This window comes from Oncorhynchus gorbuscha, linkage group LG14, assembly GCF_021184085.1.
Source record: "Oncorhynchus gorbuscha isolate QuinsamMale2020 ecotype Even-year linkage group LG14, OgorEven_v1.0, whole genome shotgun sequence".
Classification (NCBI taxonomy): domain Eukaryota; kingdom Metazoa; phylum Chordata; class Actinopteri; order Salmoniformes; family Salmonidae; genus Oncorhynchus; species Oncorhynchus gorbuscha.
In genome coordinates, this window is record NC_060186.1 from 47,100,284 (window position 1) to 47,234,927 (window position 134,644).

The 134,644-nt window shown below is 44.1% G+C and overlaps 1 protein-coding gene across 3 annotated transcripts; it reads right to left on the bottom strand.

Moving 5' to 3' along the window:
- Window positions 1-1,832: 1,832 nt before the first annotated feature.
- LOC123994972 (transcription regulator protein BACH2-like) lies at window positions 1,833-117,940 on the bottom strand. 3 transcript variants are annotated; one of them, XM_046298145.1, is made up of 5 exons: window positions 117,686-117,940; window positions 28,910-29,164; window positions 17,017-18,585; window positions 8,771-8,977; window positions 1,833-7,340 (listed from the first exon to the last, which is right to left on the bottom strand). In XM_046298145.1, the coding sequence occupies exons 2-5, from the start codon at window positions 29,150-29,152 to the stop codon at window positions 6,858-6,860; spliced, it is 2,502 nt and encodes an 833-aa protein (XP_046154101.1). In that variant the 5' UTR covers window positions 29,153-29,164; window positions 117,686-117,940; the 3' UTR covers window positions 1,833-6,857. The 3 variants fall into 3 exon arrangements, with proteins under 3 accessions (XP_046154101.1, XP_046154100.1, XP_046154102.1); XM_046298144.1 differs by lacking the exon at window positions 117,686-117,940 and adding an exon at window positions 103,825-103,935; XM_046298146.1 differs by lacking the exon at window positions 117,686-117,940 and adding an exon at window positions 46,121-46,420.
- Window positions 117,941-134,644: the final 16,704 nt, after the last annotated feature.

Sequence of the window (134,644 nt, forward strand, 5' to 3'; positions counted from 1 at the left end):
GCTCACTAAGAGGAATGTAAACAAATTTGTGCACATCATTTGAGAGAATTACATTTTTTTGTGCATGATGGAACATTTCTGAGGTCTTTTATTTCAGCTCATGAAACATGCGACCGACACTTTACATGTTGCATTTATATTTTTGTTCAGTGTATGTTTGCTTGGGTAGTTCTAATTTCAAATTTTTGATATGTCACATGCTATCTTTGCAAGAAATATCTGTGGCATCAAATGTAATTGCATTCGTGGAATTTTATATTTTTTTGTCAAAGTGATATGACTGCAAGCTACTTGTAAGTGACATTTTGCTAAAAGACAGTCTTCTCATAAGATGAGAATCCAACATTTTGATTGATAATACATGTAAAACATTGTGGGATATGATGATAAACTCCACCATGTACATATTTGATCTCAAAATGTAAATCTGATTATTTTTTAAAGCACTTTGATATTGTTTATCCTACAGAACGATGGTAAAGTTGGAGATGGAAGTGCTCTTCAAATTGAACAAAATGTGAATTTATTGATGAATATCTTGAAATGTTTTGTGAACCCTGCATTGGATGCTTTACAAAAAAATTAACATAATATCTTCAACTTTCTTGATATCATTGAGAAATCTATAACCTGTTTGCTTGTAGATAATGCTTTTCTAGGATCTGATGTACAACTATTCAAATGCAAATATGTCACATCCAAAATGATTGGCACCCTTGTTAAACAATGACTGTATAAAATTATATAATTACAAATACTGAGCTATATTGTATGCTGAAGAGAATTTTAATATGATTTTATTTTATACTAATACAACTGCTCAGAGAACAATATTTTGTTTAACAAGTAATATGAAAAAATCTAAAAAATGTATGTGTCAAAATTATTGGCACCCGTTTTCAATACGTTGTGCACCCTCCCCTTGCAAGGATAACATCACTGAGCCTTTTTCTATAATGTTTTATGAGATTGAAAAACACATTGGGAGGGTTATTAGACCATTCCTCCATACATAACCTGTCCAGACCCTTGATATCCTTCATCTGTACTTATGGACAGCCCTCTTCAATTCAAACCACAGGTTTTCAATTAAGTTCAAGTCCGGAGACTGAGATGTTGATTTTGTGGTGTTTTGGGTGATTGTCTTGCTGGAAGATCCACTTGCGACCAGTGTCCTGGCAGAGGCAACCAGGTTTTTGTCTAAAATATCCTGGTACTTGGCAGAGCTCATGATGCCGTAGACCTTAACAAGGGCTCCAGTACCAGTGGAAGCAAAACAGCCCCATAACATCAAATATTCACCACCATATTTTACAGTAGGTATGGGGTATTTCCTGCATATACATCCTTCTTTCGAGGCCAAACCAATCACTGGTGGGTGTGGCCGAAGAGCTTTATTTGAATCTCATCTGACCGTAGTACCCGGTTACAACCCAAGTACCAATGTCATTTAGCAAACTTCGGGTGTTTACAATTGTTGGTTGCTCACAATACAGGCGTTTTAAAAAAAAAATGGAAACCCTTCCAAATAGCCTTTTGGCTTGGAGGTGGCGTTCTGTAACTCTCCAATTGTGGCTCTTGGACTTTTCTTTGCCTCCCAAACCATCTTTCTCACTGTGCAAAGGGACAAGAAACACTTGGTCCTCTTCTTATGTGACTACTTTACACCTTATTTCAAATCTGATATGATTTTTAATCAGATAGTCCATATATCTTTGATTCATTTCGAATTACACCTTAAAAGTACAGATTATGATTTAGTGAAAGAATACGACGAAGTAAACAATATTTATTTGCATTTGCAGATAGAAAAAAGGGGACAAAAATAACGTACATGATATGATTCTTTATTTCATAAACAGAAATGGTGTCGAGACAAAAATGTCATTTATATAACACTAGCAATTGAAATGAATGAAAAGGGAGTTTCTGCAACACTGTATTTACAATGGTTGTTAAGTCATTTGAATTCATTAGGGTTGTGTAGCATTTAAAAATGAACAAGGTAAGTAGAGAATAAGCAAATAACAGTTATTTCAAATTGACAATATTAACACAAAACAGTCTTCTAGAAAAACGTGAGAGAAAAACAACTTTGTGACTACAAGCTTAAGAGTTATTACATTTAAAGAAAATGATGCACCAAAATCTACTAATACAATAATCCATATAATCTGTGTAAAAAGCATGTAAAAAAACCCACCTGATGCAGTTTGCTGATACAGTCATTGACCAATTATGAGAGGTATGAAGGATTTCACAGGTAGATAAGTGTGAGAACGTCTGCACTGGGTGTGACTCAGGGATGGGGGGCGTAGGCCCCTGCATACACTCACTTCACTTGAATGTGAACTATGGCCTCTGCAAGTTCTAAGGCAAAAATCGGAGGTGCACTTGCATCCGTGTAACTCTGAAACATCCCCAGTTGAATGAAAAGACAAGTTGAGGAAACACAGTTTTCTGTTTACAAAATGTAAAAACACTAACCATCAGTCCAATTTGAACCTACCAATTTCTATATACATGGCAAATTGAATAAACACAACTTTTTTGTAAACATATTTAACTTTTCTTTTACTCCTAAAATGGTCTCAGCCTGTGCATGTAATCAGGATACCAGTATACTGTATTATAAAGTTGAGCAATTTGTGAAAAAGGCAAGTTTTGTTCGTCTTTTCAAAACAACAACCTTTGGAGTTGGAGAGACAGTGTTTTTTTCTTCCAGAGAAGCAGCACAGAAAAACTCAAACAAATAAAAGTTCAACTAAACAAGAAAATATCCACCAACTAATAACCAAAGCCAGTTAACAAATCAAATGACATGGATTTGTGTTGTTGTTGTTGTGTGTTTGGCTTGTAAAAAACTGCAGAGGTAAAGAACTCGAGAGAAATCCAACTAATAATGAAATGTATTACCAAAACATAATTCCTATTTGTACTCCAATGTATTGTGTACTCTCTGCAGCCTCTTGATGGGGTTGATCTGTATCGGGCCAAGCTCATTACACAGTATTTGCATTGGTAGAAATAAGCTTCGGGAATATAAAACCAGAGTTTTAAAGCTATACTTTCACACACCCAAAGCAAAGCCAAAAACATCAAAGCAAACATAAAAATCAGCTAAAAGTTACAAACGTCTGCTCCAAATTCAGAAATTGAGAAATAAAACACTTGGCACCCTGAGACGATATACAAGAGCAATGACTGATCCTGGTTAAAGTTAAACCAGACGACTGAGATGATGACACAACAAGCTTATTTCACCTGGAATGCTTGGGGGGGGGTTGATGGTTGAGGTGGCCATGCTCTACTTTCAACCACTGGCCACCATAGTAACACCACACATGGCATATCAGGCATGGAGCAGCTCTCTCAAGGCTAGAGGGCTAAGAGGTATGGACTGGACTGTCAAATGACTGGAGGGATGGTGCTGCTTTAAAAACTCTTCATGTATCTGCATCCACCCAACCAGCCTTTACATGAATCCAGGGGGCTCTTTTGGTAGAGCAAAAAACAATGATGAGGAATTAGAAATGTTACGCACAGTAGCCTACACACCAGAAATATGCTATGCACTCATTGCTATCCAAAGAACATCAACAGTAATCATAATAGCATTATAAGGACATCTACAAACAGATAGAAGGATATCTATTGGTCTAGCTTTGATGGAGGACAATAGAAACCTGATGCATTTCAATACATTTTCCCACAATATGACATTTGTCAAAGTGTAGCCTAATGAGTGTGCTTTTCTGGTGGAACGTCATGCTTTTCACTTTTTACTTTAAAAAAACGAGTACGAAAAAGTGGGAATTGCATATGGTTTGCACAAATGTCCACTTGAATCCACCCATCTTTAGTTTTCTGTTTTGTATCTAGTAATGGGGATGAATACCGTTCCACTTCAGTGACGGCTTATGAATCAGAGCAAAGTGGAAAAAGAACCTCGCAAACAACCATTTCAACAGGCAATCAGTCACAACTGCACTAGACTGAAGCCTTCGAGCAAGGATGCCATTACGACATGCATGGTGTGTGTGTGTGTGTATGTATTCATATTTGTGCGTATGCTTGTGGTTCTCTGTGTGAGACTGTATATGAGTCTAGCTACAACCTTAGGGAAACCTATGTGTATGGTCAAATAATCAGACTAGCAACCACACCGCAAAACACAGAGCACTCTTCATACCACACGGTTTGTTCTCAGTCAGGACTGGTTGGAGAACTACATAACTGTGCCCAACAGGGGGAAGCAGAGTAACGCCAAGGGGAATTTGCAGACTCCTCAATATTTACAGTTGTATTTATCGCTCTTTCCTGACAAACTGTATAGCTTTTCGTCCTGAATGAAGTTCAAGTTATGAGCAAAGCTTTATATTCCAATTGAATTCACTCCTCTTCCTAGGTTATGGCTCTATTTTCTTATATTCTGTATGTTCAAGCACATCTCTGACTGTTGAACAGATAAGAAAAGTATTTCTGTATATTTACATTATAAATGTAAATATGGTTCATCAACAAAAGACAAGAGTAAATCATTTAGCTGAGGACTATTGTTAGAAGCAAACGTAAGCTAGACAAACTAACTAAGTAAAATATACAGGGGCATGCATTCACATCACAGAATATGATGTTTTCAACAAATGTACAACCAGGGCAAAAATGTAACTATATCATATGATTGTTACTCAATCAGTTTGATGATGACACACACAGTGCTTTCACGTGAACTGAAGTCTCAATTAGCTTATTCAATTCTTAAAGAATTACAAATATAAGATGTGAACACTCTCAATATTATGTTAGCTTCCTTTTTTTGTTAATAACCCTGTTTACTGTAGTTAAAAAAAGTTATGTCTTCATAGAGATATTTATATCAATATTAACATTCAATAAGATGTTTTCATTTAAGTGCCAATTCAAGTGTTTCGGTATCAGACTTTTCAGGATTCTGAATCAGACATAAGCCCTCTACGAAGTGCTATTAGAACTAGTTATAACTGAGCATCCGGTGCTGGAAGGAAAGAGCCTGAATTGAGCCCAGATTCATTAGGAGAAAGTATCCTTGGTAAATAGAAATACTTTGTGTCTGTTTTTGTTGTTGTTGCAGACAGAGTAGCTATCCCTCAGCTTGAGAAGACGTCTACTCACACATTCCTTGGCAACATTGAAACACAACACCGAAGAAATCCAAAGGGTGCCTGTGAGAGTTTTCCCCATCGTACATATAGCATCTTCAAACACTGATAAGGAGAAATAAAGTTTCCTCAAAAACACAACAAGCTGAAACTCGTTTTCACATTTAAAGTGGTGTCAAATTTTGAATGGATGTGGCTTGAGCCACTGGTTAATAACATACTTACACGGTCCGTGCCAGCAACATCCAATTTTCATGCAAGGGGCTCTGAAATTAATGTACATGTGTGTGTGTGTGTGTTTTGTGTGCGTGTCAAGCTGATTTCCTGAGTTTAAGAACACCCACCCTTATGGGGAATTTTCCCTTAGGCAGGAAACAGCAAAGCAAATATTTCCCCTTAGCAAAAACCCCAGTGAAAAGAAACGTCTAAGCCTCTACTTGTATAATATTACTGTGACAGTCACCATGCTCCATACTATATACATTATACGCTCTGCCCAAGCAAGCACTTGAAAGTTACCATTACAACATCCAAATACAATGGTATTGCTGATGTGTGGGAACCAGGATTGGGGTCAATTCCTTTTCCATTCCAGTTCATTCAGAAAGCAAACCAAATTGCAATTCCAATTTCACATTTTCCTCATTGAAAAGCCTTCAAGAGAGTTGGAATTCAGTGTACGTCCTGACTGGAATTGAAATGGAATTGACCCCAACCCTGGTGAGAACATAGCTATTTAACCACCTGTCAAATCGTTATTTTGTCTCTTTCGTTTCAGTGCTGCGGAAGGCAAAGGAGGAATGTTTAGGTACTGTCTGTACACATTGTTTTGCTGTACAGAAAATGCTAAATGAGTGAAGCAGAAGACATTTTTTTGCATATGAACATTTACAGTCTAACTCCTTCATAAATCTCTCATGTACAGAAGCTGTATTCTTATTTTCATGAATCATATCGAACATTCAGAAGATTTCTTCCTGAGTTTGAATTGCTGTGACAAGGGCCACCGAGAGAGAGTGAGAGAATAAGCGAGAGAGAGAGGATATACAGAGAGCGAAAGTGTTTCAAGAGGTAGAAATAGATTGATAGGAAATAGACAGAGTAGAAGAGCGATTGGGAGAGAGAGAGACAGAGAGACAGAGAGAGAGAGAGAGAGAGAGAGAGAGAGAGAGAGAGAGAGAGAGACAGAGAGACAGAGAGACAGAGAGAGAGAGAGAGAGAGAGAGAGAGAGAGAGAGAGAGAGAGAGAGAGAGAGAGAGAGAAAGGGAGAGCGAGAGAAATAGAGAGAGGAGAGACAGGGAGATAGAAACTGTAAGTTGATCGAGAGACAGAGGGAGCTGCTGTTAGGTCCATTGAGGTTTGAATTGAAGATGTGAACCTTGCCCATCCCTGTGAGTAGACTGTAATACATGGATAAAGAACACTGTGGAGATCGCTGCCTGCCCGGACACGGTGTAGCACCATTGTAAGAGGAGTTTTGTTTGAGAAGTTCCCACTCTGTCATGGTTACAGAGAGGAGAATACCTGGAGAACAGTATTGCTGCTCTTAAGACAACTGTAGTGTCAACCTTTAAAAAGACATACAAACAACAAATATTTTCAAAGAACACTGGCCAAGACTGACCATCTCAACAACCCCGAGAAAGGGGTTTGTCAGAAGAAAATCAAAACTAAAAATTAAATAATAAAAACACAGATATTAAAACCACCGTTTACTAAGTACAGTCCTTTCTTGGCTGTTCATCAGTTGTACATTTATCAGTCATTTCCTGGCAGAAGTCTACCGTCACTGTCTGATTGGACTGTTCATTGAACGAGAGCCCCGCCTCCATGTATAACCTCGGCTCCTGGCCTTCCGACTCGTTGCTGCCCGCCCCCCCGTCAGCCCCATTCCCCATGACCGAGTCAGGCTCGCTCTCTGAGGGCCCGGGGGACTTGAGGAAGCTGGGCTCCGGGGTGGCTGAGCCGGAGTGGGTGGTGAGGTCAATGCTGTTGGAGGCAGCATTGCCGGCAATGTCGATGGTGTTGGTGCCGGGCTTCAGGACCGGGCAGTAGTGGTTCAGGGACTGGACCTGCTCAGGGCTCAGTTGCACGTCCCTGCACACTTCTTGGGACAGACAGGAGAAGTTCTCCCACAGCTCACCCATACACTCCTTCAGCTGGTTCCTCTCTGTCAGCAGCTTGTCCTTCTCGTTCACCTGGTGGACACACAAGGAAATATTAGTGATGAGGACTAGTGTCATGAGCTGTGGTCTGACCAGTAGCAAAGATACATGCAGTACATACTGTGATACCCTTTGACACTGCAGCTGCACAGTCGACGTTCTACAAATGCTTAGATGCATAGATACGTACTACATGCCAATTCACCTCTTCGTATCAACATAAAAGAGTTCACGTGAACTAACTTTACTGCTTGTTCACCGAGCTTATATTAAATAATGCATGCTTTGGATGAGGTTTGTGATGGGCGAGCATTCCCAGGATGCTGTGCGCACCGAGGTAACATGGGACCAGGTGTTGGAAAGCGGTTTGAGATGATGAACTTGTTCTCATGTCCTAGGATGCTGCTCGGTGACATCAAGGAAAAGGCTGTCAGTCCATTGTGGAGTGTAAAGCACTTGTGTGTGTGTGTGTGTGTGTGTGTGTGTGTGTGTGTGTGTGTGTGTGTGTGTGTGTGTGTGTGTGTGTGTGTGTGTGTGTGTGTGTGTGTGTGTGTGTGTGTGTGTGGCTGACACACACAACACATCAAAAGGCCCGCAGCTCCACCCCCCATCATGGAACAAAAGCATACTGGCTGCCTGTGAGAGACCACCCGCCGCGATGCCATGGAAACGTGGGGGCGAGGAGGTAGGAAGAGAGACATACAGCCAGCACTCTACTGCGGATGCTCGACTCTTACTATTCTTCCCCCTACACACATTGCTGTACTTTGACAGCTTGGCAGCTAGAGGGCAGTCGGCCAGCGTGAAAGTGCTGACACGGTGTTGAGGTAATTAATACCACTCTATCCCAAGGTAATGCATGTTGCGCTGTCAACATGTGATTTAAAAAATAGTTATATTTAACTCGGCAAGCCAGTTGAGAACAAGTTCTTATTTTACAATGACGGCCTACCCCCGGCCAAATCCTACCCTAACCCGGACGACGCTGGGCCAATTTTGCGCCGCCTTATGGGACACCCGATCACGGCCAGTTGTGAGACAGCCCGGGATTTAACCAGGGTCTGTAGTGATGCCTCTAGCACTGAGATGCAGTGCCTTAGACCGCTGCGCCACTCGGGAGCCAACAGTTATCATTAGTCCAGTGAGAGATCGGTACGATATAGACACTACATGGTTCTACTACTTTACATATGCCAGTAGGTCCACACACTATGTGCTGTAGTACTGTATGCGCCAGAGGAGGCTGGTGGAAGGAGCTGTAGGAGGACGGGCTCGTTGTAATAGCTGGAATGGAATGAACGGAACGGTGTCCAACACATCAAACGTATAGAAGCCCCATGTTAGACTCCGTTCATTTCATTCCGGCCATCCCAATGAGCCCGTCCTCCTATAGCTCCTCCCACCAGCCTCCTCTGGTGTGCACAGTGTATCTGTGAGAGAGACATGGCTGGAGACACACTCACCAACTTTCTGATCTCACACTCCAGGTTCATGATACAGTCAAGCTTCCTCTTGCGACAGCGCTGCGCCGCGATGCGGTTCTTACTCCGCCGCCGGACGTCATGGATGAACTCCAGCTGCTCTGAGGTCAGTTTGTGCATTTTGACCATCATTTGGAAGTCGTTCCGCGGAAGATTTGTGATCTGATCGACAGGGAAAGGAAGCTTTACCTGCAAATCAAGAAATAAAGAAGGGCTTTTCACATCTGACGTGGTACAGCGTTCACTTTTGAATGGAATATGGAAGGAACGTGAATGTGAACGAACATGTAACAGTTTGATGAACCCTTGCTGATTCGACTTTATGTGCGTGTCAAAAACGGTCAGCCACATTTTCTTTACCACAAGATGGTGCCAGAGTGCCGTCAGGACCAGGAATAGAGGATGTGACTTACATACACACATGTAAAGCATGCAGCTTCTCTCTCTCTCTCTCTCTCTCTCTCTCTCTCGCTCTCAACCTGAAATATTGAACATCGTGTAACCTATTCTCGGGCAGAGGGGGACAACGTGATCCAAGAAAGGAGTGTCTCTCCATCTGTCCCTGCGAGCTTGGAGAGGTGCCAGCGTGACAGATCGAGGAGGGACAGGCAGGGACTTGTCACCCCCATCCATAATGGTGTCAGGTGATATCTGTAGGGCATGATATGTAACATCTACACTAGGGGTAGGCAACTAGATTCAGCCGTGGGACGTTTTTTTTTTGTCGGAGCTGATGGAACATAATTATAATAATTTCCACACTGCAAATTGACCCCAACTAAGCCCCCAAAATAGATTGTATTTGAAAATCACAATAATTTCATACGTTGAATAACATTGAGAGATGATCACATAGGTCTCTTTTTCTATTCATGGGAACACTTGGAAATAAAAATCCTGAATTTGTCATGTTCTGACCTTTATTTCCTGTGTTTTGTATTTATTTAGTATGGTCAGGGCGTGAGTTGGGTGGGCAGTCTATGTTTGTTTTTCTAGGTTTTGGGTATTTCTATGTTTCGGCCTAGTATGGTTCTCAATCAGAGGCAGGTGTCATTAGTTGTCTCTGATTGAGAATCATACTTAGGTAGCCTGGGTTTCACTGTGTGTTTGTGGGTGATTCTTCCTGTCTCTGTGTTTGCACCAGATAGGACTGTTTTAGGTTTTCTCGCGTTTGTTGTTTTTGTTAGTTATCTCATGTGTAGTTTCTTTATAAATTAAAGAACATGAATAACCACCATGCTGCTTTTTGGTCCGCTTCTCTTTCACCAGAAAACCCTTACAGAATTTAACACATTTGTTGCTGAATTCCTGGTGATTTTACCGTCTTTTTTTTGGACACTACAAACGTTAGGGGGGGGAGAGGCAAACAAATATTATCTTGCAGGCCAGATCTATACTATCAACCTACAATAGTCCACGGGGACTGCGGAACAAAAGAACCACGCAGAGCCATACTTTCTCTGACACCTTCAGTCACATAGTGCAACACTAATCCGGAGAAAAATCATTGGCAATAAAATACAGATAATTGCAAATTATCACAATACATTATTTCCATGGATTTGCTGCCAATTTCCACGAGGGTGTGATTTTTCCTCCCCGCAAATCATCAATAGATCGCCTGATTCTTTCCGTTCCCTTTAGGTGCTGACAAACCTTCTGATACCGACATACCTCAACGGTACCTCACAGCACCAGGGAGCCATAGCAGAGTAGCTTTGGGGGGGGGGGGGGAGAAACAGGATGGCAGAGAGAGAGAGAGAGAGGCGAGGAGGAATAACAAAGAGCCAGAGGAAGACAGCCAGAGAGCTTTTGCCAAGATGAGATGAGCTGCTGCTCTCTTCCGCTCTGCTCTCTCTCTCCCCCTGCGGCTGCCTCTCTGGAGCACGTCAAGAACAAAGTCAAACGGCGAGGAGGGAGGAGGGAGGGAGGGAGGGAGGGAGGGGGTGGAGAAACGTCTCCCCGTTCTCTCTGTACCTGGCCGCTGAACCAGGGCCAGATGGAGAATCCAAAAGCCCCTCGCAAACTGAGCCCCACTAAAACAGAAGACTAGAGGACAATGGACTGGGCTGGAGCCTGCTTACACTCCCTCAAGCTACTACACACACACACACACACACACGCACGCACACACCACAGTGAGCCGAGATATACGGCATCACCTGGGGTAAGTGCTGCACTTCAAGGGACAAAGCAAGGTGCCTATTCACGAGCACATCGAAATCACTCTCCATTGAAAAGCAAATCTAGATGTCAATTTATCCCAGAGAGACCGGCTTGAATTTCCTCATTAGAAGCCCTCCATCCTCCGAGCCGTTGAGCCTATTTCTCATCTGGCCGCTGCATGCAGACACATGAATAAATAATGGGAGGAGATTTCAAGGCCACACTAGGCCCTGCAGGCTCCCTCCCACTACCAGCCAGGGTATGACAGTAGCTACAGAGAGAATGAAGGCAGAAAGAGAGGGAGGGCAATGGAACACATCCACATCCTGCCTGCTCTATGTGATCTGAAAACAAACAGAAGATGACTCTGCCGGTGATGATGGCCCCATTGAGCACCATCTAATAACCACTAGTTATAGTCTATGGAGTGACCAGACAGATGCACTGATGGGGGGGCTCTCTCCCTGAGACAGGTTAGGGGAGGGAGGAGATGTTCAGCTACCTCTCCACAGCGAGCGACCTTGTAATGTTCTTCTCTTTTTTCTTCCCGGCAGTGGCGTTCGGCGTTCAGAAGGGGTTCTGAAGGGGTACCTAGGATATATTTAGTGGCTCCACCAGGAGAATCAGTCCAGCAGCAGCTCTGACGGCAGTCATAAATTCAAACCCAATGTGTTCTGGATTCTCACTAACTTTCTTTTTCCCCCTTCCGTCTTTCCTTCCTCTCCTCTTTCCCCTCTATTCCCCCCAGACTCACTCTTTCTCTGGGTCACTATGCTGCAAATAGGTCCAGAGTAAAAAGCAGGGCTTATCTGCTACCCGGGGCGGCACTGTGTGTGCAGTGCCTCTATACCCTACTTCCCTCTCCCCTCAGAAACACAGAGAGAGGCTGGGCATCTGGCTGCCTGCAGGTCCAGACTTGGGCCAAGCCTTAGGAGTCAGATGGTGGGGCGGCCCGACGATGACGGCTAACGCCCGGGGTCAGTGGGTTCTGTACTGCAAGTCCTCATCTGTAGGGTTGGTGACCCACGTTGAACCCTGGGAGGGAGTTTAACACTGCAGCGCACTGTGCAAGAGAGAGGCATGCAAAGCCACCTACTACTGTGTTCCTTCCTAGCTATTGACACAGGCCCTGAGGCAATATAAATACAGATGTGGGATCTTAATTTCATCACTCTTTTGTTGCTGAGAATTTTCCTGCACAGCAGGTAATGCTAATTTGTAGTGTATTCAAGAATTAAAAAGGCTTCTAAAGTTTGTAATTTCCAGGTTAAAATGTCAGACTTGATTTCCCCTAACAATTTTTTTATCAACCCCTACAAAAAATGTCCTTTCATTTTAATGTACATAATAATCCACATTTCCTGTTGCCGCAGGAATATTTTCCTGCTGTAGAAAACCTACTCAAATTAAGATCCTACGTCTGTACTTCCAATTTTCAGAGCAATTTTGTCTGGAAAGTGAAGCCATTGACTTAAATGGCCACGCACTGTAACTTGTTTTTCAGGTCTAACCGTCTCCCACTAGTTCTATAGTGCTGCTATCGTGACTGTGGCTCTGCATCTGCATCAAAAACAGACCTTTATCTGGTGAGTACGATAAAACATGAACGTGAACACTAGCGTCTTTCTATGCTGATTATATACTACGTGCTCCTAGTTACACAGTGATATATCTATCACTTGTTGGTTTATAATGTGATTACAGAGCATTATGCATCCCAAGAAGATCTGGGAGAAGATCATGTTGTTAGCGAACTCCGTTTAGTCTCGTATTGCTTTTTCTACCGTAAACAAACGCTGTTGCCGGAAAACCCCTATGGGAGATGAGTTAGAGAGGCTCTGTGGTGAAGAGATGGGCTGTGTGTCTGTGGGTACTGTTACTGCAGGATGCCAGGTCCCAGGGGATGGAAGGCGAAGTGGCAGCACCCCAGCTGGCTTTAAAGCTGACACAGAGCCTGTTCTCAGCTGCCAGCCCCAGCATCCGACCGTTCCCCAATGGGCACAACAACAGCCTGACTCTGTCTGCACACAAGACAAATAACGAAACCTACAACAACAAAAGAAATCAAAAAGGCTGCACCAAATCAGTATAATGTGGTTTAAACTGAATGCCCCAAATGATTGAGACCACAGATGCATCATAACAAGGGTGGAGCAAGATTTTTTAGATTTTTTACTGTAGACTATAATAGAAATAACAGAAGTGATATTTAGGTTTGTGCACTTCCTGTGTCACATGTTCATTCAGGGGTTAACGTTTGGCGGTGGGCGAGATCGGAAACATTGTGCTGCTAATATATCAACTCTACTTCCCTATCACTCCCACCTCACTCTCAGATCAATATGTGCAGCATACTGTGACCAGACAGTTAGACTGAGCTTAACGCCTACACAGGGAGAGAGAGAGAGAGAGAGAGAGAGAGAGAGAGAGAGAGAGAGAGAGAGAGAGGGAGAGGGGGGGAAGAGAGAGAGAGAGAGAGAGAGAGAGGGGGGGGGGAGAAAGAGAGAGAGAGAGAGAAAGAAAGAAGGAGAGAAAGAGAGAAAAAGGTCTCAGCTCTTTAAATCTCCTTTATCACTGTGAATTCCATCTCCTTTATCACTGTGAATTCCATCTCCTTTATCACTGTGAATTCAATCTCTTTTATCACTGTGAATTTCATCTCCTTTATCACTGTGAATTCAATCTCTTTTATCACTGTGAATTCCATCTCCTTTATCACTGTGAATTCCATCTCCTTTATCACTGTGAATTCCATCTATTTTATTACTGTGAATTCCATCTCCTTTATCACTGTGAATTCCATCTCCTTTATCACTGTGAATTCCATCTCTGCTTCCTCCTCTGTGGGTGGATAGTGCAAAAACATTGGCTGGTGGTGTACTGGGTTCCGTATTCACAAAGCGTGCTGATCTCGGATCAGCTCCTCCCTGTCCACATAATCATATTCATTATGAACTGAAAAGGCAAAACTGATCAAAGATCAGCACTCACTCCTCTGAGACTCTTTATGAATCCGGGCCATGGTCCATGTTTCAGAGGGGCCTCTCCTGACCCTATTGGCTGATTCACTATGTATGATGTCGTCCAGCTGGGAAGCAGTAGAAATACAGTTAAGGTATAAAAAGGTGTCAATTAAAAAGTTACCCCAGTGTGGTGTAGTGTCTGCTATGTGGGAGGGTGTTGCTAATGTGGCTACCAGATGTGGGCTCGTATGCAACACCCACTAACCTCAGTACTGGGAGCAGCCAGGAGACCTCAGACTACCTTGAATGACTATTGCCTCCCTCTGCCAGACTAGCCTCCAGTTTAACAACTTCCTTCCCTGTCAGAATTCATTGTTCCCAGCGCCGGGGCTGCAGCTATTTCCAACAGCAGCAGCGTTGGGCGCTTGCCTGACTAGCTCTCCCTGAGTGGGGCCCGGTCTGCCTGTCATTTGCTCTGCAAATACACAGAGGGAGAGGCATGGCAGAGGCCTCCCTGGACGCTAGCTGTGTTTGTTTGTACAGCCGACTCACTGGGGGGAATAAGGAAAAGAGGGCCCCAGGAAGCATGAGGTAGCAGTTTTGTTGCCAGATAAAGCTGGAGGAGAAAGCACGGCGGGATTTGGCCCCACACTGAGGCTCCTTATGTAAATGCTCTCCTACGCCTCCATCCATAACAACATGTAATAAACCAAACAGCACTACTGCGAGAGGTTCTCTCACACACAGCAGCATCTGAGACCAGGCAGAGTCTGCCAACCTCATTCATAATCCATCTTATCAGCAGCAGGCAGATATAACTCCATGCGGGTCAATAGAGGTCTGACCAGGGGAGAGCGACTGCCCCCTCTCATTGAAGCCACGGAAGTTCAAGGCCGACCGGGCACTGCAGGCATTGTTAGCAGAAAACAGGATCCCCCCATTTTAGTGAATGGAAGAATGGAAATCTTCATGGTCAATCATTGTGTAAAAAAAATACAAATACAAATGAAGACAATCACGGTACCAATAATTGCTTCTATAATACACCAGATGTTTGTCCTTGAACCAATCATTTTTTAATTGCACAAAGAAGAAATTACAAGGATAATTCAGTTGCTAATGGCAGCCTGCAGTACCCCGGGCGGCCTTTAACTTGAGTTACTCAAAGAGAGGGGGCAGCACTGAGCTAGCCTGCAACGTCACTTCCTGGAGTAGCTCAAACAGCGCATGTTATGTCTCCACGAGCCGCCATCTTAACTGACTTAATTTGGCTTCTATTGAGTCTTCACATAGGAATGAATGGTGTCACGTGATCAGTGACTTTGTCCATTCATATATACAGTCATTGGATCTGACAGTGGATATTGTGCTCTGCTAATCGACTGCCTACAATAGAGTGTAGTGTGTGTTCCATACACTCTTTGACTCATACAAGATAACAAAGGGAACTGGAAATGTCTGAAGAGTCATTTTGGGGGCTGCTTTTCTTTTCCTCGACAGCTCTAACGCTGTAAATTAAAATTGTCTATAGTAGAGCACTCAACAGTCCTTCAAACGGCCAATAAATCACTGGGTGTGGGTGCCACTGAGGTAATAATTACACATTACTGCTAGGGCTGTTAATCTCTCTGTTTGTGCACAGAAGAAGTGACTGACTGGATTCTTTCCACAGTCCCTGTCATGTGGCTCCAACACCGGCGAAACAGGGACGAGGCTCCCCGAATCCGATCGCCATGGCAACGCACCAGTTTCTCCCTCTCTCGGCTCCCTGCGCACTTCAAGGTCTCAGGCTGAGAAGCGGCGAGCCTTTATCTCCCAGGCAAAGAGAAAACACGTCTGCCTACAACAAAAGCAAATGCTACGGATGCAATAGTTTCAAGGTGAAATTAAAGAGGCATCAGAGGCATTCTGTATGAAGGAAAAAAAAGGATCATTTTACATTTCCTTTTGATGGAACAAACCCGCTTTCATCCTGATTATAATTGTCCACTTGACTAGGCGGTATTCTATTTATCCTTAGTGATCTCACAGTAAACAACAACAACACCAGAGCTGTTCTGCAGTCAGCCTGGAGGACATCGGTTGTCTGGCCAGATGGATTAGGGGATGATTAAGGGATTGGCCATCCATCCTTGTCAGCAGCATGCCAGGCGCTGCAGGATGCAGTCTCATCATGACACAATGCGGAGCAGCTCCCCCCCCCACCCTCCACCAAACCACGTGCACAATACAGCTACATCCTGTTTCATTACGCTGTTGTTGTCCGATCGCTATCGCAAACATACCGTATATGCTTTAAAGCTGTGCGTAACACAACATAGCCTACCTTTGCTTCTGTCACATACATTATAAGCTATACTTGTTTATAATACAACAAAGGCTACCTTCGCCTTCAAGTAGTGCAGGTGTATTGGTGACACAGCATACATGTATACAGTGTGCATGCCCAAGCGAGGTGGCTCGACAATTAGCAGATGCAGATTGTGTGGAATTGGATTAGAGATGTCAGGTTTGTGGAGGGATAATATCAGCTATTTAGCCCGTGACAGGTAAAGGGGGACAGAGATAAAGTCACAGGAGAACCCCTCCAGACCCCGGGCCTTAGAGAGAACCCGGACTCCTCCCCAGCTCCGGCCGTCTACATCTCAGTCTATTAGCCCTTCTACACACACCAGCGCTTCCCTGTCCATAGGATCAACCAATCACAGCCCTCGACACGACCACCGCATCTTCGGGTGTGCGTGTGCGTGTGTGTGTGTGTGTGTGTGTGTGGGCTCAGACTGTTCGAGCGAGCGCGTTCGGTTTGGACCCTCGCTCCTATTCAGACTCATTACACAGATCTCAAACAGTGCGTAAAGCCGATTAACATTATCAAGGCGCATCTGTGCCCCTGTTCTATTCACGGTGGCGTTGCTGTAAATCTGTTATTGAAAGAATAATACTCCCGGTTCAATTACATGATGATCTAATGACTGTGAATGCAGACCCAGAGAGCAAGGTCACTGTGAGATGATGATTCGTCTCCAAGGTGGGACTGGGTGTATGAGCCATTGTGTACAACATGAGAGAAGGCAGTGTGATAGTGTTAAATTTACTCACCTCTGGCCCCTGCTCGACTCGGCACGACTCGCTGTCACCCTCGGAGAATGATCCCGACTCGTCGCTGGAGTTGGTGCCGTACGACTGCTCGCACTTGATCTTGGGGCGTACCTGGTTGAAGAGGGCATCTCCCCCTATCACGCCCTGGTCCTGCTGGTCGGTGGCGAGGCGGAGAGCTACGTTGGAGCACGGCGAGGAGGAGAACTCAAACTGGGGCAGGCTGCAGGGTGAGCCGCCGCTCCCGTCCTCCGCGTAGGAGTAGGAGGAGCAGGAGCTGGAGGTCCTCGTGCGGGTCTCGGAGGGCGGCGAGCGCGTGCACACCTTGATTGGTACTGGGCAGCTGGTGTTGGGCCGCGGGTGGCAGAGGAGAGGCGGGGGCTCTGTGGTGGTGGAAGCGAGGGTGGGGGCGCTGCTGGGAGAGTAGGTCTGTGAGGTGGGGAGGGACTGGCTGGCACCAGCCCACAGACTCTTTGGCGTGTGCTCTGAGAGCTCCATCTCCAAAGAGTTCCCACCGGGGTAGGAATGCGCCGGGGTGCCCAGACGGTCGCAGGCCCCTGAGGAGGAAAAGATGACACTGCGGCGGTCCAGCTCCACTTCCTGTTTGCAAACGCCGTCGCAGGAGGCGGACTTCAGCGACGACAGCATCGGAGGGAAGCCGTCCACTACCTTTGGAGATGTAACAGACAGGCCCAGCTCCACTGCAGTGAAAGGCCTGAAATCTCCCTGAGTGGTTTCTTTGTCTTCGGGGCAGACGCTGGCGAGTCTGTTGGCGAATAGCTGTTGTGACACGTTGGGCAGAGCTGACAGGTCCGTTCCTTTCTTGAAGAAGGCGCGGATGCAGGTGGGGGACTTGCTCCTCTTGACGGAAGAGGGGGATACCACTGGGACACTATCCAATTCCATGGCTGTCACGTCGTCCTTGTCATGGCCATCCTGCTCGTCCCCTGACAAGCACAGCGAGATGGCCTCTTCCTCTGCCCGAGGCTCCACTTTGATTTGAGCCACCGGCGGCCTACTCTGGTCCCGGACCGCCCCGTCGCTGATGCCACCGCTGGTCTCCTTAAATAATAATGTGCTTGGAAAACCTGAGGTACTGGTGTGTGAGGAGGTGTCGTTATTGTGCTTGTTGCAGGCCCACTGGTACTTCCTGTATTTGGGGCAGCGAGGGAGGTCCGATGCTCCGTGCCTGTCGAAGTCCAGCCGTCCGTCTGCGAAGTCGCTGGGCACCGCCATGGCTAGCGGGTCCGCGTCTGGTGCTTGCCGCAAGGAGGCCAAGCATTCAGCGCGCCGCCGGGCCCGGGGGGAGGCAACCTTTGTTGTCGTCTCAGACTGCATGCTCTCGTCCTCAGGCTCGTGGTTCCCCTCGGCCGGCGCCACCTTGCGGCACAGCAGCAGGCCGTCCTCCTCGCTGCGGAGCTGGGCCTCCAGGAAGCGAAAGCACGAGTCCTCCAGGTTGTGCACGCGCAGGAATTGGGCACAGCGGATGACCTCCTGGATGTTGTCTCTGCTGAGTAACAGCTTAGCAGTGTAGGCAAACTGCAACAATGGGGCGAATCCCCTGGCAGTGACCTGCAAAAAAACAGGGAAATTGCCAGCATTACCATCAGCACTGCCATTGTTCTGAGCCCTTGGAGTGTGGTGAGACAACCCGACAGCTCTAATGACCATAAACAAACACTCTAAAGTACCAGTTAATCTTTTATCGGGTCAGCACCGAACTTTCTATACAGCCTGGCAAATTTTTAAAAAACCCAGTGGTGCTGGGCTAGCTGGCTGGCTGTGTCCAATTCCCATTTTATGTTGTGTCCAACTCCCCATTTTCACTACAATAACCCTTGTGGCATACTGACATTCCACTGGCCCACCACAGTCTGTCTGCCCTGCCGCCCGGCGGTAGCCTATCGCTCTCCCCCGGCAGTTTCCGCCCACCTCTAGTCTTGTGTGGTGTCGACGTACAGTGTAGGACCATATGGATTGCAGCTCCTGCTGCTGCCTCACTTTCAGGTTCAGTCCCCTGCAGCCCCTCTGAGGTGAAGTGCCTCTAAAACCTAACGATTATGCAAGACAGTGGCTAATCTTTACTGCAGCCATACGGAGTAAACTAGGATGAGAGAGGGAATCCTTCCATTTAGACTTAATGCTGGATAATTAGGTAAACTCCTGAGACTGCAGAAGCTTGGCCGCCCTCTACTACTGTTGTTGTTGAAGACAGAGAGACAGGAGGACAGAGCCAGGCTAGCTAGCTGTTTAATGCCATTCTGTTTGGTGTCTGTAGAGAGAAACCAGTGTTACGCTCAATTTGAGAGACACATCCCTTGCGCAGGCAACAGTAGCACACAGTGCTGGTTAACTACAGTTTCCGATGGCGATCGCACCTCTGTTCGGGTCTGGCTCGAGGAATGCCACGTGAAACTACACAAGGCAAGGTGTCCTCACAAACACAACTACGGGGGTTTCACTTTGAATCGGGGAGCTGCATTGTTCAGCAAAGCACTTTTCTTTGTCAGAGCGATGTCAAGTTCCCGGTAACACTTAACGGGCTCTCTCAATGTGTTTTTAATGACCAGGGAGAAAAGGCCCAGGGTTTACTGATTATTTTTGCTTTCCATTGTTGGTAGGAACAACACAAGATGAATTCCCTAGGTGTAATGGTATTCTCTCTCTCTCTGAGAGAGAAGATTGCCCGTTGCCCACTGTCAGCAGTAGAGGCTGCAGGCAAACCGGCACTCCAATGCTCTGTGCCACGCACCCTTCTAGTAAAACTGGATATTCCCATCTCAGAAATGAAGCTCACAAACCACAGAAATTTGCTTTTGGAAAAACAACTGGGCAGTGTATGTATATAAGGAAATACAAACATAGAGGGGGATTTTTTTTTTAAAGCCTGAGGTCATTCAATCATTCCTAGCAGAAGGAATGAAATCACTGAGATGTGTGTTGATTGTGTTGGAGGGATTATTCTAAATGGGTTTAAAATACACCAGATTGGGCCTCCCGAGTGGCTTAAGGCACTGCTAGCTGTGCCACTAGAGATTCTGGGTTCGAGTCCAGGCTCTGTTGCGATCGGGAGACCCATGGAGCAGTGCATAATTGGCCCAGCGTTGTCCGGGTTAGGAAAGGGTTTGGCCTGATCAAACAATAACAAGAGATACACTCACCTACGTATGTATTTGGACAGTGACACTAAAACGTTTAATTTGGCTCTATATTCCAACCTTTGGATTTGAGATCAAATTCGTTATATGAAACGACAGTGCAGCATGTCAACTTTGTATTTCATACATATCTGTTTTCACAGTTTAGAAATGAATGCACCGTATGTATTTAACCCCGCCCATTAGAAGATGTCACAAGTATTACCGCATGGTACGGTATTTGCACCGCAGGGATCTCCAGAGGGTAGTGTGGTCATTCCAACGCGTCACTGGGGACACACTGCCTCCCCACCAGGGCATCTACAGCACCCGGTGTCACAGGAAGGCCATAATCAAGAAACATAGCCACCCGAGCCATGGCCTGTTCACCCTGCTACCATCTAGAAAGTGGAGACCGTACAGGTGCATCAAAGCTGGGACCGAGAGACTGAAAAACAGCTTCTATCTCTAAGCCATCAGACTAATAAAAAAATCACCACCTGCCGGCCTCTGACCAGTACCCTGCCCTGAACCTTAGACACTGTCACTAGCCGGCTACCACCCGGTTCTCTACCCTGCACTTTAGAGACTGCTGCCCTTTAAACACTGGTCACTTTAGGAGCTAGTAACATAAGCATTTCGCTGCACCCGCTATAACATCTGCTAAACTTTGTATGCGACCAACAAACTTTTATTTGATTTCATTTAGCCTAAAGCATGTTTAGCATGTTTTGGTGGCATGATAGTTATGCCTCTGTAACTTTTTCACTCATCATTATTCTCTATTAAATTCACGATTATCCGTCATTTTACACGGGTGGGTGTAACCCTGAATGCTGATTGGTTAAAACTTATCCCACAAGTTACCACCGGCTAAATCTATGACGTTAAAATTCCTATTTACTCTGTTCCATTTGACTGCGCAATCCACTGACTCATCAGCCCAGCAGGGCAATTTATAAACTTGAACTCCATTCTAAAAAGCATCTAGACGTTATCTCGCACATCTTTTAAACTAACATTTTGTTTTCAACACCAGAGATTTGTATAAACCTTGCTGCCATTTGCAACATTGTTTCAATATTCAAATTTGATCTCCAGCTGTTGCATAGTAATGAAGGTGTCGGGAGTCTGGATGAGACATTCAACCAGGCGGCTTTTCTCAGATAATTGAAATCATGAATCAGCATCATTTTTATAGATATATACAAAGAAATATCAATAGAGAAAACAGGTAAAACTAAACGAAGTGCAAATAGTTTGCAGTCTTTACAGCTTCAGTGTTTGAAGTGATTGTGTTAGCTGTGTTGATGCCGAGCTCCTCTGAACAACAGTGTCCTGACGAGAGAGCACATGTTTCTATGCCGGGTGAAATTGCGCCTCATTAGCTCATTGTTATATGTATCCAAATAAATATCACTAGAAAACAACTTAAACAAATGCAAATGCTACTGTTGTTATTCTGGATGCACTGTTTGATGTGACTATAAATTAGCCATAGTTGGCTAGCTAGCAAGCAAGGGATAAGAACGTTGCCAGCCAGTATGGCAATGGAACATTTAGAACGAACGACTGGGTTGCATCCATAGATACAGAACAAAAGGACTTAACGACTGGGACAGGACTATTTCTTGTGGAAGGACGAAATTATATGAATAAATACATAATAATAAAGTTTTGAATATATATAAATCATCATTTGAATAAATTGGTAACCCGTCGTGTGGTAATGCCGACAAGCCGGTGTTTGGAGGAGATATTGGCACGGTTTGACTGCCGTCGACTTTGTCTCGGACCTAACAACACCCGTGACAATATATCCCCCAAACACCGGCTTGTCGGCCATTATCGCTTAATCATGGTAGCATCCACGTTGATGTAGAAGTGTTTCAGAAACATATTCTATTCCTATTTACAATAAAAGTGACTCCAAAAATTATACAATACATTATTTATCATTCCTTTCTATTGGGCACAAAATAATCCGAAACACATCCAAAACAAACTGAAAAGGCATCCAAGGTTGCAGTCACAACCTTGATGTAGTTGTTGCATGATGTTGATGTTGCATGCTAGGAATATGGGACCAAATACAAAATGTTTGACTGGAATTTGTCCAAATACACCTTCAAATGGGGGGACTAGATACCTAAAGTGCATTGATTTCTTAACGGTAAAACAGACATATATGGAAAATACCCTCAAATATAAGGTGACATTCTGTACTGTCACCTCATATAAAATATTTCATCTCAAATCCAAAATGTAGAGAGCCAAATTAAATGTTTTAGTTTTACAGTCCAAATAAACACGTAGGGGAGAGTAATCCTGGTGTTACACACTATGTGTAAGGTGCACAGTGGGAGGAAAGAGGCGTTGACTGGACTCGCCACTACTGATGAGCACAGCACCTCCACTAAGCAGATGTTTACCATAGGATATTCGTGCGTGCCTGTGTACGGTGCACAGTGGGAGGAAAGAGGCTTTGACTGAACTCGCCACTACTGATGAGCACAGCACCTCCACTAAGCAGATGTTTACTATAGGATATACGTGCGTGCCTGTGTACGGTGCACAGTGGGAGGAAAGAGGCTGTGACTGAACTCGCCACTACTGATGAGCACAGCACCTCTACTATACCACTGCGGTACCACTCTGCCACATCAGTGGGCGCAAACACGCGTGCACACAACACAGAAACACAGACACCTCCCTGCAGACAGATGGAAAGGAGAGAGAGAGAGAGAGAGAGAGAGAGAGAGAGAGAGAGAGAGAGAGAGAGAGAGAGAGAGAGAGAGAGAGAGAGAGCGCCTCCTCGCCACGCACTGTCCACCCCTCCCTTCCTTTGACACACCCACAAACAGGGCAGATCCAACCAGCCGTCTTTACACGTGAAAGTGGTTTGGGCTTAAATGAGGCTGGTCGGCTGGGCTTGGCTGGCCCGCCGCATCAGGGCTGCTGACAAACAGACACGGAGCTGCTGCTGGGCTGGGGGGGAGTGCTGAGCGTCGCCGGGATCTATTTTCAGCTTGTATCAGCAGCTGCTGCCTGCGGGAGCACCTCTTTATGTGTGCCCTGCTATGTGTGCCCTGCACCATACGTGATTACTCCAGTGATGAAACCAGCACAGTAGCCCAACGAAGGCAAGCGTGAGGGATCCGGAGGGGGAGAAAGAGAGAAAAAGAAGAGAGGGAGAGAGGGAAAGAAAGAAAGAGAGAGGGAGAGAGGGAAAGAAAGAGAGAGGGAGAGAGGGAAAGAGAGAGGGAGAGAGGGAAAGAGAGAGGGAGGGAGGGAAAGAGAGAGAGGGAAAGAAAGAGAGAGGGAGAGAGGGAAAGAGAGAGGGAGAGAGGGAAAGAGAGAGAGGGAAAGAAAGAGAGAGGGAGAGAGGGAAAGAGAGAGGGAGAGAGGGAAAGAGAGAGAGGGAAAGAATGAAAGAAAAAAAGAAAGAAAGAAAGAAAGAAAAAAGAAAGAAAGAAAGAAAGAAAGAAAGAGAGGGAGAGAGGGAAAGAGAGAGGGAGGGAGAGGGAAAGAAAGAAAGAGAGAGGGAGGGAAAGAAAGAAAGAGAGAGAGAGAGAGGGAAAGACAGAGAGAGGGAGAGAGGGAAAGAGAGAGGGAGGGAGAGGGAAAGAAAGAAAGAGAGAGGGAGGGAAAGAAAGAAAGAGAGAGAGAGAGAGGGAAAGACAGAGAGAGGGAGAGAGGGAAAGAGAGAGAGGGAAAGAGAGAGAGGGAAAGAAAGAGAGAGGGAGAGAGGGAAAGAGAGAAAGAGAGAGAGGGAGAGAGGGAAAGCTACACTAGAATAAATTAAAGGACGAACATAAAGCAAAGGATATAGGATATAAAGAGCATTTCCTGGTCATTAGTGGATCGACTTTGACATATGAAGCGTTTCAGGCCGTTAGCAGCACTTATTGCATGAGTTAAGACAAAGGTACAAATTAATCAAGGTGACAGATCTGGGCCATTATGCTAATGTGGGCTTGTGGACTGGATGGATCTGGCCCTACTCTGTGTCTGGGGACTGGGGGGAGCGATACCATTACAGAGTAGGAAGTTATAGCAAGAGTGCATCACAGAACCCTGACAATTCCCATGCCATTTTTGAGAAGTCCTTTTCAAATATCCTTTCATAAACAGGCAGTGTGGAATACTATACTGCCCCTCTCTCTTTTTCTTTCTTTGTCTTTCTTTCTCGCTCTCACACGCCCTCTTCCTCCAGTCTATCTCTCTCTCTGTTCTTACATCAGCCTTTCAACCCTCTCTGAAGTTGAGATGGTTAATTTATGCAAATGCACTCCAGTGAATTCCTGCATGTCATGCATCCTAATGAGGACATTGCATGGCGTGACAATGGAGTACTTCCCCGGCCCGCCGCCGCCGAGCCCGAAGATAAATACTCCCATCTCCGCTGGAGAGTCTACCCGCTAGATGCTTTAATATCAGCTCTGCCGAGTAACCTCGACGACGATGAGTCACAGCACAGCGCTAATGGAGGGAGATACTGCATGGAGGGTTGGCTGTCAATGCGATTTACCGTCGTAGGATGGGGATGGGAGAGAGTGGAGGAGGGAGCACAGGGATAATGAACTGCTGCAGTAGAGCCAAGCCCATTGGTCAGTCTGTTCGGAATCCATTTAGGCTACTATGCCAATAACAGGAGGGAAATACAAAGTCATAAAAAGTCCATTTGACGACTAATGCGAATGAATGCATAGTGTCTCATCCGTGATGAAAAGGAAAGGAACAACATGTTGTTCCACACTGGGACACACTGCGACGTCTAGCCACAGCTTAGCCGTAACCGTAGAGTTTTATTTGGCCTTTATTTACCTCGGCAAGTCAGTTAAGAGCAAATTCTTATTTTCAATGACGGCCTAGGAACACTGGGTTAACTGCCTTGTTCAGGGGCCGAACGGCAGATGTTTACCTTGTCAGCCCGGGGGATTCAATCTAGCAACCTTTCAGTTACTAGTCCAACGCTCTAACCACTAGGCTACCTGCCGCCCCAGTAAACCTCCCTTGACAGTGTGGATTAAATCAAACAGTGCACTGCTTAATCCTCTTGTAGTTTACTGTCCATGGTGAGACACTGGGGAGGACATGACCCTGCAGCTTAGCTAGGAGTACGCTCAGCTCTGACTTTACACACTGTCCCTGTCTTTACTCTTCAGGATGCTGCACTCTATCCTGCTTTGTTTCTATACAAACGGGCTAACTGCAGAACATTACTGCCGTCCCCCGTTTGAGACACCCTGCGTCTGAGATGAGACATTGAAAACACAGCGCAGCCTGTGGTTAATTGTCTGGGATCTCGTGGGTTAAATCCAGCCATTATAAAACACACAGGCATCACTCTGCAGGCTCTCACCGGGTGTTCCGGACTGACTGACTGGCTGGCTGGTTGACTGGTTGGCTAGTAGGCTGGGAGGGAAACATAAGCTGCTCAAGGTGCTTCTCAGAGCAGCCTGCTCAAACGGCAGACAAAGAGCCTGTATCCTTACTGTCAGCTGAGCGCTGAGCCCTTGTGCTGGCGGAGAGGAGACCCCCTGCCACGACCAGGGGGGCTTGGCATTAGCACCAGCAGTTACGCCAGGGGGTATCGCTAGCGTACTCGTTCCTCTCTCTTCCTTTTCTCACTCCCCTCTCCTCCTCCCTTCTCCCACCCCTCCCCCACTTTCAGTATGGGGAAGACTGAGTTGGAGATACGCGCCCGGCTCCCGCCATCTGTCTAATAAGCTGTAAATGTGTGATAGTCTCCTGCTTAGGCTCCCTGTTTGTGCAAAGCCATGCTGTTGCTGCTCTGCTTCCACCTCACCCTGAGTCCCTCAGATTAGTTAGCCGGGCTTCTGCAGGTGCCGACCCAATCAAGTGTCTGTGGAGGGGGGGGGGGATGTCACTCAACAACCCTAAACCTCTCAAGGCACATTACATTTCCCTGTCTCATCAGCCACTCATCCGCCATTCCCTCCCAACCCACTTCACCAGGGCTCAAAATTATACTTAGTACGGACTGCCAAATCACTGCAATCGAAGCAGTGTGGCTGGGGTTGTATTTTTTTGTTTTGCTGAAGAGGGAGTTTACAAAATACGCACCAATGGGGCTGAGTCATGACTGAGGGAACTGACAAACAGGAGGCGGTTGAAGGTTTCAACCAACTGCCCCTCTGTTGAATCACAAGGGAAGGTACTGTACGTCCTTAATGTCACACTATGCCCTACATAGTCCACTGCGTTTTGAACCAGACCCCTATTGGCCCTGGTGGAAAGCAGTGGACTATATACAGTATAAGGTACCCCTCCCGATGCATGCTGAGTAAACCAGAGGCCAGAGACGGCTACCGGTCCAGCAAGGGGCCGCCCACCTCCCTCCTCCATCAGTCTGGATCTGCAATCAATCTTCTCCCGTCTATTCACCCTGGTCGGAGCTGCTTTCCCATACTGTGGTGAAATGGGAATGTGCAAAGGACGCATGGCGCAAGTCAGTCGGCTTGCCTGTGTATGAATGAATATTTGAATTGAATTGATTTCATTATCAAATCTTGCGCCGCATCCCGTGCAATTATTCACTATATTAGAATCCTAATGCAAATTCACTAATAATAATCAAATCACCCCTACAGCGGTATTGTTCACAAATATACTTCATCGGTCGCTGTATATTTACTATGAGGATATATTTTCGATAAGGAAACCAAGGGGACGTGCTGACAAGTAGGTCAAACTGACACCCTCCCAGCCGGGCTCCAGTGAGGTGGTGCAAGCCGGGGATCCAGTCCGACATTACACTTACGCCCAGTTTCATCATGTAGGAGAGCAGCTCTGAATTGATCTACACGGACTTGCTCCTTAGCCGCACTGCTGCCCGCGGTAGCGTGATGACCACTCTTCTCCAGCTGGGGGGGGGGGGGGGGGGGGTGACGACGACGACGGACGGACGCCTCTCCTTCATTCGATCTCATATTACATCATACTGGTCCGTCTATGAATAGCCCTTTGTTCTGGCCCTGTTCTGTGATGTGGAGGGATGCTCTAATGTGACCCTGTGAGTGTAGCCTTCTCTCATCCAATGCAAACCAAGTGTCCTCTGTTTGTTTGCTCTTGCTTGGCTAAGGACTTAAAGGAGACAAGACTTGATTGTTCTACTTTCGTGATCTGATCACGAACAAAGACCTTGACGAACGGGCCCCATCTCTCTCTCTCATTCTGAAACAGCTATGACATTAAATGGATGATGAGGTCACTAACCGGTTGCAGCACCGGCGACTTCGGACTGACAAGGTCATCTGGGAGGAGCGAGGAGTGATACAGTTTGGGGGAGGAGAGGATAGCGTCATAGCCCCCGCAATGGTCTTTGTTTCACATTTCATCTGCAGTGTGTCTCTCTCTCTCTCTCTCTCTCTCTCTCTCTCTCTCTCTCTCTCTCTCTCTCTCTCTCTCTCTCTCTCTCTCTCTCTCTCTCTCTCCGCCTGCCTGCTTGCCTGCGGTGATCATCAAGGCCTCCTCGGTTAGTGGCCCTTTGTTGCACATAGGTGGCAGCCTTCGGTAGTGCTGGGGAACACAGCCCCTCTCGATCTCTCTGACTAGAGCCAGACCCACCAGTATCAAGGAGGCCTAGTGAGCTAAAGGTTGGTCGGTGCTGCATTGTTGCCGACACAAATCGGTGGGGCGAGAGTGGCCATAAGGCAAATGTGTCAGCGCCTGTAAGTCACGGACCATAAAGACGCGGGTGACAGAGGACCTTAAAACTTGATTGGTGACATCAATGAAATGACCTTCCCTACATGTTGGGACAGTGGCCCGTCTAGACAGGACGGTGTGAGAGAAATATTGGATGAGCCCCAAATGGCACCCTATTCCCTACATAGTGCACTACTTTCAACCAGGTCCCATGGACATTAAAGACACAGGCTCTTTCAGAAACATGTCACTTTCTACACACGCTCACACCTGAAATACACAGCTGCTCATGCATTATGCATAACGCAGAAAGTGTGAATGAAAGGGATTCTGCTTCGGCGAGTGTCGAGGGGGGGGGGGGTTCGCAGGAGTAACTGATAGTAACTCACTCAACACATGATGCTCATTGTACGTGAGGCAGGAACGGATTGATCTTTCAGGAGAGATCTCCGCAGCAGAAGCCATTTGACAGGCGTTCATGTTATAAACCTGTGGTGTGTGCCCCAGTTCCGCGCACCACATGTTTGTACGGCATGTGACGTGTAAGTGTGTTAAATAAATACATCTGTGGAGAACTTGAATCACTCCATGACACATCTATGAGTGAACGACTGGAGGCTGGAAGGACAGGGGTGCTGGGAAGAGGAAGCCAAGTGTTGGCTGTGTGAGGGAGAGGACTCTACCTGCGACAGAGAGCTGAGGAGCCGAAGAGAGCAGTGAGCTGAGGGAAAGGTGATAATTGGTAATCATGTCTCTACATTATCTACTAGCACCGTCGCTAGCACACCTCCCTATCTCACTCTCTCGCCTTCAGCTACTAGACCTCACAGATTCAATTAAAACACGTATGTTAACTTGTTTCCTGCCTGGCTGACACCATTCATCTCGATACCATTCCCCTTGACACCGTTCACGGTAAAGTGAGTTTCAGTATTGGAATGAGAAGTTATCAAGTGACTGGTGATAAAAATGGGCCGACGATAAAATAACCTGATTGGAGGGAATATCTAACTGTGTGTTTGACCAGGTGTGGAAACGAAGAGGTTCTTCTGAACGCACAGGGTTTTTATACAGTAGATACGTACCTCTCCAGGTAGGCTGAGGAACAAGCCATTCTCGGCCTGTCGAACCAGAGCCTGCGAGAAGTACTCTGAGCAGGCGGCCAGCACGGCCCTGTGGCCACGGAACTCCTTGCCCTCCACCAGGACAGTCACATCGCACAGGATATCCTGCTTCCGCTGGTCGTTCAGGCACAGGAGGATATTGGTACAATGAACCGTCGACTCATACACGTACATGGGGGCTTCAGGCTTCTCATCCACGGACATTCCGCTCACGCCCTGGAAATAGAAGCACAACAGGGGGGGGTCAGCTTTCAGCATAATGCGGCGGGCCCTGTCGGTGAGCGGGCGCATACTGCAGGGCTGACATCAGTGGCCCTCTCCTTGCACAGCCTCATCCCACCCCACCAGCCCCAAACACAGTCAACCCCATGATTCAACACATGCACCATGACGAGATTAAACCGACTCCGCTTAGCTCAGCATTCAGCTCTACCCTCTCACTTCCCCCTTCCCTGGTCTAGCATCAACACACACACACACACACACACACACACACACACACACACACACACACACACACACACACACACACACACACACACACACACACACACACACACACACACACACACACACACACACACACACACACACACACACACACACACACACTCGAGTCCCACTCATATACACTCGTGCATAAACACACAAGCAATAATACAATCCTCCCCCGTCCACACACACACACCTCCACGTAGACTCCTGTAGACAACCCCACACATAACGCAATCCTGACCATACTCCCAAGCAAACACACGCACGCACGCCACAGCGCAAACAGAAAAACGGCTTGCATACCTCACTGCACACAGACACTGACATAGCACAACAGAAGGCTTAGTCTCAAGGGTGTCGTCCTTTCACACAGGCAGTAAGAAAAAAAGGCCACATGCTGGTAATCTATCCAGGTTGGGAGGGATCGCGACGATGAGTGGCACTCGAACACACTCGTCACAGAGTAACACGAGTCTCGACAGGGAGAGGAGCGAACACCCGCTACACAAACACAACTCCAGCCTCCTCACCACCGCTGTGTAAACTGTGTGAGGGAATGCAGTTGTTCCTGTTGCTTTAAGCCATCAGAAGGCTGAGATTTGGCAGGGAAGAAATGCATAAGGTCAAGCTATTCAAATGAGTTTCAATGTTATCAGTTGTCCACATACACAGTGCGGTGAGAATCTGCAAAAGGGGATCTTTTTTGCACTCAAACAACGGCACATTTGGACGAACGTTCCGTCTCCAGTGACTATGAAATAGGAAATGACCGAAGAACAATGTAAATGATCACCTGAAACCATTTGAAATCACTATAGAAACCAAGCGATGAACACAGATAGTGCCTGCCAGGCTGTTTTCCATCACATAATGACTCTTCACTTCCACAGCGCTGGCCACTAACGTAAAGCTAAAACATGACTAAATCAGAACTACTGCGTGACTATATAGTTCTTTCAAAACACATCATCATCCCAAGAAGTCCTGCACTGGGAACCGGCTGCGCATTTGCGTGAAGTCAGTGCCAGCCTGACGTTCCCCTCTGCTCACCCCCTGGTGACTGATAGGCATGAAACTATCTTCCCACAGAGAAGTCATATCACTCTTTCAACCCCTGAGTTTGCTTACCCGACAACCCCTACTTCATTCCTGGTTGTTCACGTGGAAGACAGACCACTTTGTGTACATGTAGCGATCAGTCACATTAAATTGAGTCCCTTGTGGCCAGACCGTGCATTCCTTAACCTTCTGACACCGTGCCACATTTGAAAGAGTCTTGGCTCTCACTCAGACAGGCAAATATAATACCGGTAACACGACTCCAAGACACCACCTCGCCATGGGGGGGGGGGGGGGGGGCGACATTACTGGTGAGAATGGAGACTTCTCCCCTGGCAAATGGAAATGTCTCTGTTGAAAATGGGAATCCTGCCTCGCAAATGGACGTGGACCCGGGTGTGCTGTGGACACTCTGGATCTCAGACGGAGGTAAAAGCTACTCTGCTGCACCGCAAGGGTAGTGAAATGCCACGCATGTCCAGGTTCCTCTACAGTCCACACCATGTAGTCATCAACTACCTGAGGGGATAGAGTACTGGCTGTTACCTCTCCAGGTATAAAAACAAACTGTTACTACACCAGACATCATTCCAGGCTAGGATATCATATGTTTTCCATGCGGGGATCCCCTGTCCAGACATTTACAGTGGTTGTCTGAGTGGCCAGCCCTAATTATTGTTTCTTTTTTTTCTTCTTTTTTTTCCACCAAACATTTCTCAGTTGGCTTGGCAGGATGATGACCTGTCTTCCAAGAATAATGTCTCCAGATGGGGTTGCAAGGTTCATAACAACTCAAACATGCTATTTCTAACCCTGGAATGGGCATTCGCCTTGCTTCCATTTCAGACTGTCTGTTTCGCAGTGGGGAAAGGAAAATACAAGGGATATATACACACACACAAACACACACACACACGCACCACAAAATAGCTGGCTATGGTCGCGTTCTGATTCGAATTGCTGAGGGATGCAATAGCTCTTTTTCTTTTTTGAGTTTTTTTTTTTTTCAACAGTAGCTCTTTTCGCTAACCGACGCAGCTAACCGACGCAGCTAACCGGCTTTGTAACTAACACTCCTGCACAGATCAAAAAGCGTGGCGGTGAGTTTCCCGACACCCGTCAACAGAGCTGACTCCAGGGGCTTTACCACAACTCCTTCTCCCGAAGCACTAACACAGATCTGAGTGGCACTGATTAACACTAATGAGGCTGGAGAGGAGTCCGTTCTCGGCTCTACACTTCACACATCACGGTTGAAACGTTACATATTCTGTACATGCAGTGGGGTCTGGAATGATTGACGTCCTTGATAAAGACGAGCAATAGTATAATAATTCTGAGTGAGAAAGTTACAGAGGGTCAAAGATCATACCTCCAAGACATTCTAACCTTCCATATTATTGGTAATGGTGAGAGGTTGTCACGTCTTGGGGGAATGATCTTTGACCCCGATTAATTCATGATTGCCATAATCATGGTAGCATCCACATGAATATAAGTGTTCAGACACATCTTCTTTTCTGATTTACAATAACTCCAAAACGACACAATACATAATTTATTCTTCAGTTCCTATTGGGCAAAACGTAATCCGAAACACCGCCAAAACAAACTACAAATGCATCCAACAAGTCACAACCTTGATGTAGTCATTGTGTGCTAGGAATATGAGACCAAATACTAAAATGTTGACTTATATGATTTATATGAATCTTTAGGTGTTAATAATTTTAACCTCTACCTTTATGAGAAAAAAAACATGTAAAAAATAACCTCTTTCTCTGAGCAATTGTACTAGTATAAAATAATAGACCATTTTTTTGCATACAATTAAGCTCAGTATTTGAATTATGTATTTTATTATTGCTAATCTTTAACAAGGGTGTCAATAATTTTGAACTACAATGTAGATACACGCATACACATACACACATACACATACACAATGTACGTACGCACGTATGTATGTACACAAGCACTCACACACACCTGCACACAGCCTATTTGAATTCAATGCAATGTGCTACTACAGAACAGTATGTATTACTACAGTACAGTATGTATTACTACAATACAATATATGTTACTACAGTACAATATGTGTTACTACAGCATAGTATGTGCTACAACAGTACAGTATGTGCTACTACAGTAAAGTATGTACTACTGCGGTATAGTATGTGCTACTACAGTATAGTATGTTCTACTACAATACAGTATGTGCTACTACAGTATAGTATGTGCTACTACAGTACAGTATGTGCTACGACAATACAGTATGTGCTACTACAGTATAGCATGTGCTACTACAATACAGTATATACTACTACAGTATAGTATGTGCTAATACAATACAGTATGTGCTACTACAGTATAGTAGGTGCTACTACAATACAGTATGTGGTACTACAGTACAGTATGTGCTACTACAATACAGTATGTGCTACTACAGTATAGTACATGCTACTACAGTATAGTATGTGCTACTACAGTACAGTATGTGCTACTACAATCCAGTATGTGCTACTAAAGTATAGTATGTGCTACTACAGTATAGTATGCGCTACTATAATACAGTATGTGCTACTACAGTATAGTATATGCTACTACAGTATAGTATGTGCTGCTACAGAACAGTATGTGCTACTACAGTATAGTATGTGCTACTATAATACAGTATGTGCTACTACAGTATAGTATATGCTACTACAGTATAGTATGTGCTGCTACAGAACAGTATGAGCTACTACAGTATAGTATGTGCTACTACAGTATAGTATGTGCAACTACAGTACAGTATGTGCTACTACAGTACAGTATGTGCTACTACAGTATAGTATGTGCTACTACAGTATAGTATGTGCTGCTACAGAACAGTATGTGCTACTACAGTATAGTATGTGCTACTATAATACAGTATGTGCTACTACAGTATAGTATATGCTACTACAGTATAGTATGTGCTGCTACAGAACAGTATGAGCTACTACAGTATAGTATGTGCTACTACAGTATAGTATGTGCAACTACAGTACAGTATGTGCTACTACAGTACAGTATGTGCTACTACAGTATAGTATGTGCTACTACAGAGCAGCATGTGCATACAGTACAGTATGTGCTACTACAGTATAGTATGTGCTACTACAGTATAGTATGTGCTACTACAGTATAGTATGTGCTACTACAGTATAGTATGTGCTACTACAGAGCAGCATGTGCATACAGTACAGTATGTGCTACTACAGTACAGTATGTGCTACTACAGTACAGTATGTGCTACTACAGTGCAGCATGTGCATACAGTACAGTATGTGCTACTACAGTATTGTATGTGCTACTACAGTACAGTATGTGCTACTATGGTATAGTATGTGCTACTACAGTGCAGCATGTGCATACAGTACAGTATGTGCTACTACAGTATAGTATGTGCTACTACAGTACAGTATGTGCTACTACGGTATAGTATGTGCTACTACAGAGCAGCATGTGCTACTACAGTACAGTATGTGCTACTACGGTATAGTATGTGCTACTACAGAGCAGTATGTGCATACAGTACAGTACACAAAGGAGCTACTTACAGCAAACATTTTTTCTTGTGTATGACAAAACAGTGGATGGTTTCATACACCTACGACATGGCAGTAAGATGTGTTCCAGCTTAGGGGGCTCTGAAGGAGAGGGGGCGATGACAGCATCATGATGGGCTCTGTGATGTCTCCTCTCTCTCTCTGTGTCTCTGAGGAGCCATATGCAGAGAGGGTACTGACAGGAGGGAGAGGAGGGGGAAATGGGGAGGGCTCCACACCAACAGCCCCCGGGCTTGCTCGCTCTCTTCTCTCTCTCTCTCTCTCTCTCTCTCTCTCTCTCTCTCTCTCTCTCTCTCTCTCTCTCTCTCTCTCTCTGAGCACGAAACAAAGCTGAGAGCGCCACACTCATGACAAGAGAGAGGTCACCTGACTCATACCAGAAGCAGGGCATCATCCCCTCTAATGGCGACCAAACCCCCCTCCCCCACACATACACCCTGGATGCCATTACAGCGCACTCCTCTTCAGACCTACATGCCTCTATTTCTCTCCAGCCATTTCCACGGATTGGAGGAGGATGTGAGGTGTCTTAACGGACAACACAAAGGACAAGGTTAGACTGTTTTGACATCGTTCACTACACCATCTTCCCTTTAGAGGAGAATCAAGTTGAAAACCGAGCAGTTGCATTTTCAGGAAACAACAAAAACCCAGTCTCCTGTGCTTAGGAAAGATATCATTTGAAGTCTCCTTGCTGTCTTATATAAGATGCCTCACTGAGCTCCTTTGATTGGTAGGAAATGCCAGTCTGGTGTGCAGTGAGTCATTTCCTTCATTGGCGCTGACAAGGAATCAGATTCAATGGCTCATTACGTTCAAGATCCACTTGGCATTAATCACGGGTCTCTCATGACAAATCCTGTTTTTTCCACTAGTATAAATTCACCTTCAAGAGGCATTATATAGGCTATAAGCAATGACGCCACTGTACAGGCCATACAGACCTGTTCAACATGAAATGGATCTGGAATTCATCTATTTTCCCAAGGCAAGGCTATAATGTTATTCATTACAATTAAACATAGACGACCGTGATGTCAGAGGGTTGTCCTCCGGAGGCCCCGTGCACAACATGCAGGTAATGAGCATGCTGTTGCTGCCGCTATTAAGATGACGTAAGTGAGTAATATGAGCACATTTCTTAAAAACCTGAGTCATTTAACATGTCCTGTCTACAATAACAATGTGTGTATGTACTGCGGATAGCCTGGCGGGTAGGAGCGTTGGGCCAGTAACCGAAAGGTTGCCGGATCGAATCCCTGAAGTGACAAGGTTCAAATCTGTCATTCTGCCCCTGAGCAAGGCAGTTAACCCACTGTTCCTCGGGCGCCGAAGATGAGGATGTCGATTAAGGCAGCCCCCTGCACCTCTCTGCTTCAGAGACACTGACTAGGTATCTCCCTTCACAGTATATGTGAGAGATATAGGGGAGAAAGAGAGCAATTAGGAATGAATTTAAACTGGGGTCTCTTTGCTAGTCTCAACTCTCATCTGAATAACTTGTCTTGTTATTCCCTACCCATTCCAAAACTGAAATGAGTATTTCTTCAACAAACAATAGAACTACTGTGCTGAGTGCCGACACCCCAATGACAAATCCTTATATTTGCATACTTTATCGTTCTTTGAAAGCATATAGGCCTATGCTTACAGTGTAAAACAAACTAGTTGATGTGCTGTACCTGCTGCTGTGGTTAAGAACATGAGTTAAATGAGTTTCTTCATCATGGGAGCAGCTTGGCCAGAGTCTTACCAAAGTTTCTGCCCTGGAAAACAAACAAATAGCATAGTTCCCATTCAAAAAAATCTGAACCACTCTCTATGATTGCATTTGCTGGTCGTAAAACAAGCCCTGTCTGCCGCTGCAATACTAGGGCTGCGTTCCAAGTGGCACCCTCATCCCTTTATAGTGCACCACTTATGACTAAGGCCCATCGGGCTCTGGTCTAGGGAATAAGGTGCCATTTGGGACGAAGGCCCAAGTCTCCTCAGCAGGATAGTAGCAAGGCTACGAGGAACAGGAGAGAACACTGTGTTACTGTGTACCATTATGACAGATGCCTGTAATTACTTTTGAGGATGAGCATGGCTTTAATGACAGAATCCAAAGGAAGTAGCTTGCAATAACAAATATGCTTGTAGAGGTATAGCCCAGTGGATGTCAAACATGGCTTTAAAGAGCCACTGAACACATTGATTGGCACGTGAGTTTTCTTGTGTCTAAGTGCTGAGCGATTAGGTCGGTTCTATAAATTAAAAAAATGAAATCACGTTTTTTTTCTCTCGATTTAAATCATTTTTTAAAACTATCCATTATGTGGGTTGAATGCTGTAACACAGAATAAAATAAAGTTCCATGATGGTAGTGACTGCCCATTACTGCTGATCACTTATTAGCCTTCATTTATTCACTTTATTTGACTTTAATAAAATATTTCATTTGTTGTGTATATTACATGTGTTTTACTTGATGACTTTATTATTTAATTCCAAGTCATCGTCTCATCTCTATAGAGCTGCTGCCTGTGCCGTCTGACAAAATCACTATTTTGTAGATCGTAAAAGTAAATAAGGCATACTTTTAGGACTGCTGAATACTGACTATCAATCAGTTAGATCATGTATTTTCAGGTAGAGATACCTCACTAAGCACCAGCTGCTCTCTATATAACCTCACAATCGAGCATTCTTTTGTCTCTTCTGTAGCAGGTATAAAATAAACACACACTGGACAAGTAGATGCGCAATGGATTATGGTCCTTGTCGTTAATTACCACATTTTATGCGCTCAACTATGTATAATATTGGCCTGTTGCAAACTAAAACTCCCTACTACATCGCACAGTTCTGACTGGATGTGATTTATCTTTCAAGAAATTATAATCAAATAAGTAAACCGACAATTTTTACATCTAACAAAGGTGTTTGGTGCAGTATTTGTCAAGTAAAAAAATGAGCGACGTGTTGTCTTATGGAAACAAAGTTGGAGCTGCTGGGCAGGTCTGTATCACTGCCTATGCTGTTGGATAGAGAGCAATCACAGCTGTTACCCATGCATGTTAGACAAGACTGATTCCTGGCCCAAATGATCCTATTTGATCCTAATGATCCTATTTACAATTTGACACTGGCATAGTGGTTTCTGAATCGAATTGAGGCTACAGTTTTCAAAGGGATTTGTTGGTTTTTAAAGGCAGTCACTTTATTGTGAGGGGTTGATATGTTTCAAAATTAACAGACAGAGACAGAGAGACAAAATTAACAGACAGAGACAGAGAGACAGACAGAGAGAGAGAGAGAGAGAGAGAGAGAGAGAGAGAGAGACAGACAGACAGACAGACAGACAGACAGACAGACAGACAGACAGACAGACAGACAGACAGACAGACAGACAGACAGACAGACAGACAGACAGACAGACAGACAGACAGACATGTGTTCCTCCCAGTGCCTGCTGTATGTTCCTATAAATGCATACATTCATCTTTGCAATTTCTCTAAAATGAGGGAGCAGATCCCTCCACTCACTGCAACATGGAGGTCAACCCAGATGACTATTCCATTATACCTAAGTGGCAATTTCCTCAACTCAATGCTCCCAGGCTCCTGCATGGTTCTCTTCATGCAGCTAGATTTCTCTCTCTCCCGCAGGAAATGACAGAATTCTGCTTATTAAACCACCTGGAGGGCCTCATGGGTAGTTGTTCAACTATTAAATCGTGAAGTACTGTATTGATATTACAATAGTGATGCAGGAATTCATGTAGTACATGTTCTCCTTGCCATCAAGGTAATTATTTCCTCAGCCTGTTAGAGGGATTTGGTCTGGGGCTTTAGGTAAATTAATTGTAGTAGATTCATGAAACCGAATCATTGAGAGGCGCAGACAGTCAGACACCTGAGAGGGCTGGGCAAAGCACACATAACCCCTCACCAATTTGGGTGGAGATGCCTGTGTCAATTTGCAGGCCTATAAATAAATTTACGGGAGGCCTATATAAATTTGGGACAAGTTGAGGGCCTGTGTCAATTTGATATTCAGGGCCTGTGTCAATTTGGGACCGGAGGGCCTGTGTCAATTCCTAGCGGGAGGCCTGTGTCAATTTGGGACGCGGGAGGCCTGTGTCAATTTGGGACGCGGAAGGCCTGTGTCAATTTGGGATGCGGGAGAATAGGAATTGATTGAAACAGGATCACTTCAGTTGGTAATGGTTTTAATGAGAATGGACTCAGAAGCCCTCCCACTCTGTCTGCCGTATTCTGTCTTTGTTCTTGTTTCCTTATTAGGATGCCGGTGGGCGGAGTTGAGTGGTCGTCAGGCACCATTGGGAAGGACCGATGCCAGGTGTCTCCCAGGATAAATAGACCTCTTCCACATTCATGGAAGAGACTCTCTCCATGCAGACACCTTTTGTAGATTCTGTTGTGGTTCTTGGTGGCCTTTTGTTTGTTTGCTTTGGCACCTTTCATCACCCTGCATTATCACATTCATGCAAAACACTCACTTACACTACTGATTACACACACCATTGTATATTATACTTAGTTACTTATTTAATAAATATAGATTTTGCTACTCCTTATCTCCACGTTGTCTCCCTTTGTTACGGGCTTTGAGCCGGTTAGTGACAAGTGGGTGCTCGTCCGGGATCTTTGAACTATTGGTTTGGGAGACAGATGGACAGTGACGTGTTTGGTTTGAATATGGTGTTTGAGTGTGATCGGCCCAGTATTGGTTGCCTTTGTTGTTTGGTTTGTGTGCTGCGTTGGATTATAATGGTTGAACCAGGCCTTGCCTAGCCTGGAAATTCTTGTTCTACTCTCTGTTGGGAAGTCAGTCTGAGGGAGTGAGTAAATCGGAATACCTCGGTAGGAGATTTGGGTAGGGTAGTGGAACTTGCAACCGGAGCTAGCCTTTTTCCCCTGATAGGCTTAACGTGTTTCAATTTTGGACATGTTGGGCATGGTTAAATGTTTGTTATTTTTGTGTGGTGTCTGTGGACTGAGCAGTTGTCTCGGGGGCACGTCCTTGGCTTGGTAGAATTTGCCAGCATGCTGGGGAGTTCTATTTCCTTGCCAGCGGGCTACAGTGCATAAATACCCACCGCAAATCTGCACGAAGACTAGGGTTGAGTTATTGTAGGTTTTGGGGAAGCTCCGTATCTCATCTCTCTTCTGTAGTGCTCAGGGCCATTGTCATTTCTCTGGTTGTGGTCTGATGTGCTCAGCAGAGGGGTTGAGCAAGAATATTTACTTATGACTATGGTGTCTCATGTATACAAGTTCATTTGCTTTCCATCAGAGGACCTGTTAGAATTATGTACTTAAGAACAGCTGTGGAAAATCGCTGAACACTACAAGCTTAAATGATTGAAATTAGTGAAATTCTGTTTCGTTGGAAGTGACTATGAATCGTTGGAAGTGACTATGAATCGTTGGAAGTGACTATGAATCGTTGGAAGTGACTATGAATCGTTGGAAGTGACTATGAATCGTTGGAAGTGATTTATGAATCGTTGGAAGTGACTGACCCTGATGTTCTTTTTGTTGGAGTTTGTAGCTGTTGGTCTTTTGTGCCATGTTCCTGAATGTTTACATGACTGACCATTGGGGGTTGTCATGTTCTATCTTTCCTATCTGTTCCCTCCTGGTCTTGTGTTCTTCTTTCCTCTTAAATATTGCTTCCTATGCGCAAAGGTTGCTGAGGTCTGGGGAGGAGGAGGTTGGATGGGGCAGGTGGAGGTGTGAACACATAACCCCTCACCAATTTGGTTTTCAGAGGCCTGTGTCAATTTGGTATTTGGGAGGCCTGTGTCAATTTGGGACGCGGGAGGCCTGTGTCAATTTGGGACGCGGAGGGCCTGTGTCAATTTGGGACGCGGAGGGCCTGTGTCAATTTGGGACGCGGAGGGCCTGTGTCAATTTGGGACGCGGGAGGCCTGTGTCAATTTGGGACGCGGGAGGCCTGTGTCAATTTGGGAGCGGAAGGCCTGTGTCAATTTGGGACAGCGGGAGGCTTATGTTGTTCCGGGGTCCTTGTTGGTCCCCGGTTTTATAGGGGGAATGTGACGACCCTCCCACTCTGTCTGCCGTATTCTGTCTTTGTTCTTGTTTCCTTATTAGGATGCCGGTGGGCGGAGTTGAGAGGGTCGTCAGCTACTTGGGAAACCCCTATGCCAGGTGTCTCCCAGGATAAATAGACCTCTTCCACATTCATGGAAGAGACTCTCTCCATGCAGACACCTTTTGTAGATTCTGTTGTGGTTCTTGGTGGCCTTTTGTTTGTTTGCTTTGGCACCTTTCATCACCCTGCATTATCACATTCATGCAAAACACTCACTTACACTACTGATTACACACACCATTGTATATTATACTTAGTTACTTATTTAATAAATATAGATTTTGCTACTCCTTATCTCCACGTTGTCTCCCTTTGTTACGGGCTTTGAGCCGGTTCGTGACAGCGGTCGACCCAGAGAGAGTGCCGGAGCCCGCCTGGGATTCGCTGGAGCAGTGTGAAGAGGGCTATAGGAGAATGGAGTCGAAGAGAAAGACACGGCGGTGCAGAAAGAAACCCGAAAGTCACCCCCAAAAATGTATTGGGGGAGGGCTCAGGGAGAGAGTAGCAGAGTCAGGAGTCAGACCTGAGCCTACTCTCCCTGTTAATCACGAGGAGGAGCGATCAAAGGACTTCTGGACTTGGGAGGAGATATTAGACGGAAAAGGACCCTGGGCGCAGCGTGGAGAATATCGCCGTCCCAAGGAAGAACTGGAGGGGAAAGCAGAGAGGCGCTGGTATGAGGAGGCAGCACGGCGACGCTGAAGGAAGCCCGAAAAGCAGCACAAAAATGTTTTTTTTGGGGGGGGGGGGGGGGGGGGGGGGGCTTACAGGGAGTATGGCTACGCCAGGTAGGAGAGAGACCTGCGCAAACTCCCTGTGCTTACCGGGGGGCTAGAGAGACCGGGCAGGCACCGTGTTATGCTATGGAGCGCACAGTGTTTCCAGTGCAGGTGCATAGCCTGGTGCGGTTCATACCAGTCCTTCGTATTGGCCGGGCTAGAGTGGGCATCGAGCCAGGTAAGGTTGGGCAGGCTCGGTGCTCAAGAGCTCCAGTGCGCCTACACGGTCCGGTCTATCCAGAGCCACCTCCACACACCAGTCCTCCAGTAGCAGCTCCCCGCACCAGGCTTCCTGTGCGTGTCCTCGCTCCAGTATCACCAGTGCCAGCACCACGCATCAGGCCTACAGTGCGCCTCACCTCTCATGTGCTGTCGGAGTCTCCTGCCTGTTCAGCGCTATCAGAGCCTTCCTCCTCTACAGCGCTGCTGGAGTCTCCTGTCTGTTCAGCGCTATCAGAGCCTTTCTTCCCTCCTGCGCTGTCGGAGTCTCCCACCTGTTCAGCACTATCAGAGCCTTCCTCCTCTACAGCGCTGCCGCAGCCTCCTGCCTGTTCGGAGCAGCCTGAGCTGTCAGCCTGCATGAAGCAGCCAGAGATGTCAGTCTGCATGAAGCAGCCAGAGATGTCAGTCTGCAAAGAGCTGCCAGTCTGCAAGGAGCTGTCAGTCTGCAAGGAGCTGTCAGTCTGCAAGGAGCTACCAGTCTGCAGGGTGCTGTCAGCCTGCATGGAGCAGTCAGAGCTGTCAGTCTGCATAAAGCAGCCAGAGCTGTCAGTCTGTATGAAGCAGTCAGAGCTGTCAGCCTGCATGGAGGAGTCAGAGCTGTCAGTCTGTATGAAGCAGCCAGAGCTGTCAGTCTGCATGCAACAGCCAGAGCTGTCAGTCTGTATGAAGCAGCCAGAGCTGTCAGTCTGCAAGAAGCAGCCAGAGCTGTCAGTCTGCAAAGAGCTGCCAGTCTGCAAAGAGCTGTCAGTCTGCAAGGAGCTGCCAGCCTGCATAGAGCAGCTAGATCAACCAGTCAGCCATGATCTTCTAGATCTGCCAGTCAACCGGTCTCTTCCAGATCTGCCAGTCTGCATAGAGCAGCTAGATCTGCCAGTCAACCAGAATCTTCCAGATCCGCCAGCCAGCCAGGATCTACCGGAGCCTACTACCTGCCTGAGCTTCATCTCAGTACTGGGCTTTCTCTCAGTACTGGGCTTCCTCTCAGTACTGGGCTTTCTCTCAGTACTGGGCTTCCCCTCAGTTCCGGGCTGCCCCTCAGTCCCGAGCTGCCCCTCAGTCCCGTGCTGCCCCTCAGTCCCGAGCTGGCTCAGTCCCGAGCTGCCCCTCAGTCCCGAGCTGCCCATCAGTCACGAGCTGCTCCTCAGTTCAGTGGGGTTCTGGGTGAGGACTATTAGGCCATGGTCGGCGGCGAGGGTGGATTATCCACGTCCCGAGCCGGAACCGCCACCATGGACAGAGGCCCACCCGGACCCTCCCTATGGTTTTGAGGTGCGTCCGGGAGTCCGCACCTTAGGGGGGGGGGGGGGGGGTTCTGTCACGCCTTGGTCTTAGTATTTTCTGTTTTCTTTAATTATTTGTTCAGGCCAGGGTGTGACATGGGGTTATTGTATTTTCGTATTGGGGTTTTGTGGTTATTGGGATTGCGGCTGAGTAGGGGTGTTGTATGGGCTTGGCTGCCTGAGGCGGTTCTCAATCAGAGTCAGGTGATTCTCGTTGTCTCTGATTGGGATCCGTATTTAGGTAGCCTGGGTTTTGCTTTGTATTTCGTGGGTGATTGTTCCTGTCTCTGTGTAGTTTCACCAGATAGGCTGTAATTAGGTTTTCACGTTCCGTTTGTTGTTATGTATTTGTAGAAGTTATTTCATGTATCGCGATTGTTTCATTAAAGACATGAGTAACCACCACGCTGCATTTCGGTCCGACTCTCTTTCTACAAACGAAGAACGCCGTTACAATATCATACATTTTCGACCATAGGTTGCCAGAGACTTGAAATATTAATTTAAGGAATTTTGTAAGACACTGTGCATGTGGCATGTTCATCATTGAAAAATGGAACATTGCTTTACAATGGTTAGAGTCTGAAATGAGAGTTAGAGTCTAATATGATCCCAGGTGTGGTATGCAATGTTACTCGTTCAGGACAGTCTTTTGGAATAGAGCCTCTGGGTCTATGACTCCCTAAGGTGATTCTCTGCAGTTTTGCAGACCAAACCCTGGAGCTCCTGCCTGCTGACATTGATGAATGGGATCAGCTCTGTGTCTGGTGATTGTGAAGGCGGGAGGAGAGAAAAGTGAGGGAGGAGAGGAGGAACGAGAGGGAAGGAAGAAGGGAGGAGAGAGCACATCTGATTTTGCACACCTGCCAGAGCACTGGGAGACTTGCACAGTAATGACATTAAGGGGTGGTTTCCCGGGCACACAGATGAACCTTTTCACATGTGAGTTTCTTTATATGCGCGTAATTTCAGAATGCACTCACTGTTCCAAAATGTGATTTCTACGCAACAGGACAGTTAACACGTGCTGCCCTTTATAGGCTATGCTTAAATTTGTCAATTTCAAATTAGTTTCAAGTTTTATTTTCTAACAACATTTTGAATTGAGGCGTGTTCCTTCTCATTAATTCACATAGAAGTAGCCCATTTTACTGTTGCGAACAATTAATGTTTAAGGCTTTACTGAGCAGGACAAACATCTCTCTTCGAGTAGAGGCCAATCACTTCCCCAGTGTTTCCGCACATCAAGTATGCAGACATTTGTGCAGTCTTGCACAAACATTTCCCCCCTGGCACATTTTCTGGCTGGTGCTCGAATTGCCTTCATTGTTGTTTTCCTTACAAATAATAACTTTGGACGTGTGTGCGTTCCTATCAAAGTAAGTGCCTTATTTTCTGTATATCTTGTTGTCATTCCTAGTGGAGCATACCGTATGTATGTATGGAGTATAATCTATTTACAGTCTTATTCATGTTTTCAAGTACTGGTGACACCAATTCTTGCATAGATTTTAGTGGACACATATGATGTGTGTAAAATACTTTTATGAAGGTTGTACTGATTATGATGAGCTAATGCTAAGCTATTTGCCAGCTATGTGTGGTGCCATGTTTGTTGACATGATACAATGCATTCTGGGTGTCACGTAAAGTCTATCAGACAAAAGATGTTATAACAAAATGAGGTGGGATGGTTCACTCCTCTTTCAAGTAAACTCCTGGAAGTGAATGAAGGGAAGTGAATGATGGTAGACGACACACCCTGTTCAACATGCATATTGCAAACAGACCAAACTCATTTTGTCTCATCTTCTTATCTTTGGTTGCCTCAACAACAACAAAACATGGCGGACCGCACAAACTACCCATCGTTGGATTACTTAACATTTTTTATAACGTTTTTTACTCAATTATTTCAATCAATGGTGAGCTCACCTGTGATGTGATGACTTGTAAATAGCTATTAGCTATTAGCTTATTGATATTATGGTTTCTGTCAGCTGAGAGTTGACCGCTTGTGTTACGTCAATCTTTCCTCAGCGCTAGGACTAATGTAGCCTACATTTTCTGGTTTGGATGAATGTGTTATGCTAACGCTACTTCTGTGAATGTCTGAACATTGCACCCAAAAATAAACATTCAGTCACATTCAGGATATAACATTGTAAGGACTGTGTTTGTGAAACAAGTTTCTGTGAAAAAACAGGGTAGCCAGCTCAAATGCTGACATCAATCGAAACTGGACGTTCTAAATAACCATTATTTTTTTATAAAAAATAAAAATGTACACCTTTTTTCTAGTTACAGTCTTGTCTCATTGCTGCAACTCCCATACAGACTCGGGAGAGGCAAAGGTCGAGAGCTATGCGTCCTCCGAAACACAACCCAACCAAGCCGCACTGCTTCTTGACACAATACCCATCCAACCCGGAAGCCAGCCGCACCAATGTGTCGGAGGAAACACTATGCACCTGGCGACCTGGTCAGCGTGCACTGCGCCCGGCCCGCCACAGGAGTCGCTAGTGCGTGATGAGACAAGGATATTCCTGCCGGCCAAACCCTCCCGAACCCAGACGATGCTGGGCCAATTGTTCGCTGCCCCATAGGCCCCCCAGTCGCGGCCAGCTGCAATAGAGCCTGGACTCGAACCTAGAATCTCTGGTGGCAAAGCTAGCACTGCGATGCAGTGCCTTAGACCACTGAGCCACCCGGTAGGCCCTTTAAATAAGCATTCTAATCACACTATTTTGAGCGTACGCTGCAGGGACCACTCGAATGATTACACCTGTGTGTCAAAGTTAAGCCTAGTCCATTTTTTTTGTCCAGGACTAGGCTTAATCTGTGTCTGGGAAACCGGGCCTTAGAGTTCTGTACAATCTACCATTAAAATCAAAGGTAGTTAATGTCTTAATGAGGCAGGCAGAGTGCCATATCCGTCAGAATGTAATCAATACTAAGAACACCATCGGGATTCACCCTCCAAAAAGAAAACAATTAGTAAAAAGTACAATAGCACACACTGTTTAAACTATCAAAGACAACTGTTAGCCAGATTACAGCAGGTTAAAATTCTCACGTATTGCCTGTGAGACAAGAGGGTGGTCCTTACACATGTAGCTAGCAGAGAAGTTATTCCAGACAGTCCACATTACAGGCTCTCTCATGAGTCATGACTTACTGTTGATTGAAATTAAACATACATCGTGCTGTATAGCCTTCCTTCTGATCTTACCTGCAGAGTAAATCCCTCTCTTTAAGAGTATCAAATTCATTCTAATGATGAAGTTAAGGGGATTTTTGTTTTATCTAATCAGTGCTCTTTAATTCCACCGCACAGTGCCTTAGTCAAATTAGTATGTCAACATAAGCAGCAACGTTTAATTAGATTTTCTGAAGCAGTCCCTCATTTAGATGAAGTTGTAATGAGGTTGGAGTGATTTAATTGCTATAATTGCAGAATCTACTTTACGACAAGAGTGTTATTAAGACTACAACTACGTAACTTACCAAAAACAATAACACAGCAACTCTTCACACCACATCCCGACACAAAATGCAAGTTATGTAGCTCGTACCTGGAATGCATCTCACAATATAGACAAACATGCTAGCATTACCTCAGAAAGCCTTCTCAACTTGGCCAGTCATTCTGTTACTCTCCACACTCTGGTAACTTTCTCATGTCTCACAAACTGTTGCTGAGTACATCTGTGCATATGTGAGTGTGTGGGTGTGCATGTGAGTGTGTGAGAATGCATACCAGAGTATTTTAGGCTCCGGCCTGCATTAGCTGCAGCTTGCATGAATCATGACTTCCCTTCCCACATTGTAGGTCAGAAAGCAGGGTGAGTCATTACGCTGTCTTATATGGTAACAGACTGCAAATGTGATAGAAACACGGAGTTATCTATAGACCTTGGCTATAATTCTGCATGGACTCAAATGTAAATAATATTCACTGTTGTATCTCATTCTGTGTCTACTTTGATATTAACGCTGTGGCCACACTTCTAATACAGTAGAGTAGATTCCTCCATACTTTAACATGTTTCTATTACTGTATTTCTGAGCTGGCCAGTGTCCGTGACAAACATTTTGTTGATTTGGAAGGTAGATGAGGCAATGGCTGTCTCCAAGAAGAGTACGTCAATCCACTGTATCCAGACATTGTTTCTACCTGAATTGTAACTAGCAACTTTATATTACTTACATGTTAGAAATGGTAGAAAAGTCATGTGGCGTACACGCTTTTGTGTGTCTAATCTCGGAGAGTACATTGGTATTGACTAAAGCAACAGGATAATCACTAACTACCCTAATCTGCACCTCAAGCAAATTCCCTCTCCTTTGTCTCGTCGGTTAATGACCCCTTCCTCCTCCTATGATCAGTTCAATAATCACAGAACCATTTTCTAATGAAGCTACAATGCAACCACGGACACCTCAGCGATATCAACCACACAAAACTCTGACACAAGCAAAACACTCACACCATCACTTTGGCCTGAAACTGCCAAAAAGATGATCAAGATCGTATTGGGGTTATTTCAGATGAATCTTCATTACCGTGAAGATTTTGAGCATTGCCACCAGAGCCAGAGGTGTGTGGTGATTGGTGAATGGGTGGCCGGGCGCTTGGCGACCATGCTCTCACGTGCTAATTAACCCGGGTGATTGGCAGGCCGGGGGGGAGGAGTGTTTCCGAGGCGGGATTGTCCCCTGCATTATTAATGGGGCCCAATGGAAGGTGCTGGCTGGAGGATGAGGGGTAGGAGGGTAGGGAATGGGGGGGTAGAGGATGGGGGGTAGTGGTGGGAGAGAGACCAGATGGAGGGCTTTACACGAAACTACAATACAGAGAAAGAAAGAAGCCCATATGAGAAAAGTTGATGTGATAATTGGCAATGAAATAAACCTTCAACAGGCTCAACAACAAACAAAATAAAACAACACCTTGCAAATGGAAACTCTCCCCATAGGAAAAATATGGCACACAAAACCACCCACATGAAGCCTTCAAAGGCTGAGTGTGTGTGTGTGTGTGTGTGTGTGTGTGTGTGTGTGTGTGTGTGTGTGTGTGTGTGTGTGTGTGTGTGTGTGTGTGTGTGTGTGTGTGTGTGTGTGTGTGTGTGTGTGTGTGTGTGTGTGTGTGTGTGTGTGTGTGTGTGTGTGTGTGTGTGTGAACGTGCATGTGTATGTAGGTCACTCCAGGAAATGAGTGCATTTTGAGTCCCTTTGATATTTGAAGTAGAAATTGTGCACCAATATTCAATTTAAAAGCCTGTTAAATTAAACGAAGTGCCCTTTAATATAAACCACATGGAGAATTCAATAAATCTGATTTGTCATATGAATAAAGACTTGTTAAAGTGCCACATTTCAGCATTTTGACATGACCCTCCATGCACCCTCTGTGACTGCTAGGAAGATTTTAACCCACTTGACCCAAAGATTTCTCTAAGTTGTCACCATTACTGTAAAGCCAGAGTTATTTTGTTTGCTTTGACAAAGTCATTTTTTAAAAGATTATTATTTACTTCATGTGATTAGTGATTCATTTACATATGTCCTTCATTTTAATGTGAACGCTGTTATCTGAACTGTACTCTTGTTATAATATGGTGAAACTACAATTTTTTCCTTTTTTTTTTCTTCAAAAGAATCATTGACATCTAATAGTGAAATCATAGTATAAAAGCAGGTGAGCTAGTTCTACTCCTTTTGGCAATTTTTGTTTTGTGGTGGAAAACTGAACGTGTCAAACATAACATATCATCCCTGTTACCCACAGATAGACAGGCGAAACATATTTTAACAATAACATTTTTTTGTGCCACACCCTGTTGCACACAACAAGTTTCCATTCCACCTGTCACAAAAGGGATTTATGGCTGATTTAACTTCTGAAATCATCAACCTTGTTAGTCAACCTCTATTACTTTATTTGGCACTTAGATGCAGAAAGTAAACATCATAGTGGGTCAATCTCTGCAACAACTAAGAGCATTGAAACGCGAGGCTCAACTACCCTGCTACATTGGCCCAGAGGCTGCCACACTGTAACAGCGTGAAGAGAACCCGTGCAAATGCATAGATACGATGCTGCTCATGGCAACTTCATTTCACTCAGTCTATCTTTAACAGGCACCAACTATAGTCATTTTTTAAATTTGACCTCTTGAGATGGGATTTTTTAAATTTTTTATGAAGATGAACATGTGCTCTTTATGACAGAATGTTAAAATGAGGTGAAATCAAAAGCGTTTTTTTTTTTTGCCGTGGGGAATTGCTTCTATACAGCCACAAGAGCATGAGGGAGGCCGGGCACTGATGCTGGGCGATTAGGCTCGCAGTCGGCGTTCCAATTTATCCCAAAAGTGTTTGATGGGGTTGAGGTCAGGGCTCTGTATAGGCCAGTCAAGTTCTTCCACACCGATCTCGAACCAATAGGGTGCCATTTGGGACACAGAAAAGATCCGCCATTTTCACATGACAATCCTGTTTCTATGGTTATTTACAGTTGTCATTACATGCCACAATAAGCCCTGTTCTTGCAGGAAGCACGATCATACACTCAAAATAAAAGAGAACTATACGAATGGTCCTTTTTTGCAGAGGAAGGATATCGCTGTGAAGGCTATCGCTCATTCATAAAAGCTGAAAAACAATATTATTATTATTATAAAAACAACGTAATCATTAATGAAGTCTGTAGTTTTGGTTTTTCCACCAATGTAGTGAAATGTGACTGAGAATTTCAGTCATTCATATTTTTTAACATTGACCCCCGTCAGCATTTCCTCTTTAAACTCAAAATCCGCGAAATGTGTCCTCAAAATCGAATTGATGAAAATATTAATACATTAAATATGGTTACACAAATACTCTAATGCCAATAGAATGATAAAAAAAGAAGGATCCACCATAGATATCAACAGTAGACTCCATAAAAATAATCTGTTCAGAGTTTTCATAGGCCTGTGTTAAACAAAGCATCCCTCCCTCTACTATACTATATGGTAAATTATAAACTGGGTGATTCGATCCCTGAATGCTGATTGGCTGAAAGCCTTGTTATATCAGACCGTATATAACGGGTATGACAAAACATGTATTTGTACTGCTCCAATTACGTTGGTGTGTGGTATATGGCCAATATACCACGGCTAAGGGCTGTATAATCCAGGCACTCCACGTTGCATCGGAGTACCTGGCTTTTAGCCATATACCATACCTCGGGCCTTATTGGTTAATTGGACAGGTGACATAAATGGATGTCATGTAGCGTACCAGTAAGGGTTTCTAGTGATACACTGCCTGCCTGTAAACCCGTTCAGAACTGTTGTACTGTGGCTGCCTGGCTATGGTGAGAGGTTAAAGCACATTCACACATACCAATACATGAAGTGTCCCTGGACCTGACCAAGCGGGGCTAGCTCACATTACACAGGCAGATAGTGACTGCCAGTGCCCATACCAAGTCAGATGACCCGCTGGCAGCAATGCTGACAAGAGTGTAAGAAAGCTAATTTTGGAACTAAGGTGAGGCCACAACACATAGAGTATGGATACGTAAATGTGTGAGTGGGGATAATTAGTCTGCATGTGCACACTGAGATGGGACCGGGGCGGCAGGTAGCCTAGTGGTTAGAGTGTTGGGCCAGCAAACAAAAGGTTGCTTGATCGAAACCCCGAGCTGACAAGGTAAAAATCTGCCCTTCTGCCCCTTGAACAAGGCAGTTAACCCAGTGTTCCTAGGCTGTCAATGTAAATACGAATTTTCTCTTAACTGACTTGCCGAGTTAAGTAAATGTAAAAGACAAGCCATAACATTAGCAGAGGAGTAGGTTAGTCTAGACGTTCTGAAATGAACGCCATGCAGATCATAAAAAATAATCGAATAATACTAATAATCAAATAATTTGACCACTCACTCCCCACTCATTGTACACGCAAGTCATATGATGCATTTATGTATGCAACATCTGCATGATTTGGCCTCTTACAGTGGTGACTCCATGATAAGGTTAATGAGGGACGGACACGGAACCATCCATCTGGGGCACCCCAGACGCGCTCAGTCATAGATAGGAGGTGTAGCTACGTAAATGCAACCCACGTGCGTCTGAAATACACTGTGAGGGCACGGACTGAAAGGTTATGGTTGAAGTTGGCAAAGATGTGACACATACTGTGGTTAGTGTGGGTTAAGACAGACAGCGCTGCCGGTGACTCAAAGTGAGAAGAGAAAGCCATATGCACTCTTGTTGTGCGGATGAGGGACTTGAGATACGGTGGAAATATTCTGAGGGAGGAGATACTGACTGTATCTGTGGCGATGATGAGTGTGACTACAGTAACTTCATATCCATCACCGACAGAGGTAATTTTAGATACAACAATAGACAATGAAAATGTTATGTACATGAGCAACACTCACCGTTGCTTTTTGAGATGAGTACCGGTTGAAGTATTGTTTTAGTGGGGGTGGGGGGTTGTCACATCCACCACATTTTGGTAAAGTGGGATATGGTTATCCTCGGCCTTCATCAGACATCTGATATTACCACTTACTGTGGACAGATAGCTGCTATACAGTGGGGCAAAAAACTATTTAGTCAGCCACCAATTGTGCAAGTTCTCTCACTTAAAAATATGAGAGAGGCCTGTAATGTTCATCATAGGTACACTTCAACTGTGACGAACAAAATGAGAAAATCAGAAAATCACATTGTAGGATTTTTAATGATTTTATTTGCAAATTGTGTTGGAAAATAAGTATTTGGTCAATAACAAAAGTTTATCTCAATACTTTGTTATATACCCTTTGTTGGCAATGACAGAGGTCAAACGTTTTCTGTAAGTCTTCACAAGGTTTTCACACACTGTTGCTGGTATTTTGGCCCATTCCACCAGTCAGATATCCTATAGAGCAGTGATGTTTTGGGGCTGTTGCTGGGCAACACTGACTTTCAACTCCCTCCAAAGATTTTCTATGGGGTTGAGATCTGGAGACTGGCTAGGCCACTCCAGGACCTTGAAATGCTTCTTACGAAGCCACTCCTTCGTTGCCCGGGCGGTGTGTTTGGGAAAATTGTCATGCTGAAAGACCCAGCCACGTTTCACCTTCAATGGAAGGAGGTTTTCACTCAAAATCTCACAATACATGGCCCCATTCATTCTTTCCTTTACATGGATCAGTCGTCCTGGTCCCTTTGCAGAAAAACAGCCCCAAAGCATGATGTTTCCACCCCCATGCTTCACAGTAGGTATGGTGTTCTTTGGATGCAACTGAGCATTCATTGTCCTCCAAACACGACAAGTTGAGTTTTTACCAAAAAGTTATATTTTGGTTTCATCTGACCATATGACATTCTCCCAATCTTCTTCTGGATCATCCGAATGCTCTCTTGCAAACTTCAGACGGGCCTGGACATGTACTGGCTTAAGCAGGGGGACACATCTGGCACTGCAGGATTTGAGTCCTTGGCAGCGTAGTGTGTTACTGATGGTAGGCTTTGTTACTTTGGTCCCAGCTCTCTGCAGGTCATTCACTAGGTCCCCCCGTGTGGTTCTGGGATTTTTGCTCACTGTTCTTGTGATCATTTTGACCCCACAGGGTCCATCTTGCATGGAGCCCCAGATCGAGGGAGATTATCAGTGTCTTCCATTTCCTAATAATTGCTCCCACAGTTGATTTCTTCGAACCAAGCTGCTTACCTATTGCAGATTCAGTCTTCCCAGCCTGGTGTAGGTCTACAATTTTGTTTCTGGTGTCCTTTGACAGCTCTTTGGTCTTGGCCATAGTGGAGCTTGGAGTGTGACTGTTTGAGGTTGTGGACGGGTGTCTTTTATACTGATAACAAGTTCAAACAGGTGCCATTAATACAGGTAATGAGTGGAGGACAGAGGAGCCTCTTAAAGAAGCTGCAGTTCTGTGACAGACAGAAATCTTGCTTGTTTGTAGGTGACCAGATACTTATTTTCCACCATAATTTGCAAATAAATTCATAAAAAATCCTACAATGTGATTGTCTGTCATAGTTGAAGTGTACCTATGATGAAAAGTATAGGCCTCTCTCATCTTTTTAAGTAGGAGAATTTGCACAATTGGTGGCTGACTAAATACTTTTTTGCCCCACTGTATGTGACATATGCTGTCTAGTATCAATGGTGCTCAAATCTCAACCTCAACTTGATCCAGACATGTTTCAGCCTTCATACCGCCCTCAAGTGTTGCCTGTGTTTTTAAACAGCCACAGCATCAGGCTGTTTGCATGACCATACAGATGTAGGATCTTAATTTGATCACTCTTTTGTGGCTAAGAAAAGCAAAACTTGTAGTGTATTCAAGGTTTTAAAAAGGCTTCTAAAGTTTGCAATTTCCACATCAAAATGTCAGACTTGATTTGACGTAAAAAAAATGTATCAACCCCTATAAAAAATATACATTAATTAGAATCCACATAATAATTCACATTTCCTGATGCTGCAGGATTATTTTCCTACTTTGCCAAACTGGCTGAAATTAAGATGCTGTAGTACAGAGGCACTGGGCAAATGACTATGTTACACTCCTTATTCTAAAATAAAAACTCAGCAACCTACACACAATACCACCTATTGACAAAGGGAAAACAGGTTTTCAGAAATGGTGCAAGTCTGTTAAAAAAAACAGGAACACCTTATTTACATTTACATGTATTCAGACCCTTTGCTATGAGACTCAGAATTGAGCTGGGGAAGGGTACCAAAACATTTCTTGGCCTCCATTAATCTTAAATGGAAGAAGTTTGGAACCACCAAGACTCTTCCTAGAGATGGCCGCCTTACCAAACTGAGCAATCGGGGGAGAAGGGCCTTGGTCAGGGAGGTAACCAAGAACCCGATGGTCACTCTGACAGAGCTCCAGAGTTCCTCTGTGGAGATGGGAGAACCTTCCAGAAGAACGACCATCTCAGCAGCACTCCATCAATCAGGCCATTATGGTAGAGTGGACAGATGGAAGACACTCCTCAGTAAAAGGCACATGACAGCCAGCTTGGAGTTTGACAAAAGGCACCTAAAGGACTCTCAGACAATAATTGCGATAGTGAATTATTGTAATGCTTGATTATGTGTCAATTAATCACATAAGGGTTGGGTTACCAATTGTCGATTTGACTTTTTTTTTTTAAATTAAAAAGTGAATAATTTATTCAAAAGAATCTAAAATAATCCTACTTTTTAATTCATTCTCAGACCATGAGAAACAAGATTCTCTGGTCTGATGAAACCAAGATTGAACTCTTTGGCCTAAGAGCCAAGTGTCATGTCTGGAGGAAACCTGGCACCATCCCTACGGTGAAGAATGGTGGTGGCAGCAACATGCCATGAGGATGTTTTCAGAGGCAGGGACTGGGAGACTAGTCAGGATCGAGGGAAAGATGAACGGAGCAAAGTACAGAGAGATCCTTGATGAAAACCTGCTCCATAATGCTCAGGACCTCAGACTGGGGCGAATGTTCACCTTCTAACAGGACAATGACCCTAAGCACAGAGCCAAGACAACGCAGGAGTGGCTTTGGGACAAGTCTCTGAATGTACTTGCATGGCCCAGCCAGAGTCCCGACTTGAACCCGATCAAACATTTCTGGAAAGACTTGAAAATAGCTGTGCTGCGACGCTCCCCATCCAACCTGATAGAGCTTGAGCGGATTTTCAGAGAAAAATGGGAGAAACTCCCCAAATACAGGTGTGCCAAACTTGTAGCGTCATACCCAAGAAGACTCAAGAGTGTAATCACTGCCAAAGGTGCTTCGACAAAGTACTGAGTAAAGGGTCTGAATACTTACGTAAATGTGATATTTCCTTTTTCAAAAAAAATGTTTTTGCTTTGTCATTATGGGGCATTGAGTGTAGATTGGATGAGGAAAAAAAGCAATTTAATTCATTTTAGAATAAGGCTGTAACGCAACAAAATGTGGAAAAAGTCAAGGGGTCTGAATACTTTCCGAAGGCACCGTATCTCTGCAGCAATTGGTTTCCACTTGATTAAAACAATGCATCTTAATAAGACCTCCAGACCAGGAAGGGAGGGAAAGAGGGAGGAGTGGGTACACTGAGTGCACACAAGGTCTTGTGAGGGGCAATACTTGTGGAAAACAAGACAAATAAACAGCAGGATAATAGGTTACGGGTGGGGTAGGTGGACTGGATAAAATGGTATCTATACCATTGTAGACTATACCATTATAGAAATGCAGCATTTTTCCGAGTATACCAAACATTAGGAACACTTTCCTAATACTGAGTTGCACCCACCCCTTTCACCCTCAGAACAGCCTCATTTCTTCGGGGCATGGACTCTACAAGGTGTTGAAAGCGTTCAACAGGGATCTTCTGGTACATTGACTTCAATGCTTCCCACAATTGTGTCAAGTTGGCTGGATGTCCTTTGGGTGGTGGACCATTCTTGAGACACACAGGAAGCTGTTGAGTGTGAGAAACCCAGAATTATTGCAGTTCTTGACACAAACCATTGCGCCTGGCACCTACTACCATACCCTGTTCAAAGGCACTTAAATATTTTGTCTTGCCTATTCACCCTCTGAACGGCACACATACACGATCCACGTCTCAATTGTCTCAAGGCTTCAAAATATTTATTTAACCTGTCTCTCCCCTTCATCTACCTGGATTTAACAAGTGACATCAATAAGTGATCATAGCTTTCACTTGGTCAGACTATGTCATGGAAAGAGCAGGCATTCTTAATGTTTGGTATACTCAGTGTACAGTATATTGTAAAAGAGGCTGGTTGAAAATGGTCGGTTGAAATGAGTACAATTGAGTTTCTATCAAAAGGGACCATATCTATAGGCTGCTGGGAGGTAGAGAAGAGGAAACTGTTTCATTTATTTAATTGCTTAAACATGAATTCGGTTAGTGAGGTAACTATATTTCTCATGACGAAAACAAGACGTCTCATCTCAAGAGGTTTATCCCGCCCACAAATATAAAAATAAACGAGAACGAAAATTGGTTTCTATACTTCAGGGCTTAGTGTGTTGTAAAGATCCAGTAGATGAATAGGACTCTACTGGATACAGTTAGTCATTCATTCCATGTACAGTACCAGTCAAAGGTTTGGACACGCCTTCCCTTTTAAGGGTTTTTCATGATTTTTTACATTGTAAAGCTGTCATCAAGGCAAAGTGTCGCTACTTTGAAGAATCTCAAATTTGAGATATGTTTAGTTTGTTATTTTTTCAGAAGGAGGTTGTGTAACATTCAAAGTCATATTGATTCGGATATACTCACATATTTAGTTATCATATTTGCATTTGATATCATATACATTTTCTTGTACCTGTGGGCTGCCACTCAAAAGAAGAAGACAAATCTAGAGAAATTGCGTACAAAGATAAAGAACCGCATCAACAGCTTTGTAAAAAAAAATTTATGCAAGGACATCTGAGGTATAAGGACAACCTCATGCAACTAAAGCTGTCCAACTTCTCTTTTAATACGTGCTTTTTGTCTCCCTGTTGAAGGTAGACAAAGAGGTGAATGGTATTATAATATAACAATATATGCCATTTAGCAGAAAATTTTACTCGAAGCAACTGACATGCACGTACATTTGAAATTCTTTGTTTTATACGCGATAAACCTCGGCGAAAGGTAGTGGGTGTAAAGAGGTTCAAAAAGCTTCCAGCCTACTGAGCGAACCTACGTCACAGCTTCAAAAAATGCACCCCCCCCCAGCAGTCAGTCAGTCAGTCAGGGTGAAAGAGGCAGAGAGGTGTTCTCTAGGGCAACATTCCATGGCTGTTCATCCTTGTATATTCCTCAATTTAAAAAAATATATATATGAGAATAGAAAGAGCCTCAAAGTAAAGTCCATCCTCCCATATGTACAGTAGATGTTGGGCAGAGTCTGACTCTGGCCCTGGCTCCTGACTGTGTGATTCCCAAAGGTCACTCTCCTTTTCAACTCGCGCTCTGTTTGAAGTCAAGTGCAGAACAAACACAACAATGACTGATGTATCAGGCCATGCAGTGTTTTCTTCTGGAAACAGGGATCTCGTGGGAAAAAAATAACACACACAGGCTGTTGCTATTTGGAGATTAGGGCAAGACGCTGAGTGAAATTACACATTGGGGCCAGGCGGAGGTCTACGAACAAGAGGGACATTTTCTTTTCCAGCGGGAGGAGAGGAAAGGACAGTTCTTGGAAGGCAATGATCAATGCGCCGTGTCTGGCTGAGCCATGCTCTTGCATCTTAAGCATTTTAGCTCTAGTCTGTGGGCTAGCCAGAGCACCCACGCACAGACTGGACATAGCCTATTGGCCTCAGCCTGTCTGCCTGCTAGAAGGCCACTCTTCCAGGTCCCAACATACAGCAGGGCTAAACAGCACTTTTCTATCCCGCCGCCTGCTGCCGCTTCCTGACCAACCAAGGTCAACCTCTGGCAAACTACAAATTACACCCTGAATCGCAGGCAGACAGGCCAGCTTTTTTGTTCCTCCACGTAAGCGGCTATTTTTAGCAGTCTAATACAGGCTCAAGTTTTACAAATTGAAACACATAAATAAAAAAAGGTTTGTGTTAAAGTGTACCCACCAGGGGTTGTTGCCTGATCTTTCATTAGTTGTGCTCCTAAAATATCCCAGGTTTAAAAACAAATGGCAGAAACTTACATGCCAAGTACAGACCATAATATAGAGTACAGACTTCTTAAGAGCTTTTATCCCATGGCCATAAGATTGTTAATGTCTAACAACTACTGCTCCCCCTCTACGCTGCTGCTACAAAAAAAAATTGATTCGATTTATTACTACCACTACACTGCTGTTCATTGATTATTGATTGCCATTAACATTCATATGTATCGATTTATCCAGCTACTGGTCACTATTACTCCTTTTTACATGTATACAGTATATTACCATTAGTATATTACCGTAAGAATTTACAGTTGAAGTCGGAAGTTTACATACACCTTAGCCAAATACATTTAAACTCAGTTTTCCACAATTCTTGACATTTACTCAGTAAAGATTCCCTGTCTTTGGTCAGTTAAGATCACCACTTTATTTTTAGAATGTGAAATGTCAGAATAATAGTAGAGAGAATTATTTATTTCAGATTTGATTTCTTTCATCTCATTCCCAGTGGGTCAGAAGTTTACATACACTCAATTAGTATTTGGTAGCATTGCCTATAAATTGTTTAACTTGGGTCAAACATTTTGGGTAGCCTTCCACAAGCTTCCCACAATAAGTTGGGTGAATTTTAGCCCATTCCTCTTGACAGAGCTGGTGTAACTGAGTCAGGTTTGTAGGCCTCCTTGCTCTCACACGCTTTTTCAGTTCTGCCCACAAATTTTCTATAGGTTGAGGTCAGGGCTTTGTGATGGCCACTCCATTACCTTGACTTTGTTGTTCTTAAGCCACAACTTTGGAAGTATGTTTGGGGTCGTTGTCCATTTGAAAGACCCATTTGCGACCAAGCTTTAACTTCCTGACTGATGTCGTGAGATGTTGCTTCAGTATATCCACATAATTTTCCTCCCTCATGACGCCATCTATTTTGTGAAGTGCACCAGTCCCCCCTGCAGCAAAGCACCTGCACAACATGATGCTGCCACCCCCATGCTTCACGGTTGGTATTTCTGTGTTTATTATACTATTATTAAGTCTATGATATTTGATAGAGCAGCCTGACTGAGCGGTGGTAGGCAGCAGCACGCTCGTAAGCATTCATTCAAACTTTACTGCGTTTTCCAGCAGCTCTTAGCAATTATTGAAACACAGCGCTGTTTATGACTTCAAGCCTATCAACTCCTGAGATTAGGATGGCAATACTAAAGTGCCTATTAGAACATCCAATAGTCAAAGTTATATGAAATACAATTGGTATAGAGAGAAATAGTCGACACTCATAATTCCTATAATAACTACAACGTAAAACTTCTTAATTAACTGGGATTATTGAAGAACTGGGAATATTGAACCACCAGCTTTCATATGTTTTGAGCAAGGAACTTAAATGTTAGCTTTTTTAGATGGCACATATTGCACTTTTACTTTCTTCTCCAACACTGTGTTTTTGCATTATTTAAACCAAATTAAGCATGTTTCATTATTTATTGGAGACTAAATCAATTTTATTTATGTATTATATTAAGTTAAAATAAAAGTGTTCATTGTTCATTCAGTATTAATTTAATTGTCATTTTACAAATATAAAAAGTCGATACTGCTTTTATTTTTTATATTATATTTTAATATATACAGTTGAATTCGGAATGTATTTCAAGGCCTACCTTCAAACTCAGTCCCACTTTGATTGACATCATGAGAAAATCTAAATAAATCAGCTAAGACCTCAGCAAAACATGGTAGACCTCCACAAGTCTGGTTCATCCTTGGGAGCAATTTCCAAATTCCTGAAGGTACCACGTTCATCTGTACAAACAATAGTACCCAAGTATAAACCCCATGGGACCACGCAGCCGTCACACCATTCAGGAAGGAAACGCGTTCTGTCGCCTAGAGATGAACATACTTTGGTACGAAAAGCGCAAATCAATCCCAGAACAACAGCAAAGGACCTTGTGAAGATGCTGGAGGAAACTAGTACAAAAGTATCTATATCCACTGGAAAACGAGTCCTATACTGACATAACTTGAAAGGCCGCTCAGCAGGGAAGAAGCCACTGTTCCATAACCACATGGGGACAAAAAATGTACTTTTTGGAGAAATGTCCTCTGGTCTGATGAAACACAAATATAACTGTTTGGCCATAATGACCATCGTTATGTTTGGAGGAAAAAGGGGGAGGCTTGCAAGCCAAAATAACACTATCCCAGCAGTGAAGCACGGGGGTGGCAGCATCAAGTTGTGGGGGTGCTTTGCTGCAGGAGGGACTGGTGCACTTCACAAAATAGATGGCTCTTGAGGCAGGAAAATTACGTGGATATATTGAAGCAACATCTCAAGATATCAGTCTGGAAGTTAAAGCTTGGTCGCAAATGGGTCTTCCAAATGGACAATGACCCCAAGCATACTTCCAAAGTTTTGGCAAAATGGCTTAAGGACAACAAAGTCAAGGTATTGGAGTGGCCATCACAAAGTCCTGACCATAGAATATTTGTGGGCAGAACTGAAAAAGTGTGTGCGAGCAAGGAGGCCTACAAACCGAATTCAGTTACACCAGCTCTGTCAGGAGGAATGGGCCAAAATTCATTCAACTTATTGTGGGAAGGTTGTGGAAGTCTACCCGAAACGTTTGACCCAAGCTAAACTATTTAAAGGCAATGCTACCAAATACTAATTGAGTGTATGTAAACTTCAGACCCACTGGGAATGTGATGAAAGAAATCAAATCTGAAATTAATCATTCTCTCTACTATTATTCTGACATTTCACATTCTAAAAATAAAGTGGTGATCCTAACTGACTTAAGACAGGAACTTTTACCAAAAATTAGGAATTGTGAAAAACTGAGTCTAAATGTATTTGCTAAGGTGTATGTAAACTTCCAACATCAACTGTATATATAAATATCGTCTTTTTTTTGGTCCTCCACTAATCAGTTGGTGTCGTCGTTGAACAATCATAATCGGCCGACTTCTAGATGAAACCAAGATTGAACATCTGGAGGAAACCTAGCACCATTGCTAATGTCATGTTTTGTCATTGATTATCATGCCTTGTCCCTGTTCTTCTCCTTCTATTCGTTTCCCTCTGCTGGTCTTATTAGGTTCTTTCCCTCTTTCTATCCCTCTCTCTCCCCCTCCCTCTCTCACTCTCCCGCTCTCTCTTCTCTCTATCGTTCCGTTCCTGCTCCCAGCTGTTCCTATTCCCCTAATCAATCATTTAGTCTTCCCACACCTGTTCCCGATCCTTTTCCCTGATTAGAGTCCCTATTTCTCTCCTTGTTATTCGTTTCTGCCCTGTCGGTTCCTTGTCTAGAATTCACCGTGCTGTGTTTGTGTATCGCCCTGTCGTGTCGTGTTTTCCTCAGATGCTGCGTGGTGAGCAGGTGTCTGAGTCTGTTTGGTTCAAGTGCCTTCCCGAGGCAACCTGCTGTTCACCTGCTGTTCAAGATCGAGTCTCCAGTTTGTCCTCGTCATTTCGAGTGAAAGTTGTTTTTTTTGATTGTATTTACTTTACTGGATTAAAGACTCTGTTTTCGCCAAGTCGCTTTTGGGTCCTCTTTCACCTGCATGACAGAAGGAACCGACCAAGGAATGGACCCAGCGACTTCAGACGCTCGTTACACTGCCGTCGAGATCCAAGGAGCCATGCTCGGCAGACACGAGCAGGAATTGTCTGCTGCTCGCCATGCCGTGGAGAACCTGGCCGCTCAGGTTTCCGACCTCTCTGGACAGTTCCAGAGTCTTCGTCTCGTGCCACCTGTTACTTCCTGGCCTGCCGAGCCTCCAGAACCTAGGGTTAATAACCCACCTTGCTACTCCGGGCAGCCCACTGAGTGCCGCTCCTTTCTCACGCAGTGTGAGATTGTGTTCTCTCTCCAACCCAACACATACTCTAGAGAGAGAGCTCGGGTTGCTTACGTCATTTCACTCCTTACTGGCCGGGCTCGAGAATGGGGCACAGCTATCTGGGAGGCAAGGGCTGATTGCTCTAACAAGTACCAGAACTTTAAAGAGGAGATGATTCGGGTTTTTGACCGTTCAGTTTTTGGTAGGGAGGCTTCTAGGGCCCTGGCTTCCCTATGCCAAGGTGAACGGTCCATAACGGATTATTCTATTGAGTTTCGCACTCTTGCTGCCTCTAGTGAGTGGAACGAGCCGGCGCTGCTCGCTCGTTTTCTGGAGGGACTCACGCAGTGGTTAAGGATGAGATTCTCTCTCGGGAGGTTCCTTCAGATGTGGACTCTTTGATTGCTCTCGCCATCCGCATAGAACGACGGGTAGATCTTCGTCACCGGGCTCGTGGAAGAGAGCTCGCATCAACGGTGTTTCCCTGCTCCGCATCGCAACCATCTCCCTCCTCTGGCTCAGAGACTGAGCCCATGCAGCTGGGAGGGATTCGCATCTCGACTAAGGAGAGGGAACGGAGGATCACCAACCGCCTGTGCCTCTATTGCGGAGTTGCTGGACATTTTGTTAATTCATGTCCAGTAAAAGCCAGAGCTCATCTGTAAGCGGAGGGCTACAGGTGAGCGCAACTACTCAAGTCTCTCCATCAAGATCCTGTACTACTTTGTCGGTCCATCTACGCTGGACCGGTTCGGGTGCTACATGTAGTGCCTTGATAGACTCTGGGGCTGAGGGTTGTTTCATGGACGAAGCATGGGTTCGGAAACATGACATTCCTTTCAGAGAGTTAGAGAAGCCTACGCCCATGTTCGCCTTAGATGGTAGTCATCTTCCCAGTATCAGATTTGAGACACTACCTTTAACCCTCACAGTATCTGGTAACCACAGTGAGACTATTTCTTTTTTGATTTTTCGTTCACCGTTTACACCTGTTGTTTTGGGTCATCCCTGGCTAGTATGTCATAATCCTTCTATTAATTGGTCTAGTAATTCTATCCTATCCTGGAACGTTTCTTGTCATGTGAAGTGTTTAATGTCTGCCATCCCTCCCGTTTCTTCTGTCCCTACTTCTCAGGAGGAACCTGGCGATTTGACAGGAGTGCCGGAGGAATATCATGATCTGCGCACGGTCTTCAGTCGGTCCCGAGCCAACTCCCTTCCTCCTCACCGGTCGTATGATTGTAGTATTGATCTCCTTCCGGGGACCACTCCTCCTCGGGGTAGACTATACTCTCTGTCGGCTCCCGAACGTAAGGCTCTCGAGGATTATTTGTCTGTGTCTCTTGACGCCGGTACCATAGTGCCTTCTTCCTCTCCGGCCGGGGCGGGGTTCTTTTTGTTAAGAAGAAGGACGGTACTCTGCGCCCCTGCGTGGATTATCGAGGGCTGAATGACATAACGGTTAAGAATCGTTATCCGCTTCCCCTTATGTCATCAGCCTTCGAGATTCTGCAGGGAGCCAGGTGCTTTACTAAGTTGGACCTTCGTAACGCTTACCATCTCGTGCGCATCAGAGAGGGGGACGAGTGGAAAACGGCGTTTAACACTCCGTTAGGGCATTTTGAGTACCGGGTTCTGCCGTTTGGTCTCGCCAATGCGCCAGCTGTTTTTCAGGCATTAGTTAATGATGTTCTGAGAGACATGCTGAACATCTTTGTTTTTGTCTATCTTGACGATATCCTGATTTTTTCTCCGTCACTCGAGATTCATGTTCAGCACGTTCGACGTGTTCTACAGCGCCTTTTAGAGAATTGTCTCTACGTAAAGGCTGAGAAGTGCTCTTTTCATGTCTCCTCCGTTACTTTTCTCGGTTCCGTTATTTCTGCTGAAGGCATTCAGATGGATTCCGCTAAGGTCCAAGCTGTCAGTGATTGGCCCGTTCCAAGGTCACGTGTCGAGTTGCAGCGCTTTTTAGGTTTCGCTAATTTCTATCGGCGTTTCATTCGTAATTTCGGTCAAGTTGCTGCCCCTCTCACAGCTCTTACTTCTGTCAAGACGTGTTTTAAGTGGTCCGGTTCCGCCCAGGGAGCTTTTGATCTTCTAAAAGAACGTTTTACGTCCGCTCCTATCCTCGTTACTCCTGACGTCACTAGACAATTCATTGTCGAGGTTGACGCTTCAGAGGTAGGCGTGGGAGCCATTCTATCCCAGCGCTTCCAGTCTGACGATAAGGTTCATCCTTGCGCTTATTTTTCTCATCGCCTGTCGCCATCTGAGCGCAACTATGATGTGGGTAACCGTGAACTGCTCGCCATCCGCTTAGCCCTAGGCGAATGGCGACAGTGGTTGGAGGGGGCGACCGTTCCTTTTGTCGTTTGGACAGACCATAAGAACCTTGAGTACATCCGTTCTGCCAAACGACTTAATGCCCGTCAAGCTCGTTGGGCGTTGTTTTTCGCTCGTTTCGAGTTTGTGATTTCTTACCGTCCGGGTAGCAAGAACACCAAGCCTGATGCCTTATCCCGTCTGTTTAGTTCTTCTGTGGCTTCTACTGATCCCGAGGGGATTCTTCCTTATGGGCGTGTTGTCGGGTTAACAGTCTGGGGAATTGAAAGACAGGTTAAGCAAGCACTCACGCACACTGCGTCGCCGCGCGCTTGTCCTAGTAACCTCCTTTTCGTTCCTGTTTCCACTCGTCTGGCTGTTCTTCAGTGGGCTCACTCTGCCAAGTTAGCTGGTCATCCCGGTGTTCGAGGCACTCTTGCGTCTATTCGCCAGCGCTTTTGGTGGCCGACTCAGGAGCGTGACACGCGCCGTTTCGTGGCTGCTTGTTCGGACTGCGCGCAGACTAAGTCGGGTAACTCTCCTCCTGCCGGTCGTCTCAGACCGCTCCCCATTCCTTCTCGACCATGGTCTCACATCGCCCTAGACTTCATTACCGGTCTGCCTTTGTCTGCGGGGAAGACTGTGATTCTTACGGTTGTCGATAGGTTCTCTAAGGCGGCACATTTCATTCCCCTCGCTAAACTTCCTTCCGCTAAGGAGACGGCACAAATCATTATCGAGAATGTATTCAGAATTCATGGCCTCCCGTTAGACGCCGTTTCAGACAGAGGCCCGCAATTCACGTCACAGTTTTGGAGGGAGTTCTGTCGTTTGATTGGTGCGTCCGTCAGTCTCTCTTCCGGGTTTCATCCCCAGTCTAACGGTCAAGCAGAGAGGGCCAATCAGACGATTGGTCGCATACTACGCAGCCTTTCTTTCAGAAACCCTGCGTCTTGGGCAGAACAGCTCCCCTGGGCAGAATACGCTCACAATTCGCTTCCTTCGTCTGCTACCGGGTTATCTCCGTTTCAGAGTAGTCTGGGTTACCAGCCTCCTCTGTTCTCATCCCAGCTTGCCGAGTCCAGCGTTCCCTCCGCTCAAGCGTTTGTCCAACGTTGTGAGCGCACCTGGAGGAGGGTGAGGTCTGCACTTTGCCGTTACAGGGCACAGACTGTGAGAGCCGCCAATAAACGCAGGATTAAGAGTCCAAGGTATTGTTGCGGCCAGAGAGTGTGGCTTTCCACTCGCAACCTTCCTCTTACGACAGCTTCTCGTAAGTTGACTCCGCGATTCATTGGTCCGTTCCGTGTCTCCCAGGTCGTCAATCCTGTCGCTGTGCGACTGCTTCTTCCGCGACATCTTCGTCGCGTCCATCCTGTCTTCCATGTCTCCTGTGTCAAGCCCTTTCTTCGCACTCCCGTTCGTCTTCCCTCCCCCTCCCGTCCTTGTCGAGAGCGCACCTATTTACAAGGTACATAAGATCATGGACATGCGTTCTCGGGGACGGGGTCACCAATACTTAGTGGATTGGGAGGGTTACGGTCCTGAGGAGAGGAGTTGGGTTCCGTCTCGGGACGTGCTGGACCGATCACTCATTGATGATTTCCTCCGTTGCCGCCAGGATTCCTCCTCGAGTGCGCCAGGAGGCGCTCGGTGAGTGGGGGGTACTGTCATGTTTTGTCATTGATTATCATGCCTTGTCCCTGTTCTTCTCCTTCTATTCGTTTCCCTCTGCTGGTCTTATTAGGTTCTTTCCCTCTTTCTATCCCTCTCTCTCCCCCCTCCCTCTCACTCTCCCGCTCTCTCTTCTCTCTATCGTTCCGTTCCTGCTCCCAGCTGTTCCTATTCCCCTAATCAATCATTTAGTCTTCCCACACCTGTTCCCGATCCTTTTCCCTGATTAGAGTCCCTATTTCTCTCCTTGTTATTCGTTTCTGCCCTGTCGGTTCCTTGTCTAGAATTCACCGTGCTGTGTTTGTGTATCGCCCTGTCGTGTCGTGTTTTCCTCAGATGCTGCGTGGTGAGCAGGTGTCTGAGTCTGTTTGGTTCAAGTGCCTTCCCGAGGCAACCTGCTGTTCACCTGCTGTTCAAGATCGAGTCTCCAGTTTGTCCTCGTCATTTCGAGTGAAAGTTGTTTTTTTTTATTGTATTTACTTTACTGGATTAAAGACTCTGTTTTCGCCAAGTCGCTTTTGGGTCCTCTTTCACCTGCATGACAGCTAAGGTGAAGCATGGTGGTGGCAGCATCATGCTGTGGGGATGTTTTCAGTGGCAGGGACTGGGAGACCAGTCAGGATCAAGGGAAAGATAAACTGTGCAAAGTACAGAGAGTGATCCTTGATGAAAACCTGCTCCAGAGTGTTCAGGACCTCAGACTAGGGTGAAGGTTCACCTTCCAACAGTACAACGACCAGCCAAGACAATGCAGGAGTTGCTTCAGGACAAGTCCCTGAATGTCCTTGAGTGGCCCAGCCAGAGTTCTGACTTGAACCCGATCTAATATCTCAGGAGAGACCTGAAATAGCTGTGCAGCGACGCTCCCCATCCAAGAGGATCTGTAGAGAATAATGGGAGAAACTCCCCAAATACAGGTGTGCCATGCTTGTGGAATCCTACCCAAGAAGACTCAAGTCTGTAATCGCTGCCAAAAGATGCTTTAACAAAGTACTGAATAATGTGTCAGCATACTTAAGTAAATGTGATATTTCAGCTTTTTTATTTTGACAAATTTGCACACAAAAAAATACAACCAGTTTTGATTTGTCATTATGGGGTACTGTGTGTAAATTGATGAGGAAACATAAACAATTGAATCCATTTTAGAATAAGGCTGTACTGTAAATAAATGTGGAAAAAGTCACAAAAAAAGTAAAACACTTTCCGAATTTACTGTATACAGCTAACAGTACTACACAATTTGATTTGATTTGATTTCATTCGGGTCCCCATCGACGCCAACCGTAACAGCTAGTCTTACTGGAGTCTGACATATAATGAAAAAGACAGTACAGAAAAAATACTTTACAATTTACACTGTACATATATGTGTGTGTGTGTGTGTGTGTGTGTGTGTGTGTGTGTGTGTGTGTGTGTGTGTGTGTGTGTGTGTGTGTGTGTGTGTGTGTGTGTGTGTGTGTGTGTGTGTGTGTGTGTGTGTGTGTGTGTGTGTGTGTGTGTGTGTGTGTGTGTCATCATCTATCAGTTACACATACATGTCAGTAAATATACAAACATTGTTTCGTCAGTAGCTGATATATTGCGTTCCCTACAGGTTATAGAAAAGAGCAGAAGCTCTGAACTATCCATTTAAACCTGTCCTACCGATCTACAGGTTACTGAACATTTGCTCTTTGAGTATTTTGTCCAGGTTGTTTCTTCAATGAGAAAGTCCCCACTGCTATATCAAAGATAATAAAACAAATGCTACGTCCGCAAAAACACTACAGTAAATACTACAGTAAAGTCTGCAAAAACACTACAGTGAATACTATAGCATTTTTACCATAGTATACTAGAGCATTTTTTTATGTGGGAAAGGGAAAGGGGGATACCTAGTCAGTTGTACAACTGAATGCATTCCACTGAAATGTGTCTTCCTCATTTAAAAGTGTGAAACCTGTGGTATGCACCAAAAATGTTCAGGTTATGAACACTGTTATATTTACATACCAATGTTAGACACATTATCTAAAGTTAAAACATTTCTAGGAAGACTACTAGTCGTGGGATTTCCCTCAGTTCCATTCAATTAGTTGGTAGCTTTAACAAACTAGCGCTGCTGTCTGTCCAGTCCAGATCCTACACATACTGCTACACTGCAAATGAATGGCCCCAGCCTGCTGCTAATGTACTATAATGTACTGCTAATCTCTATTGTAGCTCCGGATCAAAATGAGCACACACACAGACAGACATTGGTCTTTCGTCCTTTTATTAGGAACAAACTGTTCTAATCTTCTCCCACCACACATGAAACAAGGCCTGAGGACACCAACACACTCTGACTACCCTGCTGAAAAAAACCCAGTGTCGACCAAAATTGCTGTGTTTTTGCTTGTGCCTTCATTGTGTTTTGGCCGGGCACCAGCATTTGCTGTGTTTTTGCTGGTGCCTTCGCTGTGTTTTGGCTGGGGACCAGCATTTGCTGTGTTTTTGCTGGTGCCTTCGCTGTGTTTTGGCTGGGGACCAGCATTTGCTGTGTTTTTGCTGGTGACCAGCTTGCCCTGTGTTTTGGACACTGATGACCAACATGAGCTGGTCACCAGCGTGCCAGCATATGCTAGTCACCAGCAAAAACAGCACCAAAGTACATAATTATTTAAGACAATACATTATATCATAAAGCCTTACTTCGAGGGCCTAATACAGTGGTCACATCAGGCCTGCAAGTCACATTATGTTGGCTTGCAAAGTGATGTTTAATTCCTATTGGAATCCAGCCAGAGTGGGGATATTCAACAATTGGAACTTTTATTCACCGCAATAAGTCCCCCTCGTAAGCGGCTATTAATGGAAGTCTAATCCGTCAATGGATTTCTAATGGCTCAGATTGTGCAGATGAAAAAACATGAATTAACAACAGGTTAAACGTTGTTAAAGTGTACCCACACAGGTTTTTTTGTCTGACCTCTCATTAGTTGTGCTCCTAAAATATCCCAGGTTTACAAACTAGTGGTAGGGAGTGCGAGATCTGTGTTCTGAACCAAATGTTGGAGTTACAGTATGAACACTGTTACATTTAGATACAAACGTCAGACACATTGTCTAACACATTTCTAGGATGACTACCAGTCGGAGGATTTCATTGGCTAGGAAAACAACCCACTATATTCATTGAGTGCCTTCTTCACTCAGTTCCACTAACTCAGTTGGTAGCTATAACAAACTAGCACTGCTGTCTGGCCAGTCCAGATCCTACACATACTGCTACACTGCACATTAATGCCCCCAGCTTGCTGCTAACGTACTGTCTCTCTATTGTAGCTCCGGATCAAAAATGACCTCACACAGACAGACATTGCTCGTTCATCCTTAGGCTTTTATTAGGAACAAATTGCTCTAATCTTCTCCCACCACACATGAAACAAGGCCTGAGGGACACAAACACACTCTGACTAACCGACTGGCCTCAGCCTCTCGCCTGCCTCCTAGAACTCCAAAGAAAGAAACAGATCAGCAGCTCACTGTGGACAAAAATGCCCTTTATAGCTGTAGCCTGCCTGCTAATGAGTCAGCGTAATCCAATAGGAAGCTGTCTAGTCGCACATCGTAATTCTCACAAGGGGGGGGGGGGGGGGGGCTAAACACGCACAACAAGGAATAACGAGCCAAGTAGTAGTAAAAACACAAACAAACATGCAGTCCTGCTGAAACAGGGGAAGGCATGAGGCACGTTTCAGTCAGAGTAAACACAAAAAACACTCTATGTAGCATTCTCCTCTTGAGCCTGCTTGGCACACTCCCAGACAATAGGACGATAGGGCTCTGATCTGCCTTGGATCTCAACTCCACACGCAACACCCTGATAATGATCTGCTCTCTGTGATGAAGCGATAGTAGCTGATGTATTTGCTCCCTATTTGATGAATGGGTCACATTCCAGCCTGTGTCTGGTGGAAAACCCAGCGGCAGCTTTGCCCTGTTCTGTCCTGTGCCTGTGGTGAGGCTGTGTAACGAAGTCAAACCCAGAGAGGGCTGGGGGGGAGCAGCAGAGCAGCAGAGCAGCAGAGCAAATAGAGAAAGACAAGAATTAAACTACAGTATATACAGGGAGTAGCAGCACCAGACAAATTTGGTATTTGAAGTACATATGTACATATACAGTAGGCAGGGTATAGAAAATAACAAAATTAAGAAAGGAACAGAGTAGTGACTTGCAGCACACACACGTCTGTCAGGTCGGCCTTGCCTATGGATCTCATTTAGTGTGAGGTCTGTGCATACAGCGCAGTACTGTGAGGGTCTGTATTGATACCAGGCTAAAGCAACAGAAGAGCATTCTACATGTACTGTATGTATTAGTCTCTCATGGCAAACGTGCAAAAAATGTTATCCTTAATTTACAATCTGTGGAACCTATGAGAATTAGAAAGGTTCGGAACTTTTGTTAAGCATCACAGCACAGTTGAAAAATATATGGCAAATAGAAATCCAAAATGGAGGGTGTAAAAAGATAGATGGGAGGGGTAGAATGGAGATGAAGGGTGGGACTAATAACAAGATAACCAATGTAAAACATATGGGTCTGTAAAATGTATATAGGTTCAGACAGTTCGTGAAATAGCACAGTTACAAATAAAAATCAAACTGGATGGACATCAGACATAGAAGGACTTCTGTAGCTCAGTTGGTAGAGCATGGCGCTTGTAACGCCAGGGTAGTGGGTTCGATTCCCGGGACCACCCATACGTAGAATGTATGCACACATGACTGTAAGTCTCTTTGGATAAAAGTGTCTGCTAAATGGCATATATTATTATTAGAACTATTGTAAAATAGATTGTGTCTGTAAAATGTGTATAATATGTATAAACGGTTGGAGCCTAAGTGTTATTGTTTATTAGTTTACTCCAATTGCTGGAAGGGTGGTAGAGTTTGCGGGGAATAACACAGGTATATTCTAAAAAAAAGTATATTTATCTATGTACAGTTTAAGTCGGAAGTTTACATACACTTAGGTTGGAGTCATTAAAACTCATTTTTTCAACCACTCCACAAATTTCTTGTTAAACTATAGTTTTGGCAAGTCGGTTGGGACATCTACTTTGTCCATGACACAAGTAATTTTTCCAACAATTGTTTACAGACAGATTATTTAACTTATAACTCACTGTATCACAATTCCAGTGGGTCAGACGTTTAAATAAACTAAGTTGACTGTGCCTTTAAACAGCTTGGAAAATTCCAGAAAGTTATGTAACGGCTTTAGAAGCTTCTGATAGGCTAATTGACATAATTTGAGTCAATTGGAGGTGTACCTATGGATGTATTTCAAGGCCTACCTTCAAATCAAAGGAAATCAGCCAATACTTCAGAAAAAAAATTGTAGACCTTGCTCCCAAGTCTGGTTCATCCTTGGGAGCAATTTCCAAACGCCTAAAGGTACCACGTTCATCTGTACAAAAAATAGTATGCAAGTTTAAACACCACGGGACCACGCAGCCGTCATACCGTTCAGGAAAGAGACGTGTTCTGTCTCTTAGAGATGAACTTACTTTGATGCGAAAAGCGCAAGTCAATCCCAGAACAATAGCAAAGGACCTTGTGAAGATTCTGGAGGAAACAGGTACAAAGGTATCTATATCCACAGTAAAACGAGTCCTACATCGACATAATCTGAAAGGCCGCTCAGCGAGGAAGAAGCCACTGCTCCAAAACTGCCATAAAAAAGCCAGACTACGGTTTGCAACTTTACATGGGGACAAAGATCGTACTTTTTGGAGAAATGTCCTCTGGTCTGATGAAACAAAAATAGAACTGTTGGCCATAATGACCATCGTTATGGATGGAGGAAAAGGGAAGGCTTGCAAGCCGAAGAACGGGGTTGGCAGCATCATGTCGTGGGGGTGCTTTGCTGCAGGAGGGACTGGTGCACTTCACAAAATAGATGGCTCATGAGGCAGGAAAATGATGTGGATATATTGAAGCAACATCTCACGACATCAGTCAGGAAATAAAAGCTTGGTCGTAAATGGGTCTTCCAAATGGACAATGACCCCAAGCATACTTCCAAAGTTGTGGCAAAATGGCTTAAGGACAACAAAGTCAAGGCATTGGAGTGGCCATCACAAAGCCCTGACCACAATCCTATAAAACATTTGTGGGCAGAACTGAAAAAGCGTGTGCGAGCAAAGAGGCCTACAAACCTGACTCAGTTACACCAGCTCTGTCCGGAAGAATGGGCCAAAATGTGGGAATGTGATGAAAGAAATAAAAGCTTAAATAAATAATTATATCTACTATTATTCTGACATTTCACATTCTTAAAATAAAGTGGTGATATCGTAACTGGCCTAAGACAGGGAATAAATGTCAGGAAATGTGAAAAACTGAGTTTAAATGTATTTGGCTAAGCTGTATGTAAACTTCCTACTTCAACTGTAGGTATGTTGTTGTATGTATGTATATATGTTTATATGTATGAATGTTTATGTATGCATATGTATATGTATGGGTATGTACATGTAGGTATATGGATATATATTTATTTCCCCCCCAAAGATATGGGTGAGTGGAAATTATGCAGACAATTACATTGATGGAAGCAACAATCAAATATTAAACTGATCCACCCCTATAAAAAAGGGAAAAAAGACAATTAATGAATTTATCTAATTAACACTTTGTTCTAGCTAGCTATTTGTGTAGGTAGCTATCAAGTAAACACAATGATAGGTGTGGCATATCAGGAAGCTGATTAAACATCATTACGCAGGTGCACTTTGTGCTGGGGACAATAAAAGGCCACTAACATGTGCGGTTTTGTCACAGAACACAATGCCACAAATGTCTCAAGTTTCGAAGGAGCGTGCAATTGCTATGCTGACTGCAGGAATGTCCATCAGAGCTATTTCCAGATAATTTAATGTTCATTTCTCTACCATAAGCCACCTTTGACAGTACGTCCAACCTGCCTCACAAATACAGACCACATGTATGGCGTCATGTGGGTGAACGGTTTGCTGATGTCAATAACACAAACAGAGTGCCCCATGGTGGCGGTGGGGTTATGGTATGGGCAGGCATAAGCTACGGACAACGAACACAATTGCATTTTATCAATAGCAATTTGAATACACCGAAATACCGTGACGAGATTCTGAGGCCCATTGTGAGGCCCATTTACAAGGTATCTGTGACCATATCTGTATTCCCAGTCATGTCAAATCCATAGATTAAGGCCTAATTAATTGATTTAAATTGACTGATTTCCCCATATGAACTGTATTCAGTAAAACCTTTGAAATTGTTGCATGTTGTCTTAATATTTTTTGTTCAGTATAGATGAGAGGTTTGGGTAAGGTGTTCAAGGGGAAAAACCATGTAAACTGCTCATGACACTAAAGCAGAGTGTATGTACGACGTGCCTGAACCCGACTGGTATAAGAGGATAAATAACAGCAGAGTCATCATGTCAGAGGGTGAGCCTGTGGATGCATGCCAAATGGCACCCTATTCCCTATGTACTTTCGACCAGAGACCTATGAATAGGGTGCCATTTGGGATGCAGAAGAGTCTCTGCCTCTCCCTGTCCTTGGGTCTCTCTATAAACTAGGGTACCAGTGAGGATTTCCTACACTGGACAACTTGTTACAGGTGTTGATAAGTCATTGATAATAATCTGCCAATCTGTTTCATGCCATTACCTTAACATATAAGGGGGGAACATAGATAGCTACATGTATTTTCCATAAAAATCCCAAGTTGATGTAAACGCCTATGTTTAACCCTTTCTCATGGTTGTTGTCTTGACAGATTTGTCTAAAACCGTGTGACACAAAACATTACTTTTCTGTCCTTGCATTTATGGTAGAGTAAATTGTCATTTTATCATATATTAAGCATTAACCAGTTAAATTAGACATTGAACTTGAACCCTGTAAGAATCCTGGATCTAGCTATCAGACAGTTGTTTGTAGAGATCTTTCGAAATTCAGTGTAACTTTGTAACATTTTGTGTCGCCTTATGTTACGTGGTGAAAACAGTTTCCATGGGCACAAAAATCCCCAAAGAATGATGCAATTGCAAAATAAAATGCCTCTAACCGAAAGAGTGACCTTGCCACTGAAAAACAAAATTGTTACTATCATTAATGTGTGTTCTTCAATAATTATGTACGACACTTGTTGAATGTGCATTTGGTGTCAAGCTGTTTAATTACGCCGTAGTAATTTCACACATCATCAACTGATCCAGTGATGAACAGCTGTTGTGATAACACGTGCGATGCTACAACAGGCCAAGTGCGAGGAATGTCCATAATATTCTGGTGTCTCATTCGTTAAGCCGGTGAGGACATTTGTGCCTGGATCCACGCTGGATCTAATATCCCTAGGAAATTGATGCTGATCATCCGTTGTTGTCTGCTTGATTTACAGCAGTGTCTCGTCAGATTTAACAGAGGAAGCATCAAGGTAATATGTTCATGTTTTCTTGTTTCTGTGCCTCGGATTGGACACCGAGTCGACTCTATTCCTATGAATTATTCTGGACAGAGTGAGAACAAATGACATAGCTTAGTGGGCTTCTTCACGATGTGATCTGATACTGAAATAACATGACAAACACATTTTGTTTTCCATGCTACACCTGCAATTTTAAACAATACAAGAACTTGAATTTGGAGCTCAGAAATTCAAGTACTGGAATAGGCCTACCTTGAAATGTAGATATTTCCTCAGTTTGGTGCTTGAAAAGTTCTTGTAATTGTTGTTGCCAATTTATAAGTTCTCCTGCTCCCTTATTATTATCATCCGTGATTTCAGTTTTGATTAGTTTTTGTGAGAGATGTGGCCACTTTAGTTTGTGGTAATTGCTTACTTTGTTTTTACACTTTCAACATGCTTTTTTTTTTTTTTGGGGGGGGGGGGGTTCTATATGTACATAAATGTAAATTATTACATTTGAGTAATTTAGCAGACGCTATTATCCAGATGTCTGTATAAATCCTGTTTTTAAGGGTGTATCGTCCTAGTCCTCCGATGTTGTTTTGTTGCTGGAGTTATGGCCAATGCGAATATTATCCTCTAAATACACATGTGGAACTACACACAAATACTTTACATTTTTCGTTTCAAACCATTTTGACATTTTTATCCCAATGTCACACATGGGCCCCGTTATCTATAGAAAGACCCCCTTACTCCACACCATAATGTCACGCCTTGGTCTCAGTATTTTGTGTTTTCTTTAATTATTTGTTCAGGCCAGGGTGTGACATGGGTTTATTGTATTGTCGTATTGGGGGTTTTGTAGGCATTGGGATTGTGGTTGATTAGGGGTGTGTTTAGTATAGGCTTGGCTGCCTGAGGCGGTTCTCAATCAGAGTCAGGTGATTCTTGTTGTCTCTGATGGGGAACCGTATTGAGGTAGCCGGGGTTTCACTGTGTATTTCGTGGGTGATTGTTCCTGTCTCTGTGTAGTTTTACCAGATAGGCTGTAATTAGATTTCACATTCCGTTTGTTGTTTTGTATTAATAATAGTTATTTCATGTATCGCGATTGTTTCATTAAAGACATGAGTAACCACCACGCTGCATTTTGGTCCGACTCTCTTTCTACAAACGAAGAACGCCGTTACACATAAGACCTGCTTCTAACTGGGAGAGCTCATAAAAAACCAAGCCCAAACTCCAACTGTCAAGGCGCTAGCCAGCCGTGAGTCATGGCAGGATTCATCAAAGCTTTCTCTGCAGAGTGAAGGTCGTCTGAGGGAATGGTTGGCTGACGTAAACCAGTCAATTGTTCCCCTCGTCCTGCGGAAGAAGGTCGACTCAGATGACTAGTGTGTATGGGGAAATGCACGGGGGGAATGTACTGTAGCATACCATAATGATTCTATCAGTAATGTTCATCTCACTCCTTTCACATCTTGCCTGAGCGAATCGAGTAATCTTTTACCATTCCTGGTGAGGTGGGGAGAGCGGGAGCAAAGGGTGGTGGAGGTAAGCTACGGTGGGGAGAGAGAGGGGTCCCAGGGCTAAAGAGGAGAATCATAAACAGCTCGCAAAGGACTGAGGCGACAGCAGGGAATAAATCCCCCCCCCCCAAACACACAAGCGTGCACACACACATTTTGACTTCCACATTTTCACACGCATGCACACACACACACACAGACACAACCATGTGTACACCTCCAACTCCCCCCACCCAGATGCACTCCAAGAATGCTCTGATGTCTGATTTTGTTTTTTTGCTCCCTCCCTCTGAGTCATAATTTCAGTGAGGGAGCCAGGAATGAGTCAGAGAATATTCCAGAAGGCTAATAGTACATTGTCAGAACGCCATGACAGACTCTCAGTGGCTAGTTTTCCTTCATCGGGCTGAATCAGTTATAGTGGGAAAAAAAGTTGTCAGCCTTTTCTTTCTGTTGTTGTTGAAATACACAATCAGTCATAATAACATATGACATATGAACAGCTTTCTATGCCAATGACCCTTTATTATGAACATGTAATACATTCACGCGTAGCCTCAAATATATCACATATGATAATAAACCGCTACCACAGTCTCAAAATTAGCTTTTTTCTCTCTTTGAAATTCTATTCCACAATAGAAATTAATTGGCTTTGCAGATGAAAGAGAAGTGTAATTGTTAAGTGCTAAGTGCTGCATTGAGAGGCTTAGCGAACGTGCATCACATCAAAGCTCGGGCCAATTAGACCGGGTCTCCCCTGCTCCACTCAGAGGGCTAGGGCTGACGAGGAGGGCGTGACTATGAAGGGTCCTTTCTAATTACCCATTCAGTCAGGCTTCTCTCCAGACAGCTGCTCCCCCGAGATGCAGAGAAACACACCCCTGGGAACACCTCTCCATCCCAACATCACTGCTCTTAGACAATGTATAGTCATGGTGCCCATAGGTGGATCCATCACAGAGCCTGACTTATAGAAGTCTTGAGGTCCACACCTTTCATACTACAACAGTACATTATATCAAGCAATACCACACATCAAGGTAAGGTAAAGTTTTCTTACATGGGTGTTTTAACTCAAACCCAAATCAGAAACCTTCCATGATCAGATCAAAGAGAAGGGGGTTTACGTCGTATATTTCCCTCTCTGCCACCAGAGGCATATTTGTATTTATTAGGGATCCCCATTAGCTGCTGCCTCACTTTACACACAAAACGAAAGATAAAACAGTACATCATATAACAATATTACACCACTACTAATTTACAGTACAAAATGTATAACACCACCATACAACAATATTACTATGTACATGTGTACAGTGCGTGTGCTAGCGTGTGTGTGTATGCGTGTGTCTGTACCTGTGTGTGTCTCTTCACAGTCCCTGCTGTTCCATAAGGAGTATTTGTTACTGTTAAAAAAAAACCTGAATCTACTGCTTGCATCAGTTACCTGATGTGGAATAGAGTTCCAGTAGTCATGACTCTTTGTAGTACTGTTAGCCTCCCATAATCTGTTCTGGACTTGGGGATTGTGAAGAAACCTCTGGTGGCATGTCTTCTGGGGTATGCATGGGTGTCGAAGCGGTGTGCTAGTAGTTTGAAACAGACGGCTCTGTGCATTCGGCTTGTCAGCACTTCTTACAAAAACAAATAGTGATGAAGTCAGTCTTTCCTCTACTTTAAGCCATGAGAGATTGACATGTTATATCATTAATGGAGGAAACCTGGCACCATCCCTACGGTGAAGCATGATGGTAGCAGCATCATGCTGTGGGAATGTTTTTCAGCGGCGGGACTGGGAGACTAGTCAGGATCAAGAGGAAGATGAAAGGATCAAAGTACAGAGAGATCCTCGATGAAAACCTGCCCCAGAGTGCTCAGGACCTCAGACTGGGGCGAAGGTTCACCTTCCAACAGGACAATGACCCTAAGGACACAGCCAAGACAACTCAGGAGTGGCTTCGGAACAAGTCTCTGAATGCCCTAATGTGGCCCAACCAGAGCACAGACTTGAACCCGGTCGAACATCTCTGGAGAGACCTGAAAATAGCGGTGCAGCGACGCTCCCCAAAATGACAGAGCTTGAGTGGATCTGCAGAGAAAAATGGGAGAAACTCTCCAAATACAGGTGTGCCAAGCTTGTAGCGTCATACCCAAGAAGACTCAAGGCTGTAATCGCTGCCAAAGGTGCTTCAACAAAAGTACTGAGTAAAGGGTCTGAATACTTACGTAAATGTGATATTTCCATTTTTTTATTTTAATCAATTCGCTAACATTTCTAAAAACCTGTTTTGCTTCGTCATTATGGGGTATTGTTTGTAGATTGATAAGGGGGGAAACTAATTAATCCATTTTAGAATAAAATAACATCACAAAATGTGAACCAAGTCAAGTGGTCTGAATACTTTTCGAATGACCTGTACATTATCAAGCATTTCACACATATCATCCAGATACTGACTGTTAGCACTTGGTGGTGTATATCATCTTCCCACAAGAGCGGGCTTTTGGTGAGGCAGATAAACCTGTAGCCATATTACTTCAACAGTACTTAACATGAGATCCTCTTTAAGCTTTACAGGAATTTTGTTTGGAATATAGACCGCAAGGTTGAAGACAGTAGTGTACAGTAGAAAGTAGCTGTCGCTGTAGTGTAGGAAGGGAGGAGGAGTAAGGTAGTGTCTCTAATGGCACCCTATTCCCCATGAAGTGCACTATATCCCCCGAAACTACGGCACTGTATAGGCAATAGGGTGCCATTTGGGACGAACCGAGGTGATGGACGATTCCTCACATAATACCTCAGCCCTTCCATGTGAGCCACGGAGGGATAGGAGCCATTCGTCAAACTTTGGGCATCACTACAAGTGCGCCGCTGTTTGAAGTGCTGTCAACTTAGTCATGCTTATTCACCCAAAACAAACCTTCTGTGCCCAGTGCGCAGAGTCAGGATTTTTTTTTTGTGAGACGTGAAAGAGGTCTTTTGTTCGATGTATTGAGGGAGCCTGTCAGCGTTGTGTGATCAAGGTATCAGTGTTTTTCGAACAGACCGTTTGGAAAGAGACTACTCGGCATTCATATACATCATGACAGAGCAGCAGACATTCTTGAAATAATCCAAACTAAACACAAAGCATATTCTTGCAATATAACTCAAGCCAGGTGTCTAGGTCTTTTGGGGTCTTGTATAGGTGGCTATAGTATAATTTGGTACTGATTATGATACTGTATCTGTAGTAGGGGTCAGAACAACTTGCCTAATTCCGCTGCTCCATCGATGAGTCCATACCTCAGTCTGAACCTGCCATCCTAGAAATTGTTTGAGCTGATGTCAAAATGATGTGATTCATGATTCGTGTCGGCCAGCTCTGGTCCAGCCCATCCGTTTCTGGGACCAATCAGAATGGCTTGAACGTGTTCACTTTTGAGAAGTCGTTGAGGAGGATGCAAATCCAGACTCATCGCGGAGAAACGTTAGTGGACACGGTTTGGCCAGAGTGCTGTGGATGGGTAACCAGGCAACAGAACAACATAGATTGATCATCATTTGGCTAATCTGCTGCTGCACATGTTGTGTATTTTGTGGAATTGCATTAGTGTGACCTTCGGGGAAAAATGTTGTAATTCCCCGGGTCTTTTCATGCCATTTTTCAGATAAATGTGAAGAGTGTTCCTGGGACAGTCTCTGGATCCCGGTTACCCATGTTAATCCCTAGTGCTGACTAACAGAAAGTAAATTGTAGACTACAAAAAATAAATAAATAGAGTCACAAACTTTTTAGATCAGTTAACAGGCATCATAGTGCCTTACTCAGGGTAATATCGTGAATGTTTGAACAGGGTTATGAGGACAAACAGTACAATTTGTGCAACCGATGACCACAGAGTGATGAGACATGAAAAAGTAGAACTGTTCAAAAATAATAGTTTACAGCAGGTAATCCCAAACTGGGGTACGCCAAATAAAAATGTTTGGCGTCACATTAACCGCTACTCTCTCGCGGGAATTCCACTGACGGTCCGTAGGTAGCCAAACGTAGCTGCTGCTCATGTTGGTATCTGTACCGATGGGGCAAAAGCCATGACTGGGAGTCATAGTGGAGTGGTAACGCGCGTGTAAGCAGTTGCTCCAAACGCCTCTTGGGTACACTGCAGCATCTACCGAGGGGCTCTTACTGCTAAAGGAATGCCTGACAGCTTGAAATACATTTTGGACACTACAGTGAAAATAACTTTGTTAATTAAAGCAAGGCCCCTGAACTCTCATATATTCTCTACACTATGCAATGATATGGGCAGCGACCATGTAATGCTTTTACAACATACAGAAGTGTGCTGGTTATCATGGGGCAAAGTATTGACCCGTTTTTTTTTTTAATTGAGAGAGGCTTAAAGTTTTCTCACTGACCATAATTTTCACTTGTCTGACTGCTTGCATGATGAGGAGTTTCTCACACGACTGGCCTATCTGTTTTTTCTTGCCTGAATGATCTGACTCGTTATCCCTTTCATGCCCTGCCTCCAGTCCACTTACCAATATCTGAACAAGAGAGCCTCATCGAAATTGCAACAAGCGGTTCTGCAAAAATGTAATTTAATCAGATGCCACTGCCAGATTTCTGGATTAGGCAACGCTCAGAGTATCCTGCCTTGGCAAATCGCGCTGTTAAGACAATGATGCCCTTTGCAAACACTACCTACTGTATGTGAGAGTGGATTCTAGGCTCTCAATAGCATGAAAACGAAATACAGGCACAGACCCTGTGTGGAAGATGATTTAAGATTGAGACTCTCTCCAATACAACCCAACATTGCAGAGTTATGTGCATCCTTTCAAGCACACCCTTCTCATTAACCTGTGGTGAGTTATTCACAATCTTTGATGATCAAATACGGTTTTATATGTAAGATGGTAAAATAAATAGCAAATTGATTGATTATTATTATATTATTCTTTGTGCCCTGGTCCTATTAGAGCTCATTGTCACTTCCCACGAGCCGGGTGGGAAGTGTTTAATAAATGTATCGTATAGTGTGTGTGTGGCAGGCTTACAATGATGGCAAAAAACAGCATTTGGGAGTGCGCTGACCCTGGTGCTAGAGGGGTTACGGAGCTGGAGGTTGAATGTTTGAAGGGGTAAGGGACTATAAACAGTTTGGGAACCACTGGTTTACAGCATGTTGAATATATTAGGCTATTATTTTCACCATCATACTGCAAGATGATTAAATATTGTATATAGTATTAACGTCATAAATCATTATTATTCAATTTAATGTTCCCTTGTTTACATTTCATTTAACCATTGTTGCATATAATCTTTTAGTTAAAACATATATAGTTGCCCCACATGATATATTCTTTCTCCAATAAATATTGATTTATAATCGTGCCACATAGGGGCAACACAGCATGCCGATACCCCACATGCATTCCTTTAGTGAAGTGTGCACGTCTTTCCTCTGATGTCAGAGACAGAGTAGGCCTATAGTATGATCACCTCAATATGCCCTGATTCGCCGAACACAACACAAGTCAAACGCTTTATTTTACGATTCAATAAAAAAGACTGAGCCACAAGAGGCACAAAGCACTCCGTCAATGTCAAAACCCCCGACATCGTATTTTTACTGGTAATCGAATAAATCTCACCTGTTTTTCTCTCCCTCTGTTTTCTCTCTATGACAGCCAGGGATAGGTAAGGGTCCATGGATGAGGTCACTATGGATTCTATTCAGGGCCTGTAACAATTCACAGTAGACTGCCAGGCCTGAGAAGCCAGCGGCGACCCATCAATGACTGCCTTTCTCCCTGGGGAGCCACTGTTGACTAAGTACAGGGAGGGATGGAGGAGGGGAGAGGGGGAGAGAGGCAACAATGGTGCTCCTGGACCAGTGAGCCTAATATTGATGTCATACTACTCATTCCACATTATCCTCTCTATTGATTAGGCTGATCTCAGCCTTGCAGAGCCATACTAAACCAACCAGCATCTATTTATTTATCTATCTATCTATCTATCTATCTATCTATCTATCTGTCTATCTGTCTGTCTGTCTGTCTGTCTGTCTGTCTGTCTGTCTGTCTGTCTGTCTGTCTGTCTGTCTGTCTGTCTGTCTGTCTGTCTGTCTGTCTGTCTGTCTGTCTGTCTGTCTGTCTGTCTGTCTGTCTGTCTGTCTGTCTGTCTGTCTGTCTGTCTGTCTGTCTGTCTGCCTGCCTGTCTGTGCCTGCCTGCCTGCCTGCCTGCCTCTGCCTGCCTGTGCCTGCCTGCCTGCCTGCCTGCCTGCCTGCCTGCCTGCCTCTGCCTGCCTGCCTGCCTGCCTCTGCCTGCCTGCCTGCCTGCCTGCCTGCCTGCCTGCCTGCCTGCCTGCCTGCCTGCCTGCCTGCCTGCCTGCCTGCCTGCCTGCCTGCCTGCCTGCCTGCCTGCCTGCCTGCCTGCCTGCCTGCCTGCCTGCCTGCCTGCCTGCCTGCCTGCCTTTTCTCTCTTACCCAGACAGTGTGCTGGGTTCACATTGTCTCTCCCCCGGCATCTCTCAATTCTTAGTTGAGTTCTCCCTCTATGCATAAGGATGAATAGACTGAGGTGACTGTGTGTCAGCATCATAGACACAGACACACACTTACAATGTGCTGCCTCTGGGACAACATGTTACTCTAGATATATGCATTAAGCGTGGTGACTTAAATGTCCCTCATTAATTGTAGTGTACAGTTAATGGAAGTGTATCTGATTGAAACGTAAACTACCTGTTAAAGAGAGGCAATGGCCTTGACTTTCAATAAAGCTTATGTTATATTACCTGAACTGTCAGTTGATTATCCTTGAAGCTAAGTTGTCAACTCTCTATGTGATGTAGTTAGGCATGCAGTAGAGCAACTATTTAAGATGGTGTCACACCATTTAGCAAACAAATTACTCACAGACAAAGAAATCACTGTCTGCCAAGTGGCTCATACAGTATGTGGAAAGTATGAATCACTAAACAGTCACTTTTAATGAAGACAAAAATCTGTGGAAATGTGGGTTGTGCCTATACCCCTCAGAGTTTCCATACAGGAAAAAATGTGCAGGGTTTATATGACCATAAAATGTAAAACATTATTTGAGTGTAGGGGTACTTATCTCCTCTAAGAATGGTGGAAGTAACGATGGCATCATTTGAATCTATCGATGAGCAACCAGGCAACTTGAGACGTTTCAGTCTTTCAATGCACTTTTGAAAAACAGGAGATTTTAGATTGGTAAATTAGTCTAAACTTGAGTAATCGTGGCCAAATACCGACCGTGAGGTGGGAGCAACCAAATTTTGCCTTAGGGCCTCCAAAAGGCTATAGCCGGTCCTGAATGAAAGGTTTCTCCCTGCCCCTTCCCTGCATGGCTGGCCTTTTGCCCGGGCTCAGTCACCCACTCTGGCTCAGTGTCCTCTTTCAGCCTCTACCACTGACATCATTAGTGCCTGAAAGGCCTGGCCGGCTCCGCTCTACAATCCAGGGTTTCATGTAAAGTAAAGTGTAGTAGGTGTATAATTGGTCCTCCGATGTCTGGCAGGTCACCCTATGGCTAGATGCAAAAAATACACAGCGACGCCGTGTGTCCTCGCTCACATGTGGTGTGGGGAAGTCCGGGCAGAAGGTAGCCGGGCAGGAAAAACAAATACGAGATTATTCAAAGGGACTAGAATGGAAACAATGTAGCAGAATTGTTCCAATACACTGTTCTTCCTTTAAAAATAAACCTACATGTTTATCTTTTGTAATGTAGCTACTTGTGGGCCTTCAAGTGGTGTTACTTAACACGCACTTTAAGGTTGTAGTATTTTGGTCAGTGATCTTGTGAAAGAACTGTAAATTGGTAGCCTGCAAAGGAATCAATCACCTTTACTGAAGTGTTCACCACATATTTTCAGACCTTCCTTCTCTCTCTCTCTCTCTCTCTCTCTCTCTCTCTCTCTCTCTCTCTCTCTCTCTCTCTCTCTCTCTCTCTCTCTCTCTCTCTCTCTCTCTCTCTCTCTCTATACAGCTGGTTTGTTATTCACAATCCTGCGGGTCAACAGTCTAGCTAGCAGCATGTGTAAGAACCTGTCTTACTTGATTTTTTATCTCTTGGCATTTAATTATTCTGGGCACCAGGTCAAGCGATAGGAGCATCATCTGAATTTCTTTGGTTGGGGAGGAAGGGGTCACAGAGCAGTTAATCTGAAAAGACAGCTTCTTTTCCCTGGCAGAGTGAGAGAGCAAGAGAGAGAGAGTGAGAGAGAGAGAGAGAGAGAGAGAGAGAGAGAGAGAGAGAGAGAGAGAGAGAGAGAGAGAGAGAGAGAGAGAGAGAGAGAGAGAGAGAGAGAGCCTGCCAGTGAAAAGCCTGGGCTACTTGGCTCGGTGGAAACAGGTGTCAAACAGGAACTCTGTGTTTAACGTCTCCTACTGCAACACGTTTCCTGGAGACAGATGCGGCCTCTCTCTCTCATGGGCCAACCGCCCTGCAAACTGCTGCCTCATCCTTTACCTCTGTCAGATTGTGACCCAGTTTCGGCTGTGTTGGGAAGAGTCAAAACAAAATAAAAACATAACACACACGTTCCACATTCCCCCCTCTTGCTTTGGAAATAGAGTTGGATCACAATAGTCACATATTGTGTGTTTAGCCCTTGACTAAACTTCTCTGAATCTCCACAAGCAGACAGTACATGTAGTGCCACACTGAATTCCATTTCATGTTAGTAAAACTGATTTACTTCTTCATGTACATGGTTGAATTGAGCACAACATATCAATCCCATCACATCCATCTACAAAATCCAGAAAAATAAGCTAAACATAAGCATCACCCCGCAATGTTAGAAGTGAAGGGGATCCTTGCTTTGCTATTTTTTTCAAATGGACCCATTTCCACGATGTCAAAGAACACAGCGATCATCATGCTGAGATTTAAGGCTCTATTGTGCACAGAGCAATACAAGTCTTTCTGTCTGAGTTAATGGTTCAACGGTGATAATTGAACAACAACTTAGCACCAGCTTCAAAGGCCAACTCCTCCCTATCATCTGCTTTTCTATAGATAGAACACCTCACCCACCACAATTATCACAATGCCAAGCTCGCTCCCTCCATGCAATTACAACTAATGCATTCTGCAGAGGCGCACTAAGGGCCTGCTATGGCCTTGAGTAGTACTAAAGAGACACTTTCAAAGCATCAGACCAGCGTCGGCTTTCACACACAATAGGACACAACAAGACATCAACAGCAATTCACCATATTCGAGGTTCATGTTCATTCATCCACCCCCCAAGCTATCATTGCTCTGTGACACAAAAAGCGGCATCAGTGTGCTTTAGGACCATGCGGATGCTTTAGAGCGGTCGGGTAGGCTGTTTGGCGGTATAAACCAGCTGTATTTAGGACCCTGCAGGCAGCACAGAGCGTGCAAACAGAGGGAGCTGTTGTCTCTGTGTGTTGTGCTTTTTCTCCGAGTTGTAAAAGCAAGCAGAACAGAAACTACCTACTCTTAATTTGGATTTAGCTGGCAAGGTAACTGATTTTTGACTTAACAGAAAAATGTATTTATCACCAGTGTGGAGTTAGTAGTGCAACTGGCATGTAACTTTAACAAAAACGTGCCATACTTGAGTAAAAGTAAAGATACCTTGATAGAAAATGACTCAATTAAAAGTGAAAGTCACCCAGTAAAATACTACTTTAGTAAAAATAAAAGTATGTATAAAAAGTAAATGTAATTGCTCAAATATACTTAAGTATCAAAACTAAAAGTAAAAGTATAAATAATTTCAATTTCCTTATATTAAGCAACCCAGCTGGCACAATTCTAGGGGCACACTCCAACACTAAGATATAATATACAAACCAAGCAAACAAAGCATTTGTGTTTAGTGAGTCTGCCAGATCAGAGGCAGTAGAGATGACCAGTGATGTTCTCTTGATAAGTGTGTGAATTGAACCAGTTTCCTGTCCGGCTAAGCATTCAAAGTACTTTTGGGTGTCAGGGAAAATGTATGGAGTAAAAAGTAGATTATTTTCTATAGGAATGCAGTGCATTAGAAGTTAAAGTTGTCAAAAATATAAATAGTAAAGTCAAGTATTTTTACTTAAATACTTTACATCATTGCAAATGCATTACATGTTTCATCCCTCCTTGACTGAAGTTCTGTCTGAAGTGAATAAACTAGAGAGTTACAGTGCCTTGCGAAAGTATTCGGCCCCCTTTAACGTTGCGACCTTTTGCCACATTTACATAAAGATATAAAACTGTATTTTTTTGTGAAGAATCAACAACAAGTGGGACACAATCATGAAGTGGAACGACATCTATTGGATATTTCAAAATTTTAACAAATCAAAAACTGAAAAATTGGGCGTGCAAAATGATTCAGCCCCTTTACTTTCAGTGCAGCAAGCTCTCTCCAGAAGTTTAGTGAGGATCTCTGAATGATCCAATGTTGAACTAAATGACTAATGATGATAAATACAATCCACCTGTGTGTAATCAAGTCTCTGTATAAATGCACCTGCACTGTGATAGTCTCAGAGGTCCGTTAAAAGCGCAGAGAGCATCATGAAGAACAAGGAACACACCAGGCAGGTCCAAGATACTGTTGTGAAGAAGTTTAAAGCCGGATTTGGATACAAAAATATTTCCCAAGCTTTAAACATCCCAAGGAGCACTGTGCAAGCGATAATATTGAAATGGAAGGAGTATCAGACCACTGCAAATCTACCAAGACCTGGCCATCCCTCTAAACTTTCAGCTCATACAAGGAGAAGACTGATCAGAGATGCAGTCAAGAGGCCCATGATAACTCTGGATGAACTGCAGAGATCTACAGCTGAGGTGGGAGACTCTATCCATAGGACAACAATCAGTCGTATATTGCACAAATCTGGCCTTTATGGAAGAGTGGCAAGAAGAAAGCCATTTCTTAAAGATATCCATAAAAAGTGTTGTTTAAAGTTTGCCACAAGCCACCTGGGAGACACACCAAACATGTGGAAGAAGGTGCTCTGGTCAGATGAAACCAAAATGGAACTTTTTTGGCAACAATGCAAAATGTTATGTTTGGCGTAAAAGCAACACAGCTCATCACCCTGAACACACCATCCCCACTGTCAAACATGGTGGTGGCAGCATCATGGTTTGGGCCTGCTTATCTTCAGCAGGGACATCGAAGATGTAAGTCGCTCTGGATAAGAGCGTCTGCTAAATGACTTAAATGTAAATGTAATGGTTAAAATTGATGGGAAGATGGATGGAGCCAAATACAGGACCATTCTGGAAGAAAACCTGATGGAGTCTGCAAAAGACCTGAGACTGGGACGGAGATTTGTCTTCCAACAAGACAATGATCCAAAACATAAAGCAAAATCTACAATGGAATGGTTCAAAACTAAACATATCCAGGTGTTAGAATGGCCAAGTCAAAGTCCAGACCTGAATCTAATCGAAAATCTGTGGAAAGAACTGAAAACTGCTGTTCACAAATGCTCTCCATCCAACCTCACTGAGCTTGAGCTGTTTTGCAAGGAGGAATGGGAAAAAAAATCAGTCTCTCGATGTGCAAAACTGATAGAGACATACCCCAAGCGACTTACAGCTGTAATCGCAGCAAAAGGTGGCGCTACAAAGTATTAACTTAAGGGGGCTGAATAATTTTGCACGGCCAATTTTTCAGGTTTTGAATTGTTAAAAAAGTTTGAAATATCCAATAAATGTCGTTCTACTTCATGATTGTGTCCCACTTGTTGTTGATTCTTCACAAAAAAATACAGTTTTATATCTTTATGTTTGAAGCCTGAAATGTGGCAAAAGGTCGCAAAGTTCAAAGGGGCCGAATACTTTCGCAAGGCAATGTAGCTAACTAGCTATAGCTACCACAGCTCTATCCTCTAGCTTTCTGTCAGGTAGCAGTATCTAAGAGCTATTGTGTGTATGGAAATGTTTTGAAGCCTTTATTTTGTCCTGTTTCAACAGAAGTAAATGAACTTGGCTAGTTTTTGCCAGTAGATGTACCAGTAGAGTTAGCCAAAAGTTGGCTAATGTTAGATAGCTAGCTAGCTCACTAACTATAGCTATTATTTTTGTCTGAATAACACTAGACCTGAGTCAAATGATGAAATCAGCAGCCAAACGATTGAAGACCGATATTCTGACATGTTTTGATAGCGCAATGCGAGTTTTTGTTTGAGTTAGTATAGCAATGTAACGTTATTGATCTGTCAGTTTTACTAGCTAATTCTCTACTTTTCACAGTGACACAATATAAACATCTCTACGGGCTTCACTGTCATGGTGCACAGTCAGTACACAACACAATGCTCATAATTTCTTAGCAGGATCAGGTGGTGACAGGTGTCACAGCAGGGTCAGACAGCCAGGGAAGACCAGTCTACCGAGCTGAGGTGAATTTTGCAGTATATTTTAACAACCAGTGAATGGATACAAAGTTTCATCTTGAGTTGATGAATAGGTTACAGTCTGGTATCTGGGATTAATTTTAATTTAAATGATTGAACCATAGATTCTATTCCTGGATAATATCATGTACAAATGTACACCAATGTAATTATTTTTCATTCCTCATCTGAGCAGGATAAAATGGTGACAGGGGTCTCAGCAGGGTCAGGAAACCAGGGAAGACCAGTCTGTGACGGCGCTGAGGTGAACTTTTACAGATGCAACACTTTATTCTCTTAGCATTTATAGCGGCTAAAAAATGCATTGCCATTAATTGGAAGGTTGGTTATCTTCCCACAATGTCACAATGGATGGCAGAACTGTCATGTTATGTATTTTGTATTTTATTACAAGATTAAAGGTATACTGTGCAACTTTCATAAGGTCTGAACGCTTATATGGAATACTGTATGACAAAAGGAATCTGTATTGAAAACTTGCCCACATCAGGGGAGATACCTATTTAGGGAATCCCTAGCTGCTGGGCTGCTCAGTCCTCGCCCTGGGGGTCTGCCGTACTGCTGGTTTTCCCGCTGGCCTTGGCTTAACACACCTGAAACCAATAATGAATGTTTCACTAAGATCCTAATGATGAGTGGGGTGTGTTGGATTGAGGTGCTGCAGGGCAGTGGACCCTTAGGAGCAGGATGAGTCGATCCAGCTATATTGTTTGCAATTAAAAAGAGCTCTACAGTAGTATTAGGCCTATGATATGAATCACGGTGCCCTCCATAATTACTAGGACGGGGAAGCATTTTTTTTCCATACTACAAAAGTTTGATTTGAAATCAAACAATGACTATGAAGTTAAAGTGCAAATTGTAATTTGAGGGTAGAAATTAGAGCACTTTTTGTACATAGTCCCCCCATTATAGGGGACCAAAAGTATTGGGACAAATTCACTTGTATGTGTATCAATGTGGTAAAAAGTGAAGTATTTGGTCCCACATTCATAGCACGTAATGACTACATCAAGCTTATGACTCTACAAATTTGTTGGATGCATTTGCTGTTTGCTTTGGTTGTGTTTCAGATTATTTTATGCCAAATAGAAATGAATGGTAATGTATTGTGACATTTTGGACTCACTTTTATTGTAAATAAGAATATAATATGTTTCTAAACACTTCTACATTAATGTGGATGCTACCATGATTAGGAATAATCCTGAATGAACCGTGAATAATAATGAGTGAGAAAGTTACAGACCCACAATATAATAACCCCAAGACATGCTAACCTTTCACCATTACAATAACAGGGAAGGTTAGCATTTGTGGGGGGGTATGGTTTTTGTGCGTCTATAACATTCTCACTCATCATTATTCACGATTAATTTAGGATTGAATATCCATAATCATGGTAGGATCTTAATGTAGAAGTGTTTAGAAACTTATTCTATTCTATTGAATAATAAAAGTGATCCCAAAAAGACCCCAAAAGAGTCATATTAGATTGTGAAGAAATGCAGGAAATTAGCTTTAGATGCCCCCCAAAAATGTGCTGTATCAGAATCCTTCATCAGGCTATTCAAGCAATGATCTGGCGAGCCAGCCAACGGACACACATCTGCCTGTGTTTTCGTTCGTCACTGGAGTGCACAAACCGTCTCCAGTCTCCTTCAGCCTCTGGCACTGGCACTGGCACTGGCACTGGCACTGGCGGGCACCACTCTGCTCTGAGTGGATTTTTTTGGGATGATAATGTGTGCATTACACAAGCTGGAAATCACAGTGTGTAAATCCACAGAGAGAGGTCTAACGGGGAACCAAGGAAAGCCCAGCCACAAGCAAGAGAAAACCAACTGCAAACCCAGAGAGAAAAGTCTAGATCATAGATCAGTGCAGTCAACAGAGGGTGGGTGACACATGCACATAGGACTGACACATACAGCATATGGTTGGCTGCAACATGGAACTATAATTCCACGTGAGAACATCCACAAGAGGCTTCTGACAGTCCATTCAGTATCCACTGCGTGCCACGCCAGGCATTTAAAAGGCACACAATGCAGACAGACGTTCAAGTGCACAAACACATACTGTCTTCAAAGAAAAATCTGATCTGAATTACACTACTCTACTCCTCTTCTCCCTCCCTCTCTCTATCTCGCTCTCTCTCTCCATATTTAATCTGGACTTGATTGAGAATAGACTGCCAATCCAATATTCACAAAGGGTTTAGGTTACATCCAGGGTGACATGAATATATTGCAGTGTGAAAATATTTGTTCATTCATTATGCACACTGTACCATTCCCACTGGGCACAGACGACAATTCAGCGCCTATGCCTTGCAGGTGCCAAGTGAGGATCCACACAGTACTTAACAAAGATATTCTGTAACATGTGTAGCTGAGAAGGTCAAGCAGGAGATTATCCTGTTTAGAAACAGGGGTGGGAGATGGTGGGGATATGGCAATTTCACTTCTACAAACTAAAGACCATTTATCAGACTGTGATAAATAGCGTGTGTTCCAAATGTCCGTGCGTGGCTGATCGTTTGCACTGTTCTTTCCACTGCCAGGCTGGAACACATTGACATTGATATTTCATCACCCATCCCTCAACAAATTTTCATCTTGACCTCAACACTGGGACTGGAGGGCGAGTTACAGGGGGTCAGGTGGGGTGTGGTGGAAGAGGGAGGGGGGTGGACAGGGTTGCTTTTGAGAGCAGGGCAAACAGCCCAGCCAATAGGCTCGCAGCAGCCTCGGGTCTCGATCAATGAGGGGGGTGGGGAACGGAGACCGATAGAGAAAGAGAGGGGGTGGAGGGAGGGGCGGACTCTTCACCAACTGTGACAGGAGAGACTGGTTGGGAAGACGCCAAATCAGGCAGGGGTCACTGGGTTCAGCTAGTAAATAAGTCATTTGCTCTGCTCCGAACGCATTCCAAGGCTCCACCTCACCCTCCCGCCCTCTGGTCCAAAGTCTCTTTTCGGTTATTCCTGGGGTTTCTGAGGCTGCTCTCTCTCTCTCTGCTCTCCAGTGGTGTGTCAACATTTCCTGACGGACTGCCAGTGTAGGCTGTGGTCTTATTCAATGTAGGGTGTTCACTGCACACAGAAGAGGACTGGAGGAAGGCCAAATTAGCGGCTGCCTTGTCCCTAACAAAAACATAATTCCACTCAACACAGTAAATGAGCCCTGTGCTGGTGGACAATTCGTTCAGGAACCCAACACTGGAAAAAAAAAAAAAATTCTTCTTCAATCTTTGAAAAATGTTCCCATTCTGTCATGGCTAGAAATGTACTACTACACCAAAATAATCCTTGCATCCAAACAAGCCAGTCAATAGTATATGCAGATGAATACACCCTGCCTTAAGCAATGCAGAATCTGGCCATGGCGCCATCTGCCTCGGCTTTTGCTAATCACCTCAACCAGATGGGTTAGTAGCAGATCTTTGAGGAAGGTTGTTTTCCTGCATAATAAATGTGAGCATCGCCGGTCCACTAACTGGAGTAGCTGCAGAAATGAATATTGCTTTTTTTTTCTCCTCTCTCGGTTTTAAAATGGAAAGGATTTCAAGAAGAGCGTTTGATTAAATTGCCGATAGAGCCATTTGAAGATTGATGACTGCTCAGACTATTACACACAGTGCTACTGAACACTTCTCTAATAGGACCAAGTAGTGCCTCTGAAGGGCAAAGAGTCATTGATTTAAAACGTTCATATTGAGATCAGACCAGAGTCCATTTGGCAGCCAGAAGGGTCTGCAGATCTAGGTTAATAGCCAAGCAGGCCTGTCCTCGAAAACACTCATCAAGCAGCTTTGACAATTCATCGACAACAGGTGGGCACACTGAATGATCAGCACTTTAAAGGCCGAATGCGAATATCAGCACATCTGTTCTGAATGAAGTCTTCGTAATTTAATTTGGGCTTTTGCCATGTTAGGGAAAATATGAGTAGTTATTCAAGGCTGCTGCACAACCCACTTTACTTGCCTGATGAATCTCCAAATTGAAGTCACTCCCAGTACCAGGTGAAAGCAACAGTCAAAATCGGTCTCACAGCCAGACTGCTGCTCTAAGCGTTCTAGGCAGAGGATGAGGACATGTCTTTGAGCATAAATGTGATATACTGTAAACGTAGGTCTCCCGCTGGAAATATGGATGAAAGATGTTTGGTATTCTTAAACGCCTCACTACAGATATAAAATCTGTACATTACGCAAACAGACAGGGTATGAATGGTTCATTCCTGAGCTTCGTGGCCCACTGCAATTCTGAGAAAGGAGGCTGAAGTAAACTATGTCTGAGCCAATGGCGAGAGGTTGAAGATCAGGAGAGTAGGATAGTAATATATAATAGTAATATATAATATATAGAGATATAGAGGCTTTTCCAAGGAGGTTTCTAAAATGGTCTACCCTGACAATTGTCCCACATAATGGTTTCCGTGGCAACCAGAATTTAAGATCTCGTCTGCAAACCTCTAGTCCAGAAATGAACTAGACGAACAATAGCCAACAACTTCCCACCTCCAGATTATAGGACATTTTTTACACAAGTATTTTTTTCATTTCAGTATCCTGAAGTAAACAAACTTCCATTTTCTGGGAAAAAGGACTCTCCTCTCGCAGCACTCCTGTTCCTATGAGCCGTGGCCGTATCCCAAGAGTTCCAAGAGCATTTATCCCAAGAGTATCCTTTCAGTCCTCGGTCTCCAAAAGCTCAGCAGGAATTTCGATGCATCAATAGAGGTCTTCGGCTTACGAGAACGCTTCCTTAAGATAACACAAGAGCTAAAAACATGAAACCCCAAAGGGAGGGAGACTTTTATTTTTATTCATCTAACCATGTATTAGTTATTTTGATAAGACTTTTTGGCCAAGTAAAGAGTTCTACTGATGTGGATTTAGAAGCAAGTCGTTTTAATAAAAACAAGCAGCAAAAACAGCTCTAACTGTAACCAGCTCTTAAAGCTTGAGTACGACTGAGGTTCCATTCTCTCCAACTGTTCCAGCTCTTCTTAGAACCCGTCTGGTAGTCAATAATCAATTAACCTGCTACACATACTTCAATTATTTACAGTATAGGGTTCAGAGTGAACAAGGGCACTCCATACTTGAGTCTGTCTGAGCAGGGCCACAGGGTCCACAGGGGTCAGTGGGAAAGCTAAGTCCAGACCAACCACTGCCTGCCCTGCCCAGAGGCTGCACTGTCAGTTAAGGAGCCAGCTCACAAACAAACACGCTGCCACTGCTGGCAAAGTGGTTTAGGCCTTGTGACCATTCTCATATTACTGACCAGCTAATGCTACAAAGTACATTGTGGGGGAACATTTGGGCAGTATGCACATTCTCTTGTAGACATTTGCTCAATTTAACTCTATTCTTTAATCCATTAGATAGACATTGATATCATGTGCCTTCTCATGCTGAAGCCACTAGCCTCTTTTTCTACATACCTATGTAATGTAAAATCAACAGCATCTAGAGGCAGTTTATTAAGAATAAATGCTTTTTAGTTGCTTGTTTTCCCCTCAAACAAACACCCATTTAAAGCGCATAATGACTGCCTCTATTTGCATAAACCTTTCATAAGGAGATGTAAAGGCAAGGGATTTAAAGGGTTTAAAGATATGTACATGTATTTTTGTGGGAAAAAAAGCTATGGTTACAGTCTATTGATATACTACTTCCTTGTTTTGGATAACATTGGATTCAACAAACGTTTTTTCGCTTTCTATACATTTACCGTGCCTTCAGACACTATTGACTTTTTTCCACATTTTGTTGTGCTACAGCCTGAATTTAAAATGGATAACATTTTTATTTTTTTGTCATTGGCCTGCACACAACACCCCATAATGTAAAAGTGTAATTATGTTTTTCGAAATGTTTGCAAATTAATAAACCATTAAAAGCTGAAATGTCTTGGGTCAATAAGTATTCAAACCCTTTGTTATGGCAAAGTTCAGGAATAAAGATTTGCTTATTAACAAGTCACATAAAACCTTGCATGGATTCACTCTGTGTGCAATAATAGTGTTTAACGTGATTTTTTTAATGACTACCTCATCTCTGTACCCCACACAATTATCTGTAAGGTTCCTCAGTCGAGCAGTGAATTCAACCACAAAGACCAGGGAGGCTTTCCAATGCTTAGCAAAGGTAGATGGGTAAAACATCTACAATAGCAGACATTGAATATCCCTTTGAGCAAGTTATTATTACACTTTGGATCACTACAAAAATACAGGCATCCTGTCATGTTTTGTCTTAGATTGTCTTGTCATTTTGCTTTTTCCTCTGTTCATTTTCCCCCTGCTGGTCTTTTTAGGTTCGTTCCCCTTTTTCTCTCTCCCTTCCTCTCTCTCTTCTCTCTATCGTTCCGTTCCTGCTCCCAGCTGTTCCTATTCCCCTAATCAATCATTTAGTCTTCCCACACCTGTTCCTTATCTTTTCCCCTGATTAGAGTCCCTATTTCTTCCCTTGTTTTCCGTTCCTGTCCTGTCGGATCCTTGTCTATTGTTCACCGTGCTGTGTCTGTGTTTCGCCCTGTCGTGTCGTGTTTCCCTCAGATGCTGCGTGGAGAGCAGGTGTCTGAGTCTGCTAGGTTCAAGTGCCTTCCCGAGGCAACCTGCAGTTCTTGATCGAGTCTCCAGTCTGTTCTCGTCATTACGAGTGGAATTATGTCTTATGTTTGTAGAATTACTTTACTGGATTAAAGACTCTGTTTTCGCCAAGTCGCTTTTGGGTCCTCATTCACCTGCATGACAGAAGGATCCGACCAAAGAATGGACCCAGCGACTACAGACGTTCGTAACACTGCCGTCGAGATCCAAGGAGCCATGCTCGGCAGACACGAGCAGGAATTGTCTGCTGCTCGCCATGCCGTGGAGAACCTGTCCGCTCAGGTTTCCGACCTCTCTGGACAGTTCCAGAGTCTTCGTCTCGTGCCACCTGTTACTTCCTGGCCTGCCGAGCCTCCGGAACCTAGGGTTAATAACCCACCTTGCTACTCCGGGCAGCCCACGGAGTGCCGCTCCTTTCTCACCCAGTGTGATATTGTGTTCTCTCTCCAACCCAACACATACTCTAGCGAGAGAGCTCGGGTTGCTTACGTCATTTCACTCCTTACTGGCCGGGCTCGAGAGTGGGGCACAGCTATCTGGGAGGCAAGGGCTGATTGTTCAAACAATTACCAGAACTTTAAAGAGGAGATGATTCGGGTTTTTGACCGTTCAGTTTTTGGTAGGGAGGCTTCTAGGGCCCTGGCTTCCCTATGCCAAGGTGATCGATCCATAACGGATTACTCTATAGAGTTTCGCACTCTTGCTGCCTCTAGTGACTGGAATGAGCCGGCGCTGCTCGCTCGTTTTCTGGAGGGACTCCACGCAGTGGTCAAGGATGAGATTCTCTCTCGGGAGGTTCCCTCCAGTGTGGACTCTTTGATTGCTCTCGCCATCCGCATAGAACGACGGGTAGATCTTCGTCACCAAGCTCGTGGAAGAGAGCTCGCGTCAACGGTGTTTCCCTGCTCCGCATCGCAACCATCTCCCTCCTCTGGCTCAGAGACTGAGCCCATGCAGCTGGGAGGTATTCGCATCTCGACTAAGGAGAGGGAACGGAGGATCACCAACCGCCTGTGCCTCTATTGCGGATTTGATGGACATTTTGTCAATTCATGTCCAGTAAAGGCCAGAGCTCATCAGTAAGCGGAGGGCTACTGGTGAGCGCTACTACTCAGGTCTCTTCATCTAGATCCTGTACTACTATGTCGGTCCATCTACGCTGGACCGGTTCGGGTGCTACATGCAGTGCCTTGATTGACTCGGGGCTGAGGGTTGTTTCATGGACGAAGCATGGGCTCGGAAACATGACATTCCTTTCAGACAGTTAGACAAGCCTACGCCCATGTTTGCCTTAGATGGTAGTCATCTTCCCAGTATCAGATTTGAGACACTACCTTTAACTCTCACAGTATCTGGTAACCACAGTGAGACTATTTCTTTTTTGATTTTTCGTTCACCTTTTACACCTGTTGTTTTGGGTCATCCCTGGCTAGTATGTCATAATCCTTCTATTAATTGGTCTAGTAATTCTATCCTATCCTGGAACGTTTCTTGTCATGTGAAGTGTTTAATGTCTGCCATCCCTCCCATTTCTTCTGTCCCCACTTCTCAGGAGGAACCTGGCGATTTGACAGGAGTGCCGGAGGAATATCATGATCTGCGCACGGTCTTCAGTCGGTCCCGAGCCAACTCCCTTCCTCCTCACCGGTCGTATGATTGTAGTATTGATCTCCTTCCGGGGACCACTCCCCCTCGGGGTAGACTATACTCTCTGTCGGCTCCCGAACGTAAGGCTCTCGAGGATTATTTATCTGTGTCTCTTGACGCCGGTACCATAGTGCCTTCTTCCTCTCCGGCCGGGGCGGGGTTCTTTTTGTTAAGAAAAAGGACGGTACTCTGCGCCCTGCGTGGATTATCGAGGGCTGAATGACATAACGGTTAAGAATCGTTATCCGCTTCCCCTTATGTCATCAGCCTTCGAGATTCTGCAGGGAGCCAGGTGCTTTACTAAGTTGGACCTTCGTAACGCTTACCATCTCGTGCGCATCAGAGAGGGGGACGAGTGGAAAACGGCGTTTAACACTCCCTTAGGGCATTTTGAGTACCGGGTTCTGCCGTTTGGTCTCGCCAATGCGCCAGCTGTTTTTCAGGCATTAGTTAATGATGTTCTGAGAGACATGCTGAACATCTTTGTTTTTGTCTATCTTGACGATATCCTGATTTTTTCACCGTCACTCGAGATTCATGTTCAGCACGTTCGACGTGTTCTACAGCGCCTTTTAGAGAATTGTCTCTACGTGAAGGCTGAGAAGTGCTCTTTTCATGTCTCCTCCGTTACTTTTCTCGGTTCCGTTATTTCCGCTGAAGGCATTCAGATGGATTCCGCTAAGGTCCAAGCTGTCAGTGATTGGCCCGTTCCAAGGTCACGTGTCGAGTTGCAGCGCTTTTTAGGTTTCGCTAATTTCTATCGGCGTTTCATTCGTAATTTCGGTCAAGTTGCTGCCCCTCTCACAGCTCTTACTTCTGTCAAGACGTGTTTTAAGTGGTCCGGTTCCGCCCAGGGAGCTTTTGATCTTCTAAAGGAACGTTTTACGTCCGCTCCTATCCTCGTTACTCCTGACGTCACTAGACAATTCATTGTCGAGGTTGACGCTTCAGAGGTAGGCGTGGGAGCCATTCTATCCCAGCGCTTCCAGTCTGACGATAAGGTTCATCCTTGCGCTTATTTTTCTCATCGCCTGTCGCCATCTGAACGCAACTATGATGTGGGTAACCGCGAACTGCTCGCCATCCGCTTAGCCCTAGGCGAATGGCGACAGTGGTTGGAGGGGGCGACCGTTCCTTTTGTCGTTTGGACAGACCATAAGAACCTTGAGTACATCCGTTCTGCCAAACGACTTAATGCCCGTCAAGCTCGTTGGGCGTTGTTTTTCGCTCGTTTCGAGTTTGTGATTTCTTACCGTCCGGGTAGCAAAAACACCAAGCCTGATGCCTTATCCCGTCTGTTTAGTTCTTCTGTGGCTTCTACTGATCCCGAGGGATTCTTCCTTATGGGCGTGTTGTCGGGTTGACAGTCTGGGGAATTGAAAGACAGGTTAAGCAAGCACTCACGCACACTGCGTCGCTGCGCGCTTGTCCTAGTAACCTCCTTTTCGTTCCTGTTTCCACTCGTCTGGCTGTTCTTCAGTGGGCTCACTCTGCCAAGTTAGCTGGTCATCCCGGTGTTCGAGGCACTCTTGCGTCTATTCGCCAGCGCTTTTGGTGGCCGACTCAGGAGCGTGACACGCGCCGTTTCGTGGCTGCTTGTTCGGACTGCGCGCAGACTAAGTCGGGTAACTCTCCTCCTGCCGGTCGTCTCAGACCGCTCCCCATTCCTTCTCGACCATGGTCTCACATCGCCCTAGACTTCATTACCGGTCTGCCTTTGTCTGCGGGGAAGACTGTGATTCTTACGGTTGTCGATAGGTTCTCTAAGGCGGCACATTTCATTCCCTCGCTAAACTTCCTTCCGCTAAGGAGACGGCACAAATCATCATCGAGAATGTGTTCAGAATTCATGGCCTCCCGTTAGACGCCGTTTCAGACAGAGGCCCGCAATTCACGTCACAGTTTTGGAGGGAGTTCTGTCGTTTGATTGGTGCGTCCGTCAGTCTCTCTTCCGGGTTTCATCCCCAGTCTAACGGTCAAGCAGAGAGGGCCAATCAGACGATTGGTCGCATACTACGCAGCCTTTCTTTCAGAAACCCTGCGTCTTGGGCAGAACAGCTCCCCTGGGCAGAATACGCTCACAACTCGCTTCCTTCGTCTGCTACCGGGTTATCTCCGTTTCAGAGTAGTCTGGGTTACCAGCCTCCTCTGTTCTCTTCCCAGCTTGCCGAGTCCAGCGTTCCCTCCGCTCAAGCGTTTGTCCAACGTTGTGAGCGCACCTGGAGGAGGGTGAGGTCTGCACTTTGCCGTTACAGGGCACAGACTGTGAGAGCCGCCAATAAACGCAGGATTAAGAGTCCTAGGTATTGTTGCGGCCAGAGAGTGTGGCTTTCCACTCGCAACCTTCCTCTTACGACAGCTTCTCGTAAGTTGACTCCGCGGTTCATTGGTCCGTTCCGTGTCTCCCAGGTCGTCAATCCTGTCGCTGTGCGACTGCTTCTTCCGCGACATCTTCGTCGCGTCCATCCTGTCTTCCATGTCTCCTGTGTCAAGCCCTTTCTTCGCACCCCGTTCGTCTTCCCTCCCCCTCCCGTCCTTGTCGAGCGCACCTATTTACAAGGTACGTAGGATCATGGACATGCGTTCTCGGGGACGGGGTCACCAATACTTAGTGGATTGGGAGGGTTACGGTCCTGAGGAGAGGAGTTGGGTTCCGTCTCGGGACGTGCTGGACCGTTCACTCATTGATGATTTCCTCCGTTGCCGCCAGGATTCCTCCTCGAGTGCGCCAGGAGGCGCTCGGTGAGTGGGGGGTACTGTCATGTTTTGTCTTAGATTGTCTTGTCATTTTGCTTTTTCCTCTGTTCATTTTCCCCCTGCTGGTCTTTTTAGGTTCGTTCCCCTTTTTCTCTCTCACTTCCTCTCTCTCTTCTCTCTATCGTTCCGTTCCTGCTCCCAGCTGTTCCTATTCCCCTAATCAATCATTTAGTCTTCCCACACCTGTTCCTTATCTTTTCCCCTGATTAGAGTCCCTATTTCTTCCCTTGTTTTCCGTTCCTGTCCTGTCGGATCCTTGTCTATTGTTCACCGTGCTGTGTCTGTGTTTCGCCCTGTCGTGTCGTGTTTCCCTCAGATGCTGCGTGGAGAGCAGGTGTCTGAGTCTGCTAGGTTCAAGTGCCTTCCCGAGGCAACCTGCAGTTCTTGATCGAGTCTCCAGTCTGTTCTCGTCATTACGAGTGGAATTATGTCTTATGTTTGTAGAATTACTTTACTGGATTAAAGACTCTGTTTTCGCCAAGTCGCTTTTGGGTCCTCATTCACCTGCATGACACATCCTTCCTAACTCAGTTGCCAGAGAGGAAGGAAACTGCTCAGGGATTACACCATGAGGCCAATGGTGACTTTAAAACAGTTACAGAGTTTAATGGCTGGGATAGGAGAAAACAGAGAATGGATTAACAACATTGCAGTTACTCCACAATATTAACCTAATTGACAGAGGGAAAAGAAGGAAGCCTGTGCAGAATACAAATATTCCAAAACATGCATCCTGTTTGCAACAAGGCATTAAAGTAATACTGCAAAAAATGTGGCAAAGCAAATCACTTTTTATCCTGAATACAAAGTGTTACGTTTGGGGAAAATACAATACAATACCACTCTCCATATTTTCAAGCATAGCGGGTGCTGCATCATGTAATGGGTATGCTTGTAATCGGTAAGGACTGGCAAATTTTTCAGGATAAAAAATACATTTAATGGAGCTAAACAGAATCCTGGTTCAGTCTACTAACCACCAGACAATGGGAGATGAATTTACCTTTCAGCAAGACAATAACCTACAACACAATGCCAAATCTACATGGGAGTTGCTTACCAAGAAGATAGTGAATGTACATGTAAGACCTGAAAATGGTTGTCCAGCAATGATCAACAACAGATTTGATAGAGGTTGAAGAATCCAGGTGTGGAAAGCTTTACCCAGAAAAACCCACAGCTGTAATCGCTGCCAAAGGGGATTCTAACACGTATTGATTCTAACATGTGGTTGAATACTTATCTAATCAGCATATATTAATGTTTTATTTTTCAGATTTGTTTTTACGAATTCAAAAAATGACAATGCAATCCATTTGAATCCCACTTTGTAGCACATTTTTTTGTTTTTGACAAAGTCAAGGTGTATGAATACTTTCTGAAGGCACTGTAGGCTACTACGTCACATCCTCTGGGATTTGATCTGTTAACATATAATGTCCATCAGTCTATGAACAATACACTACTATGCTTTTGATTATAACCATACACAGCTTTGGGGCACCGCAACATAACCTACCACTACAGTATAACACCAAACCCCTATATAGCCTCTACATGTACGTACTCGATGCATCACTGCAATGCTAAATGCCAGACTGATGTGACAAATCCATATCTGTCGGCAGGGCAGTGAACTCAAAACATGGTGGTGTCAGGGGAATCACTCCAACCGCAGGGAAGCACAACAACCCCATGGAAAAGGAATACAAGCTCCTGACAGTGGAACAAAAAGCAACCCAATCTGATCATGCGGATTAATAGGTCAAACTAGCAGATTAATAGGTCAACTGAAACTTGCCTCTGTGTGTTTTTGTCGTCTGTGGTGGTTAACCTAATACAATGTCCTGTCTTGTCCGACGAGTGACTGTGATTCTGGGACAAGCTGGCAGGGAGCTGGACGTTCCTCCCCTCCCCTCTGGCCCTGCCAGCAGTGTATTAAAATAAATCTGTGCACAGGTCCCACCCCTGCATGTTTGCCAGACATTACCTTATACAAGGCTGGCTCCAGTGCATTCCTCTGTCTCCCCTAGCCTGTGAGCAGCTTTTAACCCCCCTGCTGCCTCTGTCCTCATCCCTCCCTTCACCCTGGTGTGGTTCTGTCTCTGTGTGTACACGATTTCACATGACTCAACAAAACTCTGGGCCTGGAGAGTGCTGTCCAGAGCCTTTCCCAGGAGGACGAAGAATGACTTTGTGGAAGGGACCCGGAGCTCTGCCGGTAATTTGGCTCAAATTACCCGCTTGTCAAGCCTGGTGAATTTGGCTAAAAATGAAAGAAAGCGGAGCCCACGACAGGCGGATGAATGAACCCAGCGGTCCCCCCTGATAACTGGCCTCCCAGTTCCCCCCGCGCCACGCAGCGTCTCCGGGAGGACCCGCTCAGCTCGGAACAAAGATGTTCTAATGCTGGGCACGGCTCAGAGTGCTGAGAGCATTCCAACAACAAACATTCCCCCTTTCTCAACAGAGGAGAGTACTGAAAGAGAAAGGGGGGGGGTAGCAGAACGAATACATGATGAGCCAAAGTGAGAGGGAATTCCTGTGCTTTCACTCACTCTCCCCATTTGCCCCTCCTGTAAACATTCCCACTCCAAATTTATAAAAGAGACATCACTCCAAAACAGACCAGCAAACTCAGAGCCAGCCTCCAGAATCCAACCGAAACAAACATGAACACAGCAGATACTTTCTCTGGGCTCTGAGAGAGAACTGAAGTCCCCCCATCCGGCCATCAATCGGAACAGTCTTAAGTCTTAAGTCTTAAGTGTGAGGAGTAGCGGTCCTGGCGCTGAGCAAGAGACGTAAGTGCTGCTAATGCAATGAGGAATGTCCTGACGTGGAGCTCCTTTAAATAATTTCATAGCTGTTTACCGTATATGTTCAGCTCCTATGAGGTCTGCACGGGTGTTCCAGACTGCCATCTGGTTACTATTTGGAATTGCAGATGCAGTGACAATGCTGGTAGTGGCACAGGCTGTGAAATTAGTGCATTTTCAGCTTTGCAACAGGTCAGTCCCGGATGTCGGGTTCACCTCGCACAGCAAACACACACGCACACAGTCACAAGATGGATTGTTGTGACGAGATTCTACCTCATTTCGCCTCACAGGCCAGGCTACCCAAGAGCATCCTGAAACATCATCCTCACCTAACAAAATACCTAAATGGCAAGAGGAGATAAGTGGCACAGTAGGTGTTAAAAATAGGCCTCTCTGGAACAGATACAGACAGTTTTCTTTCTGGCATTTACACTCTTGCGTGGTGACTCTTGCGCGGTGACTATGTAGCTGAGGGAGAATGTCACAGCACCGCTGATACAAATGGTGCACTCCAGACAAGATGCTGAACAACAGCCACTGAAAACATACTGTCCGTCTGTCTGAGAGGCTCGGCTTCCAATGAAAACAACAAAAACAAAAACATTCTCACAAATGCCTTTTCTCGCTGATACAAAGTGTTCCACAATGTCTAAATGGGGCTAATGTTATCTGTGAGGCATAGACAACAATGAAAAGACCTGGGATCCTGCCTTTTCAGATAGAGGTATTCTTTTGTTTTCTTTTGTTTATGTCAGTGCTGCTATACATGACATCTTACCATGTAAAGGATCATGAAAACATTACATCACACCAGAAAAATCCAAGTGAGAAATCAAACCTTGACAGGTGCAGTTTACTGCACATCAATCAATGCCTTCTGAAGGAAAGGGAAGAGAGGGAGAGAGAATCCCTGAAAGCCATTTGTTTAGCAGAAGACTTGATTCAATAGATTAAATAGACATCTGAATCACACTCCGGAGGTCGAGTTTATTTTCCAACCCGTAAACAATGAGCACTAAGTCATGTCATAGTATGAGCCATTTCTTCTGCGTAACGATGAAATATAACAATTCTAATTTTGCTATGCTCTTGGTTTTAAAGAGGGAACTGAGTGTTTCCATTAATTTTATCTCACAATATTGTAACTTTAAATTATCCAGTGATATTTGCATGCCATGATATTTGGAATGAATGCAACTTTATTTAAACTACTTTGCCCTTCTCAAATTGAAGCCGGTTATAAAACGCATTTGTTCTCATACAATTGATTGATTCAAAGATATTCCCAATGTATAAAATGGCATCATATCTCTCTCTCTCAGTGTCACACCCACATGCAACATGCCTCAGAGTGCCACAAACAATGGCCTCTTTCACTGCCTTCCCCATGCTGGATGAGAATAGGTGCGCCATGGGAGCCAGACTGCTTGCTTGTAGTGCATGTGGATAATTGTGAGACATTCAAGGAATCCAAGCATTGGTTAATGTCCCTTTAACTCACAGGCATCTGCTCTTGAACTATACGGTTCAATTAGCCCCCAAAAAAAGTTGCTTTGCAAGATAGGCATCATGGAATAAAAAAAATGAATCAGGACATTTGGGTTGAGACAGACCTTGCCACTGATCCTAAGGCACTAGCATGTACTCTGAGCAGGTCTTAGCCGTGTTACATAGCTGCCTAGATGCCATCCAGGTGATCCGAGGCTAATCGCTCTTCTGGGTTGTACTCCTACTATAACCATTAGCATTAGCTCTAAGCTACAAACCTTGTATATGAGACTAACAGCAGTGAGACACAATGATCCATTTTTTTTAACCTTTATTTAACTAGGCAAGTCAGTTAAGAACAAATTCTTATTTACAATGACGGCCTAGGAACAGTGGGTTAACTGCCTGTTCAGGGGCAGAACGACAGATTTATACCTTGTCAGCTCGGGGATTTGAACTAGCAACCTTCCGGTTACTAGTCCAACACTCTAATCACTAGGCTACCCTGCCGCCCCAGGGGTGTGTAATTGTACACACTTTGCCATTATTTTTACAACACATACATTCAATGGGATCTTATATCGGAATTGAAATATTTAAAAAGAGTGAATTGGGAAAAGTATATGAATTAATTGTTGTTTCTGTTAAATGTTTCTACATAAATTTGGCTACGGCCAAAATTCTAGCACCTGCAGAGGAAGTCACAAAAGGAAGCTTGATTTCCGTAGCAATTTGTTTTATGAATAAATTGAATCGCTTAAATATATTTAGTCTGGCTGAAAATGTGTTGCAGTGAACTCTGTCAACTAACAGTTGACAACACAGTTCAACTTGGGGTATAATTCCTAGAGACTACATTCATCCGTCTCCAAGGATTTGTTAAAGAGTTTTGTGGCTCAACGTCTCTCCTCCCAGCTTTGCCGTAAACCAGGGCTCCGTGAATTAGGTTGAGATAGACCTGTCTATTTTCTTCTGCTTCTTCTGATAAGCTAAGCAACTGAGGACATCTTTCTTACTACGCAGTTCAAAAACATGAAAACAGCTTCCTTGATAACATAAATGTTACTTTGAGAACATCGGTTACTTACAGGTTTGTCGTCCATGGTGTTAGCAATCAGTAACAAGTCATTCACCAGCAGCAGTGACTCTATAACACCAGTCGCACTGCTATGTAAAGGTGTTATGCCAGTCATTTGATTGGCAGCTCAGGGGTCTGTAGTGTGGGCTTCATCTATCACTCTCACACACACACACACACACACAACTCCTCGCAGTAGCACTTCCCATTGGCTTATGGCCCAGACCAATGGCAAAGACTCACAACCAAATATGTGTGATGTCAATCTAACTATCTTATCACAACTGAAATAAAACATTCCAAACACAAGCGCACATAAAGGTCACGAAGCACAGATGTGCCTACGTAGTTTATGTTACGCCACAATTTACCCTTCAAACAAAAACCTGATCAAATCTGCACCATCATCACATCATAACAACAAAAGATCTGCTAACAGTTATGACTTTGATGTCCACCAAACAGGCGGCAAATCAAATTGAAGAAGCTTGTAAAACGCAGTACTACTCTATAAATTGGACTGTGCATGACAATCAAACCACTGAACCAAGAAAGGTGCTTAAAGAGCTGCAAACGTATAGTAGTATGGCGTAGTTTACTGGGGCTCAGTCCACTGGATTGATAGCAATCTATTGATGAATCACACTGACTTTACAATGCTTCATGGCTACTCATTACCCTGTTCAAACAGATGGCACGATGTCAATTATGAATACAGTAAGAGAACGCTAAGCTAACCTAAAAGTGGATGCTAATTATGATTAGGACTAATTTGCTTCCTCCCCTATAAATACAGCGTCTGAGAGTAAGATGAAAGAGATGCGGCGCAACAGTAATCCAGCTGAACCTTATCCATCTTAAAGCCTTTCGTGCAGGCGGCACTATCGATCCAGATCCTCTCTGTCGGTGATGGAAAAAACACGGCGAGAGGAGCTATTGTCTCAAGAACGAGTGGTATAAAAGAGCAAATGCTATTGACGTGGCCATAGATACAACTGAGAATTGATTATACGACATAATTGTCAAGTTAATTCATCTAAAACTATCCTCCGTTGTGTTCAAAGTAGTGCTGAGCAATTAGTGCATTTTGAAGTCGGTTCGGTTTCGGTTCAATATTTTTTTTTTTTATTATCACGGATTTTGATTTTGAGTTTGGATAATTATTTTAGACATTAAATGCAATATGTGGGTTGAATCCTGTGACTGCCAGTCTGCCACAGAACAGCGCAGACTGGCTCTAACCAGAATAGAAAGAGGAGTGTGAGGCCCCGTTGCACAACTGAGCAAGAGGACAAGTACATTAGTGTCTAGTTTGAGAAACAGACACCTCACAAGTCCTCAACTAACAGCTTCATTAAATAGTACCCGCAAAACACCAGTCTCAACGTCAACAGTGAAGAGGCGACTCCGGGATGCAGAGTTCCTCTGTCCAGTGTCTGTGTTCTTTTGCCCATCTTAATCTTTTATTTTCATTGGCCAGTCTGAGATATGGCTTTTTCTTTGCAACTCTGCCTAAAAGGCCAGCATCCCGGAGTCGCCTCTTCACTGTTGATGTTGAGACTGGTGTTTTTGCGGGTACTATTTAATGAAGCTGCCAGTTGAGGACTCTGTTTCTCAAACTAGACACTAATGTACTTGTCCTGGTTGCTGATAATAGGCCTCTGTACGCCTGTGTAGATATTCCATTAAAAATATGCTGTTTCCAACTACAATTGTCATTTACAACATTATCAACGTCTACACTGCATTTCGGATCAATTTGATGTTATTTTAATGGACAAAAATGTAGCTTTTCGTTCAAAAACAAGGACATTTCTAAGTGACCCCAAACTTTTGAACAGTTGTGTATGTAGATAAATACATGAACATTTATTAATTGTGTGGACTAAAAGAGACTCAAAAGGGAACATCACATTTGTAACAATGGGGGTGGTTTTCCAAGCAACATCCTTCAACATCCTATTTAATCTAAAACATACATACATCAAAGATCCACCACCATATTTTACAGTAGGTATGGGGTTCTTTTATGCTCATGCGTTCTTATTTCGACGTCAAACACAACACTGTGGTGCGTGGCCAAAGAACTCTATTGTTATGTCATCTAACAAATGTAAACGCCTGGGACCTCATAAATGTTGCGAACGCACAAACCATGCCACAAAACATGCGGGTGCCAGTTTTTCTCATAGAAGTTAGTGTTTATAAAAAACTAACTTGACGTGAGAATGTGCTTATCCTCCCGCAAACTTTAGACCATGCGTACGCACAGTCTGTAGTGGTTGAAGTATTGCACTGCAAGAAGGCAAAAGTAGCCCCGTAGCCTTGTACAAATGGGGAATGTATGATGACCCTCTTATTCATAACGAATAAAACAGGTAGCTAAATATAATAACAAGATGCAATCATTTGCCGTTAGTGCAAATGATCCTTACACAGGTGCACCTTGTGCTCGGGACAATTAAAGGACACTCTAAAATGTGCCGTTTTGTCACATATCACAATGCCACAGATGTCTCAAGTTTTTAGGGAGTGTGCAATTGGCATGCTGACTGCAAAAATGTCCACTAGAGCTGTTTTTTTAATGTTCATTTTCTCTACCCATAAGCCACCTCCAACAGTGGGTGGGCCTGGCTCCCAAGTGGGTGGGCCCCTGCCCAGTGATGTGAAATCCATAGATTAGGGCCTAATGAAATTATTTAAAATGACTGATTCCTAATATGAACTGTAATTATGTAAAATCTTTGAAATTGTTGCATGTTGCATTTATATTTTTGTTCAGTATATTTAGGTCAAATGGGCATCTACAGTGAACTCGAAAAGTATTGGGACAATGACACATTTGTTGTTGTTTTTGCTCTGTATGCCAGCATTTTGGATATGAAATGATACAATATGAGGTTAAAGTGCAGATGCTCAGCTTTAATTTGAGGGTATTTTCATGCATATCGGGTTAACCATTTAGAAATTACAGTACTTTCTGTATGGGACCAAACATATTGGGACAAATTCACTTACGTATATGTATATTAAAGAAGGTCAAAGTTAAGTATTTAGTCCCGTATTCATAGCACGCAATTTACTCTACAAACTTGTTGGATGCATTTGCTGTTTATTTTGGTTGTGTTTCAGATTACTTTGTGCCCGATACAAATGAATGGTACATAATGCATTGTGTAATATTGGAGTACTTTTATTGTAAATAAGAATAGAATATGTTTCTAAACACTTCTCCATTAATGTGGATGCTACCATGATTATGGAAAATCCTGAATGAATTGTGAATTTATTTTTTATTTAACCTTTATTTAACTAGGCAAGTCATTTAAGAACAAATTCTTATTTACAATGACAGCATAGGAACAGTGGGTTAACTGCCTTGTTCAGGGGCAGAACGACAGATTTTGAACTTGTCAGCTTGGGATTCGATCTAGCAACCTTTCAGTTACTGGCCCAGTACTCTAACCACCTGCCGCCCCTGCCGAATAATGATGAGTGAGACACACAAATATAATACCACCCCCAAAAATGATAACCTCCCATGTTATTGTAATGGTGAAAGGTTAGCATGTCTTGGGTGTATGATATTTGTGCGTCTGTAACTTTCTCAATGATCATTATTGAGAATTCTTGGTTCAGTCTATTCATATTTAAGTAATACGGTTTGAGGGAGTGTGGTATATTGGCCATATATCACAAAGCCCCGAGGTGCCTTATTGCTATTATGAACTGGTTACCAACATAATTAGATCAGTTCAAATAAATGTTTTGTTATACCCGTGTACGGTCTGACATACCACGACTGTCAGCCAATCAGCATTCAGGTCTCGAACCACCCAGTTTTTAATGCATGTTATAGGATGGTAATACAGAGTGACAAGTAGCCACGTTAGGAATACTCTGTGCAGGAAGAGCTACATTCCAAATGTCAAACTCCATTGTGGATTTTACTGAGCCATACTTTAATGTTTTCCATTCCACAAGTGTGCAAAACGAAATGGAAAATCCATCCCTTTATCCGTGGTTCAAACGTTCACTCTCTCTTTTAAAACACGCACCATTTTAAAATGGTAAATGTTCATATTTAATAATACTAGCAAAATTGTAATTGTATACTCTTTGCTATTATTTTTCTTGATGGGAGAGTTGAATGTTCTGTTCCAAATGTGTTTTCCCTGCTACACTTTTGTTTGTGTTTTCATCGAGAAAACACACCACACACAAGAAACAGGCACAACTAGCCACACCACCACACAAAGCTCCTCCACCAATGGCAGCCTATTGTGAGGCGGAGAGAGAGAGCTGCCACCGCAAGGCAAATCCTGTTGATCTGGTCGTGAGCCAACTGGTTTACAGTATTTCAACAGGAAGTGGGCACTACGCCCCTGCTCCTCCACGCCCACCTCCTCTCTTTCCGCCCTCCTCCCAACCACCTGTGCAAGTCTCACAGGATGAAGATCCCCAACACCCACCAGTCTCATAAACACTAGCTAGGTCTACAGCTGCACCATACACCCAAAACCACACTACGTACGTGTTTGTCTACTTTTACACTCCACTGCTTCGATTTCAATGATTTCAATTCAAATATTGTTCTGCATTTTTGGAACTTGTATTTTGACCGTAATAAAACACATTTCAAACATTTTTTTAGAATAACTGACAGTAACTGCATGATTCTAAGTATGAAATGGTTATACTTGTATAATTGCAGGGGCAAATCAATGAAGTAGCCTACACATGAAAACAAATAAAGAGAAGTTCCATGAAGCTGATTCATAGATAATCATTATTATGTCCTGATTTGTTTATCTTGACCCTGGAGAAGGGGACTCATTCGAGAAATAATTATTATTCATACAGCGTAAATACAATGTAAATCATCAGACACAGATGTTGGAGCTCTGTGTTAACATCCCCTCACACACACACAGGGAATATTTTGTTTTTCGGGCGAGCCGTTCTGATATGCTAAGCAGTACTAATAAATACGTCTAGAAGGAATGGTGACCTTTGCCAAAGCCAAGGGTTACCTCAGAGTTCACAGTAACGGCTGACTTGCCCTGGGCCTGGGTCTGGCAGACAGACAACAACAGACTGCCACGGGATCATCCCAGCTCTCCCTCTACTCTCCCTCCCTCACTCCCTCGCTCCCTCACTATAACAATGATCTCACTCCCCTTACCAGGACTCCACTGATTGTTTTAAGTACCTTCCACTCTCCAATGCTTGAAAGACTGCTGCCCCCACCCCCCCATTGACTAAGGAGAGAAACAGGAAAAGGGGGGAAACAAAATTATCCTGGCAGGAAACGTTGGGCCCTCTAGCCACCCTGGGACTCGGGTTCACTCAGGTATCAACCTATATTATTTTAAATGACCGACAACGACGACAAAACCCTTGTAATTTAATAAGGCTCGGTGAGAGGGAGAGCACACATGGAAAAAATATCCAATTCTTTTACGGAAGAATTGCTGTTGGCAGGATTGTGAGGAATCCGATGATGACATGGGTTGCCAAGGTGAATGAAGTGAAGGAATACCTCAACACCTAATACCATATCTCTGGTGAAATGAAGATTATGGAAATATTGACAGTATGCCTGTGGACTGTTCATTTGAGATTTTGCAGGTCTGTTGCATCACTCAAATTACATTTTACAATATCATCTTTTTTAGATTTGCACTTTTAACATTATCTATAATCAGAGAGGAAACAAAGAGACCAAAGATAGCCCTGAAGGAGCTGCAAAGCTTCACAGCAGAGATTGGAGTATCTGTCAATAGGACAACATTAAGCTGTATACTCCACAGAGCTGGGCTTTACGGAAGAGTGGCCAGAAAAAAGCCATTGCTTAAAGAAAAAAACAAGCAAATATGTTTGGTGTTCGCCAAAAGGCACGTGGGAGTCTCCCCAAACATATGGAAGAAGGTGCTCTGGTTAGATGAGACTAAACTTGAGCTATTTGGCCATCAAGGAAAGCGCTATGTCTGGCGGAAACCTAACACCTCTCATCACCCCGAGAACATAATCTCCACAATGAAGCATGGTGGTGGCAGCATCATGCTGTGGGGATGTTTTTAATCTGCAGGGACTGGGAAACTGGTCAGAATTGAAGGAATGATGGATGGCGCTAAATACAGGGAAATTCTTGAGGGAAACCTGTTTCAGTCTTCCAGAGATTTGAGACTGGGACGGTGGTTCACCTTCCAGCAGGACAATGACCCTAAGCATACTGCTAAAGTAACACTCGAGTGGTTTAAGGGGAAACATTTAAACGTCTTGGAATGGCCTAGTCAAAGCCCAGACCTTAAACCAATTGAGAATCTGTGATATGATTTAAGATTGCTGTACACCAGCGGAACCCATCCAACTTGAAGGAGCTGGAGCAGTTTTTCCTTGAAGAATGGGCAAAAATCCCAGTGGCTAGATGTGCCAAACTTATAGAGACACACCTCAAGAGACTTGCAGCTGTGAATAGTGATGCATGTTCAAGTTTACAGTTTTTTTGTCTTATTTCTTGTTTGTTTCACAATAAAGTGGTAGGCATGTTATGTAAATGAAATGATACAAACCCCCCAAAAAAATCTATTTTAATTCCAGGTTGTAAGGCAAAAAAAGGAAAAATGCCAAGGGAGGTGAATACCTTCGCAAGCCACTGTATATTACGACAAAGCATGATGTTGATATGCAATAGTTGATGTGATTCGTGTGTGCCACTCGTGTGACTCTGACTGTATGTCCTCCCTCACAGGTTTGTGTAGACCCTGTGCAGAGATACAGCTTAACTCTACTTAAAGCCCACACATTAGCTTTCTGGCACACCCCTCATTGATGTGCTGCACATTTCTCTGCACAACAATACGTCCTGTATAATGCTGAACACCAGCAGAACAAAAGAGATTGTCGCAGGGATAACAGCAAGGATGTGACCTCAGGCTAAATAGGAAGACAACAGAACAGAATTCTTTTGTCCTGACATCGTGTCAGGCTGTGGCCACAACACAATCAGTTAGCGTCCGACAGAGATAGAGGGTAACCTTCACAAAAAAAAGAGTAGCCCTCGCAGACTCATGCTTTGAACTATTGAAGAGGGAAGCATTAGCAGTGTAAAACAAGTCGTGAATGAGGACGCGCTGAGTAAGTTAGAGACAGGCAGGCGAGTGATTAATAAAACGTCTAGATGCTGTAAATCGGACTGGTGAGCCCCTCTGCTCCACTAGGAGCTGAAAGTAAGGCAGTGTAAGTTGGTTGGTTTAGCAATGGGAGGTTGACTGGGTGGATGAGTGAGCGGTCGGTCATTGGTCAGAGGGGCTCCGGTTCGCTTCCGCATTTGACTCAGCTGCTGCAGATGGAAAATGCTGACAGGCGGGAGGGGATGGCTCTAAATTTAACTAGGAGGAGTATGATCTATTGCGTTCCCCATACCCAACACAGACACCCTGCAGACAAGATCCAGTTCTTCTGCCTCAAATTCACAGCAAAACAGCCCTAATTTTATAAGGTGTGTAACATGCATGTCATCACCACTATGAGAGGAAGGCCCCCAAGGGAGTAGACAACACCTGGAACAGAACTGGGTGTTTTGCTTTGCTCTAAATATAGAACAGGCATCTTAGGAACACTAACAAAGGCTTAGGAAACGAAACAAAATGCAGACAGGGATTTGTCATCATTATACAACTACTCCCATGACACACTGGTTCATTTGCTCTTTGGCCGTTCCTTAGCTGGATGTGGTTCTGGTAAAGAACCAATGCCTGCCTGGTGCATGTTGGACTGTAACTGTGCTGCTGACACAGTCAGACAAATAGGCCCAGCTGAGGCTCTTGATGTGGTTCCTATGCCGCCATTTTCCGAGTCAACTACAGAAAATAAATGACTTGCATCATCACGTGCGTCACTCAAGTCCTCTGATGCTTAAGAGGAGAGGACCACACGCAGTGGCAGGGCTGGTGAAAACATGCACAGCCTACATTTAAATGCTCCATTTGAAGACATGTAGCCATGCACTCTCATGTGATACCATAAGAAGATATACAAATGAGCGAATGCACAGAAAACAATGGTGTGAAAACATAATTAAAACAGACATTGACAGTGACACTGAATGCCATTGCTATACATCTACAAGTGGAACCGAAAAAAAGGGGTTTGATTTCAATGGAAGTGGACAGGAAATGCAGGTGTTGGTATTGACTTCCCATTTAAGAAGCACACTGGTATCCCATCACCAATACAACAACAGTCGTACTGTCAAGCAGCAGCTGAAAGGGACTCCTTTGGCATGATACGCACGCCTTTGCCCTCAGATAAGAGCTGATCATTGAGGCTCTTCAGTGACACTTGAGGCTGAGAGCACTGCAAGCCCACTCCTTGGCATAGTCTTGTCTCACCAGAGAGCGCGAGAACACTCCTATGCTGGCGCCTTTTCTGTGAGGGGCTCACCGTGTCCAAATGGCAGCTGTGCCGGCTTTACCACGCCTGCTCCTCACACTCCCCCAGCCCCCTCTACGCTTCACAAAGGAAACCAGAAGATCCAGCAATGTGAGGAGGACACTTCCAAGCACACAGCACCTCCAAGCACACAGCCATGCCGAGCGCCCATTAGGGAAAGTGATCAAACACGGAGGCGTCTTCCAATTCACTTCTGAAACAAAGACATCACTGCAAAGTGATCTGAAAGGCCTCATTACTACTTCTCCTTGAGTGATTCACTTCATTGGATGTCTATTATTTTCTGTGACTAGTGGTTCCATCATCGTCCCTAGTCTCTGTTGTTTTCACTTCAGCCCAATTCAGACCAAATGTGAGTCAGTTAGTTTGCTGAAATCCGTTTTGCACAATTAAAAAGTAATGGATGATCACGGGATGGGTTCCTAATGAGCATTAAGTTAACTGTCTGCGTCAAGGCCTGGGGCCACGTGGTGGGGCTCTGAGGTAATCTAGTCAGTCACTCTCATCCTGGTGGAAAATACAGCAGATGATCACAGACAGTCTGATTACACAGTCACCGGGGTTATTTAGGGGTCTTGATAATCTCTCGCAGGCAGTATAAAAACTCCAAGCAAAACAGAGCAAGCAGTATCGTTCCTGTAGTGTTTTGCGTGTGATGTGTTTTTGGCACTCTGTCTGTGATATGTTTTACTGTCACATACACCGGATAGGTGCAGTGAACTGGAAGGGAACACAGTGAGGGGCAGGCAACACAGGGCTGTTTCATGGAGGGCATTGCAACCGCAGATGGAGCTGGATCTGGCACGATAATGAAGTCTGATTTCACATGAGAGAGAGAGAGAGAGAGAGAGAGAGAGAGAGAGAGAGAGAGAGAGAGAGAGAGAGAGAGAGAGAGAGAGAGAGAGAGAGAGAGAGAGAGAGAGAGAGAGAGAGAGAGAGAGAGAGAGAGAGAGAAAGAGAAAGAGAAAGAGAAAGAGAAAGAGAAAGAGAAAGAGAAGAGAGAGAGAGAGAGAGAGAGAGAGAGAGAGAGAGAGAGAGAGAGAGAGAGAGAGAGAGAGAGAGAGAGAGAGAGAGAGAGAGAGAGAGAGAGAGAGAGAGAGAGAGAGAGAGAGAGAGAGAGAGAGAGAGAGAGAGAGAGAGAGAGAGAGAGAGAAATAAAAGCCGTTGGCCTGAGTTGCATGATCTTAGAGTTCTCCCAGCAGTGCTGTCCCATCTATGGCTCCCACTGGCTGGAGCCCAGTATAACAAACATGCCTTTGTACTGACGTAGGTGAACTATGGGAACACGTTTTTTTTGTACTCAAGACTGTGATTAGAGATGTTGAGTTTTTGCTGGTAGGGGTCACTTAAAATGCCTGGAGGGATAAGAACAACCCCTTAGAGTGGCAATCCGCAGTTGAAACAATTAAAAAAGGGAATCCCCGCCTTTGTTTTGGTAAAAAGCTGAAGGATGAGCCTGGAGAAAATGTAACCACTATCACATTCCTAGTCAGAGCTATGGATGCAAGGACTGACCATCCAAGATATCAAAATTATAGTTTTATTCTATGTTTTAAATGATCATAAGCACATTTTGAGGCTATTACAGGGTTTGTTTACATTGACAATGTTTACATACATTTGAGTTAAACAAGCTTATATTTTGGGTTCTGATGGGGTGTGACAGTTGAACTAAACTCATGAGACATCTATAATTATATAGCATTCATAATTTATATGTCAAAAAATGTATGTAGCAGCTACAGACTGCCCCTTTAACGATGCCGTAAACAAAGTTGTATGTTTGAAAACCTGCTCAAGACAGATACATTTAATTTGCTTTTTGATTGTTCCCTTGTAGAAAAACACCTATTTATTATCCTACAGACAGTTCCATTCATGTGCATAATATACCTAATATCTACAGTGGCAAGAAAAAGTATGTGAAGCCTTTGGAATTACCTGGATTTCTGCATAAATTGGTCATCAAATTTGCTCTGATCTTCATCTAAGTCACAACAATAGACAAACATAGTGTGCTTAAACTAATAACACACAAATGATATTGAATACATAATTTAAACATTCACAGTGTAGGTTGGAAAATGTATGTGAACCCCTAGGCTAATGACTTCTCCAAAAGCTCATTGGAGTCTGGAGTCAGCTAACCTGGAGTCCAATCAATGAGACGAGATTGGAGATGTTGGTTAGAGCTGCCCTGCCCTATAAAAAACATTCACAAAATGTGAGTTTGCTATTCACAAGAAGCATTGCCTGATGTGAACCATGCCTCAAACAAAAGAGATCTCAGAAGACTTGCATAAAGCTGGAAAGGGTTACAAAACTATCTCTAAAAGCCTTGATGTGCATCAGTCTGCGGTAAGACAAATTGTCTATAAATGGAGAAAGTTCAGCACTGTTGCTACTCTCCCTCTACATGCAAGGTACAGGGCATTGCTAACATGGCAACATAAGACACCATTATTGTTGGAACACAGTTGAGGCTGATTACCACAAAGCAAAGGAAACACAAAGAGGAGTTAGTATGTATGAGTTAGTATGTATGAGTTAGTATGTATGAGTTAGTATGTAGGCCTGGTACTTCTGCATTTAAGGATGTGGAATGAGAATGGAAAGTCTGCATGGGAGGGACAAACGGTGTCAGGTGAAGAGATCTTGTTCAAGTGTGGGATTTCAGCGGTGGTTAGGCGCTGGGAGGGAACGCTACTGGGACTCATTATGTGTGGATCCTCAAACAATCTGTTTACGTCACAAATGGCACCCTATTTCCTACATAGTGCACGACATTTGACCAGGTCAAAGGTAAGTCAAATGTAGTGCACTATGTATGGAAAAGGGTGCCATTTGAGACGGGGACAGTCAAATTCAGACAACTTCCCTAATAGGCTATCCCTGCATGAGAGGGATATTGACCAGTCATCATGCCTGTCGTTATGTGATAAACGGTGAGTTGTGAGGGAAACTTGGATTTTATGATAATATTGGAATATAAGGTATGTGCTTTTTTCTTCTTTGTCTTCGAGGTAATAGAAGTAACGGACTCTAGTAATTACTTTGACTGTAAAATGATGCCGTTGAAAACAGTTACAATAATGCAACAACAGCAAAAAAACGTATAAAGGAAAGAAATGTTCCAACCAAAACAAATTCATCATAGCACACACACAAACAAAATGGCTACATAATGTCTGATGTAGGTTGTTGGTGTGATATTGCATCATATACTGTATCCAGCCAAGGTTCACTGTCAATGCCTCAAATGATAGATTCAGATTCACTGGGTAAGTGAAGCATACACTGACACTAATAGGGGAAGCGTGCGCATGTACAGAAGATAAAGACGGCAGAACAATGGCATCATATCTGCAGCACATGATTACACAAGTGCTACATAGCGTGCATTGCCATATTGATTGATAAAATGCGCATCAATTACACCAATGGGATAGAAGCATAGTTTAAAAGTGTATATTTTCTACTGTTGTGTTTCTTGGTTCAAGAACAGAGGAAATGTAATCCAATTAGATAGCCTATACCGAGGCCTATGAGTTATAATGGTGTTATAGCCTTTCTCAAGCGTTGAGGCTCAATTTAATGGGAAATTAGTTTTCAAAATGACATACATCAGTCCAAATCATGAATGATCACTGAAAACATATTTTCAACGCGCATATTCATGGCACAATCAGCCACTGTTGTGCCATGAGCAGTAAGGTTGAAATGCACTAGTAGACAAAGGAATGTCTTGATCCTCTAGGTGCATGTCACACTGCTATAGGCTACAAACTGCGGTAACACCGCATTAAAATGTCAACATCGTTCATTTGAAACGCAGCGCTTATTTTTCCAGAGATATTCTCATTTGACAACACATGGCCGATGTTAGAGATGAACATTTAGTTGTTTTGTAAGGCTATGGGAGAGAACACACATGACACTTTCTTATCACAGCCGAGCGCAGCAAACGTGGTCGCCTTTGCACAGCATGCGAGAGAGATGGTGTGTAAACTACAGTAGCCTAATGGACGGATCAGAGCCGCTGTCCGTCGGTGATTTCAAGATGAGGACAAACAAAGCCGCTAGTCACTGCACCACTTATCCCATCGTCAATTAAAACGTCAATAAAAACATTAAATAGAAATAATGAAATTATGGGAAATAGGCTAAATATGTATAACGGCAATAATGCCCTCCACGTTGTTGCCAATGTAAAGTGAGCGATGACAAAGCACGAGGACCGTCCGTGGGTAAAGGCGAAGCTTTTGTGGCAGGTAGGCTATACAGTATATCGTTTCTCAAACCACATTGCTGTAGGAAATACTGGGCTGCTATGAGACCAGGCTGAGGATATGAACTATTGTAAACACATGTAACCTCAATTAAACTTGAGTTAGGACTCTAATGCAAATATGGAGAGGGGGGATCACATTCCCCCGGTTTCACTGAAATATATGTTCTGGCTCTTTAAATGGCACCCTCGGGCTATTGAGCCGATTGCATTGGCTGCTGAACCAAATAGAGCTCGCAGTCCTTACACAGCAAATATTTCGCTGATTTTCTGTGGATTAATGGGGTGGTTGTAGTATAATGGATACTAGTTTTACATGAGTGCAATTCAGCCAACTGTTGCCAAATTGCTTTTGTTACTCAAAAGCAACAAGTTACACTGTAAAATGTATGCGAGTAAATTATTTTGTAACATCCGATTCGTCGCAGGAGCACATTGGGTAGCTTTAAAGAATATAATATAATTACTAAATACTAATCATAATCATTATTATCGTCAATGGGATTTGTCAGTTAGAGTAGCCTAATCGTTAATGTGTAAGCTATACTCGTAAATTTAATTGCATTGCACATTTGAATCACCCCGAGTTCATTTCTGCAGTGAATGAGGGCGGGAATTCGGACTGGGGGTATTTGCCTTCACCATGGCCCATTAAACGGTTAAGGCCTTTGCAAGTGACAGCTTCTTTTCTCTCAGCGAAAACAAGAGTCATGCATAACCCAGACGTTCCTCCTCCTCCTCCAGGATAGCAATGCATTCACTACTCTCAAATCGGAGGGAGCTCAAATCGGACTGACTCAGATCATAACAGGATGTGGTATAGCCGTATGTTTCACTCTTAAAACGAGTGTTCACAATCAAAACTAGGCTAATAGCTACAACCAGACAAAAATGATCAGATTCATGCCGCCAAGTGTTGGAGATTTACGCATGTATTATTTTGGAGAGGTTTTCATATCTTCGAACTCCAAACATGAACAGTCCTCTCACCGTACAAGTTTGGAACTCCATTCGCCGTTATAAACATACTATATATAGTCTATTCGAGCACTTGCACAATAATTTAATAATTAAGACATTCGATAACACATTTCAGTAAAAAGGTTGAAAGATGCATGCAGCTCACCTTTTAACTTTCGCTTGTTTTCTTGTAATCCAACCTTTTTGTCCGTTTACCAAATATTTTTTTTATCACATGGTGACTTCCTTGCAGTTTCCTAAAGCCCCCGACTGCAGGGAGAATACCTTTACTTTACACTATTCGTTTATTTCTTTCTTTTTTAAATTAAGTTTTGTGGTTATAAAAAGTGTTGTTGTTCTTCTTCTTCAGCAAATGTCAGTGTGTGTGATGATCCTGTGCAGCGTGCTGCTCCGTCTCCGCTGTTTATTACACTCGAATGGAACGCCTACTCTGAATGGCTACATTGTTGACATTGGGCCACTGACGTCATTCTATCCCTCATTCACAACATTACGCCGTGCAGATTGCGTTGGCGCCCCGGGCAGTAGGCACATACTCAAAAAAAATATCCGCAGTTGAGGTTTGTGAATTCCTATTTCGAGAGCGCGCAGCGCGCGACCCTAATCTGTCCAAGCAGCCTCTGTCAATATGAGCAGTTGTATTTTTTATATTTTATTTTACCTTTACTTCACTAGGCAAGTCAGTTAAGAACAAATTCTTATTTACAATGACGGCCTACCCCGGTCAAACCCTCCCCTAACCCGGACAACACGGTAGCGTTGGACTTGTAACCGAAAGGTTATAAGGTCGCATCCCCAAATGAGGAGGTAAAAATCTGTCATTCTGCCCCTGAACAAGGCAGTTAACCCACTGTTCCTAGGCCTTCATTGAAAATACGAATGTGTTTTTTAACTGACTTGCCTAGTTAAATAAAAAATAATTGTGCGCTGCCCTATGGGACTTCCCATCCCAGCCAGTTGTGATACAGCCTGGGATGGAACCCGTATATTGCCATGACTTATACAATATACAGGGCAATTAAGGAACATGCAAGGATGGGCATAGTTACAGTTCTAAATATACATTCCTTTACAAAGGAGGATATTTAAACCAGATACAAAACACCAGCCTTTTGAATTGAATAATATACTTATAATTACGTTATTTACCAATGCAAATGTCCAAATCAAGGAACAATGCCTAACCTACAGTTCAATTCTAGAACGGCAACTTCCTTTTACTAGAGAGAACATACATTCTTACAAGAGTTTTAAGTAGATCTTGAACATGTAAACCCATGTTGTGGTTCAGGACCAAGGTGTAGGCATGGAGGGGAGCTGGCGGTAGAACATGAGGCATGTTACTCAGGCACGTTTTGTTCTGGATCAGCCCACATACTGTTTGTACAAGAGAGCTTTGGCTGGGAATGTTTTCATTTATAATGTAAGATTCTTCCTCAGGGGAGTTTGCATGTAATTATGCATGATCATGATGCTACAGACAGCTTTTAGTTTTCATCCCAATACATTCAGTTCACTCACTCAACATTTTACAGTGGCACTCAATGAGTGCTGTAACAGCCCCATGTTACTGCACATGTCTCACTTGTGGTAGGGACATCAAAATACCAACAGGCATTTGTTTATGCAACAGCAGAGCAATATGGGAACAGCGTATTATTATGAGTGACATAAGACTTACATTTGAAACGGAAGAAAACACATTAAACATGTTATTTGAGATGTATTACACAGGGACATGAAACCTGAAATGTGGGCCTAGTGTTGGTCTATACTGTTCCCCCAGTTCTATTCCACAACTCAACAAACTAATATCACAATTCATCTAGAAGCCTGCCTGAGCACCCGTGTGCTCCTCAAAAAGATGATTCCTGCAAACAATAAATGCATGATGATTTTCATAGATGCCTGTGGGATATTTCTCAATACTTTCAGCTGCACAGCATCACAAACAGTAAAACACATTCCCTGCCAGGGATATCTCTGGATATGACAAAGGATTGCATAGTTATTGGATAGTTCAGCACACTCCCACGGATAGGGACAATTGATTCCAAGTAGACAGGCTCATAGCAGCCTCTTGCCAGGCTTGCAATGGTATGTTAGACAGCAGACTAGATCAGACTATGTACTGCTCTTTGTGTAAACTATGTTAAGACAACGGTTAATGTACGAACAGCGTTAATGTAATAACTTTTCTATTGGTAATACCTTTTAGATTTGTTATGGAATGAAACGGTTAAGATAACTTGCCTGTTGACATAATAAAATGATGACCTTTAACGTAAGAACTTTTCCTGCTAAATGTAATACGTCAGTACATTAACAGGTGGTTATCACATTAATCAGCGAGGAGCAACTTTTCTGATGAATAATTGAATAACTTCAATCAAGTAATAGCATACCAAATAAATGATTTTATGTAGCCTTATACTTTCCTCAGTTTGATGCACATATCACCACCCACTGCCACCCACTGCCACCCACTGCCACCCACTGCCACACACACACACACACACACACACACACACACACACACACACACACACACACACACACACACACACACACACACACACACACACACACACACACACACACACACACACACACACACACACACACACACACACACACACACACACACACACACACACACACACGGGGTAACACTCCACTTGATTATAGATTGGCATTCATGAAACCTTTACAAAACCATTCCTGACATTCATTTTTCGAATAAAAGTTTCAATAGAACACATCATTACTTTATTTGATTCATTTTTAGGCAAGTCAGTTCAGAAATAAAAATTATTTTCAATGACGGCCTAAGAAAAGTAGGTTAAACTGCCTTGTTCAGGGGCAGAACGACAGATTTTTACCTTGTCAGCTTGGGGATTTGAGATTGCAACCTTTTGGTTACTAGTCCAATGCTGTAACCACTAGGCTACCTGCCACCCCAGGTTCAATTTAGGCTGGGAGTCAGACCGATCGGCCCTTTCGACTATCCACCATTTAAAGGCAATTTGACTCTTGTCGCGAAGATTCAGTAAACACTGCAGATGTCCGCTCAAACCTTTAATGTCAACCATGCTACAACGCAGCTCTTCCAAGACTCGAATTGAATCCTGGGCATTGTTCAACTGGAATATGCCTTTTTGCTATCACAGTACCCATATATCAGGATGAGTACCTTGCTTGAGACCTTGTGGTAGACCGAGTTAGAGAGACCCGGATTAGAATCTAGTCTGTGCCTGGAAGTGTAACAGAGGTGGTTTGGTACAGATATAGGATGTTAATTTGATCACCTTGTTTTTGACTTGATTTTTCTACAAAAAATTATATTAATTAGAATTCACACAATAGTTCACATTTCCTGTTGCTGCAGGATTATTTTCCTGCTGTGAGAAACTGGTGTAATTAATATCCTACATCTGTAGTTTGGAGTAACCTCGTGTGAGACCTGAAGACTTGTGTTAGCCCCCCCCAAGATACAAAAATGTTACACTTTAGAGCAATTTTGTGGTTGTGCCTTTCTCAAGGGCACTATGACAGGATATGGCATCTAGGATTAGACACCAGAAACCCTCCATTTGCCGGTTCACAAAGACTAGATTTTTCCAATCGGACTTGGGATTCAAACCAGCAAACCTCTGGTTGTCCCCCCCCCCTATAGTTACCTTGCCTATAGTTCGGCAAGGTACCAAGTGACCCAAGTTTGAACTTAGTCAATGACACCAGCAACTGTCTGGCTCACACCTGCCAGATTTTGCCTGTCAGCCCAAAACGGCACCCTTACAGTTACTGGCCTTACAGTTACTACCAAATTAATATCTTTAGGTATCAAAAAAGGTTTCTAAACACACACCATGAATAGTTTACAGAACCACCTTCGTTACACCCCACCACCCATTTCAACTCCTCACAGATACCTATCCAGGTCACAGCACCAATGGGACATACTGGTGTCTAACCTACACTATATATACAAAAGTATGTGGACAACCCTTCAAATGAGTGGATTTGGCTATTTCAGCAACACCCGTTGCTGACAGGTGTATAAAATCTAGCACATAGCCATGCAATCTCCATAGACAAATATTGGCTGTAGAATGGCCTTACTGAAGAGCTCAGTGACCTTCAACGTGGCACTGTCATAGGATGCCACCTTTCCAACAACAGTTCATATCATTTTTGCTCTTCTAGAGCTGCCCCGGTCAACTGTAAGTGCTGTTATTGTGAAGTGAAAATGTCTTGTAGCAACAACGACTCAGACGCGAAGTGGTAGGCAACACAAGCTCACAGAATGGGACTGCTCAGTGCTGAAGCGCGCAGCACCTAAAAATCGTCTGTCCTCGGTTGCAACACTTACTACCAAGTTCCAAACTGCCTCTTGAAGCAACGTCAGCACAATAACTGTTAGTAGGGATCTTCATGAAATGGCTCTCCATGGCCGAGCAGCTGCACAAAAGCCTAAGATCACCATGCGTAATGCCAAGCGTTAGTTGCCAAGTGTTGACTAAAGTGGTGTAAAGCTTGCCGCCATTGGACTCTGAAGAATAGAATCACGTTTCACCATCTGGCAGTCTGACGGGCGAATCTGGCTTTGGCGGATGCCAGGAGAACACTACCTGCCAGAATGCATAGTGCCAACTGTAAAGTTTGGTGAAGGAGGAATAATGGTCTGAGGCTGTTTTTCATGGTTTGGGCTAGCCTCCTTAGTTCCAGTGAAGGGAAATCTTAACGCTACAGCATACAATGACATTCTAGACGATTCTGTGCTTCCAACTTCGTGGCAAAAGTTTGGGGATGGCCCTTTCCTGTTTCAGCATTACAATGCCCCATTGCACAAGGTGAGGTCCATACAGAAATGGCTTGTCAAGATCGGTGTGGAAGAACTTGACTGGCCTGCACAGAGCCCTGACCTGCACAGCATCGAACACCTTTGGGATGAATTGGAATGCTGACTTGGAGCCAGGCCTAATCACCCAACATCATTGCCCGACCTCACTAATGCTCTTGTGGCTGAATAGAAGCAAGTCCCCTCAGCAATGTTTCAACATCTAATGGAAAGCCTTCCCAGAAGAGTGGAGGCTGTTATAGCAGCAAAGGGGGGACCAACTCCATATTAATGGAATGAGATGTTCGACAAGCAGGCCGTCCACATACTTTTGGTCATGTAGTGTAGGTCTCCTGCAGGCCACAATACTGTGTTACTCTGCTAAGCTTAAGCATTAGATCAGGGAGCTTACACAAATCTTTAGGTCTCAGATAAGTTTAATTACACCTAAATCACTTTTCAGGTGGAATCCCCTACTGCCTTGGTGGCCATGAATAAGACACTTTGTCAACAAAACTGTTACAAGGGCAACGCTGACCGTGTTCTGCTCCAAGCCTGTTCTGTATTTGGTGCGTCATAGGGTTGGGCACGGTGCATAGCTGCGGGAAGTTGTTTTGAGTTTTTTTTAAAAATACCATCAAAAATATATCACCTTTATAAAAAAGCATTGCATTCATCTATGCAGACTTACAACAAAATACTATTCCCAATGTGATTAGTAGGACAAGACTTGGTAAAAGTATCACTGCCGCCTAAGTTAATTTCATATCATGGCTGTTTGCAAAAAAAGCCTATTGTGAACAGCACGCATATTTCTTGGTACTGCATAATTACAATGGGTGTATGTGAGAGATGGTTTCAGGACCATGGACATCTATGTAAGCCATCGTGTAAAAAAGTGCTCACCTCAATCGATCGAGCACAGGCGGGGCTGTGCGGTGGGCTATAAGCCTATACCTATGTGTTTGGCAGGAGCAGGCCTACAAGTTGAGGGCGAAAGAGTGCCATGTCCCTTATTTGATATTGTTCCCATTCCCTTTTCGCCAAGTTGAGAATAGTGAACTAGTAGAAAAAGTGAAAGGCTAATTGTGAGCACTACTCCAGATCACTTGATATCCACCACAAGGTGGAGAGAATAAAAGAGGCAGAGAGAGAGAGAGAGAGGGAGAGAGAGAGATGGGGAGAGGGCCATAGGATGGAGAGAGAGAGAGACTAAACTCGACTAAACTCAAACTAAACATTTAACATTACATTTAAGTCATTTAGCAGACGCTCTTATCCAGAGCGACTTACAAATTGGTGCATTCACCTTATGACATCCAGTGGAACAGCCACTTTACAATAGTGCATCTACATATTTTAAGGGGGGGGGGGGTGAGAAGGATTACTTTAGCCTATCCTAGGTATTCCTTAAAGAGGTGGGGTTTCAGGTGTCTCCGGAAGGTGGTGATTGACTCCGCTGTCCTGGCGTCGTGAGGGAGTTTGTTCCACCATTGGGGAGCCAGAGCAGCGAACAGTTTTGACTGGGCTGAGCGGGAACTGTACTTCCTCAGTGGTAGGGAGGCGAGCAGGCCAGAGGTGGATGAACGCAGTGCCCTTATTTGGGTGTAGGGCCTGATCAGAGCCTGGAGGTACTGAGGTGCCGTTCCCCTCACAGCTCCGTAGGCAAGCACCATGGTCTTGTAGCGGATGCGAGCTTCAACTGGAAGCCAGTGGAGAGAGCGGAGGAGCGGGGTGACGTGAGAGAACTTGGGAAGATTGAACACTAGACGGGCTGCGGCGTTCTGGATGAGTTGTAGGGGTTTAATGGCACAGGCAGGGAGCCCAGCCAACAGCGAGTTGCAGTAATCCAGACGGGAGATGACAAGTGCCTGGATTAGGACCTGCGCCACTTCCTGTGTGAGGCAGGGTCGTACTCTGCGGATGTTGTAGAGCATGAACCTACAGGAACGGGCCACCGCCTTGATGTTAGTTGAGAACGACAGGGTGTTGTCCAGGATCACGCCAAGGTTCTTAGCGCTCTGGGAGGAGGACACAATGGAGTTGTCAACCGTGATGGCTAAACTGTGTATCATACAGCAGAGCATGTGTCCGACTTCTAACCATCACAACTGAGTAGATAAGAGCGTAAATCATGAGCGCACCGCTTACAAAACAGAGCCGAGAACTCGCCATGCAGAAATGGACCGATGCCACCCAACTAAATCCAGCAAAGTTGACCCACTTATCAACAGAACCTCCCACCAAAGCACACAATTGTTAGAAATAATTTCTCAACAAACCACAACAACTGCATTAAAGAGAAAAAGCACAGTTGACTCATTTCAGTAGCCAACACCATACTATCCACAATCTTTTGAGCATAAAGCACAAGAGTAGGCAACACACTATCCTCTCCGAGGACGGGACAGCGATCGGAAGACAGAGGCACAGTTTGATTAGGGTTTCTACTTCTCTAAAGAGACCTCTCGTTTGTGGGTGAAGTTGGGCCAGAGTTCAAGTCAAATCAAACTTTATTTGTCACATTCGCCGAATACAACAAGTGTAGACCTTACCGTGAAATGCTTACTTACAAGCCCTTAACCAACAGTGCAGTTCAAGAAGAGTTAAGAAAATATTTACCAAATTAAAGTAAAACATTATAAAAAGTAAGACAATATCATAACAACAATGAGGCTATATACAGGGGGTACCGTTACCGAGTCAGTGTGCAGGGTACAGGTTAGAGGTCATTTGTACATGTAGGTAGTGCTCCAGTACCGCTTGCCGTACGGTAGCAGAGAAAACAGTCTATGACTTGGGTGACTGGAGTCCCTGACATTTTTATGGGCTTTCCTCTGACACCACCTATTATATAGGTCCTGGATTGCAGGAAGCTTGGCCCCAGTCATGTACTGGGCCGTACGCATTACCCTCTGTAGCGCCTTACGGTCAGATGCCGAGCAGTTGCCATACCAAGCGGTGATACAACCGGTCATGATGCTCTCGATGGTGCAGCTGTAGAACTTTTGGAGGATCTAGGGACCCATGCCAAATCTTTTCAGTCTCCTGAGGGGGAATAGGTTATGTCGTGCCCTCTTCACGATTGTCTTGCTGTGGTTGGACAATGATAGATCGTTGGTGATGTGGACACCAAGGCATTTGAAACTCTCGACCCGCTCCACTATCACACAGGCATCCAGAACAGCTGGTGCTCTCGTGCATGCTTCAGTGTTGCTTGCCTCGAAGCGAGCATAAAAGACATTTAGCTCGTCTGGTAGGCTCGCGTCACTAGTCAGCTCGCGTCTGAGTTTCCCTTTGTAGACCATAATAGTTTTCAAGCCCTGCCACATCCGACAAGCATCAGAGCCGGTGTAATAGGATTCAATCTTAATCCTGTATTGACGCTTTTCTTGTTTGATGGTTCATCTGAGGACATAGCAGGATTTCTTATAAGTGTCCGGATTAGTGTTCTGCTCCTTGAAAGCGGCAGCTCTGGCCTTTAGCTCGATGCGGATGTTGCCTGTAATCCATGGCTTCTGGTTGGAATATGTATGTACGGTCACTGTGGGGACGACGTCATCGATGCACTTATTGATGAAGCCGATGACTGAGGTGGTATACTCCTGAATGCCATTGGATGAATCCCGGAACATATTCCAGTCTGTGCTAGCTAAAACAGTCCTGTAGTGTAGCATCTGCGTCATCTGACCGCTACTGTATTGAGCGAGTAACTGGTACTTCCTGCTTTAGTTTTTGCTTGTATGCAGGAATCAGGAGGATATAATTATGGTCAGATTGTCCAAATGGAGGGCGGGTTAGAGCTTTGTGTGCATCTCTCTGTGTGGAGTAAAGGTGGTCTAGAGTCAAGGGACTGTGCATCCAGTTGAGTTGTGCTTCCTTTTGCAGCGTTAATGATGTTTTTCTCTCATCTGGCTGATATCCCTAGCCCTTTCTGGTCAAATCTTCTCTCCATTTCTGAATGCACCAGATCCACCGATTTCAAAGAATTGAAGCTGATGGCATGTTTTTTTGTTTGGCTGTACCAGGATTGAAGAAATCTGATATACTTTTCTGAGACACTTAGATTTTGATTGACCTTGATCTTGTAAATCATAATTGCTAGCCTGCAGGAAGGAATGAACCGGAAACGATCAACCTCGCGGTAATGCATTGCCAATGATTGGTTGTTATTTTAGAGTAGAAATGTTTGTTGAGACTGAGCTGGATGGTTGCTGGTGTTACTGACTGGGTTAGTTATGCGTAGCACAAGACTTTGATAGCCTCTGCTCAGCTTAAGCCAAGGTGTTAGCTTGTGGAGCTAATAGTCTTCAGGTTTCAGGCAAGGTTACTCAACATGTTAAAATTACAGCATTTGCCCTGATGCCATCCAGATCTGGGTTCAAGTAGCATTTGAAATCCTTCAAATAGTTACTTTAAAATTTCTTATGGATGGAGGGCAGTATTGAGTAGCTTAGATGAATAAGGTGCCCAGAGTAAACTGCCTGCTACTCAGGCCCAGACGATAAGGTATACATATTATTAGTAGATTTGGATAGAAAACACTCTGAAGTTTCTAAAACTGTTTGACTGATGTCTGTGATTATAACATAACTCATATGGCAGGCAAAAACCTGAGAAAAGGGAAGTTTGGAAGTTGGAAATCTGAGGTTTGTAGGTTTTCAAGTCTTGCCTATCCAAGATACAGTGTAAATTTGGTCCGATTGCACTTCCTAAGGCTTCCACTAGATATCAACAGTCTTTAGAACCGTGTCTCAGGCATCTACTGTGAAGGGGGAGCAAATAAGAGCTGTTTGAACCAGGTGTCTGGCAGAATGCCATGAGCTAAGTCATGTGTACGGCCGCGAGAGCTAGCTGCGTTCCTTTTAATTTCTAAAGACAAAGTAATTGTCCGGTTGAAACATAATTGAAGATTTATGATAAAAACATCCTAAAGAGTGATTCTATACATCGTTTGACATGTTTCTACGAACTGCAATATAACTTTTTTGACTTTTCGTTTGGACTAAGTGTGCCTGTGCCTCATGAATTTGGATTTGTGAACTAAACGCGCAAACAAAAAGGAGATATTTGGACATAAATGATGGACTTTATCAACAAAACAAAACAAACAAACATTTATTGTGGAACTGGGATTCCTGGGAGTGCATTCTGATGGAGATCATCAAAGGTAAGTGAATATTTATAATCCTATTTCTGACTTCTGTTGACTCCACAACATTGCGGGTATCTGTATGGTAGTTTTGGTGCCTGAGCGCTGTACTCAGATTATTGCATGGTGTGCTTTTTTCGTAAAGCTTTTTTCAAATCTGACACAGTGGTTGCATTAAGAAGAAGTATGTCTTTATTTCCATGTATAACACTGGTATTTTCATCAACATTTATGATGAGTATTTCTGTAAATTGACGTGGCTCTGTGCAAAATTACCGGATGTTTTGGAAGCAAAACATTACTGAACATAACGTGCCAATGTAAACTGAGATTTTTGGATATAAATGTGAACTTTTTCGAACAAAACATACATCTATTGTGTCACATGAAGTCCTATGAGTGTCATCTGATGAAGATCATCAGAGGTTAGTGATTAATTTTATCACTATTTCTGCTTTTTGTGACTCCTCTCTTTGGCTGGAAAATGGCTGTGTTTTTCTGTGACTAGGTGCTGACCTAACATAATCGCATGGTATGCTTTCGTCGTAAAGCCTTTTTGAAATCGGACACTGTGGTGGGATTAACAACAAGTCTATCTTTAAAATGGTGTATAATACTTGTATGTTTTAGGAATTTTAATTGTGACATTTCTGTTGTTTGAATTTGGCGTCCTGCACTTTCACTGGCTGTTGTCAAATCGATCCCGTTAACGCGATTTCAGCCCGTCTCATCCCTACAGCTAGCTCTGTACTGCAGTGCTAGCTGTGCCACCAGAGACTCTGGGTTCGCGCCCAGGTTCTGTCGCAACTGGCCGTGACCGGGAGGTCCGTGGGGCGATGCACAATTGGCCTAGCGTTGTCTGGGTTAGGGAGGGTTTGGCCGGTAGCGATATCCTTGTCTCATCGTGCACCAGCGACTCCTGTGGCGGGCCGGGCGCAGTGCGCGCTAACCAAGGTCGCCAGATGCAAAGTGTTTCATCCGACACATTGGTGCTTCCGGGTTGGATGTGTGTTGTGTTAAGAAGCAGTGCGGCTTGGTTGGGTTGTGTTTCGGTGGACACATGACTTTCAGCCTTCGTCCTTCGCCCATAAGGGAGTTGTAGCGATTAGACAAGGTGGTAGCTACTAACAATTGGATACCATGAAAAAGGGGGTAAAATTCACGCCAAAAAAAATAAAAAGAAGTTTTAAGCTGCTTGAGCCTGCCTGGACTGCCAGATTGATGAGTTTTGTACTTTTGGGGCTACTCCATCGATGTCCATCAAAATAAGGGAAATAATACCTAAAATCATTCAATTTGGTATCTACATGATCAGTTTAATTTATTACATTATTCATCACAAACGTGGTTACTCCCCTGATAACGTACTAACTACCTGAAATAGTTATTACATTAACCGTTCAACAATGTATTAAGATTGAATCCCAAACTAAGTAAAGGTGTGTTCTATTGCAGCTTTTATTTGGAAAATTACATTCCACTTGTCAGGACCCGGTTACGAACCCGGGTCTCCGGAGTGAGAAACAGTCACTTAACCAACTGAGCCACGAATAGTCGGCAGAACCCAGAAGATGAGGCAGACACAGCAGTACTTGAGACGGTGTATTTAATGAAGTAAAAAGTGAAGTTCTTCAGGAAAACATGTAACTCCACAACCTCAAAAGGAATTCCACAAGAACAAAGGTAATCCTCCAAGACAAAAAGGTAAATCCACAAGGTGGAAGGTATAGCACAAAAAGCCTCAAAAGATACTCAAAAACAAACAAACAAGAACAAAAAACAGAATTCCACAAGAGTGTCCACCGGGATCAACAAGAGTTCACAGAGTACTAAGGCTGGGTGCTAACATAAAAACACAGAGCAAAGAACAGAGGAAAACAAAGGGTTTAAATACAATCAGGGGAAACGAGGCACAGGTGCAAATAATAATGGGGATCAAGGGAAAACAAAAGGTCAAAAGGCACAATGGGGGCATCTAGTGACCAAAAACCGGAACAACCCTGGCCAAATCCTGACAGCACTATGAATGGTTTCATGTGACCAAGTAAAGTGTTACGCCTGTGTGTGTGTGTGTGTGTGTGTGTGTGTGTGTGTGTGTGTGTGTGTGTGTGTGTGTGTGTGTGTGTGTGTGTGTGTGTGTGTGTGTGTGTGTGTGTGTGTGTGTGTGTGTGTGTGTGTGTGTGTGTGTGTGTGTGTGTGTGTGTGTGTGTGTGTGTGTGTGTGTGTGTGTGACTGTACATGTGTGCTTGTGAGTGCTTCTATGTATGAGTATTCCTGTATGATGTGCATGAGTTTGTTTGTGTTGTAGTTGGCAGCGGGTGCTGGTATGTGCATCAAATTGAGGGAAGTACTGTAGTACATAAAAACATAGATTTTGTTATGTTATTACGTGATTTGTTGAAGTTATTACATTATTTAAGAAAAAACTTTTTTACTCACTGGTTAATGTAGTAACTACCATTTAATGTAATAACATTAAATTAGGCAGAAAAAGTTATTACATTAACCGCTCAATCCTTTATTACGTTAATCGGCAAGGTATTACATTAACCGTTCAACCTTGTATTACGTTAACCGGCAAGATATTACATTAAACCAGTATTATTAACCGGTTTTATTACATCAAAAAAATCTCAAAGTTATTACATTAACCACAGTTATAACATTAACATTGTTACAGGGTGGCTTTTGTATCCATGAGTAATTGTAGGCCACCCCCAGATGCATATTTGTAGATTCTCTTTTTTACCCCTTTACTGTACTGTGTGTCAATTAAATATAATTTCTGTAGGAACATAGGACTCGTACTAAAGACCTCCAACGCTGTCGGTCTTGGGCTATTTTCTTTGCCTCTGCCCATGACAAGTGGATGGTTTTGAGTTCCGTGGTCAGACATCTGCGTCAGGTCATGGTTGATCTTGCTTCTCTTCGTTTGCCTTTTGTCACGCCCTGACCTTAGAGATCCTTTTTCTGTCTCTATTTTGGTTTGGTCAGGGCGTTAGTTGGGGGTGGGCATTCTATGGTTTGTGTTTCTATGATTTTCTATTTCTATGTTTTGGCCGGGTTTGGTTCTCAATCAGGGACAGCTGTCTATCGTTGTCTCTGATTGGGAACCATATTTAGGTACCCTTTTTCCCACTTGTGTTTGTGGGAAGTTAACTTTTTTTGATGGCACATAGCCTTAAGCTTCACGGTTTCTTTTGTATTGTTTATTGTTTTGTCCGCGTCATTTTGAATAAAGGAGAAAATGTACGCTCCCCACGCTGCACCTTGGTCCTCATTTTTCAACAGCCGTGACACCTTTAGGATAAAGCAACATGCATGATTGTAATTTTAGAGTCAATGTGTAACCCACACAAAAGTTAAACTTACATTTGAGATAATAAGTACTAAATGTTAAATGGTCAAAATGAACTGACCCTTGTTAGTGGAAAAAATGTGTGAAGTGAGACATTTTGTGAGGAGAAGACAAGGAGGTCTGTGAAGGAAAGATTGATGGGAGGCCAGAGACACACCATTTGACAAACCTAAAGTAATCCAGCAGATTAGAGAAGCCATTCATATTCATATTCATCCACAGAAACCTTCAGGACATCTGAAGCTTTTAATACCCATCCAAATGGTTTAGCACCAAAGCTGGGCTGGGGGCCTCCAGAGGGAAGGTGTCCCATATCTTAGCATAGAGAGACAGAGAGACATGGCTCACTCTTTTGTCTCAGCAGACAATGCTCCTGAAGTCAACATCGTGCCTATGCTGAGAATGCTCAAAGGTGCACGAGGAGAAGCTCATTTCAAACGTCTGTGGAATATAAGGAGTCTAAAGTGGGGATGGCAAAACCTTGGTTTCCCGCCTCCACTGGGGACAAACACTGAAGTTTATGTCAGGAAGACTAATTAGAGCTAATCCAAACAGCATGTTCAGTGTCTGACATTCAGGCAAGACATTGGAGGTATGGCAGCATAGTGTAGTGAGACACTACAGAAAGGTTTGACTCAACTCACCCACAGAGTGGAGTGGAATCTGAGAAACCATGAACTTTCAGTTGTGAGGAAAAGGCAGTTGTACGGATTGCTCAACAGGGAGGAATGTTGTTTTGTGTTGAGTTGCATAAACAATAGGCAGAAGGCTATCTGTCCATTATGAGGAAACATTTTTTACCCACTCGAGATAAGTGAATACAGATACAACGATGCAATTTTAAGAAATCTTGAAAAGTACATTTAAACTCTTCTGGGACAGCATACTATCCCATTATTGTGTTCTGTACTCAGGTTAACTGATGTACCTCAGAGCAATCCAGACAGACCACACAGGAGTTGTATATCTACATACAGTACATTCCGGGAGTGTTACCTCGCTGAAATGCCATCTTGAAAATGCAGTTCTTGGAAAGAGTAGAACATTCACACTAATGGCTTTTGATGTTTACTAATTGCATGCATTACTTATACTTCATGTATACTTCATGTATACACTGTATATTTAAAGGTACAGTATATACACTACCACATCGCAAGCAAAGCCTGTACAATCCTGCATTTGTTCGAAACGAGTGACTCATAGCAAAAGTATTCGGAGTAAAACCAGAAACAAAAGCTCTGTACAAACTGAGAGAAACAAGTCGGTCAAACAGTCACATCTTAGTGTGTGGAGGGATGACTCATTTCAAAGGGATTCATTTGGGTTTTGCGGTCGAACGATAGGACCCAGAGACAGAAATCATCCATGAATTTGCTGGCTAAGGCGTATGGCAAGCTCAGACCTAGGCACAGACGTAAATGCAGCCTTGTTGTCAGCTAGCATGAGACCCAAACCCAAATACCGTGATTACGTCAATTACAGTAGCTCTAACAGTGCCCCAGGGACCGTTCTAACCGCCATTCATAACAAAGCCTGCCACAGAACAACTTCCCTGGCTCAGGTTACCTTCAGAACAGGTGACACGCATTCAAACACAATAACAGACCGTCCGTGCCTGCCTCAGGCCTCATACAATAGCTGTCTGGCAGTTTGAGTTGGTTTGCATTTTTTTCTCTTTTACCTTTGAGATGGAAAAATAAAAACCAGACTTCCTTGGCTGACAGATTGTTTTTTATGTTCATCAAGTGTGGACAAGTGTGTGTATGTGCGTGGGCGGTGAGGCTGGGGTTGCAGGGTTCACACCAATGCCAAACCAATGCCTTGGCTCATAAGCAGAACCCTCAATCACTCATATGGTCTAAACAAACCCAAACAGTAACAGAGCTTTTTTTTTACTGCCCGTTTTAAGCCACTGATGTGTGTTCTGGCCAGTGAGGGAGGGAGGAGCAGGAACAGGAATTTCTGAGTGGCTGCCAGTTCCACCCAGGAAAAAGTATTTAAGCAGATAAGCTGGAGAGGGTATAGCCGTGACACAACTCTTGTGTTGATAAGGAGTTTGTACACAGATGCTTTTGAAGAATTCACTGTGTGCCTGGAGAGCGCAGTAAACAGAGAAAGCTCCCTGTTTAGTCTAGACTCTAGTCAGACTCAGCGGGGTTGCACGGGCTGTTTACATGGGAAGTGGACCTATATACACTGTGCTCTAAGCTGCTTTCCGTGTGGCTGAACAGGTGAAATCCTTTAAGACAGTTCCCTGTCATCACTACGCTCGCTCGTTGCTCTGTCGATGAACGGGCCGAGTAAACAAACCGAGTGAATGGGGTGTGAGCGATAAGTCATCACATTTTGAGCTACCCGTCTCTCTCTCTGTCTGAGAGCCTCAGTCTTCTACGCATCTGCTCCCCTAGAGGCCGTCGTCACCACACGCATGCTTGAATGCAATTGCTTTTCGCCCACACGCTGTCAGTCACATGGGCCTGTAATAACAGCTTGTCGCACTGTCCCACTCAGTCACAACACAGCCAGCACTTCAGCGCTCTCCCCTCTTTCCCACTCTCTCGCTCTGTCACATATACAGTACATACAATTGTACACACATACATATTTTGATTGTGATTACTGTTTTATTGGTATTAGTTGTATGCTTCGTGGAGGAAAATGTGCAGATTGTAAGGTGCAAGGGAATGGTGGATTGTTATATAGCTAGCCCTGTACTATACAGCCAGTCCTCCCTCCTTCCACTCCCCACCCCAGACCCATCTGGGGAGAAGATGCGGTATGCAGCTCTCGTGATTGAAGATAAAATATAGACACGTCACCTCTCACCCACACTGCACAGAGTACAAGTGCAGGAGACAGCGAGTCATCTCAATGGGAGCACCTTATCAGCACATAAATAAAAAATATAACATGTCTTTCTATCGCAACACCTTACATCTCGTCTGTCATACACACACACATTTGAGACCTCTTGTTCATGTTTCTCTGCCTCCGTCTTGGTGGGAGAATGTCTCCGTCACCCTCAACAGTACAAATTAGGGCTGTGACAATTATGGCATTTTGGGGTAACGATAAATTGTCAAGCAAATAGTCACGGTTATTGTTATAATTGGCATTTATGTAGAAAAACGTTCTGCACGTGTATACCTAATCGTACAACAAAGCTTCGGCGACACCTCTGTCTCAAAATTGAATGGTTTGGACCGCGTTGAACTTGTGGAAACGAAGCTTCTCCTCCCGCCTGTGCCGTTTTGCTCGTAAAATGATTACCAACTTTACCCACTTCACGTAAAAATGAAAAACTGCTATTTGGTGACCTATCCATAACTGTTGGTTCAGTGATTAGTTGATAATTGTGCTAGCCCTACTTGGAATGGCATGATGTATACGTATTTATCCTCCCAGTCCTTTCCTCCGCATGCTTTGCAGAGAGCTTGAACCTTTCCCATCATCAAAATGTGTGAACATTACAACTGTCAATTTCAGCACATAATTATACAGTAGGGTGTCTTTGCTTAATTGCCATTAGATCTAATCATTTTCCATTGACGATTTTCAGCCAGGCTATTTTAAAAAGGATGCTAATGAGGATTATTGTGAACGGCTAGGGAGGGAGGCAGTATTTTTAATGGGCACACACTGGTTGAATCAACGTTGTTTCAACTTAATTTGTCAACGTGTTGTGACGTGGAACCTAACGTGGAAAATAGATTGGATTTGAAAAAAGTAATCAACCAGTACTGTTTTCATC

Bases quoted from the DNA above. Each gene is read 5' to 3' on its own strand.
- LOC123994972 (XM_046298144.1), bottom strand. From the start codon at position 103,929: ATGACTGGCATAACACCTTTACATAGCAGTGCGACTGGTGTTATAGAG. The intron at 8,978-17,016 runs GTGAGTAAATTT...CTTGATTTGCAG, and splicing joins GAGTCGAGCAGGGGCCAGAG to GTAAAGCTTCCTTTCCCTGT. The intron at 7,341-8,770 runs GTGAGTGTGTCT...TGTGTCCACCAG, and splicing joins AGTGTGAGATCAGAAAGTTG to GTGAACGAGAAGGACAAGCT.